Genomic DNA, 125,425 nt, shown 5'->3' on the forward strand with positions numbered 1-125,425 from the left:
TTCCCCGGGGTCTCCTCCCGGTGGGACATGCCTGGAACACCTCCCTAGGGAGGCGTCCAGGAGGCATCCGGTACAGATGCCCAAGCCACCTCAGCTGACTCCTCTCAATGTGAAGGAGCAGCGGCTCGACTCCGAGCTCCTCCCGGGTGACCGAACTCCTCACCCTATCTCTAAGGGAGCGTCCAGCCACCCTGCGGAGGAAACTCATCTCGGCCGCTTGTATCCGCGATCTTGTCCTTTCGGTCACTACCCAAAGTTCATGACCATAGGTGAGGGTAGGGGCGTAGATTGACCGGTAAATCGAGAGCTTCGCCTTTCGACTCAGCTCCCTCTTTACCACGACGGTCCAGTACATCGACCGCATTACTGCGGACGCTGCACCGATCCGTCTGTCAATCTCACGCTCCATTGTTCCCTCACTCGTGAACAAGATCCCGAGATACTTGAACTCCTCCACCTGAGGCAGGACTTCTCCACCCACCCGGAGAAGGCATGCCACCCTTTTCCGATGGAGAACCATGGCCTCGGTCTTGGAGGTGCTGATTCTCATCCCTGCCGCGTCGCACTCGGCCGCAAACTGCCCCAGCACATGCTGGAGGTCCCGGTCTGATGAAGCCAACAGGACAACATCATCTGCAAAAAGCAGAGATGAAATCCTGAGGTTCCCAAACCGGATCCCCTCCGGCCCCTGGCTGCGCCTAGAAATCCTGTCCATAAAAATTATGAACAGGACCGGTGACAAAGGGCAGCCCTGCCGGAGTCCAACATGCACCGGGAACAAGTCTGACTTACTGCCGGCAATGCGAACCAGACTCCTGCTTCGATCATACAGAGACCGGACAGCCCTTAGTAGAGGGCCCCGGACTCCATACTCACTCAGCACCCCCCACAGAATGGCATGAGGGACACAGTCAAATGCCTTCTCCAGATCCACAAAACACATGTAGACTGGTTGGGCAAATTCGCATGAACCCTCGAGCACCCTGCGGAGGGTGTAGAGCTGGTCCAGTGTTCCACGGCCGGGACGAAAACCGCATTGTTCCTCCTGAATCCGAGGTTCGACTATCGGCCGTAATCTCCTCTCCAGTACCCTGGCGTAGACTTTCCCCGGGAGGCTGAGAAGTGTGATCCCCCTGTAGTTGGAACACACTCTCCGGTCCCCCTTTTTAAACAGAGGGAACACCACCCCGGTTTGCCACCCCAGCGGTACTGTCCCCTTCCTCCATGCAATGTCGCAGAGGCGTGTCAACCAAGACAGCCCTACGACATCCAGAGACTTGAGGTACTCAGGGCGAATCTCATCCACCCCCGGTGCCCTGCCACCGAGGAGCTTACGAACCACCTCGGTGACCTCGGCTTGGGTGATGGATGAGCACGCCTCCAAGCCCCAACCCTCTGCTTCCTCAGTGGAAGGCATGTCAGTCGGGTTAAGGAGATCCTCGAAGTATTCCTTCCACCGTCCGACAATGTCCCCAGTCGAGGTCAACAGCTCCCCACCAGCACCATAAACGGTGCCGGCAGAGTACTGCTTCCCCCTTCTGAGGCGCCGAACGGTCCTCCAGAATTTCCTCGAGGCCGACCGAAAGTCCTCCTCCATGGCCTCCCCGAACTCCTCCCAGACCCGGGTTTTTGCCTCCAAGACTGCCCGAGCCGCGGCCCGCTTGGCCTGCCGGTACCTATCTACTGCGTCAGGAGTCCCACCGGCCAACATAGCCCGGTAGGACTCCTTCTTCAGACTGACGGCGTCCTGTACTTCCGGTGTCCACCACCGGGTTCTAGGATTGCCGCCACAACAGGCACCGGAGACCCTGCGTCCACAACTTCGACCCGCCGCGTTGACAATGGAGGCAGAGAACATGGTCCACTCGGACTCGATGTCCCCCGCCTCCCCCGGGATCCGAGAGAAGCTCTCTCGGAGGTGGGAGTTGAAGATGTCCCTGACAGAGGGCTCGGCCAGACGTTCCCAACAGACCCTCACAATCCGTTTGGGTCTGCCCGGTCTGTCCAACTTCCTCCTCCGCCAGCGCATCCAACTCTCCACCAGGTGGTGATCAGTTGACAGCTCAGCCCCTCTCTTCACCCGAGTGTCCAAGACATGCGGCCGAAGGTCAGATGAAACGACAACAAAGTCGATCATTGACCTCCGGCCTAGGGTGTCCTGGTGCCACGTGCACTGATGGACACCCTTATGCTTGAACATGGTGTCCGTGATGGACAAACTGTGACTCGCACAGAAGTCCAACAACAAAACACCGCTCGGGTTCAGATCGGGGAGGCCGTTCCTCCCAATCACGCCTCTCCAGGTATCACTGTCATTACCCACGTGAGCGTTGAAGTCCCCCAGTAGAACAATGGAGTCCCCAGTTGGAGCACTATCAAGTACTCCTCCCAGGGACTCCAAGAAGGCCGGGTACTCCGCACTGCTGTTCGGCCCGTAGGCACAAACAACAGTGAGAGACCTTTTCCCGACCCGAAGGCGCAGGGAAGCGACCCTCTCGTTCACCGGGGTGAACTCCAACACATGGCGACTGAGCTGGGGGGCTATAACCAAGCCCACACCAGCCCGCCGCCTCTCACCCTGGGCAACTCCAGAGTAGTGGAGGGTCCAGCCCCCTTCAAGGAGCTGGGTTCCAGAGCCCAAGCTATGTGTGGAGGTGAGCCCGACTATCTCTAGCCGGTATCTCTCAACCTCACGCACAAGCTCCGGCTCCTTCCCCCCCAGCGAGGTGACATTCCATGTCCCCACTGTGAGGGTTTTGGTCCAGGGATTGGGTCGTCGAGGCACCCCGCCACGACTGCTACCCAGCCCACATTGCACCGGCCTGCCATGGTCCTTCCTGCGGGTGGTGGGCCTACAGGAAGGCGGGCCCACGTCGCCGTTTCGGGCTGAGCCCGGCCGGGTCCCACGGGCAAAGACCCGGCCACCAGGCGCTCGCCTACGAGCCCCAACCCCAGGCCTGGCTCCAGGGCGGGGCCCCGGTGACGCCGATCCGGGCGACGTTACGGTCCTTGCTTGCATTCTTCTCATGGTAGGCTTGTGAACCGCTCTTAGTCTTGAGCTTGAGCTCTCCATCAACAATAATTGTAGTGAATTGCAGCATAATGTGTGAGGAAAAAACGAAAAAAAAAAACAGCTAAGAATTAAAGGAGCTTGAGGCCGGATTGAGGCAAGATTTATGAAAAAAATCCATATACATTTAAAATGTTCTAGTAATAATGTCAGATGAAGCGTTCCAAACCCAAAAGAATGAGCCCTCTAGTGTATATCTCCTTTGCCTTGAACAGGCCGTGTGCTGCAAAATGTGCTGCAATTCGGTCCCGAATTTCCCGCGCTGGGCTGCGGATGTGACGTCACATGACGCTGCATGCCCGTTCTCCCTGTTCTCCCGTGCCGGCTTCACTGTTGGCTGCAGTACCCCCAACGGCCGTCGTGGTGAAGGGTGGCGCTAGAGAGTCTCATTTCTTAAAAGGAGCCTCAAGCTCCTTTAACTTAACCACACAAAGTTTATCTAACACACCTTCTCACAAATTATGAAAGATCTGACCATGTCTGCAATGAGCAAAACACGCGTATTTTACATCACCTCTAGCTCAGCTCAGTCCGGCCACGTAGGCAACCGCATCCTTCGGTGAGTGAAAAGAGTGACTTTTTCCTCTGTGGGAGAAACTCAGGGTAGCGGGGAAGCGCATGGAAAACCGTATGTTCATGTCAATAAGTCGTTGGCACACTCCGTTAAACGCACGTCTCATTTCCTTGAATCCACTAGCCAGATCTTGTCGGATGAGTATGGTCTGTCCCTCATGTGTCAGCGGTCCTTTCTCCCTGGCCGCGGCGAGGATCCTCATCTTATCCCTCGGGTTGTGCAACTTGATAATCACTGCGCGGGGCCGGTTCGGCTTTGGCGGGCCGAGGGACCTGTGGGCACGGTCAATTTTAATTATGCCCCGCTTGGTCTCCAGGTTCAGCAGTGTAGGCAGCCATTTCTCAAAGAACGTAACCGGCTGTCGCCCCTCCGCGTTTTCTTTGAGGTTGAAGATTAAAATGTTGTCCCTGCGGCTGCGTCCCTCAATATCAATACTTCTCTCAGTCAGGGCGCACACTTTAGTCTCCAGTCCCTTCAGCCTGGACTCAATGGCCGACATGTTGTCCTCCACGTCCGAAACGCGACTCTCAGCTTCGGTAATACGTTTTGTGTTGGACTGCAGTCGTGTAGTAATATTTTCCAATGTGGCTGAGAGATCTCCAAACTTCTTCTCCATCATCGTTGATATTCTCTCAGCGACATATTGTGATATTTCCATAGCGAGGGCTTCGTTGTCTACAGCAGGTGTAGTAACGTTAGCATCCTCGCTAGCTGCCGCGGTCTGGTTCGGTTCTGGTTCCTTTGCAGACATATCTACCGCGGGTTCGGAGGCTTTTTGTGTTCGGCGTGTTGTCTGGATGCTTTTAAGTAAGTTTTTGTGAGGTTGTAATTTTTTAAAATGAGGTTAATAGTGACATATAGCTCAGTAGCAGCGGGAGCTCAGCAACGGTCGACTGCTCAGGGTGACGACATCACGTGACTCCCCTCATCCTCTGTTTCAGCATTAAAGACCTCCGCTAATTCAGCTGTGCCAGTCCCAATTTCCTCGCTGTCAGAGTCACTTTCTGTGCCGTGCGTGCCCTCGGAAATGCCGGCTTTTGCAAATGCCCGAACAACAGTCCCAGCAGACACGTTAGCCCACGCATCAACAATCCAAGTGCAAACCGTGGCGTAACTTGCCCGGCGCTGCCTTCCACTCTTGGTGAAACTGTGTTCCCCCTCAGTCATCCATCTCTCCCAGGCCGCTCGCAGCCTCACCTTGAACGGCCGGTTCACACCAACGTCCAGCGGTTGGAGTTCTTTCGTCAGACCTCCTGGAATAACAGCCAGCACAACGTTCATATTTTTAACTTCTTTTTTTGCACTGTCTGTGAGATGGGCGCGCATAGAATCACAGATCAGCAGCGATGGTGATGTGTGGAAAAAACCACCGGGTCGCCACACATAGACCTGCCTCAGCCACTGGATCATCATGCCTTCATCCATCCAGGCCTTTTCATTTGCCTTTATAATGACTCCGGCTGGAAAAGTCTCTTTAGGCAAAGTTTTTCTTTTAAAAATCACCATCGGCGACAGTAAATGAGGACTTTTCATACCCCGTTGTGCGGATCCCGACCGTGCTGGCCCCTGTCCACTCCACCGTGTGATTCATCAGGATGTCGAACGTGAGCGGCACCTCGTCCATGTTCGTGATGTGGCTGGGCTGGATGTGTTTGTCAGTGATGTGTCGGCTGCAGAATGAGTGGAAGCTCTCCATCTTTTGCATATAATCCGCCGGTCGCTGCTGCTGCGCTGGCACCGTTTCATGAAGCGAAAGCACCAAGACGGACCTCCATGAAAATGTTCAATTTTCATTTCTTCAGCCAGCGCTACTGCTTTCCGTCGGATGGTGACCGTTGAAACGCTCCTTCCACCCACTCTTTGCTCGATGACCCACCGCTCCAATCTTTCCTCCAAGTCGGGCCACCTCGCTTTGTGTCCGCGGAAGCTCAGCTGCGTTTTCTTCACCTGCCGGAGTTCGTGTTCCAGCTTCCTCCACTTGTGAACCATAGACTCGTTGATGTTAAATTCTCTCGTGGTTGCTCGATTCCCATGTTCCTCTGCGTAGCTGATCGCCTCAGTTCAGCCATCTTCAGGGTTGTTAAGACAACAATGTTCTGCGTGAAGCACATACCTGTCATTTTATACACACCCCCTTCCCCCATTTAACTTCTGATGATGGTCTCAATCACGTCCGCAAATCACGGGTGCTTCACACACCCCCCTTCCCCCTTTAACGTCTTAGGATGGTCTCATTCACGTCCGCAACTCACGGGTGCTTCACATGCCCACATTTAAATGCGGCACATTTAAAAAAAAAAAAAGAAGAATTTTATGTGCGCCTAATGGTCACGAAAATATGGTAAGTTCTTTCCTTTTTTGCCTAACTGAGTCTGTGTAGTCCTCATTAATGAAGATTTTAGTCCCTTTGAGGTTTTTTGCTCTCTGAAGTATTGCAGATCTGTCTTTGTATCTTAAAAATTTTACCACTATGGGTCTGGGTCATTCCCCCATCGCTGGTTTCCCAGTGCGATGTGCTCTCTCAATCTCAATGTCTCTGTGTAACTGCAACTTCTCTGAGAAGATCTTTTTCACTTTCTCCTCCGACTCCATCCAAGTTTCTCCTGATGTCTCTACGATGCCATCTATTACCAGGTTGTTTCTTCTTGATTGCCCTTCTAGGTACTCTTATTTATCTGAGAGTACTAGAAGACTGTCACAGATTTTCATTATGTCAGCTTGGAGGGCTTTGCTGTGATCAGCTAGATTTGCCTTGCTGCCTTTAGTTTCGTCTACCTCCTTCTGGGTAAACTGCAGGCTAGTTTTAATTTCCTGCACTTCTCTAGTTAATGAGTCCATTCTCAAGTTAGTCGAGTCCAGAATCATTTTCACAAAGCATTGAAAATTGTCTTGTTGCTGTTGGAGCAGAACTGTGAACATTTCTTTCTGCTTAGAAAGCATATCATTTACCTGCTCCAGCGAGACTTGCTCATCCTCATGTTTAGTTTCAGCCTTTTTGGGCCCCATTGTCTTCCAATCACTGAAATAACCCGAGCCCAGACCCTGACCTGCTTCTGGGCCCTGGCGCTGGGTGGCTGCCTCCTGCCGGGCCTGTTGTAGTCGACGTGCCGCAGTAGAGCTGCCGGTTGGAGCCGCTGCCGGTTGGATCCGCTGCCGCTGACTGGAACTGCCGGCGGTTGGAGCCGCTGGCGCTGCTGGCTGGAACTGCCGCTGCTGGCTGGAACTGCCGCTGGTTGGAGCCTCCGGCGCTGCTGGTTGGAGTCGCCGGCGCTGCTGGCTGGAACTGCCGCTGCTGGCTGGAGTTGCCACTGGTTGGAACCGCTGGTCCGCCTCCAGAGCCGGCGCGTCCAGGACCGCCTCGGCGACCGACGTCTCCACCTCCGCGTCCAGGACCGCCTTCGGAACCGCTGCATCCAGGACCGCCTCCGGAACCGGCGCGTCCAGGACCGCCTCCGTAACCGGCGCGTCCAGGACCGCGTCCAGGACCGCCTCAGGAACCGGCGCGTCCAGGACCGCCTCAGGAACCGGCGCGTCCAGGACCGCCTCAGGAACCGGCGCGTCCAGGACCGCCTCAGGAACCGGCGCCTCGGCGACCGACGCCTGCAGGACTGCCGTGACGAACCTCCGACATGGCGCCGGGGTGGGTCGCGCTGCTTGTCTCGCCGTCGCTGGGGCCGCCTCAGGAGCTGTCGCTTGGCGGCCTGCAGCCTCTGCATCACGGCCTGCCGGCTGCTGCGCCACCAGCGCCTCCAGCGCTGCAATCTGCTGCTGCCCCTGGCCCTGCAACAGGGCTGCCAGGTCCGCCAGCACCTGTGCAAGTGCCTCAAGGGTCCGCTCCCCACATTCCTCCTCCATCCTGCCGGGCCCCACGTTGGGCACCAGTGTAGCAAGGCTAGTGCTATGGGGGTCACCCGACAGGACAGAGGACACAGGGTTTAGTGCAGGAACTCCTTTATTTACTCTTCTTTCACCCAAGACACACATGCCAGCACCCTCAGCAGCTTCCTCCCAGTACCCCCTTCCTGTTTCCTGGTAGTATTGTTCTTGGGATTTCAGCCGACATATTTTCATTATGTCAGCTTGGAGGGCTTTGCTGTGATCAGCTAGATTTGCATTGCTGCCTTTAATTTCATCTACCTCCTTCTGGGTAAACTGCAGGCTAGTTTTAATTTCCTGCACTTCTCTAGTTAATGAGTCCATTCTCAAGTTAGTCGAGTCCAGAATCATTTTCACAAAGCATTGAAAATTGTCTTGTTGCTGTTGGAGCAGAACTGTGAACATTTCTTTCTGCTTAGAAAGCATATCATTTACCTGCTCCAGCGAGACTTGCTCATCCTCATGTTTAGTTTCAGCCTTTTTGGGCCCCATTGTCTTCCAATCACTGAAATAACCCGAGCCCAGACCCTGACCTGCTTCTGGGCCCTGGCGCTGGGTGGCTACCTCTTGCCGGGCCTGGTGTAGTCGACGTGCCGCATTAGAGCTGCCGGTTGGAGCCGCCGCTGCTGCCGGTTGGATCCGCCGCCGCTGGCTGGAACTGCCGCTGGTTGGAGCCTCCGGCGCTGCTGGCTGGAGTTGCCGGCGCTGCTGGCTGGAACTGCTGCTGCTGACTGGAACTGCAGCTGGTTGGAACCTCCGGCGCTGCTGGCTGGAACTGCCGCTGCTGGCTGGAGTTGCCACTGGTTGGAACCGCTGGTCCGCCTCCAGACCCGGCGCGTCCAGGACCGCCTCGGCGACCGACGTCTCCGCCTCCGCGTCCAGGACCGCCTCCGGAACTGCTGCATCCAGGACCACCTCCGGAACCGGCGCGTCCAGGACCGCCTTCGTAACCGGCGCGTCCAGGACCGCCTCAGGAACCGGCGCGTCCAGGACAACCTCAGGAACCGGCGCGTCCAGGACCGCCTCAGGAACCGGCGCGTCCAGGACTGCCTCAGGAACCGGCGCGTCCAGGACCGCCTCAGGCACCGGCGCGTCCAGGACCGCCTCAGGAACCGGCGCGTCCAGGACCGCCTCAGGAACCGACGCGTCCAGGACCGCCTCAGGAACCGGCGCGTCCAGGACCGCCTCAGGAACCGGCGCCTCAGCGACCGACGCCTGCAGGACTGCCGTGACGAACCTCCGACACGGCGCCGGGGTGGGTCGCGCTGCTGGTCTCGCCGTCGCTGGGGCCGCCTCAGGAGCTGTCGCTTGGCGGCCTGCAGCCTCTGCATCACGGTCTGCTGGCTGCTGTGCCACCAGCGCCTCCAGCGCTGCGATCTGCTGCTGCCCCTGGCCCTGCAACAGGGCTGCCAGGTCCGCCAGCACGTGTGCAAGTGCCTCAAGGGTCCGCTCCCCACATTCCTCCTCCATCCTGCCGGGCCCCACGTTGGGCACCAGTGTAGCAAGGCTAGTGCTACGGGGGTCACCCGACAGGACAGAGGACACAGGGTTTAGTGCAGGAACTCCTTTATTTACTCTTCTTTCACCGAAGACACACATGCCAGCACCCTCAGCAGCTTCCTCCCAGCACCCCCTTGCTGGTGTGCAGCTGCTCTTTATGAAGGCAGGCAGGGTGGAGAGGCTGATTGGGCACAGGTGTGCCCAATCAGCTGAGTGGCTGCTCCTCCACCCTGCCACAGCCTTCCTTCCTGTTTCCTGGTAGTATTGTTCTTCGGATTTCAGCCGCCATGCACGACGGGGACCTTTCTGGAACAGATTAAAAAAGCGATCCGTATTGTCTGAAGCATCCAGGAATTCATTATCAGGTTTCCCACCCAGCCACATAATGGTCCTCATGGCCTCGTATTCATTGCCCCTTGGAACCAAGCGATTTCCCTGTAAGAGGAAAGCCAGGACGCAGCCAAGGGTCCACATATCCACGCCTTCATCCAAGGTGGGATGGTGCAGCAGGACTTCTGGGGCTCTCCAAGAAAGATTCTGGATGATGCAAACAAACAAATTTTTGTCCAGCTTTTCTAATACAAGGCAAACATTTTTCTTATACATGAATCCTTCATTATATTTAAGCAAGTTGCTCCTGTCAGGGTTACGCTTTTTGAGTTTCTTCAGAGTTTTAGCTTCTGTTATTCCTAATTTTATTATTCCTATTATTTTCACAGCTACAAGTTCATTTGTAGTCAGATTTCTGGCCCTTCCATTAGCTTCCATGTAGTAACTGTACATGTAGAGGTCAACTTCATTGACCTTTACTTCTGAATTATTGGGGGACTGCATTTCTAAGTGGCTTAAAGCGTCCATGTAGTAACTGCAAGAGTGACCAGGGACAACTTCATTGACCTCTTCCCCTTTTTTGACTCTGGGATCACACGTTTTCTTTCCAATAGGCCGTTGTTCAGGGCTACCAGGAGCTCTGATGATTCCCTCTTTCGTGAGAGCGTCGCCTCCGTCGGCCTCGCTGCTGCAAGAGCTTCCAGAAGTTGTGGGATCTTCCGCTTCACCTCTATCCATCCATTGTCCCTCATCAGAGTAGCACACCCTCATTAATGATTTGGCCGCCTTCGCGTAAGGATCATTGGTAAAAAGCGGAAGCTGATCCATGGTTATAAAAGGGTGATTGAGTGCGTCGCTTGGGGAGATCCGTGTTCTAGGGTTCACTGCTAACATCTGTTTTAGGAGGTCGATGAATTTCTCTGTGTCTTCATATTCTGCTTCATCTACATCTTCTGGCAACTTATCCAGCATGTCATCCAGAGAACAATCGGGAGGTGGACCGTTAGCCTTCTTTCCTGTTTCCTGGTAGTATTGTTCTTCGGATTTCAGCCGCCATGCACGACGGGGACCTTTCTGGAACAGATTAAAAAAGCGATCCGTATTGTCTGAAGCATCCAGGAATTCATTATCAGGTTTCCCACCCAGCCACATAATGGTCCTCATGGCCTCGTATTCATTGCCCCTCGGAACCAAGCGATTTCCCTGTAAGAGGAAAGCCAGGACGCAGCCAAGGGTCCACATATCCACGCCTTCATCCAAGGTGGGATGGTGCAGCAGGACTTCTGGGGCTCTCCAAGAAAGATTCTGGATGATGCAAACAAACACATTTTTGTCCAGCTTTTCTAATACAAGGCAAACATTTTTCTTATACATGAATCCTTCATTATATTTAAGCAAGTTGCTCCTGTCAGGGTTACGCTTTTTGAGTTTCTTCAGAGTTTTAGCTTCTGTTATTCCTAATTTTATTATTCCTATTATTTTCACAGCTACAAGTTCATTTGTAGTCAGATTTCTGGCCCTTCCATTAGCTTCCATGTAGTAACTGTACATGTAGAGGTCAACTTCATTGACCTTTACTTCTGAATTATTGGGGGACTGCATTTCTAAGTGGCTTAAAGCGTCCATGTAGTAACTGCAAGAGTGACCAGGGACAACTTCATTGACCTCTTCCCCTTTTTTGACTCTGGGATCACACGTTTTCTTTCCAATAGGCCGTTGTTCAGGGCTACCAGGAGCTCTGATGATTCCCTCTTTCGTGAGAGCGTCGCCTCCGTCGGCCTCGCTGCTGCAAGAGCTTCCAGAAGTTGTGGGATCTTCCGCTTCACCTCTATCCATCCATTGTCCCTCATCAGAGTAGCACACCCTCATTAATGATTTGGCCGCCTTCGCGTAAGGATCATTGGTAAAAAGCGGAAGCTGATCCATGGTTATAAAAGGGTGATTGAGTGCGTCGCTTGGGGAGATCCGTGTTCTAGGGTTCACTGCTAACATCTGTTTTAGGAGGTCGATGAATTTCTCTGTGTCTTCATATTCTGCTTCATCTACATCTTCTGGCAACTTATCCAGCATGTCATCCAGAGAACAAATGGGAGGTGGACCGTTAGCCTTCTTTCCTGTTTCCTGGTAGTATTGTGCTTCGGATTTCAGCCGCCATGCACGACGGGGACCTTTCTGGAACAGATTAAAAAAGCGATCCGTATTGTCTGAAGCATCCAGGAATTCATTATCAGGTTTCCCACCCAGCCACATAATGGTCCTCATGGCCTCGTATTCATTGCCCCTCGGAATCAAGCGTGTTCCCTGGAAGAGGAAAGCCAGGACGCAGCCAAGGGTCCACATATCCACGCCTTCATCCAAGGTGGGATGGTGCAGCAGGACTTCTGGGGCTCTCCAAGAAAGATTCTGGATGATGCCTTTCTTCCATAAATTGGGTGCCTCTGTTGCTAACCCAAAATCGATGAGTTTAACCTTAAAGGGCTGTGAATCATGGTCTACCAGCATTATGTTGTCTGGTTTGATGTCTGCATGAACCATGTTGATGGTTTTCAGAGCTTCCAGAGCCACCAGCATCTGCCGAGCAATCGGTCGAATTTCACTCACGTGTAGAGGATTTTCCCTGGCCCTCATTAAATCAAACAGATTTTTGTCCATCTTTTCTAATACAAGACAAAAATGTTTCTTATATGTGAATACTTCACTATATCTAAGCAAGTTGCTCCTGTCCGGGTTAAGCTTTTTGAGTTTCTTCAGAGCTTTAGCTTCTGTTATTCCTAATTTTATATTTTTTATTATTTTCACAGCTACAAGTTCATTTGTAGTCAGATTTCTGGCCCTGGCCACTTTCCCAAAAGCCCCATGACCCAGGAAAGCTTCCATGTAGTAACTGCAAGAGTGACCAAGGACAACTTCATTGACCTGTATATCTGAATTATTGGGGTGCTGCACTTCTAAGTGGCTTAAAGCGTCCATGTAGTAACTGCAAGAGTGACCAGGGACAACTTCATTGACCTCTTCCCCTTTTTTGACTCTGGGATCACACGTTTTCTTTCCAATAGGCCGTTGTTCAGGGCTACCAGGAGCTCTGATGATTCCCTCTTTCCTGAGAGCGTCGCCTCCGTCGGCCTCGCTGCTGCCAGAGCTTCCAGAAGTTGTGGGATCTTCCGCTTCACCTCTATCCATCCATTGTCCCTCATCAGAGTAGCACACCCTCATTAATGATTTGGCCGCCTTTGCGTAAGGATCATTGGTAAAAAGCGGAAGCTGATCCATGGTTATAAAAGGGTGATTGAGTGCGTCGCTTGGGGAGATCCGTGTTCTAGGGTTCACTGCTAACATCTGTTTTAGGAGGTCGATGAATTTCTCTGTGTCTTCATATTCTGCTTCATCTACATCTTCTGGCAACTTATCCAGCATCTCATCCAGAGAACAAATGGGAGGTGGACCGTTAGCCTTCTTTCCTGTTTCCTGGTAGTATTGTTCTTCGGATTTCACCCGCCATGCACGACGGGGACCTTTCTGGAACAGATTAAAAAAGCGATCCGCATTGTCTGAAGCATCCAGGAATTCATTATCAGGTTTCCCACCCAGCCACATAATGGTCCTCATGGCCTCGTATTCATTGCCCCTTGGAATCAAGCGTGTTCCCTGGAAGAGGAAAGCCAGGACGCAGCCAAGGGTCCACATATCCACGCCTTCATCCAAGGTGGGATGGTGCAGCAGGACTTCTGGGGCTCTCCAAGAAAGATTCTGGATGATGCCTTTCTTCCATAAATTGGGTGCCTCTGTTGCTAACCCAAAATCGATGAGTTTAACCTTAAAGGGCTGTGAATCATGGTCTACCAGCATTATGTTGTCTGGTTTGATGTCTGCATGAACCATGTTGATGGTTTTCAGAGCTTCCAGAGCCACCAGCATCTGCCGAGCAATCGGTCGAATTTCACTCACGTGTAGAGGATTTTCCCTGTCCCTCATTAAATCAAACAGATTTTTGTCCATCTTTTCTAATACAAGACAAAAATGTTTCTTATATGTGAATACTTCACTATATCTAAGCAAGTTGCTCCTGTCAGGGTTAAGCTTTTTGAGTTTCTTCAGAGTTTTAGCTTCTGTTATTCCTAATTTTATATTTTTTATTATTTTCACAGCTACAAGTTCATTTGTAGTCAGATTTCTGGCCCTGGCCACTTTCCCAAAAGCCCCATGACCCAGGAAAGCTTCCATGTAGTAACTGCAAGAGTGACCAAGGACAACTTCATTGACCTGTATATGTGAATTATTGGGGTGCTGCACTTCTAAGTGGCTTAGCGCGTCCATGTAGTCACTGCAAGAGTGACCAAGGACAACTTCATTGACCTGTATATCTGAATTATTGGGGTGCTGCACTTCTAAGCGGCTTAAAGCGTCCATAATAATAATAATAATAATAATAATAATAATATAAGATATAATAATAAATAAATAATTTCTGAGAGGCTTTCACGATGGACGGATCCAAACTGTCGCAGTGAACGAATTTGAGATTTGTGACTGCAAGAATGAATCTCAGCGTTTGTATACTAACAGGGGCTGACGTCACGTAGGCGCGGGTGCGTCACGTGCTACTCGACGTGCAGTGACGTCACCTCCATGATGCGGCCGTTGCGGCGCAAACAATTTTCTTAAATATTGAATATCAACGTGAAACCTCAAAATCATTAGAGTGAATGTCATCCTTTGTAATGTAACAAGTCAGTTAAATAAACGCAGGTCCCAAATAACTCTAAAGAGTCTATAAAGCTGCCTAAATACTCTAAGATTCTTCTGCATGGAGCACAGAAAGCTTGATTTATGGTTCCGCGTTAAATCGACGCATAGCCTACGCCGTACGGTACGGCGTAGGCTTCGGCGTAGGTCACGCGTTGGTGTAACGCGGAACCATAAATCAGCCTGAAGGGGCGTTTCGTGGGAAATGCTTCAGGAAGGAGGACTGCGCTCTGATTGGGTAACGTACTCCGTACACTGGTAAATTTCTCTTTATTTCAACACTAACACTCGCTCATTTTCCTCTTCCGTAACTTTCATTGTCACCAATCACCGATACATTTTCCATCTGTTAGCCTCTGTTAGTCTCTTAGCATGGCCTCTTCTTCTCCACCGTTTCTCCTCGCTGCTCAGTGTGTGTGGGGTCTCCACCTTTCACAAATACAAATAAGGGACGCCCCGATTTCAGCAGCGCAGGTGCCAAAAAAAGGGGACATCCCCAAAACGTCTTAACTGCATAGACATGTATTTATTTTATATGAAAAAAACAAAATGCATTGATTTAAAGTTTAAAGTAGCATTGAATTTGCATGACTGTACAGATAGACAACCATAAACTGAAATGCCATGTATGTCCACATCAGCCAGGATGTATATGCACACACATATATATATATATATATATATATATATATATATATATATATATATATATATATATATATATATATATATATATATATCATATATTATATATCAGTGGCGGCTGGTGACTGAAAAAATTGGGGAGGACGGGAGGAAAACCAACCTGCGGCATCATGTTATTTTATATTAGTTGACTACTTATCCCTATTTTCTTATATTCAACAAAAATTAAGCAGTAAAAGAATGGCTTACAAGATTTCTTAACAACAACATCATTTTATTCAATCCTGTTGTTTCAGATGAACCATACAGGCCTACTACAGTACAGTATTTATCAAGGATGTGAGGTGTACAAAAAAGCAGGCCAGTGTTCAACACCTGTGAAGGCCCTCTGATTTAAAAAGAAAAAAATAGTTTTCTAGGTACAAAAAAAATTCCCAGAATGCTTTTCGTCGTCATACAGCGAGAAATATATATTTTACTTTCATAATATTCACTCAGTGAATGTACATAATCACTTTTTTTCAAGTTTTTTGCAACCTCGGCAGAATAAAGGCTGATTTCTGTCTGCCTGCCGGCTCCGGAGCTGATTTATGGTTCCGCGTTACACCAACGCAGAACCTCCGGCGTATACATATATATATATATATATATATATATATATATATATATATATGTATATTTCTATATATATATATGTATATTTCTATATGTATATATATGTATGTATGTCATATCCAAAAAGTGCACATGTATGTGTATATATGTATATATGTGTGTGTATGTGTTATATATGTATATATAGATACCTTTTCTTTTTTGTATAGAAATTAAATTAATTTTGATCATAATGAAATATAGTTTAGGGGGTAGGATTTAATAAGTTTTTACTTCTTCCTACTCCTTTTCGAGCATGTCAATTATGGTGGATGCATTTTTTTATTTATATTTTTGTTTTGTTTTCTTATTTACATTTATTTATTATTGATTATTATTGTTTTGTGTTGTATTCACTACTGTTTCATGTTCGAAATTAAAAAAAAATGTCCATTAAGTTTGGGGCAACACATATATAAGCAATTTACAACTGCTATTCAGATTGCAAAAAAAAAGCAATCAGGATACTTCACAATGTGGGTTATAAGGATCACACAAACACACTGTTTTTAAAGTCGCATGTGTTGAAATTCTGGGACATTGTCAAACTAAAAACTCTTCAAATCATATTCAAAGTGAGAACTGATTCACTTTTAGGCAATTTACAGAAAATGTTTTGTGACATGGAGGGGGGTTATAATTTAAGAGGAAAATTTAATTTAAAAAAACAATGTGTTCATTCTAAAAGGAAAAGCATGTGTATCTCAGTTGTTGGAGTGGATCTATGGAATGGGTTGGGTGATGGGTCGAAGTAATGTACAAATATAAATCAATTTAAAAAACGGTACAAAAAGGAAGTTCTGGGAAGTTATTTGATTGAGGAGGAGCTATGTTAAGGAAAGATTGTGTTTGTTAGCTGGTTAGGTGCAAAGGCACAACCAATGGGAAAATCTGTAGCCTTATAGGTAAATTAGCAGCCATTTATTATTAATATTTATGTTTAATTTATAATAGAGGTAACAAAGGGGCAGGGTTAAATAAGTTTTACTTCTACCTGCTCCTTTTCGGACACTGTTTTCTTTTTTCCCTGTTTGTATTACGTGTTTGTTGTTGTTGCCTTTTTTCTGTATGTTTTGAATTTGTTTTAAAATTATATTTTTTTTCCCTTATGTAATTCAATCAATCAAATCAAAAAAAAAAAAGTTGAGCAAATTTCCGAGCTTTTATTCTGAAGGGCATGAACCCGGAAGAAGAAGGTCCTCCGCGGTGGAAGCTGCACGAGTGTTTTAGTGTTTTCACCATGACAACATTGTAATACTTTCCGTGTTTAACTGTGTAAAAAGTGCAGAGGTCGAGACAAACGTCGAACTATCCGGCCGGCATGTCGGACTTCGAGGAGAAGGTGTGCTCCGTCCTGGACGTCGTGGTCAGCGCGACGGTGTCGGAAGTGTCTGAAAACAGTCACGTGTCTCCCGACGAGAAGGTGCGTTTGCGTCGGACCCGTTTACCGGCCCGGTACCGGCTCAGATCTCCCCCTGGGGGGTCCAGACAAACAGCTGAGTGTAGAAATAGAGAAGTCGGCTGGCTGCTGACCCCAGGGGGTTATTATGGGATGGAGGTCCGACAGGAGAATCAGAGAGAGAAACCACGTGGGATTAAGTTTGAATAAAACAAGGTCACGTGATGATCCAGGTTCTAGTGTCTTGGTGGCAGAGCAGACTGAGGTCCATCTATCTGCTGTAGCTCTACAAGCTGCTGATCTCCACCTGGCTGATCAATAATCAGTCAATTACAGTTTTAATGGAGGCTACAACTTGAAAGCAGTTTGACTTGTATTTTATTTTTACATTTCAGTGAAGTTTTCTCTAGAAGTTGCAATAATGTTGCTGAAATATTCCCAATAACGTCTTCACAGCATTACCTGCACATGTTTATGGATAGATGGATAGATAGATAGATAGATAGATAGATAGATAGATAGATAGATAGATAGATAGATAGATAGATACTTAATTAATCCCAAGGGAAATTGAAAGTATCCAGCAGCTACATAGATGCCCAAAAAGCAGGTTAGTATCAAGGACAGACCAAAAAACCTGGGGCCTCATTTATAAAGCTTGCGTGCGCACAAAACGGGGCTTGAAAGATGCGCAAGCCACCTTCTACGCAAAGGTTGGGATTTAAAAAAAAAAAAAAAAAAACCGAAAAATGTGCGTATCTTTACGCCAACCCTGACCCTCGCACAGGAACATTTTGAAGATATGGGGAACTGGCGACGCAGGCGGTGAGGTGGTGAAATGAAGCCAGATTCATGTCATACTTTTAATGTCATCACATATCAGACTTATAGATCCATGTACACCCAAGCCGGTGTTCTGCCGAGGTGTCCTACCTCGGCAGAAAATACTACCGTACCATCCCCGTTTCTTTTACCTCAGTTTCTTTTTTTTTTCAAAGGCTTTTTCATGCAAATAGACGATTTAACAGCAGGAAGTCAGAATGTGCTTCCACATAGATCTATGTGTACGACGCTTCGGCGGAAGAAAAAAAAAAGTCAAATCACGCTTCCACATAGATATTGGCAGGTAGGATGATTTGACAGATGAAAATACCCCGTCAGATCACGCTTCCACATAGATAAATAAATGTTGATGTCTGTGTGGAAGCGTGACCTGACGGGGTATTTTTATCTGTCAAATCATCCCACCGGGCACGGCGTGTCCGCGGTGCAGGACACGCCGTGCCGGTGTCGTGCCAAAAAGAGATTGCCTGCCAGAATCTGATTTCTCCCCTGAAAATGGGTCTTTTTACCTGCCAAAAATTGATTTAAAGCCAAATACAGTTAATGGAAGGTTGTTTCTACCTAAATATGATTTGATCTCATTCTTGAGCTTCATAATCTGAAAATCTGACGTTTCAGCGCTATCGCTCAACAGGCTGCTGTGCGCGCTCCCGCGGCCAGAAATCAGATTCTGGCAGGCAACTCACTCGCTTTATTTTTGTTAGTGATGCCATTACTGTGACCACCAAATAATGTCGTTTTCCTGGCCTCCACCTCATTCACAACATCTCGATCTCAGTCTCCGTGAAATTTAGTGGCATGGGCACGGTTGCCCGGCTCGACACGTCTCATTCATCCTGACGCACAGCAGAAACAGGCTGCAGGAAGCCGCTGCGCATGCTCAGCAGGCTCATTTATATGAAAATACAGTCATCATGTAGTTTGTATTGCCCATTTATGGTAAAAGTGGGCGTGTAGAGGGCGGGATATGAGATGAATTCACCTGCGCAACCTTCCAGCTGGACTGTGATTTATAAAGCGAACATTGCGTGCGTGTGTGCACACGGTTTTATAAATCCGGATTTTTTTTTGCGCCCGCCATTTTCGGCTTTTGGGTTTACGTACACTTTTAGTATGAATCCTACACACTCTTTTATATGAGGAGTCCGGTAGGATTTTAGATGTTTCCCTGCTTCAACGCACCTGAATCAAATGGCTCCATCAGCTCGTCATCGAGGTCTGCACCAGTCTGCTGATGTCACATTGTTTTTTAATCAGGCGTATTGAAGCAGGGAACCACATACAACAGTGTTTCTTGAACCTGGGTCCCCAGGTTGGTCTGCTGTAACACCCCTGGCTCAAAATAGTGGGTCATTGACTCACACATGCAGATATTCATGACAAGCCTCCAGGCAGTTGTCATGGATGTGAATCAAGCTGCAGAGACCTGAACTGTGTTTTGACAAATGGACCAGGTTATAAGTATGCATGTTGGATGTTTAACCTGGAGGTCAATGCTTTTATTGTTTTTGAGTGTTCTCATCCTCCTTTTTATCTATGACCTGCTGTAAAGCACTTTGGCACACCTAAAGGCTGTTGTAAAGTGCTTTATGGTACATTACATTACATTGTTGACTCGCGTTTGGCTCCAGACCCTATTGGTTTTAACCTCTTACCGGTTAATCTATGCAGAAGGATCAATTTAATAGATTCAAGAAGAAGATAATCTCAATATTAGGTTATTTCATTTTGAATATCGTTTCATTGTAATAGTCTCTATAATAGTCAAATTGTCATTAAATTGACAACTGTAGTTTGTTATCAACTAACCAAATGCATTGATTCATTTTCATGCTTTTCTCTTCTTTCTTGAAGTTTAAAATTAATTATCCTTAATTTAATTTTAAGGCTCGTAGATGCCAGTTGTCGTTGTTTCCTCCTGAGTATTTAAACGTTTCTGTGGTTGAAAACAGAAGTTGGGGAAGATGCCTCTTAATAAAACCTGATCAGGCACCGTCCTGCACCATCCTCTCAGGGAGCAGGCGGCGTCATCTTCAGTTTTAATAGTTTTCCAGGACATTACAGGGGCTGGTTTGATCGGGATATCCCGAATGATTAATTACCATGTAAACAGAATATTCCGAATGTCTCAGTAACCGGAATATTAGTAATAACCCGAATTTTGACTGCATGTAAACGTAGTAACTGATGTGGGGTATTTGATGCCAGGCCTGTCATAAATCACTGAGGTATAGCAAATGGATTTCATGATGGCTAATTTTAACGTGTCAGCATGAATGATGAAGATATGACGTAAATTCAGAGCGTTTGTGACTGAGGTCTGTGCTCTTCCCTTTAGCTGATGCAGTTCAACGTCTTCATGTCGTCTCTGGCTGAAGAGGCCGTGGCGAAGATCGTCCAGCTCTTCACCGACTGCTCGTCCGCGCTGCAGCTGGAAGTACGTGCTCTTCGGTATTTCCATCCCATCTCAGTGGGGTTGAGCTCCACCTCTAAAGGATCTGCTGGTGTTTCCAGGTGGCGCAGGGGGCTGCGGAGATCCAGGGCCTGAGGAGGAAGCTGCAGGTGGTGGAGGTGGAGCTGAAGCGGCTGCTGGTGGGCAGCAGGGACCTGGAGGCGGAGGAGGGGCTGACGGATGGAGACGATGAAGAGGTGGAGGAGACGAGCAGCCGGGCCCGAGACGCCGTCCGGGGGGGCAGGGTGGGCCGGGGGGGCCGGCGCTCGGGGAGGAAGACTCGCAGAGGTAAAATCACTGTCACTGAACTGATTTCAGAGCCTTTTTCTTTGTTATAAACCATAAATGAGGTCTTGAAACATGAAGAACAATACTGTGTTTCCTCCATTGTTTGTCTGACATCAATCAGGGGCCATATTCACAAAACATTCTTAAGAAAAAAAATCTTCTTAAGTGTCATTTTTTTCTTAAGTTCAGTCTTAAGAAGAAAAAAGAGAAGAAGTCATATTCTCCAAAAAAGTTCTTAAGTATTTTCTCAACTTTCTTCTTAAGTTTCTTCTTAAGAAAAAACTTAAGAATAAATGGTATTCTTGAAATAAAAGTTCTCAAATTTGTTCTTGACTTTTTTAAGAAAAAGGTTTAAGACAACCTTGTCTTAAAATGTCTTCTGTGAAAAGGCAAGACTCTAATATCACCTTTTTCAACACATTTGCACAAACAAGGATCCACAATAATGTGGAGCGACGCATCGGTGTAGTGAAGTCTCGCTGCAGGTGCATGACTGAATATAATGAAATGAATAATAATAATATAAATATAATATAATTCTGGGATACTTGGCTGCATACTGCTGTGTGAACGGTCTGCTGGAGTGGCTTAGCTACTGAATCCTTTATGTAGTATGCAGTGCACAGTACATACTGATGCAGTATGTAGTACCTAGTATGCCATTTCGGATACAGCCATATTTTAAGAAGTTCTTGAGGCAGGATTTATGAAAAAAATTCGTATACGTTTTAAGTTTTCTAGTAATAATGTCAGATGAAGCGTTCCAAACCAAAAAGAATGAGCCCTCTAGTGTATCTCTCCGTTGCCTTGAACAGGCTGTGTGCTGCAAAATGTGCTGCAATGCTGGACCCGAATTTCCCGCGCTGTCCTGCGGTTGTGACGTCACATGACGCTGCATGTGCGTTCTCCCCGTTCTCCCGTGCCGGCTTCACTGTTGGCTGCAGTACCCCCGACGGCCGTCGTGGTGAAGGGTGGCGCTAGAGAGTCTCATTTCTTAAAAGGAGCCTCATGCTCCTTTAAGTAGGAAAAATAAGAAATGACAGTTCTTAAGACGGTTCTTAAGAAAAATATTGAGGAATTGCACTTAAGAACTTTCTTATGAATTTCTTAATTTTAGATCTTAAGGCATTTCTTAAGATCGTTCTTAAGAACATATTGGTCAGTCCGGCCCCAGGTTGATATTGATAAACATCTCCTTGTTTGATGCAGTGGCGTCTGCTGGCGGAGCTGGAGTGAAGAGGTCTCCTATCATTCACTTGTGGAAGGGAAGAACCTACGAGGTAGGAAGTCTTCACTACTTCTCTTCTGTCGTCGCAGTTTTCCTGCAAATGTTTCCAACTAAATCTGTGAAAAAAGCCATATACCGTATTTTGGGGGCCATTAGGCACAATATCAATGGACAGGTCTATTTTCATACATAAGGTGCATGATGAAACATATACAGGACTGTCTCAGAAAATTAGAATATTGTGATAAAGTTCTTCTGACTTGCCTTGCTTAGAATAATGTGATTTTCTGTAATGCAATTACAAAAACAAAAATGTCATACATTCTGGATTCATTACAAATCAACTGAAATATTGCAAGCCTTTTATTATTTTAATATTGCTGATCATGGCTTACAGCTTAAGAAAACTCGCATATCCTATCTCAAAAAATTTGAATATTCTGGGAATCTTAATCTTAAACTGTAAACCATAATCAGCAATATTAAAATAATAAAAAGGCTTGGAATATTTCAGTTGATTTGTAATGAATCCAGAATGTATGACATTTTTGTTTTTTTTAATTGCATTACAGAAAATCACAATATTCTGAAACAGTCCTGTATAAAGTGAAACAAAACATTCAACTAAGTCCAAAATGTATTCAACTCGTTCAGAATAACTCAATAACAAACTAAACAGACACTAAAACAGAAAAATAATCTCACATTTTAAATCATTCATCTTCCACAAATCCACAAATAAAAAGTGGAGGAGGTAAACGTCCTGTTGTCTGATTGGTTCATCGTTGCCAGCGATAGCGGACACCTGAAGTTAGTGTGAGGTTGGAACAACGTTGTACTCCAACATTTGATTATAATTGATTATGTCGTAGATTTGAAAACTAGGTTCACGCTAAAAATCTAACGTTGACGTTTAATTACAGTAAAATAACGTTAATTAGGTGGTGGATGATGGTTGCTTGCAGCGCTACATAATTAGTTATCCAACATTGACGTTACAACCCGTATCCAATCAAGGACCGACTTTAACGTGTCTTAACGGTCCGACTATCGATCAAGCGGAACCGGCTTCTTCGCTACCAAAGTCACTAAAACATGTTGACAGACTTCTGAGCTCAGTGACACATAAAATGGTTTGAGGTCCGTAAACAACAGGATTCATAGACAAGACCCCTGAATTATAGGGCGCACTGCCGATTTTTGAGAAAAATTAAGGATTTTAAATTAGCTGAGCGGAAGGTACGGTACGTCCGTCTCCAGCAGTGATAAAACCCCTCTTGTGTGGGGGGTTTGACGCTGCACCTTCTCCCTATACACTTAGGGCCCGATTTACTAAGATCCTAAATAAAGAGTACTAAATTGCGCGTGCACTGAAAAAGTTTGCACGTGCTGTTGTTGTGTGTTTTGCGGGTGATCAACTAAGATTGCGTGCCCAATTGATAACAGGTGCAACCAGCAGTATTTAAATGAGGTGTTGCGCGTCTTACGGTTTGCGGCGCAAACTTTGCGCCATGGAGAGTCTGGATATAGTCGCAAGCGCAAAATGAAATTTGACGAGTTGGAGTTAGAGATATTAGTGGAAGAGGCAAATTGTTGTGCCGTATTCAGCACCCCTGCCGTGAAAAGCACCCCCTTGTATATTCAATGATAAGTAGACCAAGAAAAAAAACAACACACTGACACTTCAATATATTTATATATACACACTCACACAAACACATACTTAGGAGTTTATATTATATATATTTACAAATATTATGGAAGACAACACAGTAAGCAGGCTATTAATTAATGACATCAATAACCATTTACCCGATTTTTGTTATCTGTGACTGTGATTGTGGGAAAGTATGACTATTGTGGAATCCATGAGCGCATTTAAACACGCTAAACAGAACATGACACGGAATGAGAATATCATTTTTGTCAGACGAGGGGTGCTTTTCCCGGCAGGGGTGCTGAATTCGGCACAACACCGGGGTATGACAACTGCAGAACAAGTATAGGCGCACAATAAGAAATACTTTTTTCTCCATGAAAACACGTGATTTATTTATTATCACAAATTAAAAAATTAATGTGCCTCCTGTGGCAACCTTTTGCTGAATAATACTCGATTTAACATTCAAATAAAATATTTCTCCTTTTGCATGTGGAGATTAGCACCTTCCTTTCGAACGTATTAAATACAGACGCAATCACAATCCACGCAAAAACTTTCAGGCTTGGCAAATCTCATTGCGCGTGGTAAATGGACCAATTTGCATTTTCCCCTCCCAGTATTTAGCGATATCTGGCGGGTACGCCCCATATTGATTATTCATCAGGGCAAAAGTACTAAATGAATAGCGTGTGCTATTTTGCGCATTTGAGAGGCGCAGTCCTCTTTGCACGCTGTTAGTAGATCAGCTTGCACATTGGTTTGCGGGTGATGTAAAGTTTGCACACGTTTTTATACACGCAAACCTTTAGTAAATCAGGCCCTTAATGGGAATCTGTGAATGTGCTAATGAGGTCCGCTGCTCTTCATCTCAGCGTACATTCGTCTCCCTCCCCTCTCTGTGACATCACCGCCCCGATAAGTCATTGTACCTCACTAAAATATAAGATTAGTTTGCTCCAACGTCGTGAAGCAGAAATAGGAGGACTACTACCACATGGTCACGGCTGTGATCTCCCTCCGTCCTGTCAGGACAGCACCCAGATGGTGCTGATAAAGGAGGAGGGTCTGGAGGGTCTAGAAGGCCCGGAGAGTCTGGAGGGCCCGGCGGGTCCGGAGGGCCCGGAGGGTCTGGAGGGCCCGGAGGGTTTGGCCGACGACACGTCCTCCGACTGCGGTCACCACGGAGACGATCCCGCCCCGATTGACGATGGGGACCCGGACTACCAGGTAGGTTTCAGAGACACTTTAACCCATGTACTGTCTTTGGGTCAAAATGACCTAATTCTCCTATCATTCTTTCCTCCTGCTCTCTCCTTCCTTCCTTCCTTCCTTCCTTCCTTCCTTCCTTCCTTCCTTCCTTCCTTCCTTCCTTCCTTCCTTCCTTCCTTCCTTCCTTCCATCTTTTCTCCCTTTCTTTCTTCCTTTTTTCCCTTCCTTCCTTCTTTCCTCCTGCTCTCTCCTTCCTTCTTCCCTTCCTCTTTTCTTCCTTCCTTCCTTCCTTCCTTCCTTCCTTCTTTTCTCCCTTTCTTTCTTCCTTTTTTCCCTTCCTTCCTTCTTTCCTCCTGCTCTCTCCTTCCTTCCTTCCTTCCTTCCTTCTTTCCTTCCTTCCTTCCTTCCTTCTTTTCTCCCTTTCTTTCTTCCTTTTTTCCCTTCCTTCCTTCTTTCCTCCTGCTCTCTCCTTCCTTCTTCCCTTCCTCTTTTCTTCCTTCCTTCCTTCCTTCCTTCTTTTCTCCCTTTCTTTCTTCCTTTTTTCCCTTCCTTCCTTCTTTTCTCCCTTTCTTTCTTCCTTTTTTCCATTCCTTCCTTCCTTCCTTCCTTCCTTCCTTCCTTCCTTCCTTCCTTCTTTTCTCCCTTTCTTTCTTCCTTTTTTCCCTTCCTTCCTTCTTTCCTCCTGCTCCTTCCTTCCTTCCTTCCTTCCTTCCTTCCTTCCTTCCTTCCTTCTTTTCTCCCTTTCTTTCTTCCTTTTTTCCATTCCTTCCTTCTTTCCTCCTGCTCTCTCCTTCCTTCTTCCCTTCCTCTTTTCTTCCTTCCTTCCTTCCTTCCTTGCTTCCTTCCTTCCTTCTTTTCTCCCTTTCTTTCTTCCTTTTTTCCCTTCCTTCCTTCTTTCCTCCTGCTCTCTCCTTCCTTCTTCCCTTCCTCTTTTCTTCCTTCCTTCCTTCCTTCCTTCCTTCCTTCTTTTCTCCCTTTCTTTCTTCCTTTTTTCCCTTCCTTCCTTCTTTCCTCCTGCTCTCTCCTTCCTTCCTTCCTTCCTTCCTTCTTTCCTTCCTTCCTTCCTTCCTTCTTTTCTCCCTTTCTTTCTTCCTTTTTTCCCTTCCTTCCTTCTTTCCTCCTGCTCTCTCCTTCCTTCTTCCCTTCCTCTTTTCTTCCTTCCTTCCTTCCTTCCTTCCTTCCTTCCTTCTTTTCTCCCTTTCTTTCTTCCTTTTTTCCCTTCCTTCCTTCTTTCCTCCTGCTCTCTCCTTCCTTCCTTCCTTCCTTCCTTCCTTCTTTTCTCCCTTTCTTTCTTCCTTTTTTCCCTTCCTTCCTTCTTTTCTCCCTTTCTTTCTTCCTTTTTTCCATTCCTTCCTTCCTTCCTTCCTTCCTTCCTTCCTTCCTTCCTTCCTTCTTTTCTCCCTTTCTTTCTTCCTTTTTTCCCTTCCTTCCTTCTTTCCTCCTGCTCCTTCCTTCCTTCCTTCCTTCCTTCCTTCCTTCTTTTCTCCCTTTCTTTCTTCCTTTTTTCCATTCCTTCCTTCTTTCCTCCTGCTCTCTCCTTCCTTCTTCCCTTCCTCTTTTCTTCCTTCCTTCCTTCCTTCCTTGCTTCCTTCCTTCCTTCTTTTCTCCCTTTCTTTCTTCCTTTTTTCCCTTCCTTCCTTCTTTCCTCCTGCTCTCTCCTTCCTTCCTTCCTTCCTTCCTTCCTTCCTTCCTTCCTTCCTTCCTTCCTTCCTTCCTTCCTTCTTTTCTCCCTTTCTTTCTTCCTTTTTTCCCTTCCTTCCTTCTTTCCTCCTGCTCTTTCCTTCCTTCCTTCCTTCCTTCCTTCCTTCCTTCCTTCCTTCCTTCCTTCCTTCCTTCCTTCTTTTCTCCCTTTCTTTCTTCCTTTTTTCCCTTCCTTCCTTCTTTCCTCCTGCTCTCTCCTTCCTTCCTTCCTTCCTTCCTTCCTTCCTTCCTTCCTTCTTTTCTCCCTTTCTTTCTTCCTTTTTTCCATTCCTTCCTTCTTTCCTCCTGCTCTCTCCTTCCTTCTTCCCTTCCTCTTTTCTTCCTTCCTTCCTTCCTTTCTCCCTTCCTTTCCTCCCATCCTCCCTTCCTTCTTTTCACCCTTCCTTCCATCCTTCCTTTCTCCATTCCTTCTTTCCTCCCTTCTTCCCTTCCTCCTTCCTTGACCTGAAGACAGCACAAGGGTTAGCTGTGTCGTAATTCTTTCATGCCAAGGGAAGAAAAAATGAAGATGTTTGTATGATTTTTATTTTTTTATTTATTTATTTTTTTCCGTCAGGTGGAGCCGGACGACCCGGACGAGGGAGACCCAGAATACACCACCAGATCTAAACCCGCCCCGAAGCCCAGGTCGCATCCCCTCCGAGCGAATGGCCAGAAGTCCTTCCGCTGCTCGCAGTGCGGCCGAGACTTCTCCTTCCAGCGGAGCCTCAACGCTCACATGCTGCTTCACACGGGTGAGTTTTCCTTGGGATGTAGGAAACGGTCCTGAGGTCTCGGCGAGGAGGATTATTCCTTTATACTATATTAGTATAACACTATTTATTATACTGTATTTGCTATGTTTACAGTACATTTATTCAGTTTACAGTACACTTGTTCAGTTTCAGTTTCTTTTTTACAGTTTTTTATTTTTCATACTTATAATTTATCTTTATCGTTTATTTAGCCTGAGTTGGAGCCCTGCGCGGGACTGTTTTCTTCATCCCGCTACTGCCCGCTCCCGCTCAACATTTATATCCACTTCCACCCGCAAAACTCAGAGTTCATGCCTGCACAATATTAGAAATGCATTGATTTTGTGTCTTCCCCCGTCCCGCAAGAGAAATGTTCTAGACAAATCTATCTGATTTAATGTTAACATGATAGCTTGATGGATAATTGACAGTTCATAGGACACCTGACCAATTATGTGGTTGAGGTTATAGCAACGAGAGTAGCTGTGAGTGGCTCAAATAACACTAATAAATAATGTAAAATAAACAAAGTTAACGAATGAAACTAATTAATTTAAGTAATTAACCATTTGGCCATTACATTGCTGTGGAGGAAGAGAATGCTGCTGACCGACTGAGGTTCCAATCCCTGCGTCTCTTCCAAGATGCTCCACAGACACTAAACAAAGTTTCTCCAAATATCTGACTTGCTTTGTCTTTGTTTTGTAAAGACCTTGTTTGAGGTTTTTTTCCACGTCATTGATTTCCATCTTGTCGCTAGGCTACATCCCGATCCCGCAGTGTTTTTTTAGCCGCCCGCAGCAAAGTTCAAACCGCCCGCTCCCACCAGATTTGCGTTGGGTCCCGCAGGACCCGGCAGGACACTATCCCAATACAGCCTCTAGTTTGACTTCATGTTGTCGAACTTTAATAATAATAATAATTCATTTTATTTAGAGGCGCCTTTCAGGTCACCCAAAGTCATCTTACAGGAGATAGTAAGAAAACACACATTTTATAAGTTGAAGGGGACCTATTATGAAAAACATGTTTTCTCTTGCTTTAACATATATAAAGTGGTCTCCCCTCAGCTGCCAACTCGGAGAAGGAGGAAAGCAACCAAATTCTGCAGTGTTTGTACAGCCGCCCGGATGATCCATCCAGTGTCACGTGGCTTCTACAAGCCGTTCAGATTCTGCTCCCGTCGTTACGTAAAGACGGGAGCGATTTACATGGGTTGGCCTCCGATGCGTGAAACCACGCCCACAACTAACTCCGCCGGCCGGAGCTTCCTCCATTTTTTAGTAGCGGTGTATCGTGATGGCGTCTGTTCGAGCTAGACATGCAAATTGCTCTGTTGTTGGTTGTAAAAACCAACACAAATGTCTGTATTCTGTCCCAGCTCCAGCCCTCCCCTGCTACGTGTCATTCAGGCAGCCAATCAGCACAGTGCCTCATTATCATAGCCCCGCCCACTCAGAATCCCACATAGATAATGAGGTTAGAGAATGGGAAGATAAAGACATGGCTCAGAGGCTGAATTTCTAATTTATTTAGCAAAAAAAATCAAAAGCTTGTTTTTAAGACATTCAAGGCCTGTTTTAAAATAGGTATTAGATGCCATAATAAGAAAGCGTTATTTCTGTTAACGTACAGGTGAGAGACCCCACACCTGCGATGTCTGCGGGAAGGGCTTCACCCTGAAGCAGCTCCTGAGGAACCACCAGCGGCTCCACGCCGACGTGCGCCCGTTCCGCTGCGAGCAGTGCGGGAAGAGCTTCTACCGGGCGCACGGCCTCAAGATGCACCAGATGGTGCACACGGGCGAGCGCGCCTACAACTGCCAGTACTGCAGCAAAAGCTTCACCATCCAGGGCAACCTGCAGCGGCACCTGCGCATCCACACAGGCGAGAAGCCGTTCCGATGCGACACCTGCGGCAAGAGCTTCAACCAGGCCGACACCCTGAAGGGCCACCAGCGCATCCACACGGGGGAGCGGCCCTTCGCCTGCGACACCTGCGGCAAGTGCTTCATCCAGAAGAACGCGCTGAAGATGCACCAGAAGACCATCCACACGGACGAGCGCTCGCTGATCAGCGTGGCCTGCGTAGCCTGCGGCGTCGTCGCCGCCTGCGTGGACTCGCTGCGGAAGCACCTGCAGACGCACGCGGCCACCATCCCCTGCACCTGCCTGCTGTGCGGCCTGCGGCTCTGCTCCATCACGGAGCTGCGCTCGCACCAGCAGCAGCACACGGCCGACCGGCCGCACAGCTGCGGCATCTGCGGAAAGAGCTTCAAGTCGTCCAGCTACCTGAAGATCCACCTGAAGACGCACAGCGGCGAGCGGCCGTTCGCCTGCGACATCTGCGGCCGCATGTTCACGCAGCACAGCAGCCTCAAATCTCACCAGGTGGGTGAGGCGATTTCACAACGTTGTTGTGACTTCTGCTGTTCAATTCAATTATGCTTTTTATTGTTTCCTTATATTGTGATTTTGTGTAATGGAATTACAAAAACAAAAATGTCATACATTCTGGATTCATTACAAATCAACTGAAATATTGCAAGCCTTTTATTATTTTAATATTGCTGATCATGGTTTACAGCTTAAGAAAACTCAAATATCCTATCTAAAAAAATTTGAATATTCTGGGAATCTTAATCTTAAACTCTAAGCCATAATCAGCAATATTAATATAATAAAAGGCCTGCAATATTTCAGTTGATTTGTAATGAATCCAGAATGTATGAGATTTTTTTTTTTTTTTTTAATTGCATTACAGAAAATAAAGAACTTTATCACAATATTCTAATTTTCTGAGACAGTCCTGTATACAGTACTCAGAGAAGCAACATTATACAAATAGAGTTAAATAAAAATAAATATGCATACATACCATAGCAAATGCAGCTGAGTTCACAAATAGTTGATATTGATGATGGAAGCTAAAGTCACAGCATATGTAAAATAATAATAAAAGATCTAAAATAAATGACTATACATAGAAGTACATATAACACATGCCTGCTGTACATACACATATGAAGAAGTAGAAAACTAACCCAGTGAATGTTTGATCGGAAAGGAAAGTATTGTAGACGTTGTTTCTGAATCCACATTTTGTCAGTTAACATTTCCCTGATCCATGATCTGTGTTAAACATGGGTCCCAGATTCAAGAGGAAGGTAGCGATTTCACTGTGATATTTCCATGTTTTTGTGTTGGTCGGTCCTCCAGCAATCTGCTCAGGTGTTTCAATTTAAAGCAGATTACCATATTTTCCGGACTATAAGACGCTCCAGCCATAAAATGCATAATAAAGAAGGAAAGTCGCACTGGAGTATTAAGTCACATTTTTCGGGAAAATGTATTTTATACATTTTATAAAATCCAACACGAAGAACAGACATGTCATCTTGAAAGGCAATTTAAAATAAAAAATAGAATAGAGGCAACAACAGTCTGAATAATTGTATGGTTTGCTTACATTACATGACCAAACTGAGAATGTGCCTGGTATGTTAACATACCATATTAAGAGTTATTCAGATAACTAGCATAAATAACATGCTAAGAAGTCAACAAACCATCCGTGTCACTCCAAATAACTAAAATCCAATGAAATCTTCATCCTCTGTGTCACTTTTAAACAACTCCGCTAACTCCGGAGGTCGAAGATGCGGCGCTTCCTCTTCTACGTCACTTACGTCAGACTCATCGTCAGCTGCAGTTCGCCCTCTTGAGGTTTAGTGTGAAAATTACATGTGAAATGATATACCGGTAATAATGTGTTAATAATTTCACACATAAGTCGCTCCAGAGTATCAGTCGTACCCCCAGCCAAACTATGAAAAAAAAAAAATAAAGTGACTTATAGTCTGGAAAATACAGTAGTAATTTGACCCAAAACAGAGCAACATCTTTGCACAGGTTGTGAAAAATAAATTCTTTTTAAATCCAGGTGGGAAGCTTCATTTTTCACCAGGCGGCCCAATACTTATTTTAGTCTTCTTGTAATAATAAGAATAAGCTTTATTGGCCAAGCATGCCAGACAGGGAATTTGTCTTTGGTTGTTTCGCTCACTGAACCCAGATTTAAATAGTTACAAACAGTAATAGACAAATGGCTCTTAATAACGTATATACAATAAAAAAAAAAGTGAAAGGTGCAGCAGAATGACGTAGTGAACACAAACACTAAATAGATAAATAAAGTCTGAAAGATTTCCACTCATCCTCTCACTTCTCGTCCGAAGGTGGTTCACACGGGAGAGAAACCCTTCAGCTGCGACACCTGCGGCAAATGTTTCAGCAACACGGGCAACCTGAACCGGCACCAGCGCATCCACACGGGCGAGAAGCCGTTCAGCTGCGACACGTGTGGCCGCAGCTTCAACCAGGGCAACAGCCTGAAGGCGCACCAGCAGATCCACACCGGAGAGAAGCAGTTCATGTGCGACAAGTGCGGGAAGAGTTTCTCCTACCTGAGGAACCTGAAGGACCACAAATGCTTCTACGTCTGAACCCGACCAGAGGACACTTCATCACTGCGTAGACTTCTGAGGAATATAGCAGACGGTAGCTTTTCTGAACTGCTGTGAGGACTTTGTGGGTGTGTGTGTGTGTGTGTACAGCTGGTATTTTTAATTCATATTGGTATTTTTTCTAATATATCAAATTAGATTGTACTGAAATAGTTGTCTTCCCCTTTAAAGTTAGATAGATAGATATACTTTCTTTATCCCAAGCTGGGAAATTGTAAATCACCTCACAGCCCTGCAGCCCGACCTGCAGCCTGACCGTGATCTGCTCATGTCAACAGAGATCCCGTCGTTTTACACACAAGTGCAATTGAACGCACGTCAACGTTTTCTGAGTATTAGCATCGTTTCTGGAAGCTGACGTGGCAGAATTAACCTCCAAACAACTTTAAAATGTCCTTACCTATATGTTGCAACATGTTTTTGTGTACAACCCAAATTCCAACAAAGCTGGGATTCTGTGTAAAACAAACGGACATGAAACGCAATGATTTGCAAATATTTGTTCCCACTTGAAAATAAACACATCGGATATTGAAACTATATAAAATATTAGCTCTTTTTTGATTTGATGGCAGCAAAACGTCTCAAAATGTTTACAACTGTAAACATCTGGGTCGTGAGGAGACCAGTTGGAGCTGGAGCTTTAGGAGTGTTTCCCATTCTGGTCTGGTGCAGGATTCCTGCAGCTCAGCGATCCTTTGTCACCTGGTTCTTCATGTCATGATGCTGTAGATGTTTTGGTGAAGGGTCTTTAGCACCGTCCTGCTAGAGTATACAAGGTGTTCCCTGATAGCACGGCCGTCTGGACTGAAGCAGATGTTGCTCTCAAGCCTTGTATGTAGTTTCCAGCGTTGATGGAGCCTTTCCAGATGTGGGAGCCGCCCCCGCCATAGACACCACTGCAACCTCAGGCCGTCAGAGATGCCGGCTGATAACAAGCTGGACGGTTCCTCTGAGTGTCTGCTTTTAAGGCACGTCTGCCTGATGGGCCAGAGATCACAAACATCCAGTTTTTACCTTTTTAGGCTTGTCCCAAGCATACAGAGATTCCTCCTGGGTCTCTAAACTCTTCATAATGTTACTCCGAGGAACATTTTCCTGAAATTATTCCTATTTTTTGGACACAGATTTCTGTAGATTGCTCTAAAAACAAATGACAAGAGCTTAACATGGATGGTAATTCAACTGGGAGCCAGCGGTACGAGTACAGGACCGGTGGGGATGCGGTCACGTTGCTCACCAGTCGACGACCTGATCGGCTGTCAAACGCTCCTCCAGTTGTTTATTTGTATTATTCTCTGTGTCCTCGCTGCCATCACATTCAAAAGGTCTCCCTTTCAACATCTGATATGTTGTTTTTGTTCTGTTGGAACTAGAATATGGGTTCAAACCTTTTATTTGCTCTTGTAACTGGGGTTGTAGAATGAGATGCAACAATTAATGAGTCTTGACGGGTATTTTATTCACAATTTCATAAGATTCTGTCTCACAAAAGCGAGAAGGATTGCGTAATTAGGACTTAAGTCGTATTAAGATTAAGAAAACAGAGAATATAGAAGAGAAGTGAATAGATACTGATACTATCTGACAGTTGTGTAGTACTATTATCACTGTTACCGTTGTAAATGTCCGTTCTGCAGGCCGTGTATCTCGTCATGTCGGGACAGTTTTTGGGCATATCGCCCAATATTAATCATATAAACTGTAATTGCTGTGATAAACGACTGGAAAGCAACACACAGACGAGACAAAGGTATGAACCTACAACTACCATCAGCAGGGCGGCTGACTGGGCTGAATATCCCTGATGTTAACGTTTATCATCACGAGCTCATGAGACACTTTTTCAGTCCGTCTTTTTAAACTTTTTTAAAACTGACTGAAAGTTGCCTTGTTGCCGTGCCAACAGAGACATTGTTGAAGTGTTTTATCAGTAACGTCCATGTAGCGAGTGAAGCAGCTCTCAAGCTTGTGTGTTGAGATGATAAAGATATTACACTTGCTGGTTTTGTCTCTGTTATTGGCTCGCGTGGTGCGTTCAAGGCTGCGTAAAGGTGATGTCTGATTTGGCTCATTACGGTGACCTGAGTCGTGTTTCCTGCATCCTGAGCTGGTTAACTTCAGGTTGAATTTCTGGGGTCTCTAATCGACATTAAGCTCCAGTTTAACCAGCTTATTTCCATCCAAGTTCAGCTCTTTGAGCTTCGACAGATGGACTAAAACCTGATCCAGGGAGTTGTATCAAGGCTGAGGAGATGAAATGTGTTCAAAGTTATCAAGACGACTGAATTATTGACTGAACCTGAATTATTCAAGATGATTCAATCATTGATTGATGGCTGCTCTCCAGACTGAGCTTTACAGGTTAGAGACCCGTGAACTGACGTGAGGGGGATTAACAATGTACTTTTGATCTCACAAAAAATTCTGCTGATGGAAAATGAAATAAACTGTTTATTTTTGGCTGCAATATTCTGACCACGAGATTCTTCAGTCACAAACTCCATCTTGAAAAATTATGTGAAAAGTTGTTAAACTGTTAAAAAAAAACAAAAAAAAACTAACTGAAATAATAATCTCATTAACTGAAATAGAAATAAAAACTCATGTTTTAAACTCAAAACAAAAATAAACTAAAAAACTATATTTAATGTAAAACTAACTTAAACCAAATAGAATTATGGGTAAAATTTACTTTGGTGCCCTGTTTGTCTGACGTCCTTTATTTTTGTGCCTTTTTAGCTGTGCCACTTATTTTTTCTAATTTCTCAAAATAAATAAATCATTTTTGTTCTAGTGGATAGATAAGATCTATTTAAACATGGAATATAGAGTTATTACTAATGGAATTAAATACTTTATAAATCCCTCAAAGCAAATTACATAATTGAATGACCTAAATCATGTTCATATCGGTCAGAATTGTTTGGAAATGTTTCAAATACCTCTCAGTATTTTAGAGTGCTGATTAATTAATCTGAAATTCGTTTTTGGTTTTTATTTATTTATTTTACATCATTTTATATAATTTTCCAAAAACAGCACAAGACCCGTGTAAAAGTTTCCTTTCACCTTCACCGCGTCACCAGCAGGTGGCGCCAAACTCACATGACAGCTGTTTACCGCAAAATCATCGTTTTGGTGTAAAGTTCCTCTTGTTTCTTGTATTCTTTCTTCTAAAAGGTGAATATTTTGTTCCTTTTGAGTATTTCCTGCTCTTTCACTCTTCAAAACCTTTTAAATTTAAAGACTAAACCCTGAACGTCTGGACATCACAACACTTTAGTGGAAACTAGTAATTTAGAAAGAGTACTGTTTTTGACCTCTTCTCTTGTGATTGTTGTTTATGTTTTTTTTAGAACTGTTTATTGTGTGTTCTTTTTAAATCCCTGTGCATTACGTCAGCGTGCACATCCAGCAGCTGCTGCAGGCCCGGCTGAACAGACATGGACCTGTTTAGGTCCAGCTGCCTGTAATCCCTTCATGTTACAGTTCCACTAGATTTAGGGTTGGTAACTTTTAGTTTTCTTAAGTTTTAAGCTTCAGGATCATGGAACTATTCCATCTAGTGTTAGATTCAGGGCTTAGAAAAGTAGGAACATTTGCTTTCACACGGGAAACTGCTGATGCGCCTCAACGTAAAGAAAGACCCGGCTGCTGGCACACATTCACACATCCAGCTCCCAGGCTCATAAAGAAGATAAGATAAGACTTTATTGATCTCACAATGGGTAATGTGTGCATTACCACACGAAAACAGAAGAGTAAGCAAAAAAAAGATAAAAATATAAGATAAAAGATAAAATACAATACTACTACTTACAACAGTAGCTGGTATTTATATACAAGCATACACAGTAGGCGTTATGGATGGAGGGTCGTGGAGATGTGCAATTAAATAATATTCTTACTGTAAAGGGACATACATATATGAATATATATTATATTCATGTATAAATATATATACATACATAAATATCTACACCTATTATTACCCCTTTTGCATCAAACCGGTTCCAGGGCTGGTTCACAATGTAATGTAATGTAATGTAAACTTTATTTGTATAGCACCTTACATCGACCTCAAGGTGAACCAAAGTGCTTTACATAACATACAAAAATAAAACAAGAATAAAACATATGAACATATAAAAACATCAAGTATAAAAAGTGTCGCCACACTACTGGGCATTAAAAGCCACCCTGAATAAATAAGTTTTAATTTTAGATTTAAAAAGGCCAAGGTCAGAGATGGTGCGTAACTCACAGGGGAGCTTATTCCAGAGCCTGGGGCCGGCAACTGAAAAGGCTCGGTCACCCCAGTGCTTCTGCTTTGACCTGGGCACTTCCAACAAACGTTGGTTGGAGGACCTCAGAGCTCTGCCAGGCTCACGCACTGTTAAAATCTCCGATAAATAAGGAGGGGCAGGGCCGTTAAGAGCTTTAAAAACAAACATTAAAAGTTTAAAATCAAGTCTAAAACGAACAGGCAGCCAGTGAAGGGAATAGAGGACCGGGGTGATGTGCTCTCGTCTGGGTGTGTTCGTTAAAAAACGGGCAGCTGCATTTTGTACCAGCTGAAGACGGCTAAAAGAGGATTGGGCAATGCCAACATAAAGTGCATTGCAGTAGTCCAATCTGGAGCTGACTAGAGCGTGGATAGCTCTCTCCATGTCGTGACGGCTCAAAAATGTTTTGACTTTGGTTAAAAGACGCAATTGATAAAAACTTGTCTTCACGACATTGTCCACTTGTCGGTCAAATTTTAAAAAGCTATCAAAAATAACTCCCAGGTTCCTAACTTTGGGACTAAAAGATCCGGACAAAGAGCCAAAGTCAGCCGTCACAGTGTCACCAAACAAAATGCACTCCGTTTTGTCCTCATTTAGATGTAAAAAATTGCGTGCCAACCACTGCTTGATGTCAGCAATGCATTCCAGCAGGGAGCTTTGTTCACTAGTGACTTTAGGCTTCAGTGGCAGATAGATCTGTAGATCATCTGCATAACAATGAAATGATAAGTTATGTCTGGCTATAATGGACCCAAGTGGCAACATATATAATGAAAAAAGAAGTGGGCCTAGAATAGAACCTTGCGGGACGCCGCATGAGAGGGAGGCACAGGAGGAGCAGGAATCACCAAGCATAACAGAGAAGGTTCTATCTGACAGATATGACGTAAACCACTTGAGTAGTACAACTCGTTCAATTTGCGAACCAGCTGAGAACCGGTTTGTTTTTCCATAGCTCGGGTGCTCAGGGGACCACGTCCTTATTTCACTGCAAACGTTATGTGCCTTCCCTTTGCATTGTTTATTTTAAAGTCAGAAGTATACTGAGGTATCGGTCTCATTCCCAATACAGCTGAGCTGTTACAACAACAGGAAAACCGGTGTTTGAAAAAGGTGTTTCCATCACTAAAAAAAGATCCTAAGTAAAATAATAAAACCATTAAAATAAATAAGAGAATAAAATAAGAACTACTACAAAAATTAAAATGAAAAAAGTAGTTCCTACAAGCAGTGTGTCATTTAGACAAAATCTGAATAGTTTAGTAACTTTTCACGTTTTCCTGTTAATGATATACATTACCACAAATGACTGAACTATCAAAAGTATCGATATTTTCATTTGAAAATCTATTTTAGAGCATACAGATCTGGTATCGGAAGTATCGATATTTCAGTATCGATCCGCACGTCACTAGTATTTGCACTAATAGGACTTGGTCCCCGTAGCTTCTCCGTGGACACATCTCTAAAAGACAGGTTGTCTCCTCCTCAGACCCATGATGCTTTGCTGCATCCAGATTAATTCTCATTTGAAAATGTCTCCGTCTCCCAGTCTTGCTGTTGTCGCCGTTGGTCTTAATAACTCCGCCCTCCTCCGCTTACGTAAGCGGTTCTTTCCTCTAGACCAGCAAAGAGTTGGTGCTACCTTGGAACCGGTTCTTCTAGCCCGGAGCCAGTTCTTTGTCAGTGGAAACATAAAGCCCGGTTCCAACCAGCCCTGGAACCAGTTTGGTGGAAAAGGGGTAATTGATGACAATGGAGGTAAAGTGACTTATGGCATTAAGATGCTGCCGGGATGAATGATCTGTCTTGGAGTCGACTCTGGCTCTTGTTGTACAGGACGTCTGTGTTCGTGGTCCAGTCCTAGTGCTGCCCCCCGTGACCTGGACATGGATGGATGGATGGATGGATGGATGGATGGATGGTTACGTCACTGGCTCGGGCTATATGAGCCAGTTGCGGCTCACGTTTCCTGAGCGAGTGTTGGTTTGGGATACGGCGAGTGATGCGAGGGTCCAAACATCCGAAGACGATGAAAAATCTTGAGTGGATGCCATCAGTCAAAGCCAAATGTGGGCCACCTTTAACATCCTGGGAGCAGTACTGGAGTTGAGGGGGGTGGCATCCCCCCCTGAAATAAAAACGGTCAAAATCATCCCCCCTGTAAAACTGCCATCCCCCCTTTCCATCCCTTATGCCATTTCATCAATGAATGTGGTTTTACTGCTATTTCAACATTTAGAGTCATCACCAGAAAAATAACACCAGAAAAATAACTTATTTGACCATTTTCACCTGTTTCAAGTAAATTTTCACTTGAAATAAATAAGAAAGTGTGCGGGAGTTTTCTTTTTAAATTCACTTGAAATAAGTAGAAAAATCTGCCAGTGGGACAATATTTATCTTCTCATTAGAAGCAAAAAAATCTTGTTCCACTGGCAGATTTTTCTACTTATTTTAAGTGAAAATCTACTTGAAACAGGTGAAAATTGTTGTATTTTCCAGTGATGAGTCTTGTTTTAAGTGTAATGAGATTTTTTTTTACTAAAATGAGACATTTTAACTAGAAATAAGACAAATATTCTTGTTAAGATTTTGAGTTTTTGCAGTGATCCATTTTACTTAGAGGCATGTTGATAAGTTCAGAAAACTTTTTTATTGTTGTGTTTTGATGTATTTGATGTAAGCCCAGTGGATATTTAAAGCTTACAGAAGGCTGCATTTAACTGCTGCTATGTCATTCCTGCAGTATTTCTGCAGGTGTTTTGGTCAGTGCTATTATTTGTAATATATTATATTATTTGTAATCAGCACAAATTATCTGTCCCCATATGATAAAATCCACCATCCCCCCTGATTTTTTTTTACAACTCGAGTACTGCCTGGGGGTGACTATCTCTGAGGTTTTGGTTTAAAAGAGGGTTAGTAGGGGTGACTTTAAGTGTGTTGTAATTCAACCGGGGAACTGGTTTTAGTTTATCGCCCTAAAAAGTATCAGAAGAACACGTTTGATGATGTGTTGATTTCCTCCGGGGTCAACGTGCTTCGTGTTTGGATCAATCCCGGTTGACCTGCTCAGAGCTGCACAAATCACTAGCTGTTACACAAACATCCCCCCGAATGTGGAGAGCAGCACAGCAGCAGACCCCCCCACCACCTCCGCCCTGCATTTTCCATAGCCCATTAGATGTATTGACAGTCCCACATCCAGTGTTTTATTTATTTATTTATTGTTGCTCTAATTGGTTTAAACACAGCTGGCTGGACGGTGATGCTGATGAAACTCTGTGTTCAGTTCAGGCTCTGCGGCCCGTGGAAACGGCTGCTCTGGTTCATCTTCACAGCATCGATCCTCCCAACCTTTCAACGGCAGCGTTCTGACGTTCAAGTCCAGTACAAGTCCCTTATTCTGCAGAGACTCCGGCCACTGAGGACGTGAGGCTGCGAGGGAAGGATGAGGCCATGGGTCCGATCCAACAGGTCCAGATCAGCCCACGTAAGATTTCTCCTCCTACTTCAGAACCATAAAGACTCAGAAATGTCTCAGAAATGTGCATGTGGATAGATAATATTTTATCCAAAGGCCTTCTAGATTTGTTGGAGGTTGAAGGTGGAGGTGTGCGAGTAATTTTCATATATATATATATATATATATATATATATATATATATATATATATATATATATATATATATATATACTGTATATTTATAATTAATGACCTTCAGGACATTTCTTCTCCCAAATGTTTCCATAAAAGTCTAATTTCCAAAGAAATAGATTCAGAATAGATAAATACTTAAGTTTCATTGGTTATTTAGAACAAAATGTGATAAAATAAAACGGCAACAGAACATTCGGAGCAGAACTTCAGAGCAAAGAGGCAGAAGTTGGGATCAATAACGCTGATCAATAAATGTCAGTGCGGTTCCCTGGTGCCTGACGATCCATATGCCAGAAACTGGGCTGGAGATGAGCAGACTGGTTCTCAGAAGAGGCTTTAGGGTCTTTGCACGTTACAGTTCTGTTGGATCTGATGTGTAAACTTTGACCAGTTCTGCATGTAAATTGGGGTTTTTTCTTCTTCTTATCCATAAAATAATCATGTTATATAAAGCTCATAGAAAGGAGTTCAGACAGACTGAAAATTAAAACCCAGGGTTCTCTCAGATGAATAATCTCTCAAATGAAGGCGCAGTGAGATTGTTTTGGAGGTTAAAAGAAGGCTCGAGGCCTGGTGTCTGCTGACGGAGCTGCTGCAGGTCCAGACTATTTCTTGAAGACACCTGAGCAGGTCAAACAATATCACTCACTGGTATAAGCTGGACTTTATACTTCTACCCTGAAGCCTAGTAGGACCTCAGATGTTTTGATGGTGATGACTGTGGATCGATGAGGACTGTGAAGGCAGTCGCATACGTTTTTATTCCCACCAAACCCTTTGGTGAACGCTTGTATTTGATGGATGGGGGCATTTTCTCTCCTATGAGAAATGATTCTTATTAAAATGACGAATGGGATCCTTCAGAAAAAGGTTAGATAAATTCTTGGTGCTTTAAACCTTGAATGGGACGATTAATTTGCTTTATTTTGTAGTGATGATTTTTTTTTAATTACAGAAATGATTCAATACTATTTTATTTAGCTATTGAACATCCTAGTGTTAGAAGCACACTTTAAAAGTGACATATTTATGAAGTGATAACATTTTCTGCGCATGAGAGCATATGTTTTGGCGTCTGAAGTGATGAATGAATAAAAAGCTCAACGCATTACACAGGGTTATTATGACGTAACAGACCCAGCTCAGAGTAGAATTATGGTTAAAAGATGGAGAAAAGTTTCCAAAATTTCAATACAGACTTTATTATTTATGGTAAAGATTAATAATTAACATTTTCCCTGGTCTTTGAACTTACACGTGGCCCTAAATCATCAATACTGTGGAAATGTGTAGGTTTTTTTTCAGAGACGGATTTCATTTATTTAACAGCTCCAAGTAAAAGTCCCAGCATCGTCTCCTGATTTGTGCTTCGTCACTAAATATCTGAACACTTTCATCCAATCATTGGAGGACCACTTCTCTTCAGCCCAACTCATTTTTGTTCTACAAGTAATGGTCATCATCATTTATCCATCCAAGCCCACTTATTTCCATGTGGGATCACAGAAATCTAATTTCTAAGCTCTCTTTGGGTGGTATAAAGACCAGTACTCGAGTTGACGGGGGATGGCATCCCCCCTGAAATAAAAACGGTCCAAATCATCCCCCCAGTAAAACTGCCATCCTCCCTTTCCATCCCTTATGTAATTTCATCAATGAGTGGTATTACTGCTATTTCAACATTTTGAGTCATCACCAGAAAAATAACACCAGAAAAATAACTTATTTGACAATTTTCACCTGTTTCAAGTAGATTTTCACTTGAAATAAGTAGAAAAATCTACCAGTGGGACAAGATTTATCTTCACATTACAAGCAAAAAAATCACACTACAAGCAGATTTTTCTACTTATTTTAAGTGAAAATCTACTTGAAACAGGTTAAAATTGTTGTTTTTTCCAGTGATGAGTCTTGTTTTAAGTGTAATGAGATTTTTTTTTACTAAAATGAGACATTTTAACTAGAAATAAGACAAATATTCTTGTTAGGATTTTGAGTTTTTGAAGTGATCCATTTTACATATTGATAAGTTCAGAAAACAGTTTTTTATTGTTGTGTTTTGATGTATTTGATGTAAGCCCAGTAGATATTTAAAGCTTACAGAAGGCTGCATTTAACTGCTGCTATGTCATTCCTGCAGTATTTCTGCAGGTGTTTTGGTCAGTGCTATTATTTGTAATATATTATATTATTTGTAATCAGCACAAATTATCTGTCCCCATATGATAAAATCCACCATCCCCCCTGATTTGTTTTTACAACTCGAGTACTGATAAAGACAAACAGCCAAACACACCCCATGGATAATTTAAAATCACCAGTTTCAACTAGTGTAGGCCTACGTGAACATGCAAACTCCAGGATGAAACTGGAACCAGGGGTCTTCTTGCTGCAGCTCTGCCCACCAAACCACCATCCTCCCACCTCAGGAAATATCGGAAATTCGTACATCTTTGCCACCAGGAGGCGATAATTACCTCTAGAGCATACCTGTCAAGTCTCCCGTTTTGGCCGGGAAACTACCTTATTTTACCCCTCTTTCCCGTCGTCCTCCCGTATTAGTATTTTCCCGTAAATTTCCCATTTTATAATATAATAATTTTTAAACAGCAAATTGAATTGTCACTAATCTCGCGATAACTTCCCTTTGCTGAAGCCTCGGTGGCAGTTCTCGCGAGGTTAGTGGCGACAGGAGCAAACTCGGAAAAACAAATCAGAGATGGATGGATGTAACCAGGGAGAAGGCATTTCTGCCCAAATAAAAGCAAAGACTTCGTGTAAATATCTCTAAAAATTGGAAACCGAATTCACTTCCCTAAAGAGGAGCGGGATGGGGATCAGTTACGAGTTCTGAAAGATGTGTAACTGCGTTTTAGTGTCTCTCATGGGGGAAGGACTGATGTCAGTCAGTGAATACCAGAGAGCCACATGAGTGAAAATGACAAATTAAAAGAAAATGTAAATGTTTCACTTGAAGACAGTCAATGTGTATATAAACTGGAAATATTAAAAATAAATACATGTGCTTTCATTCACTTTTTGTGTTTTTATTTAGGCTCTATTATAGGAATTAAATACATAGGAATGTCCACAGCATTTCAGTGTCAACAAAGGGAAGATTATCAGATTCTGAGCACATAATAGTAATTTGTAAGTGTTTTTTACAGGTAGTTATTTTAAATTTCACGTAAATCTGTCTTATAATGTAAAATACTGGTTCTCGGTTGCTGGAAAATTTACCATATTTTTAAATCCAAAACTTGACAGGTATGCTGTAGAGGACAAATTATTCTGTTGTTCAGAAAACAAAAACGTTGCACTTTTGTTATATAGATGACAATACAATAACAAGAACTTGAACTTGAACGTTTAATCCGTTCTTCAGGTAACTAATGACCAAGGGCGTAGGTTTGCATAGGGACGGTAGGGACATAACACTACCAACTTTTCAGGAGGCTCAAATGCCAACTTCCCCACCAACTTTTAAGCAACCTTATTTGAAACTTATTTGAATTATATAATGAGTTCAGATATAAAGGTAATTTAGATTGTCTTCCCAAATGTTGTAAGGATAAAATTGACCCTACAGTTATTAAGTTAATTATTTTAAAGCAATGTATTACTCTTGTGGTGAAGGACAATGTAGGCTAACATGTAGTTCCATATATAGGTTAAGTAGTAGTTAAGAGATTATTAATAAGTTTGTATTTATTGTGTATGTTAATATAATTTAAGTTATGTTCAAATATTGCAATTTAAATTACATCCTGGAATATTCTGGAAGTTTTCAAAATGTTTCTTTAGTAGTTCTTGAAAACAAAGGTTTGAATGGAACCGTGTAGGCTATCAGTTGAACCAATACACATGCAAGTTAGTATAAGTCAATACAGATTTATTTTGCATTGATCATTTAGCCTATCAATTAATTAGGTTCATATTCGTGACAAATGTAGCCCTGACCCCCGCTCACCCAATCTGTTTGGTCTTATTAATGTCCCGTCCCCAGCAAAAAGTGTACATGCAGGTTATGCTGTTATATCGTCCCTACCAATGTTGAGACCAAACCTACTCCCTTGCAAATGACCGTATTTAACGCGTGCCAGGTTTGTGAAACACGGATGACGGATTTAGTTTGCGGCCCGTGAACGCAGCGCGTGCGGACAGACAGTGAAAGGCTGTTCCGCCGCTGACGTCACTCCCTCCCTCGCTTCTCTTGTCACCGTGTGTTTATCTGGAGGAGATCCCCATTTTGTCGCCTCCTTTATGCTTTTTTCTCCCCTTTTTTAATTTATATTCCCCCGAATGCTCCGTTTTCCGGGTGGTTGGAGCACGTTTCGGAGCTCCGGCGACTGTCCGCGGAGGGGGGGCCGGGAACGGGGGCCCGGAGGGCGGACTGGCCCGGGAGGAAGAGCCGCAGCCGGAGCTGGAGCTGGAGCTGGAGGCAGCAGCACAGCCGCACTCCCTCATTGATTTATCTTTTCCTCTTTTTTTATTTTATTTTATTTTATTTCCAGGGCTGGGCCCCCAGAAATGCCGTCTCAGCTGTTTTCTGCGGTTTGACTTTCACCCCCCCCTTTTTTTATTCCTCAGTGAGCTGGTTTAATCTCAGTCTTTTACCCTCTGTGGGTTTCTTTTCTTTCTTTTCTCACCTGAAAAGGATGACTTGGCTAAAAGTGAACCATTGAAAACTGTTTTTTCCTTTTTCCCCCCCTTTTTTTTGGTGTGTTGTTGTTTTGAACCCATTCAATGTCTGAAGAAATGATAAGGTAGCGCCTGGAAGTGAAAATCCGACTAGGAGGTGGATGGGTGGTGGGGTTTGGGGGTTATTTTTGATTTATTCATACAGGACAGAGATGAGGTGGATGTAGTTAGTAGGGTTGTTGTTTTTTTACGCTGGATCACCATAGGTGATCCGTGCTGCCTTCACGGACCGTGACGATGAGGAATTTGTGAGAAGCGAAGCTGCTTTTTTGTTTTGTTTTCTTTTTTTTCCTCCTCCTCTCATACGCCAGACTTGTCTGGCTGTTTGAGGAAAAAAAAAACAAAAAAAAAAACAACCAAAGTGTGGACAGGAGCCCTTAGAGGACTTGTATTTATCTCTTGGAGGCTCAGGAACCAGAATGTCTTTACGCACGGCCTTGCCTGGGAACGAGCGGAACCCGGACCACGTAAGTACATTAATGCATTCATTAAAAACAACAAAAAAACACACTACCACGGTGCCAAGAGTGCATGGTGACCTTTTAATAAACCGATAACGCCTCAGCCAGCGAGGCCTGAGATTATAGGGAGCCATGTGCAAAGAGCAGCTGCGACCTGGCAACACAGAGGCGCGGGGCGCTAAACGCTGATTTATAGTCCTGCGTCACACCAACGCAGACCATACGCCGTAGGCTACGCCGTTACCCTACGGCGTAGGCTCTGCGTCGTTTTAACGCGGAACCATAATTGAGGCTTTAATCCCCTCCCGGGTTGGTCGGGACGGGGTTGTGATGAGACCACCGGCCGGCCAGGATGGAGGCTGACACAAGAAAACACAGACAGAGATGGAGAAAGAGAGAGATGGATGTTGGATGAGTGGAAATTGCTCTAATATAATCAGGATGTTTCCTCCCACCGGTTTCCTCCTTATGCATGTTTGTCTCACCCCCTTTCCTGATCAATAATTTATACATGTGATGCAAGGCCACCCAGCCCTCTCCACACCCCTCCCTACCCCTCACTTCATCACCTCACCTTCCTCCTCCTCCTCCTCCTCCTCCTCTGTCTGGTCTGTCCTGGTTCAGCCTTAATGAACCTGGATCAGACAACTCCGTGGGCTGCAGCACATCCCTGCAGATCTGCTGTGTCAGGCTAGCCACGTTTGACCCTCTCTTGTGCATTAGGGATTTTAAAAAGGACTGTGTAACATTGCTTTTAAATAATGCATGTATTCCTTATTTGCTAAAGATGGTTATTCAATTGCTGCCAATGTCATCTTGCAGTACGGCTGTGGAAAGTATCCCCACCTCTATCTGAAGGACATCCTTAAGCAAAGACTAGAAAACTAAAATAAGTCCAGGTCCAGGTGGGTTGGAAGCCCTAACAAAGAGCGACGTCCGCCTGCATCCCCAGACTAAATGCTGATTGCTTCCCCTTCATTTGTTAAGGTTATTTTGAGGGTATGCCATCAGCAACTGGATTGTTTGCCGTCTGCCGTTTCGGAAATTTTCTTGTGCCATTGAGATGATGTCACAGAGTTTGTTTGACGTTACCAGGAGCTTCTTCTTGGACTTATTTGGTCTGGAATATTTGAACTAATAGATTAAATATAGTTTTTCCATCTGGTTGAAGGCTTTAATGTAAATTTTGACTCTCAGCCAAGAAAAAGGGAAGCAAGAATATGGATGAAAAACCTGCCCTCCCTGACCCGAGTGCTGCAGTCAGGTGTTTATTACCGGCAGCTCCTGCCAGGACCCGGTAGCACTCGTACTGGAGGCAGAACCTGGGAGGGATTTTCATATTTACAAGAACCTGTTGAGGCTGGTTTTGGACATTTTGTGTCAGGCCACACCCAAATAGTAGCTCAATAAAAGCTGAGCGACCCATGTGTTGTAAGAGTGACTGGTAGAAAAGCTTGAAACAACAGGAAGTTACACTTTGTTGTTTAACGAATACTGTGTGTGTTTTTTTCTGAATGTTTCAGAAGTTTCCAAATAAAAGATGGAGCCACTTTTAAATCCTTTTCCCTGTTTCAGAGGAATTAAATGGCCTAAATGCCAATAATTATGCGTATAAAAGCAGCACAGAGGACCTTTTTCGATGTTAAAGTATCAGTTTCAATTTTGTTTTTAAGGAAAACCTGATTACTTTCTAAAGGTGACGTCTAGCTCTCGCGGCTACTGTCGTTCCAGTCTTGTCTTGCGACAGCGGCGTGACTTTATGGCCCCGTTCAGACCTCGGATTAACAGGCGTCCTGAGAAATCTGACCAGTGCTTGGTGCGTTCACACCTGGCATTACAATCCGCACCTGAACGCATCTTGAGTAATCTAGGCTGACCTTCCTGCTTTATGTGCAAATAAACGCATGTCATGTTCTCTTGCAAACGGCAAATACATTATTTTTAGTCATAAAAGCAATAAAACAGGACAACTCAAACTTTTATGAGGATATTATTTTTAATACTTTTTTTTTTAGTTAAAATTGTCACCTATGTGCCACGCCTACATTACAGGGTAGGCGTGGCAGTCGTGATGCATTCATGTACGCCTGGTAAACGGCAGGTATACTCCAGCCCTCTGATGTTGATGTTAGTAGGCGTTCCCTGACTTAATCTCAGACTACGAAGAGATTTTGATTCATGATCGGATTTCGGATCAATATAACTATCTTACAGAGCTACAGTGGACATGTAAGATGAGACACGCTAGGTGACTTTGGAAAGACTGCCTTTGATCGGCTACCTCACGAGACCACGCCCCCAACTCGAGTTGTTTTTCCATTTGTCCAAATTTGTGAAATGAAGAAAGTTTAATAACGTAAAGGAAAACAAGTGACCGAGCAAGAGTGAGTCTTAACCTCGGCTGAACTAAAAATGGAAAACATTTCTTTGTGCTACTTTTTGATGTAAAGTTTTCTCCTAATTTTATGACTGCAGTCGTCACATCTGGGATATTATTTTTATGTGAACCCTAAAAAGTAACCAAGGCAGTCTCACTACGAAGTTTTATGGTTACAAAGCTTGTATATCTTTCTTTTTTTCTTAATCAAAGCCCTGCAGGGTGAGAACATATTTCAGCCGTCAGCTGAGCAGCAGAGTAATGGCTTTAGTCACCCTTGTTAGTAACGTCACCATGGCAACAACCATAGTCCTCCCCATCATTTCTCCTGCTCCCACCCTCTCCCCCGTTCTTCTTCACCCATCTTTATCTGTTTTAACCAACATTTTGCGGTGGTCAGCTGTTGTCTCCGACAGCAGACCTCAACTTCTGCTTCATTTGGCTGCAGAGAATTATGGGTAAATCTAATCGAAGCAAGCCGGTGCTAATACAGCTTGTTGTTGCTTTACAACACTGATTAATTTAAAAAATGCATCATCTTTGAAGGCTGAGTAAATATTGGTGTTGCATAGAAAGTTTGTTTATTTTAGTGTCATATTGGTGTTGGAGCGATTCGCTCTGTTTTAAAACCTTCAACAGATGAATTCAAACACAGCTCAGATATTTATCCTCCTGTGACTTTTCCATCTTCTGAGATCATCGTCAACACGTTGGGTTTTTATGTTCAGTCACGGCTCTCGGTGTCGTGACAGCCGGCACAGTTTTCACGGTCGTACTCTGGACCTGCAGCACATCTTTCATGAACCTTCCTCCTCTTGAACCGCTTCAAGGTCGGAGTATTTCTGCTCTTTCATACTCCCGTATATTTGCCTTTTGAGTTGTTTTATTTCTTTTTTTTTTCGTGACACAGTATGAAATATATTTGATTTCCCGATATCGCCAAGATCCACAGAAACAGAAGCAGACTCGAGAGCAGAAAGAAGTTTTTTATATATATATATATATATATATATATATATATATATATATATATATATGTATATATGTATATATGTACAGACCAAAAGTTTGGACACATCTTCTCATTCAAACAAATGGGGAAGTGTGTCTGTGTATGTATGTATGTATGTATGTATGTATGTATGTATGTATGTATGTATGTATGTATGTATGTATGTATGTATGTATGTATGTATGTATGTATGTATGTATGTATGTATGTATGTATGTATGTATGTATGTATGTATGTATGTATGTATGTATGTATGTATGTATGTATGTGTAGGGAATGGATTCTTAACATGAATTGTTTCATATAACAAACACACATAACAATATACATTTACAAGCACAGAAACAATATGATCCATACTGATATTCCCTGCACTTAACAGTCAAATAAAACAACATTACATGTAATAGTAATAATGCAAAATAAACTCAATAACAAAATTAGATTAAAAAGTAATAATAATAAAATAAATAAACATAATTATAAGTGTGCGTGCGCGTGTGATAGTATCCTATGTGTATGTGTGCAGAATTGTTTACAGGCGTAAGGCTATTTGACGTTGTTTCAATTGTCTTTTAAAGCTTGCTTTTGTTTTTTCTTTAGTAATCTGTCCTGGAAGAGTGTTCCATTCGATCATGGCTCGATATATAACTGTTCTTTGCATTGATTGTGTTCCAGCTTTAGGAACTATATAGCGACCTCTGGTTAATACACAAACATGATTTAAAAAAAAAAAAATGTAATGATGCACTAATTGAGTAATATATATATATGATCTAAAGTCATTGGATTAAGAAAAAAAATGTCACTTTATTAGTTGACATTGTAAGATACCACGTGGAAGTTAATGATAAATACAGTTTACAGTTTAAAATCAAGCCGTCCCACTTCTCTTTCTGCAGAAAATCACTTTTGAGACAGTTGTCCTGCAGCATCTGCTATCACGCTGGCGCTCAGCGCGTCGGTCTTGAGAAGCAGCAGGTGATGGATGCTCGACCAGCTCAGACTTTTATTAAATGTAACCTGGCCGCTTGTTACAATCGTATATATTTCCCGGTGGTAAACTTTTAAAGGAGGGAGGTCCGACTTCCCTCCCCAGAAAACTGATGCCTGTAGTTTACGCCCGTCTTCGCTGACGACGGGACTGGCTGTACTTCCTGCTGAGTCTGCAGCCGTGCCACATTATTGCTTACTAATACTGAGAGCTGAGTCAAAGATCCTCTTTACACCAACTACCTCAAAAACAACGGTTTGTGGTTGCTTCAACAGAAAACCTTTACTGTGACCTTTTACTTAATTTCAGAAGCGTGGTGATATTTTATTCTCGTCAAAGTTGTTGCTCTGCAGAGTTTTAATGTATTAACACCTCTTTGTTTTGGGAATGGTCATGAAGTTGTGTGTTTGAGACAGAGAGAGAAAGGGAAGTGCTGTAGTCGCTGCGGGTGAGTTCGTGTGCGCACATGTGCAGCTGTGTGATCCTTCTAAAAAGGCCAACATGTCTGTCTGTGGCCGCGGGGCAGAGCCGGGCCTTTGTGTGTTCCCTCGACAACCCAGGGATTCACGAACTTGCTGTCCTGACATGTTACCCGAAAGCTGGCGTCCACGTGTGGCGCGATGCCTTCCATGGCGATCGTTTCGCCTGGAAACAGAGCAGATACAGTCACAAACAGCCCCGGGCCTCTAATCATCGGGCCTGCTGATGCCAACTGAACCATTCATGATCCGTGTAAAGTCAGGCGGGCCGTTAGGTAACCTATATTTGTCACAATGCCTCGCTGATGGGCCCAAATGAAGAGTTTGAGCCCCAAAGATCAGAGAAATGGGGCAGTTGTTGTGAGATGGCTGATGAAACCCCCCCCGGAGGCTCGATCCAGGTACCGTCTGTGAACCGGGTCTAACGAATACGAAGGACGGGGCGCATTAGCGAGTCCCTGAACTCGCAAGCCCGGTAGCGGCTCTGGTCGGCGGGTCGTAGCGCCGTTGCAGCGCCGCGACGACTCGTCTGTGAAAGTATGCAAGTGTGAGAGCAGAGCCGAGAAAGGAGCTTAAGAGCTTACCTGGCCTTTCTGTAAACGGGTTGCTCAACAGCGTGTCACTGGCAAGTTTTTTGGGTTTTTTTTTTTTCTTTTTTATTCCCAGGGAAAATTTTCAGGATTTACTTCCCCCCCACTCAGATTAGCTCCACTTATTATGCACCGTGTCGCTTTTCCACTCATAGCAGCTCTTCATTAATAGGTCTAAGCAGTCAGTTAAACGACTGTCTTAAATCTAAAATGGATCATTTCAGCACAATTTTCTGAGCGACCCACCTCAAGACTGCAGATGTTTTATTTATTTAACTTTATTCACCCCTGTCTGTTCCACAAAGGACACTTCGACCTCTTTAGGATGTAAAATGGGATCTATTTCAGATTAGTCCAATTTTGCATCATGATGCATTCAAGAATCAAGAAACCTTCACGGTTCCGGTACCAAACGATGATGACAAGCATCAAAATGACCCAACATACTCTGCAATAATCCCCAGTTTCTTACATTTATGTTAACTAAATATGACATTTACAGTTCACAAGGACAGAAGCAGGATGAAGAGACTTGATCCAGAAAAGTTTAAGCACATTTCTGAAGCTTAATAAGATTGTAAACGTCACGCCTGCTTGTTTTTTCATACCTGCCGTTATGCAACTGTAGCTCAGAGGGTCGACTGCTGACCAGGTGGCGTTTTCCTGGAGATCAGGCTACCAGAAGAATGACGCCATTCACAGACTCACAAAGACCCCCATCTAACACACTGTTAGATACGCGGTTTATTAAAAGAACCAGCAGACGAGCATGAAAGACACTTGGACGCTCGTGGTCTGACCAAAACAGTTGCTCCGTTGTGCTCTTTGTCGTCCTGGGGTCTCGGGGAGCCTCAGGTGTCGGGATCTCAGGTGTCCTCGGCTCCTCCGGTCTAATTCGGTTGTTGAGGTGGTTTGCACATCTGGTTAGGACTAGAGATGGGCGGTATGGACTAAAAGATTTATCACGATAATTTCTGGCATTTATCCCGATAACGCTAAAAATTACCATAGAAAAAATACCAATTCAACTCCACCTTTTTAACTATAAATCTATCACCACATTCAGTCTTTGGAGCCCCCAAAACACTGCTCTAATAGAATACTAAATGCTACTAAACTACACCAATTAAATTGAATTAATAAAAACCAATTCAATGAGTCCACCTGTACTGCAAAACTGTAATTACTCAAATGAAACAAGTTTGAAATGTAAGAACAGATTCAACATTTATTCAAACTGTATGGCTTAAACAGTGGGATAACAGTGCAAACAGCAAAAGTACCAGTGTCCTTCAAGTTTTCTTAGCTTATAAAATCACAAAGTAGAAAAAAAAAAAACCTGATAAAGAAACAGGACAAATAAATAAAAGCCACTCACTCACTGTTTGCACTCACTGTTTTTTTGCAGACTCTGCATATAATAGATGATGTTTGCTCTTCGTCACTCTTTTTAAATCCAAACCAGTTCCAGAGCTGGAGCCTTGTTTAACAACGAGCTCCTCGCTCTCAGATCCAGCTTCCGTCATGTTTGTTAACGCTGAATTATGGTTCTGCGTTAAATCGACGCAGAGCCTACGCCGATTTAACGCAGAACCATAATTCAGGCTTCACACAAAAACGTCATCAACGGGAATTTATCGTTTTTACCGTGAGATGACAAATTCTTACCGTGGGGAATTGTTTTTGACGGTATATCGTGAACGGTAAAATATCGCCCATTCCTAGTTAGGACGCCTTTTGGATGCCTCCCAAGGGAGCTTTTTTTTTGGGGGGGGTGGTCCAAGTGGGCAGAGGCTCCATGGTGGACCCTTGGGAAGGCCCTGGGCCCCAGAGGAGCTTGAGGAGGTGGCCATTGAGAGGGATGGATGGATCTAAACTGGACCGTATTTTGCAGACTATTAGGCGCACCGCACTATAAAGCGCATGATAAAACATATATAAAACGAAACAAAACAGTCTGGTGGGTCGAACTTTATTCAACTCGTTCACAATAACTCAAAATATCGTTCAGTTGTAACTAAAACAGAAAAACACATTTTAAATAATTGGTCTTCCACGAATCCACCAATAAAAAGTGGAGGATGTGAGCGTCGTACTACGTCCTGTTCTCTGATTGGTTCATCGTTGCAGACACCTGAAGTTAGTGTGAGGTTGGAACAATGTTGTATCCCAACATTTGATTATAACTGGATTATGATGTAGATTTGAAAACTGGGTTTAATCTAAAAACCTAACATTGACGTCTAATTACAGTACGGTAATGTGAACTAGACGGTGGATGATGGTTGCTTGCAGCGCTACATAATTAGTTATCTACTGTTGTCTAACGTTGCAACCGTATCCAACCAAAGACCGACTTTAATGTGTCAGCTGAACGGTCCGAGCATCGATCCAGCAGAGCGGCTTCGTTGCTACCAAAGTCACTAAAACACAGCGTACCACATAAAGCTGGTTAGAGGTCATTAAACACGACAAAGTTAATATATTCGGACAATCAGCTTTCTCAGTAAAGAGCGTCATCTCTGGAATGGACTCCCGAATGAAATAAAATTGGTATCAGATAGCAGAATCTTTGCATCCATGGTTAAGAACTGGCTGAAAACACAACAAGATTGTACCCACTTTTGAAATGTTACTGTGTGTGTTGTGATGCGTGTTGAGAGGGAGTGAATGAGTGGGGGAGTGTGTGTATGATGTGTGGAGATTGTGGGATTATGTGACTGTTTATTTTGTGATTGTTTTTAAATAGATGTAATTTTATATTTTGTATCATAGGTCCTAGATATTTTTGTATTGTATTTTATTGCTAGAAAAGCCCAACTAGGGACAGGAGTTGCAAATTAGCAAATGCTATAAACTCTATGTGCAGAACATCAGTTGCTGTCATTGTACTGAAACTATGTTTAAACTGCATTGTCCCTATCAACTAAACCAATAAATAAATAAATACATAAGGCGCCCCGGATTGTAGGGCACACTGCTGATTTTTGAGAAAAATTAAGGATTTTGCGCCTTCATAGTGCAGAAATACGGTACTTTGTTACCATCTTTTCACCAGTTTCCAGTCTGTTTCTAGATCAATTTGAACTGCCATCTTAGATCCCGTCTTGGAAAGTGCAGTTATGTACATCCATAAAAGAGATTATAAATATGTTCTGGATGCGAGGAATCTTTTTAAGAAACGTGGCGCCGAGCAGGCGGCGATAAGTTGTGAGAGATGATCGTTGCAGAGGGAGGACGATCAATTCATTTAGAAATGAAGAGAGAGAAGCTCCAGTCCGGCTGAGGAGTGACTCAGCGCTTTTAATCCACCGCTGGGATCCAAACCAAATAAATCCTGCCCTCTCAGCCTGCTCGGATCATCACAGCCCTGTGGTGAATAGTATGCTGAGTAATGTGGCGGCGCTCCAGAGGCAACGGGGAGTGAATGCTCTGCCCGGCCCGGTCCGGCCCCAGGAATCCAGTTACACTTTACATGCTGGAGCCAGATAACCCAGACTGGGGGAGGACGGCGGCCTCCGTCCCCCAGACTGGGTGGTTCTGCTGTGTAGATATTACTCACTTCGTTAACCAACAAGTCCAGAAAACAGATGGGCTTTTTGTCTTTACTTGAATCCAATCCAGCATATTTCAGTTGAAATGGCTAATGGACCTTTTTTTTGTTGTTTTTTCTGTTTGTTCAGGTACAATCTAAGGATCGATTTGAAATGAGGGCGAGTCTTAATTTAACAGTGCACAGGGTAGCTGATGACCTCAAGTCACTTTAATGCCACATTAAACCGCAATGACCTTATTTGACTCGGTGGCGGGAGAGAAACGTTTGCACTCGCTGGTAAATCTGATGGTTTTACGATAAAAAGACATGTTTAAGTTGTGCTGAAGTCAAGGTAGAAATGTTGGGGCCTTTCTCTCTTGTTGTTGACTAAATTATTTCGACAATGAGCTCTTAATACGTAAAATAATTGACCTGTATGTGGATGGAGTGTTCATGTCGTTTGATGACATTATGCAAAAGTATAATATTGGATACAAAGGTAATTTTTTGAAATATTTACAAATAAGAGACTTTATCACAAAGTTTGAATCTAGTTATAACAAGAATACACTGATGAAAGTTTTGGACTTGCCCAGTATAACACACAGAGCTGCCCAGTTCTACAAGACATTTAATGATCGGTGTACAAATCTGAGGATCATTTGGCAGAAAGAGAGAGTGTGATCTTTAGTGAGGAGGATTGGTTAAATAAATAATAACTAAATACTGGGAAACACATGAGAGAGGCCAAGGGGACATTTATTCAGTACAAGATAATTCATAGATATTATTTTACTCCTTCAAAACTTCATAAATGGGTTTAATAGGAAATAATTTATGTTGGAAGTGTCAGAGTGAAATAGGGACATTCTTCCATGTAATTTGGGGATGTAAACTAGTGAAGGTACTGGAACAGGTGAGTAACTGGCTCGGTGTGGCCATATATGTACCACCAAGACTGTGTTTGTTAGGGGATTAAATAGAAATGCCAAATATATCTAAATATGAACGGGGGATTTTAAAAGCATGGAAAAGTCCAGTCGCCCCAGATGTTAAACAATGGATGGAAAGATGTCAGCAGTTGCATCATAACAATGATTAACATATTTAAAAGTGCTCAACAATGATGAAGAACATTGTAGGAGGATCTCAGAACGTATTTTTATGTAGCTCTTATGTAGGAAATTCTAGACATGGTGCTGAATGTTTATTTTGGTTGTTTTAAGTAAAAAACTGTGGATCTGCAGGAGGCATCTGTTGATGATGATGGTGCTAATGTTTGTTTTCGAGTTTGACCGTATGTTTATGGGTGTATGAATAAATAAAAAAACTTTAATGACAAAAAAACAACAAGTTCTTACTTTAGATAGCAAAGCTAACACCGAAGCACCCTAAGAAAGTGACCACCTGATATCCACATTTAAGAGAATGAAAATGTCTCAGGGCATTTTATTATGTTGGAAATTATTGCTGGTCCAACTGAAACCAGACTTTTACAAAAGCATGTCCTAAAAACATGTTAGTCTGACTAAAACCTCACTAGATAAGTTCCTCGCACCTAGATAATGCTCTTGGGAGTCAAGTCATTCCTGCTTATATACGGTCAATAAGTTCATCTGCCCTGTCGATGCTCCAGTCATCTCATCTGTGGTCAAGAAAAAGAACCATAGCATGAACAAAATGTACAAAGCTGTAAATCTTTCTTGTTTACCACTCAACGCGTTCCCAGTTTTCCCGCCAGCGAAACAGTAATTAAGCTAACTGCACATCTGCACAATCCTCCTTTATGTCCTTCACTTAAAGGAGACTTCATGCTGACTAGTCAATTCTCTTCATGATAATAGATTAACTTGATCATGTTTACTGAAATTCCCAAGCCAAAGTGTGCATGTGAGTGTCGTGTCAAACGAAGCGTCTCTTTGAGAAACTCATTCTTTGATACAGTTTTCATATACGACTTTACATAACGGAAGGTTACGATTGTGCTTCCAGTTAGTTCTGTTGTTGCCGAACCGGTCTGACTCCCGTTCAGCCTGATGGTGATTGGTCGGGGTCTGAATGAGTGAGTCTGACAGCTGCTCTGCTGCTTTAGTGGTTCTTTACCGAGGATTTCTCCACTGACTCACTCACATTGTGTAAAATCTGAGGTTGGAAACTCTTCTTCTTCATCCCCTCGCTGCCATTTCCACTCCAGCTAATTATACAGAAACATTCAAACGTGTCGAGCTAACGCGACCTTCATCTGGTCTTTATTTTTCTCTCACACATTTTCTAACGCCTGATTTAGAAGCAAACCAAGTGATTTTAAAAAACACAAACTTTTTCTTTGATATGAACAGTAATCGTTTATACTTATTGAGATGTACGTTTAGAAGATGCAGAATTAAAATACAGTGCTTGGTGAATGTAGACATTCACTGAAAAAAAAGGGAAATACAGTCCCAAAAAGAACCCGTGATAGGTGAAATCGGTGAAGTAGTAACCTTTATTTGTTTTACAATTATTATACAAGGCTTCAAATTGCGGAGATCAGCACCGCCTCACCGCGACCCGAGTTATTGGATCTGAACGGGAGAATCGGTGCAGAACGTTTTGTGTACATTATGGGTTTTGGAGAAAATTTGCAAACTTAAATTTGGCAAGCTGTTTTACGTACATGTACATATTAAACCATAACGTTATTGACACACTGCAAAAACTCAAAATCTTACCAGGAATATTTGTCTTATTTCTAGTTAAAATGTCTCATTTTAAGTCAAAAAATCTCATTACACTTAAAACAAGAGTCATTACCAGAAAATTAACTTATTTGACAATTTTCACCTGTTTCAAGTAAATTTTCACTTGAAATAAGTAGAAAAATCTGCCAGTGGGACAAGATTTATCTTCTCATTACAAGCAAAAAAAATCTTATTTTAAGTGGAATTCTACTTGAAACAGGTGAAAATTGTTGATTTTTTACTAAAAATGAGACATTTTAACTAGAAATAAGACAAATATTCTTGTTAAGATTTTGAGTTTTTGCAGTGCACACAGGAAGTGAAGCGGGGAGACTGGTTAGCCAATCAGAATGCAGAACACTATGCACAATGTACTGTATATATTCACTGTAAATAAAACGGTGGAATATTGTCCTGCTTGTTAACATGTCTTCCATGTAGATCCTGGTTGATGACAAATGTCTGAAAGGACCAACGAATCCCAGAGAGACATTTTTTTATGCCTTGGATACATCTAGAAACCTTTCTTTTATGTGTAGTTTTTACCTTTTCAAACCTGTCGCCTAATTTTGAAAAAACTTAACAAGTTAAGAGCCAAGTGAAGCTTGATCAGCTGATGGAACGGCGGCGCCGCATGTCGGGCGGCTCATCCGTCACCGGCGCTGACATGTTGTTGTTTTGTTTGTCTGGTAAGTGGCTGTTCCTCGCGTGGCCTACCAGGAAACGCTGGAGGAGAGTTACAGCAAAGCATGTGACTCGTCCACTGTCATCATCGCTGTGACATCCCATAATCGCTCCGGGGCAGGAAGTGATGCAAGTCAAGTTCTTGTGACTTCTTGGACTTGTCACGCAGTCCTGATGGATGATTGACAGGAGGAATCAGCACACAGACGCTCAGCTGTTCCAGGTCCAGTTGTGCAGAAGGGAAGCATCTGCTGTGGACATAGATTAAGTCCTATTGATATATTATATATGTTGTTGTTAACACTTGTGGAAGAGAAAATAGACCACCTTACAATTGTAGGATTTAAACATCAAAACGTCACAAAGCTCATCTGGTCCTTTTTATAGGTAATGAAATCAGCAGCACATTACGCCATTATTCAGTGAACAAAGCAGAAGCAGTTGGTGCAAAAAAGTTTGTAGCAGGCATTAAATGCACTTGAGTAATCGAGCGTCTGCAGGTGTGAGCACCTTTATGAAAGGACAAATTGCCAGTAAGGAGCATTCAGGTGTATATTGACATAATATCAAAGGTGACGAACATAAACAATGGTCCCAGAGGAGGCTTTTGTTACCGTCCATCAGTCATCAGGGTTACAAAGACCATGCAAAGCTCAAGAGAAACTGTAAAACAGCCAACAGCCACGTCTCTGACTCTGCAGGCTGCAGCAAGCACGTTAAATGCTGGTTTATGACGTTTTAATCAAAAAATATTGAACAAGTATCGCTCTGTTTGGCTATAATGAACAGCAACCAACACAGCCTGTCGACGCTAAAACTGTAATTTGGTCGTATAACGGGATAAAGATGCCAGGACAAATATTTGTAATCGGTAAACCGAATCAACGCTTTAAAGAAACGTTTACCTGCTTCTTCGCATCAACGTGTCTCTATTCCTGGTAAATGTGCTTCTCAAGCGTTCAGAATTGCTATTGTGCTTCGGCTTAGTTTAGATTTATTTTTTATCTAAAAGTTTTAGTTGTTGGCAGTAAGATCCAGGACTTGAACTTTGACGGTTTGGTGCCATCATGACCCTCAGAGCAGCGGCAGACCCTCGCTGGGAAGTTTTCCCTCTTATTTTAAGCGACTCATCTAAAGTAGGAGCATATTTCCTCAGATTATAAATGTAAGACTTTTGGTTAAAATCTCATTCCTTTTAAAGCCGATAAAAACAAGGGTTTGACTTCTGCTTTGACTACACTTGAGAAATGATGAGACATCTAATCCGGTGACCTCGCCAACAAGACATAATTCACTGCATCGACCAGTTTACAATCATCACATTTTCCTTTCTTGTTTTTTCTTTTTGGCGTCTATTTTTTTATTTTTTTTTATAGACGATGCAAAGAGCAGACTCATGCAAAAAAACAAAGCAAAACAACCTGGCAGATATGTGCTCGCAGGCCAGATACTTGTGTTGTTGAGGCGGCTCAGCCAGTCGGATAACAAATATAACTTTTCTGTTATCTCTTTGTTTTTGTTTTTTTGTTGTGAGGACAGTGTTTGATAGAGGAGACAATGACAGATCAGTCTGAGGCTCGGCACTTGAAGAGGAAGAGGAAACTGGACTGAGTCAGTAAAGTTTTGTGTGTGTGTGTGTGTGTGTGTGTGTGTGTGTGTGTGTGTGTCAGAGAGAGAGAGAGAGTGAGAGCAGAGGTCGAGGATGAGATTACACCATTCCTCTGCAAGGGATGTCATATATCCTGTCTTTACTCAATACCTTCCTCCCGACGCGCACGTTACGTCCAGGGCGTGGTGCATTGTTTGGGAACGTGTTTGCGTACGTCACGGCGTGCGTCTTTATTTAGTTTCATCTGCAGGTTATCCTCAAGCTCATCCAGCTTATTTTAAAACCACAATAGCAGCGCTGAAAAATTAAAACTGCATTTCACTTTTTACAGTCTGACAACAACATCGTAGGAAAAAGTTGATAACATCTGTGTGTGTGTGTGTGTGTTTGTATTTGTATATGTAAATATGTAAATTTATTTATATATATATATATATATATATATATATATATATATATATATATATATATATATATATATATTGAGAAACGTCTGCACAGCTTTAAAATGTCAGAGGATGGAAGAGAAGCAGCATCTAAAGAAGTAATGTGGGAATCGAGGTGTCAGCGATGATCATTCGGGTTCATAAATCCAGCGCTCATCTGGTTTTATGAGCGCATCCATCTGAATGATAAAACATGAGGATGAGTGATTAGTCAAATTAGCCACATAATCACAGTATAAGATTCGTATGGCGACTGTTTCCATCCATTTATTCATCTGCGCCTCAGTCCGCTCTGCACCCACAAACATACACGGGATAGTTGTGTGAAGTTTTGCCAGGCATGCAAACGTGCACGTCTTTCACATGTATGAGCTAAACGAAGTACATTTACGAGAAAGGGAAATAAATGATAAAATCTGCCCACAGCTGATGGAAAGAGTTTAAACCGTACTGACACAACAGTCTCTCTGTTTTTATCAGTTTTATTTATTTATTTTTACATTTTATTGGACTGATGGATTGAAAAGATGAAGAACAAACAAGAAGCTGTCGCTATGTTTCTTTCTGTTCTTTACCAGTTCTGTCAAACTCTCTTTATTCTTTAAATGACGTCAAGATCTCGGCTCACCGTCGCACAAAAAGAAAAAAAAAAACAGCTGTACCGACTTAAAGCTAACTAGTAGCCTGCTTAGCAACAGCACTGCAGTCTATGAAGAATTTTCCCGAACTTTGTGCTGTTTTTATTAAATCCATCACATGTAAAGTGAGCTTATTCCCATAACCTGTGGAGTCCCACAAGGGTCGATGCTCGGACCCGTTATTCAACCCCTACATGCTTAGTCAAGGTCAGATGTGATGCAGATGACGCTCAATCTGCAGATGATGCAGATTTACTCGGCTCTTTCACCAAATTTCTTCAATGAAACCAACATAAGACAGAAATTATTTTATTTGGTAAGAAAATAGACGGAATAAAGCTTGTTGGCTTGTTGGCAAGATTAAAACCCAGGTCAAACATCTTGAGTTTTTAAGGGCTCGGACCTGAGCTTCAGCGGCCACATCAAGGCTGTAACTGAAGCAGCTTTTTGTCACCAGAGATCTGATGTTATTTTCTGCACTTAGTTTTTTTTAACTATCTTTATTTGTGAATGAAATGTTCTACACAAATAAGTGTCTTGCCTGAAGAAGTCAAATCCACCTAACTGCTTGAAATAGGACTTGGAGTTGCAGCCTATCCAGAGAGACGGTTCAAATGATGCTCTTTTTAACCTAATTTCTGTAATAACATCGGGGTGCCATTATCTTATTTATTTTTATTCATTTATTTTTTTTTTTTAAAGGTTTTTTAAAGGCCATTATTTATTCTCCTCCCGTTGTCGCCTCCAGCTTCACCGGCAGCAGACTCAAACATTTGCAATGAGCAGAGTAAAGTAAACGTCTAGGATTCATCCCAGAATCAGCTTTCTCCGTCTGCAAGAACAAGCTTGTTTGCTGAATATGCAATCGCACACCCCCCACCCAAAGAAATGTACCCGACCACCACAACCCCCCATCCATCTATCTTCTCACCAGTTAATTTTCATCCATAATGATGAAGCTTTAACCTCACAGCTCCACACCCAAATATCTTTGCTGCCTCGGCCTAGCAGCGTTGCAGACCCCCGTCACACCGGGGGGGTCGGGTGGGGGTCGGGTGGGGGTCGGTCGGTGCCATGGAACGAAACATGCACACGCAAATTATGTGAGTTTGGTGAAAATGAAAATAGGAGCGGGAGACAAAAGAGGAGGCGTGTCCAGACAGGCGAAGGGGAGAACGGAGAGAATGGAGGAACATTGATTTGTCTGGGGGATGGGGTGAGCTCGGGGAGACGGAGGACGGGTGGAAAAGAGAGGGGGAAGGGTGTGGAGGAGGAAGAGGAGGTGAAAGTGAAGGTGGCTGGATAATATGGGCGAAGGAGCACAGCTGCACAGTTTCTGTAGTTTTATAAAGCAAAAACACTCGCTCACGAGCTGCAGAGGCGCTTCGTTTATTGTCCTGCTTTCACAAGCAAGTGTTTTTGTTTTTGTTTGTTTTACATCAGTTTTCCTTTAATGTGAGGGCCATGAAATACAGCAGCCCTGGTGATTGTAGCTGTTTCCTCTCCTTCTGACTCCCTTGTTGTTGTTTTTGGTCAAGTGATGTGGTTAGAATGCTTCTAACTTGCTTTTTTCAGACAGAATAGTGGTAAACATCCCGACTTTCTCCGTTTCTGCTGTTTTTCACGTTGATAATATAATTAAACGCTAATGTTCACATCCTCGCTGCTGTCAACCAGCATTTTAATACGACTCAACTCCCAACAAAGCCTGTTATCAGACGAGACCGTCAGAAATATCACCTGCTAAAACCGGCTTGTGTGTTATATTTGGCAGCACTAACGTGTGATATGCTGCAGCTTTGCAGGATGAGGGGAGACGAGCAGGTGTTTGCACAACTGAGGCCTTTTCCAACACCTCTCCACATTTAAAGCTAGGTGCCAACGACGTCGTCAACAGTAATTAGAAGTTGTGAAACAAGTATGTGGTTCAACTCTTTTGCTAACGGAGGAAACGCAGGGACGTGGCTGCAGCGAGAGAGAGGGGAAAGGGGAAGCAGCATCAGATAACAGTTGTCTGCATTTCTTATCTTGTTTGGAGGAAAAAACTATAATATAAACATGTCGTTAAATGAATTAAAGCCTTATTCCTCCGAGCCTCATAAAAGTAATTATACGACACAAACCAACATGATTCATCAGAGATGGAAGAAAAGCTGCTTTCACGTGTTTTAATTGTTGATGATGTCAGAATAGGACGAGGGGAATTGTGCTTTTTATTATTTTACCTCTTTTCTTATAATTTGTTATTTACTGTTTAATTGTGTCTTGCTGTTTTTAATGTTGATGTAAAGCACTTTGAATTACCTTGTGTGGAATATTGCTATACAAATAAACTTGCGTTGCCTTGAAGAGGAAGCTGTAGAAGAGCTTTCTTGTGAAATGGTTCTGGTGCAACCATTTCCACCGGTACCAAAAGCACCGATCCGGTTGCAGGGAGGAGTGGGAGTGGCCTAAAGCCCCTGTTCAACGCAACCGAAACCACTGAAGAGCTGCTAATAAAACGTTTTTACAGTCGTTCATCAGCGCTCCGAAGAAAGAGTTGATGGTTCGGCTTGGAGACAAACCACGTTCCTTTTTTTTTTTTTTTTTTTTCAAATTTTAGGGCTTTATATCAGTCATTTACCTTGTTTTTGTTGCATTTGCACTTAAATTATATTGAGTTATGTGTCGGGTGTTTGCTTTTTGTTTAGTTTTTCTTTCAACTCACTTATTTCGTTTAAACGGCAACACGATTCAACTGGATCATTCATTCTTCCATGTGATTGGTTGACTCTCTCGGTTGAAGTGAACGAGCACGTTTACCGTCACGCCTCTCTCCTGCGGCATTGAGCATATTTCCAATCTTCCGCTGGAGGGTTTGGTCCTCGGATGCATCTAAAACGACACGTGACTGCCGCAGGACTGCTGCTCAATCTGACGTCATGTTTGCAGAAAGCCTCAAAGTCTCAAACTGACGACTAATAAACCGGTTTTTGTCAGACAGGAAGTGCTTCACGCACCACTTACTGCCACCACTCTGTCATAAGGAACATCACTTTGTAGATTACAGTAATGACGTGTTTGTTTTCATGAGTTAGGCCCGACAAAAATAATCTAAATACTTTAATCCCGGAGGAAGAGTTCTGTGAGTCTGCAGAAATGTAACTCATCACATTTGGGTTCTGATCCCTCGATCAGGTTTTTGTTGGCGAGGGTTGAAACGGCTGTTCAGGCTCGATGTCGTGGTGACAGGAAGTCGGGGCGGATTTGGTGTCATCCAGATGGGACACATATGTGACTTTACTGCAGCTTTTCCACCGTGTCTGGTACCAGAACTGCAGCTGCATGACTGCAGGACCCGGAGTCCTGGTCACGGAGGCTCCGGCTCCTTATTCCCTGCGTTTATCTTCACTATGAGAACTGATTCGGGTTGGGTCCGGCGCGGAGGGCTGTTTCCATTATGAACCGGTTCATCGTCACGTCAGTCAAGTGGAATAAAGGACACCTGTAGTTTTCACTGATGCATCCTGGTCTCTTCCTCCGCAGCACGCCTCCCTGTCGGCCAGCCGGTCCGAGAAGGGCACGGGCTGGTCGAGCCGCTCGCTCGGCGCCAGATGTCGGAACTCCATCGCCTTGTGTTCGGACGAGCACCCGCACATCGGGAACTACCGGCTGCTCAAAACCATCGGGAAGGGCAACTTCGCCAAGGTCAAGCTGGCGCGCCACATCCTGACCGGCCGGGAGGTGAGTTACCGGGACCTTGTTGTTGTTGAGACTTCACGAGTTTCTCCGAGGCCGGCGGCGGGTGCCGCGGTTTCGCGGCGAGGATGTAACAGGGTGGGGGGTGACCATGTTTTTCCCTCGGCGCTCGTGTCTCTGCCTGTTCGTACACTGCCGCCTTTCTTCCCAGAAAGCTCCTGACCCACATTAGTCGGGTCGATGTCTCCGGGCTGGAGAAGTTCACCATCATGTGAACGCCGCCGCGCTCAGCCCACATAAGACTGAAGACCGTCGTGTGTTACAGCGCTGACGCAGTCTTTGACCGGGTCGCGGTGCGCCGCTAGGCTTCTCCTGGAGACGTTTTTTATTATTATTTTAGTGATGGAAGATGTTACGTGCTCGTATATTAATTGCTGCAAAGACAAATTTGTTTAATGCTTAGATCATTTTAGTTTGATTAAATTTGTAATTGAAAGTTTGTTTCCAAATAAAAATTCCAGTAACGTTTTTACTGATTGTTCGAAATGAAGACTTGGCCTTTTGTCTTAATTATAGTTTTTTATGTCATTTGTGTTTCACTCTGAGACGGTCGAGGTGGGTGGAGTTTCTGGGTCGACCCGTCATGTTCTGACGCGCCTCGGACCTCGGTTTCCCCCCGTTTTCCCCTGTTCCTCCTGTTTCCCCTGTTTCCCTCATTCCCCCTGTTTCCGTCGTTTCTCTTGTTCACCTGTTTCCCTCGTTTCTCTTGTTCACCTGTTTCCCTCGTTTCTCTTGTTCACCTGTTTCTCTCGTTCCCCTGTTTCCCTCGTTTCTCTTGTTCACCTGTTTCTCTCGTTCACCTGTTTCCCTCGTTTCTCTTGTTCACCTGTTTCTCTCGTTCACCTGTTTCCCTCGTTTCCCCCCGTTCCCCTTGTTTCCTCCTGCTCCCCCTGTTCCCCCTTTTCCACGGTCCCCCCGGCTTTATAGAGATGATTTATGTCAGACTTGTTGTCTCTTTCAACCCTGAACTTAACTGATCTGTTTACTCTTCCGTCACTCTCGTTGTTTCCTCCCAGGTTGCAATAAAGATCATCGATAAATTACAACTCAACCCAACCAGCTTACAGAAGGTGAGTTATATGTTATATGTTTCGTCAGCATTTCCACATGTAATTTATGTTGGTATGTATGTTTTTAAACTGAATGAATTGCCTTGTTGTTTCCTCTCATGTTGAAGGAGCAACATTCGGGTTATTTAGTACTTTAGTCTCTTCTGTCCTCGTGACTCGATCAACATTAGTAACTGAGAGATCTGCATGAATCTGACTTATAAACACAGAACCGTTACCGTACTTCTTAAGGTTGTGAGTCTCAGTACACTCCCATAAATGAGTCTTTTGATCTCTGACCCTTTATTTGTTTTTGGATAAAACAGTAGCATCTTCTCAGGGGGAGAGTTAAGTTCTGACCCATCTGGGTCGGTTCTTTTCAACCTTAAAGACAAGCGTTCCCTGTTTAGTGGCAGATTTACACTCGATCTTAAGTTCACTACAAATCCCTGCAGAAGCTCTCGGTTCTGCTCCGACTCGGCGGGATCCAGCTGATTTGTCCGAACGGTCCACTGGAACTAACCGGGTCAAAGGCTGCCAGTAATCTGCCAGCGTTTGCCCGACTAGTGACATCCAGGGTCATGTTTTAACTACATGTGCCGCCGTCACGGCCCCTAATGAGATTAAAAACCTTCCCCGTCTGAACAGTGTGTGTGTGTGTGTGTGTGTGTGTGTGTGTGTCCTGGACAGAGACGTAAAGAAGCCAAATCAGGCAGGGAACTCGGCCTCCGGCGGGCGACCTATTACACGCTCTTATCTTAATTGCATTTTATCATTTGGCGTTTGTCAAAAGTGCACTCCCTTCTGTAAACTACACAGCGCTGAAGTTTTACTTCATGTCATAAAACCGCGCCGCGTCGCTTTTACTTTCATCGTGTCGTCGGTGCAGCTCCAGTAAATCTGACATTACATGATATAATAAAGATTAATTAGGGGAGATTTTCAGACGTAAACGCAAGATTGAGGGAAACAAAGAAACTGTTGGTGCAGATGTCGATTAAATCACTTTAAATGAGCAAAACTGTATTAAACTTATTCCCTTTATTAGTGATTAAATGCATTTTCTTCAAAAATATAGAATAACAGTTCAGATAAGTTGATGAGAGGTTTCTGTCCGATGTTTCTCTCAGGGTTTTTTATCTTTTCCGCTCATGATAACGTCGGATCCGCGTGGTTTGTTCTCTTCGCCGTCCGTATTGATTTAACCTCGCTTGTGTTTGGCGCGACGGGCCGACAGCTGACGGAAAAGCGGCTCTCACGGTTCGCACAAGCGAGTCTTTGTCCAGTTTAATCTCAACCTTCGCCGCAGACACGCACTTGCCCCCGGATCGATGTGGCGTCGCACGCAGGCCCGGTTGACCCGCGAGGTCCGGGCCGTGAGTCTGCTGATGGGACGTTGTTATTGACGCTTGTCTGGCTGTGCGTGACGGCAGCGCCGCCTGGCCCAGATACCGGCAGCCTGGTTACATCTGCCCCACGACATCGAGAGAAAATGGCGAGCATCCCTTGAATTCTTGTTTCCTACTATTTCATCTTAAATCTGAGCATTTTAATGGACTCTTTTGAGCTGTTTTCATCTATTCTAGATGCCGTTTCACAGAGAATCAAAAGAGTTTTTATAAATGAGTTTTAAACTCTGCTCTCGGTTCTCTGTAACGACCTCGCTGTGACTAAACAGTCCAAACAGTCCGGTCAAGTTGTTTTCAGTAACGAGTCTGAGCCACTGAAGAACCACCGAGGTCACGAATAAGTTGAGCAACAAGTTGCTTAAAGGTTCATGTTTACTAAGCTTGCAACTTCTCACGTAGTGAAAACAGAGGATTTAGTCTCATTGGATCACTGAACATTTCAGGACCAACACAAATCCCTCAACCGTCCAGCTGGACGCACCGCGGCTGAAAATAACAGTATAAACATCCTGATGCAGCCTGGTCGCTTCTTTCTTTTCGAGATGTTTCCAGCTTTTCTTCGCGGCTGCGACGCCGACGTTTGTAGTTTAACTCTTTGTAGAGATTTAGACGTAGATCCGCTGCAGGACGGACCTCCTCTGTCCTGTCAACTCTGGTCATTATCTGGAGACTCCAACCGGCTTAGCGACTACGACTCCGGTTGGTTGTGTTTACCGGCGGCAAGTAACAGACAAGTGTGACTCCAGAAAGAAAGAATGACACAAGTATGGAAGCTGAGATGGGTGCTGCTTGTGTGGGTGCTGCATATATGCATGCAGATGCATGCGGACACATGCAGACACATGTAAACACATGCAGACACATGCAGACACATGCAGACACATGCAGATGCATGCAGACACTTGCAGACACGTACATGCAGATGCATGCAGACACATGCAGATGCATGCAGACACATGCAGATGCATGCAGACACATGTAAACACATGCAGACGCATGCAGACACATGCAGACACATGTAAACACATGCAGACGCATGTAAACACATGCCGACACATGCATGCAGACATATGTAAACGCATGCAGACACATGCAGACGCATGCAGACGCATGCAGACGCATGCAGACGCATGCAAACGCATGCAGACCCATGCAGACCCATGCAGACGCATGCAGACGCATGTAAACACATGCAGACGCATGCAGACACATGCAGACACATGTAAACACATGCAGACGCATGTAAACACATGCCGACACATGCATGCAGACACATGTAAACGCATGCAGACGCATGCAGACACATGTAAACGCATGCAGACGCATGTAAACACATGCAGACGCATGTAAACACATGCAGACACATGCAGATGCATGCAGACACTTGCAGACACGTACATGCAGATGCATGCAGACACATGCAGATGCATGCGGACACATGCAGATGCATGCGGACACATGTAAACGCATGCAGACACATGCAGACACATGTAAACACATGCAGACGCATGCAGACACATGCAGACACATGTAAACACATGCAGACACATGTAAACACATGCAGACGCATGTAAACACATGCCGACACATGCATGCAGACATATGTAAACGCATGCAGACACATGCAGACGCATGCAGACGCATGCAGACGCATGCAAACACATGCAGACCCATGCAGACGCATGTAAACACATGCAGACGCATGCAGACACATGTAAACACATGCAGACGCATGCAGACGCATGTAAACACATGCCGACACACGCATGCAGACACATGTAAACGCATGCAGACGCATGCAGACACATGTAAACGCATGCAGACGCATGTAAACACATGCAGACGCATGTAAACACATGCAGACGCATGCAGACGCATGCAGACGCATGCAGACGCATGCAGACGCATGTTAACACATGCAGGCACATGCAGACACTTGCAGCGCGTTGGTGGTGGTACGACTGACTGCTCTGCATCCTGGCTGCAGCACATCACAGCTGCGCTCGGTGGGCGTCGCAGCGCCGCCCTGTCCCGTCAGCATTACGGCGGTCTGTGCAGGACGCCGTGCAGGACGCCCTGCGTGCTGCCGGGTCACCGTGTCCCCGTGTCTTCGTCTGTCCGGGACATGTCCTCTCACTCGCCGCCTGTTTGTTGTTCCTCCGTCGCTTCCTCCACAAGCGAGGGCTGATGTTTCACCTCAACGTGCATAATTTATAACGTATTCCATATCTGATGTTTGTTTGGTCTGTAAGTTAAAATTAGACAGGTTGATTCCTAAAACACAACAATAGGAAGATGAATTATTAAGGAGGAATGATTGTTTAAGAGAGGTTAAATGTTTAACGTTTGGTTACACCACATTCAAATAAAACTCAATATAAACGTTGGATAAAAAGAGTGAAAGAGGAATATTTGAGCATCAGGAAGAGTAAATATTGGTAGCGTTTCGAAGCTATTAGATCAGCAGACGGGTCGATATTTTGAATTTGCTGAATGTTGGAAGACGTGTTTGTCTCTTTGAATGAAAACGAAAGTCTTTGTCCAACATTAATCAGCCTCCTTGTCTTCCTTGAAGCGTTAATTCATTTGTACCAAATGGAAATGCGGAGGATTTGCATTTTAATTTTCACAATATTAATATTCCCTGTTGGGTTGAAACGCGCCGCAGCGTCTGCCTTTGCTCCGTTGCCTCTCGGGTCTCTCTCCTCACTAATGCAGCGTTTTCTCAGCTCCGTCTGTTCGTGCCCCACCTCTCCTCCACGGCTCCACACTCATTCATCTTAATTTCCCCCCTAGCCTTTATTTTTATCGTAGGTGTTGTACAGTGGACGCTCTTCTGTTGTCAAAGCAACACTGTTAATTGTTCAGATTTTACCGTAGACCCAAAAACACCAGCCTTTGTGTCTCAACCAGCTGACTTCACACTCGACATGAGTCCTCCTCATCTTCATTTCCCTCCTACTTCCCTGAAACCTGCAAATCAGATCTCCGAGTCAGTCGCTCAGTTTCCTACTAAGATCCAGATAATTCTTACTGAATTTCCTTACTGCCCGTCCAAAAACATGTCATCACCTGGATTTAACTCAGCAAACAGGATAGAGCCTCCCATTGGATAATAATGGCATGGATGATTATGTTTCAGCTGGCGACGAGTTATTTAACCCCAACTGATGCAGGAAATAGCTTCTCATTTGTTAATAAATAAGCAAGCAAGAAGACACATCCTGTGGTCGTGATGTCCTGTTTCAGAAAGGTCAAATTAGTGGCACCAACAAGGAAAACATCTGAGAAGATAGATGAAACTGGAAGGAGAAGTAATAAAGCAACGGTGGAACTTGCAGTTATGTTTAATAGTGAAAGTAAAAGCCTGTCTGCAGGAACAACATGAAGGAAATTCAAAGGGCTGGAGCTAAACAGCTGTGTAGCCTTAAGAAAAACACTTATCTAATCTGAAAAATAGGCTTCCATTTGCTGGGAAGGATAAAGATTTGGATTGGAGCCGTGGAAGAAGGTCATGCAGGTCTGATGAGTCCAGATTTACCCAGAGTTCCATAGTGATGACTGCATGAGGTGAGGTGATGCTCCCATCGTACCTCGTGTATCCCGTACAACCATGTGAGGGTTGCAGGTTGCATCACAGATGGATCTGAACCCCACTGAAAATCTGTAGGACGGTGCTGGAGAAACTGTCTCTGTACTAAAAGGAGCCCAACACAGTTAGCTAGAAGCGTCTTTCTATTATATATTGATATCTATATCTATTATATATTGCAATTATTTACTTTACTATCATACGATCTGTCTTTTTGGCTTTTGTATTACTTGTATTACTACTTATATATCATATATATGTTATTACTATCATACATACATACATACATACATACATACATACATACATACATACACCATAGCATATACCAACTCTTAATTTTTTTTAAATTTATTTTCTATTCATATGATTCTAAATCTTTTTATCTTTTATATGGGTGTTGGTTTATGGGGTGTTTTATTTCTCCTTTCTTGGTTCTTGTATATGACAGTGCTGAGTGAGATGGAGATGTCAGTTTCCCTGAGGGAACCTCCCAAAGGATTAATAAAAACGTCTGAATCCAAACACGTGTGGCTGCTGTAGTGGGAACCTTGGACGTCTTCAGCTACGTTTATACCCGTTTCCTGCTGCATGTGGTGTCGGCCGGTCCTCCGGGGCCGCACCGAGGACCCGGCGTTACTGTGAGGGCAGCAGAATCTCATGTTCGTGCAGGACGGCGCCCCAGCCGTCTGTTTGAAGGCTGTGGAGTGTGTTTTGTCCCTCGGTCAGGCCCCTTCCACCAGGAGCTAAATACCAGACGGGCGAACAAAAGAAGCGGTGGAGTGGGACGGGGAGGTGCAGAGGGGGGGGTTGGGCCTCTGGTGCAGGAACGGAGACCCCAGAAAGAGGGGATGCGTGACAGACCCGGGGATGTGCTCAGGCCTGCATGTCTGGAAACCAGCAGATAAAACTGCTGGACGTGTAACACCATTGGACCGTCAACCGCTGCTGTCGGACCTCCGATCGTTTCGTTAACATCTCCAAAAGTAGCTGAGCTGTCTTTATTCAGTCAGTCGCTGCACAATAAATAAAGGTGTAACGAAGCACATTTAGGAGGCGTCCGCTGTGAAATTGTCACGTCTGGCATCGCTGAAGCGCAGAGGTTCTGGTAGAGCGTCACTGCAGCTTCAGGCTGCAAGGTTGAGATCATCTGCTGTGTCTTTACTGACACGTTAAACAGTTGATGTCCTCTGGAGTTTGAACCAGTCGGACCGGTGTGTTTTGATTTGAATCCTTGCTGAAGGGCACTGCGGCGGCAGTCAGGAGTCCCGGCGCCGGATCATGTGGGCACAACACCAACACAGACTAGTGTTGTTTCTGGCAGCCTGTTTCAACTTTAGTTTTAGTCTAGTCTTTATGTCAAGCTATTATTTTAGTTTTTATTAGTTTTAGTCACGTTCATTCTCCTTTTAGTCGTGTCAAGTTTCAGTCAAATAAAAACAAGGTTATCTTATTATTATATTATTGTTACCTTATAGACTCAAGAATACATGCATTTCAGATACAGAAGACTCTAATTTGAGTTTACAACATATTTATTTTTTTCCTGTGATTTTGTAGCGACTAAACGAGAGGAAACAACTTAAAAAATGGATATTAAGGATCTTTGTTAGAACATTTTGTCTTGTTTTGGTCAATGAAAATGAAGACATATTTTAGCAGTTTTTATTTTGTAATCTACATTTTAGTCTCGTTTTTATTCGTCTATGATATTGCATTATATATTTAATTATCATTATCGTCAGATGACCAGCATTTTTGTTGCGTCTCGTTTTCCTCAGGTGATAAAGGTTTGTTGACAACGATATTTAACATAATTTTCGTTGACGAAAGCAACTTTAGCACAGACTCGATGGAAAAAGGGAAGATTTACTGACTAGAAAGGTAGTGAGGATATAAAGAAGCTGGTTATTTAATAAGTGTCATCAATACCTGACTTTACCCTTTTCAACTAATTTTCTTTGCGCTCCATCTGGAGGGAAAGGAGGAGCTTGAAAATACCTGCAAACCTAAACGGGTACGAGGCCAGACACGTGCAGTAAATCAAGATGATGCTGCACAGCGTTGTGACAGTGGGTCATTCTGTCCGCTGCTCTAGTGGACGTCCTTGTGGAGAAACAATGAGGCGGATAAACGAGCGTTGAAAGGGCCATTCATGGAGCCGGGAAGGAGTTGAGAGAGTTTAAGAGCTGAAGTGAGGCCAAGAGCTGAAGGCCGGAGGATGAGGACACCTCTCTGTCAAGGTGCTTGGTCCTAGGAAGAGCACACATGAGCTGCCTGGTGGGGGGGGCAGGAGCCCCCGGCTCGGGGGTTAATACCTGGGTGTGCATGGCAACCACTTCCAGGGGAGACAACCAGGAAGTGATTTAAGACAGGTCGAATAATAAAAAAACAGGCCTGGAGAATTCAGGCAAATGCTGCATTCAAATACAGCCTGTGAAAATCGTAATTATTACAATCCTTCTTTTTTTTCCTCTTACAGAGAATAAATGTTATGTTGTTTTGTTTTTTTTACTCTGTTTTTATTAAGATTTCACAATGGTCCATACATTCACAGAAATATCACAATTTCTCTCATCTCACCCTCTGTCCCACCATTGTTTCATAACCTAATGCATCTGAATTTCCGTAAGCGACACAAATGCCATTCAGGACCCAAAAGAAAGAAGAAAAAAAAGTAAATATGTGAAACAGAAAACCAAATTAAACCTTGGTGTCACTCAAATCTCTTTACACAAGAGTAGAATATGAGAGAATAGATAAACATACACATCTTTCCCATGTTCTCAGACCTTAGTCCTGTTTCAGTCTCTTTTTTACATATCTTTAATTACTTAAATAAACAATGAACAATTCCAATTTTGTAGCTAAAATGTTTTGTTTTTATCCCTCAAAACGCCTTCGCCGCCCCGCAGCTCCACATCGCAGGCTGGATTAACGCCAGTGACTCAACTACTTCCTGGCAGATCGCTGAGGTTCCTGGATCTCAGCGGCTCCTTCCGGCCGTGTTCTGCGGAGGGAATAATTCCTGGGGGTTATTTTTATCCCTAAATATTTAACATCTCACCAAGCAGTGATCACAGATTAGATTTCGCTCTTCGTGGACCGAGTGTGGCGGTGGGAAGAAAAAAAAAAAAAAGGGGGTGGGGGGGTGAGAATGTGGGAGAAAAAGACAGAAACCGGGTAAAGGAGAAGAGAGGGAGAGGTGTTGGAGGAGAGGTTTATCCGATAATGCTCCTTAAAGCTCGGATGAACAGCTGATGCCTCGCGTACTTAATTCAGTTACACACAGTCCCGGTGGACTCGTGTGTGTTTATGACGATGCAGCGTTTAAAGACCGGCAGAAAAATGCGGAAAAGCCGTGTTGATGACAGATTTGTGGCAGGTTGATTTTCAATAAATCACATCCTCTAATCAGGTTCTTTTATAACGTTGGTTCAGGTCATGGAGGTTGGTCGACACAGACGTCCACAGCGTTTCATTTAGGTTGCCTCGTAATGCTCTGCTTTAGCATCGCCCGTCCCCCACAAGGCATGAAGACGTCTTTAAATGTAGAAAAACCGGGAATATGAGATGAATTTGGATGTTGCATTCAAAGCAGCTAACGTGAATACCTTAATTGGTCTTATTTAGATTAAGGTCAATAATTAGATTAAATGTAATCAGCGCTCTGGTTGCGTGACCTAATTTCAGCCGAGCTTCAACGGTTGGTCAGATGGCCTCATGTTTGAGTTCTTATGCTTCAAGAAGAGCTTATGTCTTTCCTCTTTGGCATTTTGTTAACATTAATTTAAATATTTTTTTTAATTTTTTTTATGGAGGTTGGTACACTGATGATCAGTCAATACCATCATTTTAACACCCTGCGGAGGAAACTCCTTAGGCTACTGAGACCCGACCTCGGTTATCAGAAGGAGGATGGATGGATGGATGGATGGATGGATGGATGGATGGATGGATGGATAGATGGATGGATAATTTGTACAACAAAGTCTTTGAAACATAATGCATAATCAGGCCAAGTCAAGTACAGGTCGGTCTGAGCGTCATGCAGGTAGTTTTCCTCGCGCTCCAGTGGGCATCAGGAATCTGTCTTTGATCGTATAGAGATGGGAGATAACACACAACACAGTCATCGGGACACACACACACACACACACACACACACACACACACACACACACACACACACACACACACACACACACACACTCACATTGTCCTGTGGGAGGGTGTGGTACCAGCGTTGTAAACAGGTTTCCTCTCTGAAATAAAGACAAATTTAGACGTTTCATTATTGTGGCCATGCCCAACAGCTGCCAGATCTGAAATGTTTTAAACTGTGGATATGTCGTCTTGTACCTCTTTTCCACCAAACCGGATCCAGGCTGGTTCTGGTTCTGGTTCTGGTTCTGGGCCAGTGCTGAGTTTGGAACCGGGCTTTCTGTTTCCACTGACAAAGAACTGGCTCCTGGCCAGAAAGAAGCGGTTCCAAGGTAGCACCAACTCTTTCCTGGTCTAGAGCAGTGGTCCTCAACCTTTTTTCAGTGATGTACCCCAAAATATCTTTTCAGCCAAGTACCCCCTAACCAGCGGAAAGCACTTTTGGTTGTAAAAAAAAGACCTAAAACAGAGCACTTTGCCATCAGTAACTGATTTATTAAACATAAAAATATTGCTGCTTCAACCATGACTCCATAGTTGGTCCAAGTGATTGACAGGTGAAGCCAGGTGATTGACAGGTTAGGTGGAACCATCCTGATGTGGGGGATACTCTGCGGTTTTAGGATAATAAGTTGAATAGCCTACTCCTGAAGATAAAATTCATTTTATGAATTTAGACTTATATTTTCCTCAATTATTTATGAAATATTTATTTTTAAAGGATTTTTGCATGGATGCTACTTTTTAAATATATGTATATTTTAAAATCTCACGTACCCCCTGGAGTGCCTTCACGTACCCCCAGGGGTACGCGTACCCCCATTTGAGAACCACTGGTCTAGAGGAAAGAACCGCTTACATAAGTGGAGGGGGCGGAGTTATTAAGACCAACGGCAATAGCAAGACTGGGAGACGGAGACATTTTAAAATAAGCGATATGGTCCACGGAGGTGCGACACGGACCAAGTCTGTATTAGAGCAAATATGTTGTTGTTGCTTCAATTTTCGCACCAATGCAAACGCAGCAACGTAACTGACGTTTGCAGTGACGTAATGACGTGGCTCCCATTAGCACCCGAGCTGTGGAAAAACAAACCGGTTCTCACCTGTGAACCAGCACCAACACTGGTCCTGGAACCGGTTTGGTGGAAAAGGGGTATCAAGTCCATCCGTGCTACCAGCCAATGCTGGATGTGATTTCATCGCTACAGTTGTTGCCAGGCAACAAAGAAAACACTCCCATGCTGTGGTGACAATCCAACAGTTTCTCAGTCCATGTTTATGTAAATTACATTTTTCTGATCATTTACACTTCAACAACGCCATTACCTTTTAAGGTTTTATAAAGTTGTTCCAGTTTGGTTGATCGCCGGCCCATTTTTTTTAAGACTGACAGAATGTTTTTTGGCTCATCTATAACTTTAAGATCACATCCTTGTGCTGGTTGTAAATTTAAAGCCTTTAGCATAAAGGCGAGAGGTCTGTAGTGCCGTTGGGCGGGGGGTGTGTGTTTCCCAGCAGCAGCCGAGCTTCACTTAGCAGAATGAAGCCATCGATGCATTCCAGCTTTTGTCTCCTTGTTCTTTTCACGAGTCCCGGTCGCCCCTTTTTTTTCTTTCTCACTTATTCTCTCTTTTTTTTAACACGTGTGTAATTTATTCTGCAAGAATTATCACGAGGGGAAATAGTCGTCAAAGCAGCAAAACGTGTCAACGACGGAGTCGACACTTGATAATGTCACTCCTTCATTTTTTCTTCCCTTCTTTGTTAGTCATTTACTCTCTTTCTTTCTCTCTATATTATAAAGGTCTCATGACTGGACATCAGCATGTTTGGCTCTGAGCGCTGGCACGTTCCCACTGCAACCTTTTTAATTTAGTTTGCAGAAAGAATGCATTAGTTTAATTGGACGGGGAGGGGAGGGAGGGAGGGGGGGTCAGAGTGGCAGGATGAGGCAGCAGTTTTGCAGCTCAGTGATGGATGGATGGATGGATGGATGGATGGATGGATGGATGTGGGGGGGGGGTGCAGAGGAGAGACACACCCAGGGGACGGGGCCTCATTGTCAGCAGGGCGCCCTCTCGGGGATCCCGGGTTCAGAGGGGGTCCGTCAGAGCGTGATGGAGGACACGTGTGATGTGATTGGATGGAGGGAGGGAGGGAGGGAACGCCAGCTGTGGGACATATCGATTAACGGGACAATTTATTTAATGATGGATGAGAAATAAGAATAGATTTTCCTTCAAACAACTGCATTCACACGTGCTTCTCGTGGTTTCATTCATTTCATTTATTTATTTTGCACAATTTTTTTTTTTTTTTAAATGAGTGCGTGGAGGGAACGAAGCCCAAAGGGCTTGTGCAGAGTTCCACTCCCATCAACAACTGTGATGAAGTAACAAAGATAATGTACAACAAAGTAAAACAATTATAAATATAAACGTAAAAGAGAACATGGATCCTAAAGATCCTCGAGTTATTTACTTAGGACTGATACCAGACGATGTAATAAATAAAGAGGACATGTACATTTTTAAAATTCTATCTCTTGCGGCTAAGAAAGCCATTACAAGAAATTGGCTGAAGATGGACTCACCTAGACTGAGCCAATGGTTGGACATTGTAGAAGAAATACGATCGTTGGAACAAATTACCAAAGCCTACGACTTAAAACAGAGATGTACTTAACAAGATGGACAAAATGGCATTATTATATAAGACAGTAGTGTCCCCGCCCTGGTTTTCTTGTATTGTTGCAAACCTGTTTTTGTATTTGTTTTTCTATTATGTCTGAGAATTGAAAAATAAAGTTAAAAAAAAAAAAAATAGAGAGAACATGGATACAAGGTCTGGATTATATTAAAGTGGTTGGTGGTTCATTGTGTCTTCCAGCTGTTTCGGGAGGTACGCATCATGAAGACTCTCCACCATCCCAACATAGGTGAGTTACCAGACCTGGGGATCCATTCAAATGTCAAGAATTGATTCAATTCCGATACTTAAGATTCAGAATCGATTATCAAGATTTGATTCGATTCCGATATCAATTTGGGTTAGTGTTATTAAAACAGTTTTTTGAGCTGTTGCATTAATTATATGACTGTGTAGTTATGCAACATATTAATACTAGTATTATATTGAGATTCAGCAGCAAGTATTGGCAGCTAATGATGCTGTAAGGATCAATCACCTCCCAGAATGCTGATATAACTGCTTTCAGAAACATGGTGTGGGGCAGAATTACCGAACAGATCCAGGGCAAACAGAGGCCGTGTGAAATTGTTTTTTATTTTTTCCCACATTCCGTTTTTATTTTTTCAATTTTCGGTCTTTTTCGGTTTAAAATTTTTGAGAATTTGGTTTTTAGCATTTTATGCAAATGTGACCCCAAGACAGTATATAAAGTAATGGAATATAGACAATGTATGCAATTATAACTGAAAACTTTAATGTTTTCATACCTTTAAACATATTTAAAGGCAAAAACATTCACAAGTTATTCTGGTGTCCAACAAAACATTCCGTTTTTGGTCATAAACAAATAATACCAAAAGTTGTAGTGTAATGATGAAAAAAAAATCGATCTTTAGACATACGAATTGATTTTTAGGAATTAATCTGAGAATCGATTAAGAATTGGAAAATCATTTTTTTTCAACACAGGCCTATGAGTTTCTGCCCTGGGGGGTCGCTGGGTGAAATGAGAGTCTGTGGTGACATCTTTTTATGTTTTTGCTCCCTGTGACACAGTTCAGTTGTTTGAGGTGATTGAGACGGAGAAGACGCTCTACCTGGTCATGGAGTACGCCAGCGGAGGTGAGTCCCGCCGCCGTCGCCCAGTATTGATTCATTACTCTTCAGCTGTTGAGAGTAATCAGCTGATTAATTTAGGGTGTATATACTCCACTTTCATTAGTGAGATGGTGTGATAGTCGTTGCTCAGCTGCTTCCCTCCACTAATCTAGCAGCGTCCTTCCTCTTCTTCCTCTTCTCTCTCGATCCCCTGATCTCCTCGCCTTTCTCTCTGTTCGTTCTGTGATCTTTGACTCGCGGCTCGTGTAAAGGTTGCAGCAGCTCACTGGCTGACGTCCTCTAAACCCCGTGTAGGTACCAGATCTGCCCGGGGCCTGCTGATGACGTCACACTATGAGAGCTACGCCACCCGAACAAACCCCACGTTTCCCCCACTATTTTCATTATGAATGAAGTAGTTTGCCAATATTATGAGATTATTTGATAAAAACTCCAACTTTACTTGTACAAACTACATTTCATAAGAGTCAGATATGCTCAGGGTCTCTATTTATCCGTCTTTATTTCACGTTTCCTTTGGCAACCTAGGAGATATATTGATTTTAGTGGCCTCCAACCCTAAAACATTTAACCTTATATGATTAAATAACCCATTTACAAGGTAACTATAACAGCTATTTTAAAATGTTGAAAGCATTGACAAATCAATCAATCATCATCTTTATCTGAGTTCAAATTTGAACTGAGCTCTATTACTATACAGTAATAGAGCCGGTAAAAATCCCAAAAGCAAAGAGGATCCCAGTGTCTGCTCCTCTTGACAGGCAGGGATGAGATTCAGGATCAAGAAATAAAAGTAAAACACAGTAATGAACCTAATTAGATTCATCATAATTTGTCTAATAAATCACAGTGACCATGCTTCATGCTTTAGACCTTCATCCTCTGCAAGTGTCTGCAGTATCCTGGATGAGGGTCTTCAGAGTAAATGTCTTGCTTTACCTCCCCTTTCCTGTCCATTTATACTTTGGATAGTTCAGTACGTTTAATTTATTTATTTATTTTTTAAACCAGTAAGTTGTCCAGACCAACCACATTCCCTTACGTCATCGCAGGGCCCAGAGCAGATCTGGTACCGAGACCGGCTTCAAACATAAGCACAAAAAAAGCAAGACTAAAATCAATACCATAAAAAAGAACAATGATAGTTACTAAATAATAAATGTACCATTGTAAACAAAGTAGACGAGAATTAATAAATATAATAGCAAATGTGTTCAGCTCGAAAAATGAACTCAGGCTGCCAGACAATCAGATTGTTGCAGACCGCATCATAAGAAAGTCAAAAAAGTAGATAAACGTTAGCTAAAGTAATCATGCAGAGGAGACAAACATGTGTTAGGTGGTTGCTGTTTTTTAGAAACATTTTTTTTATTTATTTTTTATTTATTTGTTTGCACATAAAAAAAATATACAACCGCCAAAAATTCAGACAAACAGTATGTAGAAAAGGAAACAACAAAAAAAGAAATAAAATGTAACAGAAAAAAATGTGCAGGAGGAACTAAAAAAACCCATAAGGGCTTGTCGAGTGGTCCTCCTATAATGAAACAAACAATATCTACAGAGATATGTAAAACATAGGACAACTAAGGAGAATAAGCTAAATTACTAGAATAACAGGAATATGATGAGGATGTGTAGTTTGGAAAGTTCTGGAAAATAGTTGTTAAGCTTTGCTAAGCTGGGTTAGCAAAAAAGTTGTGATTTGTTTTTTGAAATTATTTGTGCTCGAGCATTCTCTAATATTGAGTGGTAAGGTGTTCCAATAAAGAGGAACCTCTGAACCTAACTGAAAATTGAGAAAAAGTAGTCCTGAAAAAGGTGGGATGGAGATTGTTTGCAGATAGTATTAAAGTGATGAATTAGGGAATTGAATTGAAATAAAGAATGAAAACAGGTTGGAAGTAGCTTGTGGATGGATTGATAGACAAAAAGACAAATCTGAAAAACATTTACAGCAGAAATAGGGAGAAAATGGTTGTTTGTAAGTAGAAAGTATGTGAGGTTTCTAGAAATGTAGTGATTTCTGGACCGATCCAGTCAAGGACCAGACTTTAATCCAGCAGAAATCCAGCAGCTGACGGAAGGAAACTTCCTCAGAAACACCACTGTTCTTCATGGATGAGTGGACTAAAGTTCATCTGAAGTTGATATCAAAGACTTATTAGATGTTACGAGACGCGTTTAACCTGAAGAAATGGCGAGATCCCCAGTCTTTATAGAATATGAGCTTAACGTCTTTAGATTGTTCAGTGGGTTTTCGTTGAAGTCATCGCTGCACAAAAGTGTCCAAAATCTTGCATCACTAATGAATGAACGATGTTCTTATGGTATATCTCTCCTATTTGTTGAACTTTTATGAAAATCTGATAATGTCTCAGGGATCTAGCAAAGATTCTGGTGACAGAGTTCTGAGAAACGATGAGCTGGCGATATAAACATTCCGGTCCATCTTTCAAGTGTGTGTGGTTTTCTTTCCCCTCCGTTCAACCAGGCGAAGTGTTCGACTACCTCGTGGCTCACGGCAGAATGAAGGAGAAAGAGGCCAGAGCCAAGTTCAGACAGGTGAGTGGAGCCCCATCCCTCGTCTCTCCACAGGTGATGCTGCATCATCTCATCTGAGCTCTTGGTTACGGTTAAAGGAGCACAAAAGACTATCGTTCATGTTCAAATATCAGTGGAAACTAGATTTAAATGCTTTTTTATGAAGCATCTTCAGCTGCTGCTGTCAGCACAAACCGGCCAAAGTTGCTTTACGGGACGACGTCACGGATGATTCCGTTCACCAAATCATTGATTATACTGCCGCTGCAGAGGAAAGTAACGGCCCCAAGGCCCCGACGAAGGAGAAACAGGAGCCGGAGAGCAAGCAAGAGTAAATCTTGGACAGCGTTGTAAAAGCTACGAGCAGATCGGCCGGGTTTAAAGTTCCTTTGTTCGAGATCCAGTTCAGAAATGCAATAAATTTGATGGTTTTCATCTGAGAAAAAGGAAAGTTTGAGTAAAACTCCTGACTCAGCAACTATTCACCAGTGTTGTTTTTGTCAGGCTGTTTCAATTCTTATTATATTATTGTTAGCTTATTGACTCAAGAATACATTCATTCCAGATACAGAAGACTCTAATTTGAGTTTACAGCATATTTATTTCTTCCTGGGATTTTGTGACGACTAAACCAGAGGAAACAACTTAAAAAATGGATATTAAGGATCTTTATTATAACATTTCGTCTCATCTCATTTTGGTCAGCGAAAATGAAGACACATTTTAGCAGAGTTTTTATTTTGTAATCTACATTTTAGTCTCGTTTTTATTCCTACGATATTGCATTATATATTTATTTATCGTTATCACCACGAAAGCATTATTTTCGTTGCGTCTCGTCTGGTTTTACTCAGGTAATAAAGGTTCGTTGACCACGATATTTAGTCATAATTTTCGTTGGTGAAAGCAACTTTACTATTCACACTTTATTTACTTATCTCTGTTTCTTTGAACTGATCTGTTTATTTTACCGCCTCAGATTGTCTCGGCTGTGCACTACTGCCACCAGAAGAATATTGTCCACAGAGACTTGAAGGTAAATGGATTTAAAAACACAAGGTTTTACCAAAGATTGCACATTTAGACGTGATGAGCTCCTGCTGCGAGCTGCGTTTACGGGAGTAACCGACGTCTCTGCGTCCCGCAGGCGGAGAACCTGCTACTGGACGCCGACTCCAACATCAAAATAGCCGACTTCGGCTTCAGCAACGAGTTCACGGAGGGCAGCAAGCTGGACACGTTCTGCGGCTCGCCGCCCTACGCCGCGCCCGAGCTCTTCCAGGGGAAGAAGTACGACGGGCCGGAGGTGGACGTGTGGAGCCTGGGAGTCATCCTGTACACGCTGGTCAGCGGATCGCTGCCCTTCGACGGACAGAACCTGAAGGTGGGTGGACCAGGAAGGAAGGAAGGAAGGAAGGAAGGAAGGAAGGAAGGAAGGAAGGAAGGAAGGAAGGAAGGAAGGAAGGAAGGAAGGAAGGAAGGAAGGAAGGAAGGAAGGAAGGAAGGAAGGAAGGAAGGAAGGAAGGAAGGAAGGAAGGAAGGAAGGAAGGAAGGAAGGAAGGAAGGAAGGAAGGAAGGAAGGAAGGAAGGAAGGAAGGAAGGAAGGAAGGAAGGAAGGAAGGAAGGAAGGAAGGAAGGAAGGAAGGAAGGAAGGAAGGAAGGAAGGAAGGAAGGAAGGAAGGAAGGAAGGAAGGAAGGAAGGAAGGAAGGAAGGAAGGAAGGAAGGAAGGAAGGAAGGAAGGAAGGAAGGAAGGAAGGAAGGAAGGAAGGAAGGAAGGAAGGAAGGAAGGAAGGAAGGAAGGAAGGAAGGAAGGAAGAAGGGTGGAAGGAAGGGAAATAAGAAGGGTGGAAGGAAGGGAAATAAGAAGGGTGGAAGGAAGGGAAATAAGAAGGGTGGAAGGAAGGGAAATAAGAAGGGTGGAAGGAAGGGAAATAAGAAGGGTGGAAGGAAGGGAAATAAGAAGGGTGGAAGGAAGGGAAATAAGAAGGGTGGAAGGAAGGGAAATAAGAAGGGTGGAAGGAAGGGAAATAAGAAGGGTGGAAGGAAGGGAAATAAGAAGGGTGGAAGGAAGGGAAATAAGAAGGGTGGAAGGAAGGGAAATAAGAAGGGTGGAAGGAAGGGAAATAAGAAGGGTGGAAGGAAGGGAAATAAGAAGGGTGGAAGGAAGGGAGGAAGGGAAATAAGAAGGGTGGAAGGAAGGGAGGGAGAAAAGGAAGAAAGAAGGAAGGAAGGAAGGGAGGGAGAAAAGGAAGAAAGAAGGAAGGAAGGAAGGAAGGAGAGAAGAGGAGGAAAGAAGGAAAGAAGGAACGGGAGAATTAGGTCATTTTGACCCGAAGACAGTACAAGGTTAAAGGAGCAGTTCTTCATCACGTGACCGGCGGGTGTTTCTGTTTCTGTGGCGTTCAGGAGCTGCGGGAGCGAGTCCTGCGGGGGAAATACCGCGTGCCCTTCTACATGTCCACGGACTGCGAGGGAATCCTGCGCCGCTTCCTGGTCATGAACCCCGCTAAGCGCTGCTCGCTGGAGGTGAGGAGACTTTAGAGCAGAGATGAACACATTTACAGTCTGGTGTCATCGATGGTTCTCTTACATCATCAGCAAACAGATGTTTTTTTAAAGGTAGAAAACAAACTTCCGTGAGCAGAATCTTGATTTGATTTTGATATCTTTTATTTCAAATATAAGCACAAAAATAAATCAATAACATAAAAAAGAACAATAATAATCACTAAATAATAAATCAGAATCAGAAAGAAGTTTATTGCCAAGTAGTTTTTTAACACTCACAAGGAATTTGTTGTGGTGATTTGGTGCAATACAAAAGAACAAATAAAATTAAGGGAGATATAAAATATACCGGTAAAGTGAAAAGAGAGAATGTACAACATGTTGGTTTTAAAGTTTTAAAGTGCCAGAGTAATGAGTAAATGTACCATCGTAAACAAAGTAGACTCAAGCTGCCAGATGACCAGATTGTTGCAGACTGCGTAATAAGAAAGTCAAAAAAGTAGATAAACGTTAGCTAAAGTAATCATGCAGAGGAGACAAACATGTGTTAGGTGGTTGCTGTTTCGAGAAAGAGTTGTTTGCAAGTAGAAAGTATGTGAGGTTTCCAGAAATGTACGGTAGTTATTTCTGGACGGATCCGGTCAAGGACCAGACTTTAATCCAGAAGAAATGCGGCAGCTGACGGTAGGAAACTTTTTCAGAAACACCACTGTTCTTCATGGATGAGTGGACTAAAGTTCATCTGTAGTTGATATCAAAGACTTATTAGATGTTACGAGACGTGTTTAAGCCCAAGTCCTTATAAAATATGAGCTTAACGTCTTTAGATTGTTTGGTGGGTTTTATATGAAGTCATCTCTGCACAAAAGTGTCCAAAATGTTGCATTGTGTCCTTAACTAATGAATGAACGAGGTTCTTATGTTATATTTGTCCTATTTGTTTAACTTAATAAAATCTGATAATGTCTCAGGGATCTGGAAAGATTCTGGTGACGGAGTTCTGAGAAATCAAGAAACGATGAGCTTTCCCCGTCCAGCTTCACGCGCCTGTGATTTTCTTCGGTTTTGGTGTTTGTGATGTCATCGATGGTTGTTTTTCATCATCAGCAAATAATGAAAGACAAGTGGATCAACACAGGCTACGATGGCGAGGACCTGAAGCCCTACACGGAGCCGGGGGAGGACTTCCACGACACCAGCCGCATCGGTGAGACGCCTCCTTCCTTTAACCCGGCTGTAGCTTCTCTAATGGCACTTTTCCACTAGTACCTACTCAGCCCGGCTCGGTTTGGCGCTTTTCCACTAGGAGCCTAACGTGCCGAGTAGATATTTTTTCTGTAACTACTCTGCCGAGGTTCTAAGCGTCTGATTCGGGCTTTATCTGACATCATCACACTACAGGCCACCGATTGGTCGGGGGGTTGGAGTCAGACGTCTGAGTCAGTGAAAAAGGGACTCTGACGGCGGCTTCTTGTTCATTTTATTCAACTATCAATGGCAGCGCAAAAGTCTGTTTGGTGATCTAACTCTGAGGTGCAGATGTTCATAAACCTGGTGGCTGAGGAAAGAATTAAAAATGGATGTAGACGGGCGATAAGGAACAACCAGATCTACCAGGAGCTCTGTCACTTCATAGCTGCTCGCGGCTCCAGCTGACTTTTCAGCAGCGCCGAGACAAACAAACCAAATTATAAAGCTTTGCCGCTTGAAGCTTCTCTCACTCTCATTTTTTTACTTGATATCAAACACAAGCCACAGACCCAGCAGCACATATATCATCTCCTCCAGGTTCTACATCTTTAGTGTTGTTGTCCTCTTCGTTTAGATCACACAATCAAATACGTCACAGCGGCTTCGCTCCAACCTCCTACTTGCTGGCGCTGGATTGTAGTGGAAAAGGGAAAAAATAGTCTGATGTTGAAGCAACGGCGAGTTCGAGGTGTCGGTGTCAGAGATATCTGAGGCAGAGCCTCCACATGTGCAGCTCATCTGTATTTTGTCGGCGGCCCTGGACAAAGAACCCGAAGGAGACGAGTTCAAAGTCGTCTGCAGCTGTTGGCACCGACTTAAGCGGCTGACTTTGAACTGAACCTGGAACGACTTTCCTCCTTCCAACGAATCGGAGGAGTTTTGTTTATAAATGTGACCGAACGTTAAACTGTGACTAGTGCAGACGTGTAAACTCTGTTTTTGGTCATGTGACCCGTTGCAGATGTGATGGTGGGGATGGGCTTCGAGAGGCAGTCGGTCGTGGACTCGCTGGTCAAACACAAGTACGATGATGTCACTGCCACGTACCTGCTGCTGGGGCGCAAGAACGAGGTAGGTGCCGGACCCAGAACCCACCAGAACTCTGGTCCGGGCCTGTTTTCATCCTCTCTACTTGTGTGATTTGCAGAGGTGTCAAAAGTATTCACATTCATTACTCAGGTAGAAGTATAGATACTAGAGTTTAAAAATACTCCTGTAGAAGTTGAAGTATCAACTCAAGTTTTTTACTCAAGTAAAAGTATAAAAGTACTGGTTTCAAAACTACTTAAAGTATAAAAGTAAAAGTAATGTAAGGGGGAAAAAAGCCATTAAGGACAAAAGCCATTGAAAATGAATGCATCTTAGTATAATACAAATATATTAAAGAACCATATATGTGTACTATTGAGCATTAACATGTGTTTCAGAGAGCAGGAGATATGATGACTAGTTGCTTATAAGTATTGTAATGGTGCAAAAAGTCAAACTTCAGAGGCATGTTTTCATTTATCCTAACCTTTATTGGAATGTACATCCAAGTTTAGTTGCAGGAATCTGAGGGAACGGATGTAAGAACAAAACTGGACAAGAACATCTGAAACAACCACAACCAAATTCACTCTATCCGGATGGAGCAATTTAACTGGATAGTTTTTTTTTAAAGGCCAAAATGAAATAGAGTAACGAGCCTGTTTTTAAAATGTAAGGAGTAAAAAGTACAGATAAATGCGTGAAAATGTAAGGAGTAAAAGTAAAAAGTCGTCTGAAAAATAATTACTCCAGTGAAGTATAGATAACCAAAATTTCAAAAGTAAGGTAACGAAGTATTTGTACTTCGTTACTTGACACCTCTGGTGATTTGTGTCTCCCAGACGGAGGCGCCCGAGTCTCGGTCCGGCAGCAGCCTGAGTCTGGCCCGGGTCCGAACCGGCGGCATCTCTAACGGGACGAGCAAGCACTCCACCTCGTCCTCCTCCTCCAGCGGCCCGTCCTCCTCGTCGGGCCACAAGGCGCAGCGCAGCGCCTCCACGTACCACCGGCAGAGACGGCACTCCGACTTCTGTGAGTGAGGTTTCAACCAGCTCTCCCACCTTTTTATTTGCCGTTTCTAAAACTCTGTTTTGCCTTTTTGAGGCGGTCCAGCAGCGCCGGGGGCCGCGCACCCCAAGAGGAGCCCCAGCGGCGTCGGCGTGGCAACGGATGCTAAGGAGGAGCGGCTGTCCATCCGGAAGCCCAGCGGCGCCGTCGGGGGATCCCGCAGCATCCCCACCCCCTCCAGCCCCATGGTCAGCTCCGCCCACAACCCCAACAAGGCCGAGATCCCCGACCGACGCAAGGACGCCAGCTCCACCACGGTACGACCGGAGGGGGCGAGGTGGGGAGGGGGGGGTAACCCTGATGAGGTTCACGGTGAACGAGGGATCTGGAGCAGTCACGACTCTAAAGCTCTCACGGATGTTAGCGGGAACTTCTGAGGCATTGATGTGCCGTGACGGCCGCGGCGGCCACGCTTCTGACAGAACTGTGTTCAAAGAGTTTACTATGTGTGAAGAGATGGAGAGAGATTTCGTTTTGAAATAAGTCACAAGCAACTTTTGTAACGATGATGCTCGATTTGACTCTTTGATATGATTTGATATATCTTTTATTTCTAACATAAGCAAAAAAAAAATAATAAGACAACAGAACAATAAATCAATAACAAAAAAGAACAATAATATTCACAGAATAATAAACAAAGTACACGAGAATGAATAAATATACATTAATAGCAAATGTCTTAGAGAAGTAAAAAACGTAAGACTATTGTTTCCAGTTTGTTATTAAATATGAAATAAAAGAAAAAAGTTGACATAGTTAAAGGTTGCACAAATGAATAGTAATAATTTTCTGAATATAGATGGTTGTGGAGTTATTTACCCTGACTCTCTCCCCAGAACAACATCCCTGCCAGCGCCATGACTCGGAGGAACACGTACGTTTGCACGGACCGGTCCAACGCCGAGAGACACTCGCTGCTGCAGAACGGCAAAGAAAACAGGTGAGAGCAACTTCCCGAGTCCCGGGTTTCTCACGTTAAAGCATTCCAGATTCACGTGAAGCAAATGTGCACCATTCATGGCGGCGCAGATCAGACGTGCACGAGCGTGGAGTATCGATGGAGAGTGACGTCATCGCCTCAGTCAGTGCCGGGTCCAGTGTTGTGCATAAACGCGTTCATTGAACACGTTCATTTCTGCGAGAACGTTGAACTGAACGCAATATATTTGCAAATAAAGAACTTGAACGCGAACTTAATTCTGCAGATCACGAACTGGAGTTTCAGCTTCACTGTTTAGATCCAATTACGGAATACATTTCACCAGCGGGTGGCGCACACATTTAAAATACTCGACGATACACAATACACAACACATTACCCACAATGCAGTGCACACATTAGCAACAACGGGCACCAGCTCGCATGGCAACAGTGGTCCGAGCCCGGTGCAGTCTTTACATGACCAGTGAAGAGAGAGACGTTGCAGACGCAGCGTCAGCGAGCCGTCAGATGAATTTTACACATTGTCTCCCGAAGAGTCAGACGGTAAAAATCTAACCTTTCTGTGCAAATGATGACCCCCTGGCGTCTGCCTCAACTTTGAAACGTCATGTGGAGTTAAAGCATCTGTCCAGTGTGAGAAAATATCTGCAAGTCCTAACAATCAAAAAAGGTCATCAGGAAAGGCCAAACGACCCCAGTCCCACTGCTGCACCTTCAGGGGGTTGATTTACCAGCAACAGGTGGACAAACTGATAATGGACGACATTGTTGGAGATCTAAAGCCTCTGAGTAAAGTTGAAAAGCCACTAGGACAAAACATGATTGTATACAGTGAACAGTTTTAGGACAGGTGGCGTTTCATTCGTACTTCTCACCTAAAAATATTGAAATGAACTGAATTTGAACTAGTTTAAAATGAAAATGGTGAACTATGAACGTGAACTGTTCATTTTTAAACTATGTGAACTGAACTTTGAACTAGTTCATGAGAAGTATGAACTTGCACAACACTGGCCGAGTCTTACCAGAACTGATTTATTGTAAAAATGAACGCACTTTAAGTGTTTTCTGGGTTGTTGCGTCTGCAGGTCTGTTCAAGCCGCCTCCGGCTGACCTCAGAAAACACCGGCGACGTCGACTCGGAAGATACTGTACGTTCACACGGCCTGAACTTGAACTTAAGCCTCCCGTGAGGATTTGCTTCTAGTTTAGAAATGTTCCTGGTGACGGGAGACTGGTTTCAGAGCTGCAGAGCCGGAGAGCAAGTGGCCGAGCGTCTATTCAGGGGAAGAAGTAGAGCTCTAACTGCATGCGTGTGTGTGCATGTACGTGTGTGTGCATGTGTGCTCCCGGTCCCAGTGTGAACTGTCTGTTATGACAGATGGTTGTCTGCTTGTCAGTCTGAAAACATGGCATGCGTCATCTCTCTCCGTCTCTCTCTCCGTCTCTCTCTCCGTCTCACCTCCAACCCTCCGTCTCTTAGAGTCGGGGCCTGAAGGTTTCCACCGTCATCTGGTTTAAAATAAAAAGAGGTGAAATGAAATCTGCGAGGATGAAGCGGTGAACGTTTTCACGGGGAAACAGATCAGTACGATGGTTTCAGAAGATGCCACATGGAAGAGAGGAAAAACGACATCAGTAGTTGCTGTGGGCGGCGTGCTGCTGAGTCACGGCGCCGCGGGAGACGCTTTCATCCCTTTCATCCCTTTCAGTCACGCTGTGACTTTCTTTTCTCTCGGCGATAAACGATGTGTGTGTGTGTGTGTGTGTGTGTGTGTGTGTGTGTGTGTATATATATATATATATATATATATATATATATATATATATATATTTTTTTTTTTTTTATATATATATTTATGTATATATATATATATTGAATATATATATTTTTATTTATTTTTTGTATTTTTTTTGTATATATATATATATATATATATATATATATATATATATATATATATATATATATATATATATATATATATATATATATAAATAAATAGGAATAAAAAAATAAAATAGTGCTTAAATTTGTTACCAAGTCCTCCAATAGATAAAATATTCTCAAATTAAACAAAAATATAAAAAGTGTGTTTAAAACCTTGTTCTCAACAGCTGAGTGGTTACAGATCCGCCGCTATAAAAACACCAACGGCATTAGTTATAACTTTAGATCTGAATTACTGGTGGTTGGTGGTGGGAGGGAATGTGAATGGGCGTTGCGCCAGGCGGCTTGATGGCACCACCAGACGCACGGAAACATTGATTTTTCTTTTTAAACAATATTCACACACAATCGTAAACCAGGAAACTCCTCTTCCCTGAAAGTTTCTCCAACTTTTTTTACCTTTCGTTTTACTCTCCCCCCCAAATGAATTTTTTTCCCCCTGCAGAAAATCCTTTCTTTTATCCTGTCTTTTATTTTGTTGATAGTTTTAACAGTGATGTGTTGTTTGATGGTTGGTGGAGCAGATAGATTGAAAACATTGTGCAGCATTGACGTTAAACGATCTTGCTCTGCAGCGGGTGCTCGGCCAGCTCATCTAATGGTTCTGGCCCGCTTGATCCCGGTGTGTGGCTGTTATCTGGAGCGTTATGAAAGCGGCCCCGGGCCCCCGGCCAGCCGCAGAACAAGAGGGCGGGGGGGTGTTGGTGACGCCGTCGATGGGCCTGTGTGAAGAGAACATTTTGATTCGGGGGAAAAACACAACCCATGACGCCAGGAATTCTTGTAGTTATTGAGTTTTTCACGGTTCCGCCCGCCGTTATTCCTCCTAAACATAAGATTCGGTATCAGCTGATGCAAAAGTAGAGAAAATGCAGAATAATTGATCGTTGTGTGTTTATAGTAGCAGTGTAACGGTACACAAAACCACAGTTCCCGGTTCTAAGGTCACAGTTCAGTTCATTTTCGGTTCAATAAGGGGAAAAAAACTAAACATAAAATTGCTTTTCGTTTAATTTTCAACTTTTGCAAACAACGGTTACATTTTCTTATGAAAATAAAACATTAAAAAACACACACACACATATATATGTATATATGTGTATATATATATATATATATATATATATATATAAAATTTTGCACACCCACTTTTTTAGTTTTTTATTTGTTAAAAAAGTTAAAAATATTCCGATACATTTCGTTCCACTTCATGATTGTGTCCCACTTGTTGTTGATTCTTCACAAAAAAATTACAGTTTAATATCTTTATGTTTGAAGCCTGAAACTGTATATATATATATATATATATATATATATATAATTTTTATTTTTTTTTTTAATAAAAAAATGAATAGGAATAAAAAATAGTGCTTAAATCTATTACCAAGTCCTCCAATAAATAAAATATTCTCAAATTAAACAAAAATATAAAACGTGTGTTTAAAACCTTGTTTTCAACAGCTGAGTGGTTGCAGATCCGCCGCTATCATCAGCATTAGTTATAACTTTAGATCTGAACAAACTGGCAAACGCCTGTTTAGAGGCCAAAGGTTGCGGCAGCGTTGACGCGGTGCTGGTTTCTTTGTTTCAAATGTTTTTTATTTTGTGTGTTTCATCTTGTTTGTCGTGTGTGTCCTCTCCTCTCCAGCACCTTGTCCCACCGCCTGCCGCCCGCCTCGCCCTCCACCCACAGCATCGCCGGCGCCTCCGGCTCCTCCTCCTCCTCGTCCACGCCTTCGTCCCGCCTCTCCAGGGGCTCCACGGTGAGGAGCACCTTCCACGGGGGGCAGCTCCGGGACCGCCGGCCTACCTCCCACGCCCCCCCGGCCTCCCCCACGCTGTCCCACGACGCCAGCCCGCTGCCTCACGCCCGCACCCGGCCCACCAGCAACCTCCTGAGCAAGATCACCTCCAAGCTGACCCGCAGGTAAGACGAGACGCCGGGTAGCGACTCACCTGGGAGAGAGAACCGCTGGGACCAATAGAGAAGCTTCTAGACGACCTCAGACCTCACAGGCATTTCATCAGAGATAATCAGCTGCCGGCAGATTGCTATTAACCTGAAGACCATCCAGCTAACGTTGCTGCCTCTCCCTTAACCAGCACTAACCAGCCTTCTTGATTTATGACCGAGCTTCAAGTCTTTCCCTCCTCCAGGTCAGACCTGGATCTAACGGCCACTTAACAACACAAACGTCTGTTTAACTTCTGCTCCCCTGATTTACTCCTGCTTTTAAAACTTCATATGAGATTTTTGAAGGGATATGATGTTAAAGATGTCAGAGCTTAATAGGAAACAAAACATTTAATTACCATATTTTGCAGACGAGCCGCAATATTAATGAACGGGTCCGTTTTCATTCATAAGGCGCACGATAAAACATATACAAAGCAAAAAATATTCCACTCGTTCACAATAACTCTGAATATTGTTCAGTTGTAACTAAAACTGAAAGATACTTTCCCATTTAAAATAATTCGTCTTCCAATAATCCACCAATAAAAAGTGGAGGAGGTAAACGTCCTGTTGTCTGATTGGTTCATCGTTGCCAGCGATAGCAGACACCTGAAGTTGGTGTGAGGTTGGAACAACGTTGTATTCCAACATTTGATTATAATTGATTATGATACAGATTTGAAAACTGGGTTTACACTAAAAACGTTGGCTTGACTATGTGTTGGATGATGGTTTCTTTCCAGCGCTACATTATCTAACGTTGTCTTACGGTGCAACCCGTATCCAACCAGGGACCGACTTTAATGTTTCTGAACGGTCCGACCATCAATCGTCGCTACCGAAGTCACTAAAACATTTTGACAGATTTCTGAGCTCAGTGTTCTTCATAAAACTGGTTCCAGGTCAGTAACACAACAAAATTAATACATGAGGCCCCTAAATTATAGGGTGCACTGGCGATTTTTGAGAAAAATTAAGGATTTTAAGTGCTTTTGTTTGAGATCTGGGTATGCTTAAAGACATTTCTAATATTATAAACACAGTTTTTAAAGATGTACAGGACTGTCTCAGAAAATTCGAATATTGTGATATAAAAAAAAAAAAAAAAAGAAAAAAAGTCATACATTCTGGATTCATTACAAATCAACTGAAATATTGCAAGCCTTTTATTATTTTAATATTGCTAATTATGGCTTACAGTTTAAGATTAAGATTCCCAGAATATTCAAATTTTTTGAGATAGGATATTTGAGTTTTCTTAAGCTGTAAAGCCATGATCAGCAATATTAAAATAATAAAAGGCTTGCAATATTTCAGTTGATTTGTAATGAATCCAGAATGTATGACATTTTTGTTTTTGTAATTGCATTACAGAAAATCACAATATTCTAATTTTCTGAGACAGTCCTGTATATAATGGTCTTAAGTCCAGGTCATCATCGTCAGGCAATCCGTCCTGCTTCAGTTCTCTCTTCATCAATAACAATGTAGTCGTTTGAGATTCATCAGGATAAGTCCCCCCCAGTAAAAATCCAAATTTACCCTCGTCAACGTGTCTATAAGATGTTTTTTCGAGCTAAAAGACGTATCATGATCAAAACAAGTCCAAACTGTACCGTTCAGCAGGTTTTAGGATTTTTTCTTAGCAACATTAACTAAAATAGATAAAACAAGCGAACCCTTTAGGACCCAGGTCTGGCGCTCTGACGGACTAACGCCGTCTTTAACGGTCTGTTATTGTTTGTTGCTTATTGTTGCTTTGTCTGTTTGTTTGTTTTTCTGACCTTTAACGACGTTATCTCAGCAGTCACCTGCCAGTTTCCTGTCCTCCTCTCTCCAGAGTTACAGTCCGTTCTGTCCTGAGTTGTTCTCCGACTGTTCCTCCTCCTCTCCGCCGCTCTGGTTGTCGTCACTTTCACTTGCTTTTTTTTGTCTCTCTGACTCTAATTTTCCTTTTTTTCCCATTCTTCTCATCCTCTCTGGACCTCCTCCTCCCTCTTTCCTCCCAGGGTCACTCTTGACCCGTCTAAACGTCAGAGCTCAAACAAGTCCATGTCGGGCTGCACCCTCCCTCAGGGGACAAAAACAGTTAGTAAGTCTTCCTTTCCCATGTTTTCTGGCTGCACTTGTCTGTCTGAGCGTCTGTGTCCCCCCCGCCAGCGCCGCGTCACCCGCTCCCCTCCATCAGCCGTCTGCTGCAGGTTGGAGTTTGTTTGTACAAACGTGTCTGAGGCAGATCTGCTCTACGGGACGTCACTTGTGACGTCTAAATCTAAATATATATAAATGTATATGTTTATATATATATATTTATATATAGTTTGCAAAACCGTAGTTTGCAAAGGTGGAAAATGAAACGAAAAGCAATTTTTATGTTGTTTTTTTTTCCCCTTACTGAACTGAAAATGAATAGGTTTTCTTTCTTTCTTTCTTTTCCTTTTTTCCTCTTTCTTTCCTTTTTTCTTTCTTTCTTTCTATGTATCTATCCATCTTTCCTTTTTTTTCTTTCTTTCCCTTTCCCTCCCTCCCCTCTTCTCTTTGAGGAGTTTAATTCTGCTCGTGACCAAAATCCTCATCCGCCACATCTGAACCAGAATTCTTATAAAATGACTGTTTTAACTGTGGATTATAAACTTTAAAGTCTAAGGGCCAATCCCAATACACCCCCTACTTTCTACCACTAGCCCTAAAAATAGGTAGGGCCCTTGTAAATTTCCCTAGGGATTGGGACAGCACTTGCTATGTCACTGCGTGGTCACGTAAGCGACTGCGTAGTTACGTTTGCACATATGTCACACCATATCAGGAAGCCCAGAGCTAAAAAAAAAAGTTTTAATTACCGCTGTAGCGCTGTTAATATGCCACTTTATTAAGTTTTAATATTTTTTCAGGCGTAAAAGTAACCGTTAAGATCCCCAACCTGGGCTCATTTTATCCAAAAAACGCCTGTTAAGAAATTTGCTCCGATGTTTTCGGGATGAGAACAGCCTGCTGGCTCGGGAGCTGATTTATGGTCCGCGTTAAATCGACGCAGAGCCTACGGCGTAGGTTACGTGGCGACGCGCACCGTACGCAGCGCGTCAAGGCGTAACCTACGCCGTAGGCTCTGCGTTGGTGTAACGCGAAACCATAAATCAGCCTTTGTTCTGGCGAGACCTGAAAAAAACGAGCAAGCGAGTGATTATATACATTCACTGAGTGAATATTATGAAAGTAAAATATATATTTCTCGCTAGAAATGTAATCAAAACGCATTTTTATGCAGAAACTAACTCAAAATATTGATTTTATTCACTAAAAAATAAGAATGTTTTTTGTTTGATTCAGTCTGAAAATGATGACGTAAAGCATTCTGGGAAATTTCTCTAGCCCTCGGTCAGCTAGTGAGCATCTGAAAACCCTCGCTCTGAAGGGCTAGATTGATAACCACTAGCCCTTGTTTGAGCCACTCCCCCTAGGTGCAAAGAGGAATTGGGACACCACTAGCCTCACGGGAACGCGCAAAATTTAGGGGTAGTGCTGAAAAGTAGGGGTAGTATTGGGACTGGCCCTTAATTTGGAAAGTTAAGCCGAATCATTTATTGGATATTCATGATTTTTCATCCCACATTAAGTTGTTTTTTTATGTTTGATGTCGGGGTGAAAAATCCAACATTCAAAAGCAGCTCTTTTACTATTTTGGAGAATGATCGGGATAAAAGGGTAAAACACCAGAGACGTTTCAGCGCCGTGACCTGCAGGACCTGCAGGACCTGGAGCTTTCTCCTGTAAAGCAGATCTAGTTTGTATTTCCTAAACTCTGATCAGCAGCTGCCTGTGTCTGTCTGTCTGTCTGTCTGTCTGTCTGTCTGTCTGTCTGTCTGTCTGTCTGTCTGTCTGTCTGTCTGTCTGTCTGTCTGTCTGTCTGTCTGTCAGCTTGATGCTGTAGCTCCATCAGAAGCTGTAAGTGATGCAGATCAACGTCACGCAACAGGAAGTGTTCATGTCTCATGTCCTTAGAAGTAGACGTGCGTGCGTGTGTGTGTGTGTGTGTGCGTGTGTGCGTGCGTGCGTGCGCGCGTGTGTGTGCGTGCGTGCGTGCAATGCCAGCTTATTTCAACTCTACTGGTTCAGTTAATGTAATAAGCAGCATGTGTCAGTCATGCTGCTTGAAGATCAAAATAGGGGGAGAGCTGGCTGACAGGAGGGGGGAGGGGCTAATTTAATGGCGTTTTCGCTGCAAGAGCAGGTAGGAGGTAAATGATGAGGCGGCTTCAAGGTGAAAGGAGTGATCGTGATCAACATCAGCAGCTGCAGATGTCAGGCTCGTTACCGGGTCGGTTTTAGGTTCTAGCACCGATCTGGGGCCAGATTCACTAATATGTTCTTAAGAACGATCTTAAGAACTTTCTTATGAACTTCTTAATTTTAGATCTTAAGACATTTCTTAAGTGCAATTCCTCAATATTTTCTTAAGAACCGTCTTAAGAACTGTCATTTCTTAAGAATTTCTTATTTTTCCTACTTAAGAACTTCTTAAAATATGGCTGTATCCGAAATGGCATACTAAGCACTACATGCTACATACTGCATCAGTATGTACTGTATACTGCATACTAAATGAAGGATTCAGTACGCCTGTACATCAGAGCCGTCACAATTTTAATAAATGTATTAAAATGAACATATCAGTCTATTGAATTTCATTTTATTTTATTAAGCTACATATGTTTGGCCTTTTATTTAGTGCACCTCTACGTACTTGGTATACAAAATTATATATATTATTCATTTCATTCAGGCTTACCTTTTCACAGAAGAAATTTTAAGACAGGTTGTCTTAAAGTTAAGAAAAAAGTCAAGAACAAATTTGAGAACTTTTATTTCAAGAATACCATTTATTCTTAAGTTTTTTCTTAAGAAGAAAGTTGAGAAAATACTTAAGAACTTTTTTGGAGAATATGACTTCTTCTCTTTTTTCTTCTTAAGACTGAACTTAAGAAAAAAAATGACATTTAAGAAGATTTTTTTTCTTAAGAATGTTTTGTGAATCCGGCCCCTGGTTGATATCTGGCCAAAACTAACTTTTCTATGCGTCCAGCGGATCTAACATGGTAAACGGTACAGCTTTTCAAAAATTATGGCGCAAAGTCATATCATTTATGGTACTAATCTAAAACACACCGCATGCTTGAAAATGAGAGGAATCCTTCCCAGAAGTCAAACCAGTCAAACAAACCCTCTAAATATCCCACATGTGAGGTTTTCTTGGTGTCAGAGCTTCAAGTTATAACAGATAATATTTACAGCTCATCCTGGTAAGTAAGCCGAGAGAGTACCTCCGGGTTTTTCATGTTTTTTAATAGTGAAAAACTGATTAAAAGCAATAAAAAAACGGGTCCAGCTCCTAAATAACCTTTATTTGGCGAAGTCCGGCCCGCAGGAACCTGATCGTGGGCGGGTGAATAGATCGGTGTTGGATCCCTGCAGCTTTGAACGCGTGACTTTCGGTCCACGGCATATGTCTGAGGCCTTGGCGTCTCGGCGTTCAACAGTCGTCCCGCTTCACTGACCTGGCATCGCTGCTGTTTTAATCAGGATTAGTGATGTAACCGGGATTTATCCTTCTCTTAAACGGGGATCTTGAACAGCTCGTCTCTAAGATGCACGATGATCGTCCTGTTACACTGCTCTCAGCTGCTCCCAGCTGCTCATCCGCCTCGCTGCTCTTCTCCTTTATCGCTTTGGCCTCCTGTCTTTTTATGGTTTTCTTTCTTTATATTACTTACACGCCCCACCTCCTGTCAATGCTAACCCCTCCAGGATTAGTAGTTTCTGTGGTTTGTGATGGTTGTTGAGCACTGAACTCAAATATATCACCTGGACAGAGGTGTCAAGTAACGAAGTACAAATACTTCGTTGCCTTACTTAAGTAGAATTTTAGGTTATCTATACTTCACTGGAGTAATTATTTTTCAGACGACTTTTTACTTTTACTCCTTACATTTTCACGCAATTATCTGTACTTTTTACTCCTTAAATTTAAAAAACAGCCTTGTTACTCTATTTCATTTCGGCCTTTAAAAAAAAAACTATCCAGTTAAATTGCTCCATCCGGATAGAGTGAATTTGGTTGTGGTTGTTTCAGATGTTCTTGTCCAGTTTTGTTCTTACATCCGTTGACCTCAGATTCCTGCAACTAAACTTGGATGTACATTCCAATAAAGGTTAGGATAAATGATAACATGCCTCTGAAGTTTGACTTTTTGCACCATTACAATACTTATAGGCAACTAGTCATCATATCTTCTGCTCTCTGAAACACATGTTGATGCTCAATAGTACACATATATGGTTCTTTAATATATTTGCATTATACTAAGATGCATTCATTTTCAATGGCTTTTGTCCTTAATGGCTTTTTCCCCCTTACATTACTTTTACTTTTATACTTTAAGTAGTTTTGAAACCAGTACTTTTATACTTTTACTTGAGTAAAAAACTTGAGTTGATACTTCAACTTCTACAGGAGTATTTTTAAACTCTAGTATGTATACTTCTACCTGAGTAATGAATGTGAATACTTTTGACACTTCTGCACCTGGATAAGGTGTAAGAGTTTCATTTTGGTTTGTGGAAAGTTTATAAACTTGTCCCTCGTGGCGTCGTGTAGGAAGCAACTCTACGATGCTATTTGCATTTGATCGCTGCACAACCGGAGCCAGAGCCTGGTTTATTTGTTTTGGGGAGTTGTTGGATGCTGCCGGGGCTTTTGTGGCCGAACTTCTCGGCTTGGTTGCGACTTTGCTTTTTGCAGATGATGCACTCCTGTTAGCTTCATGGAAGGACGTCTCCAGCTCCAGTGAAGCAGCTGGGATGAGGATTGGTCCTCTAAATCAGAGGCGATAGTCCTCAGTTAAAATTCATTAGATGGTGGAGTTATAGTATGTTGGTGTCTTGTGACCAGTCGTAAAAAAGAAAAAGAAGACATTGGAAATATAAACCGCTAAACTGAGCGTCCTTCCCAGACTGGCAGGCCTCACCAAAGTCCAAGTGCTTGTGGCGTGTTTTCAAATATGATCCAGACGTTTGGAGGAGTAGGTGTTTGGAGGAGGTGTCTCACTGAGGAGGGCTAAGGATAGGCCTGCCCGAGAGATTATAGCTTTCTTTTTGGCATGGGGATGGGGGGGATGGAGTCTAATCAGATCAAAATGCTTTGGATTGTTTTGTTTTTCTTTTTGTTTTTCCCCTAAGGTAGTGCTGAACGTTGATGTGTTCTCGGCATCTGCACCAGTTGCTGAGGAAAATGCAAAAGTTTTCACTTTCTGGTTTTAATCGAGCACAATTACATCAATTACAATGAATCTTTAATAAAATGAATTACAATGAAAAAAATAACATAATTTAAAGATTATTAACAGTATGATGCTGTTAAGAATAATACTTTCTAATAGCTAACAGTCTGAGAATTAGTATTTTTGGTTGAACAGGAATTCCTCTCCATGTATTCATTAAAGGTATTGTGACATCATTTTTAACATGCTTTAACACTATTAAAAGTCTTGGGCAACATCCCTCAAATGTGTCTAAAAGAGTGTAACAAGAAAAACTTCACTCTAGTAATCTTTTCCTGGCTTTTTATTACAGTGTTTTTTTGCGCCGTGAAAAATGCTTCCTTTCCCCCCTTTCCTGTCAATCATTGCTCCGCTCCTCCTCCAAACCTCCTCCTCCTCCAGCCATACGCTCACAGCGGCGTCGGAGCGACAGGCGAAGCATGCACGGAAAAGCAGGAGGGCGAACCACAGCAAACAATCATAAAAATAAAGGCATGCAAGCAGCACTGTCCCCTTATCTTAAGTCCAGTCAGTGGCCGCGGGTCTTCTTAGCAGTTTTCCTCCGGTGATTAGAACAAAAGAGGCGTGTTAAGCCTCATTTATGGTTCCGCGTTAAATCGACGCAGAGCCTACGCCGTAGGGTTCAGCGTCGGTGTAACGCGGAACCATAAAATCAGCCTTTATGGTGCGCTGAAGAGGAGCGGAGGCAGGGAGCTGGGTGGAGGGGGCGGTGATTTAGCGGGTCGTTACGTAACGATCCGCCACCAAACCACATGCGCCGTTTTTGCATAGTTATGCGGAAAATCCCAGAAAGCACACAATACACTCAATGTTAAAAGTTCGTTGTTTTTTGGGTGTAATTGATGTCAAGACACCCAACAAAACACAAAAAATCAAGAAAAATTGGTTTTTCATGTCACAATCCCTTTAATAAATCCTCTGAGGTTGAAGATGGAGATGATTTACCTTGAAGAGCCTCAGTCTAAACGTTTTTAGTTTAGTTTTTAAGCCATTGCACTCCTACAGCTTCTCGAGTTGAAGCATAGTCGTATTACAACGTTCATTTTAATTTTAGAGGAAAAGGAAACCCTTACATGTTTTCCAGCGGGACACGTGTTGCCAGGTTGGGGGAAATGAAAGCGCAGCAGCGGCCCCTGGCGGCGGCGAGGGGGAAGTGCAGGCTGCGGGGGGATGACGTGGTGAAATTCTTCCTCGTGTCTCTGAAATGTTGCCTGTCAGTGCAGCATCTGTAGTGGATGGATTAGTGTACTGAGGGGTTTTTAAAGCTAAATTGTGAATGATTTCCAGAAATAGTCTCTTTACTAAAGTAAAACACAGAAGTGGGATTTCACACATGTAATAGTCACGTCAGATGATTTCAAGCCGCTGGTGTGTGTATTTGTATATTTCAGTGTCTTAAACTTTTATTAACCACTAATAGTGGGGGTTTTTTTCTTTATTTAAATGCGTTCATGGTTATTGTTTCATTTACAGTTTTACTCTTTTCAAAAGCAAAAATCTGTGAAATTTATTCAAAAGCATTTTGAGATGAAACCGACTTCATAGGATCTTTGTAGTTTTTAATCTCACTAATTTGTGTTTCCCCGACATTTAGATGTGTGTTTGTGCAAGTCACCTCTGCAACACATTATTATCATTACAGTGTCCCATAAACCCGCCCCTCTGCATTTTGACTCCCCTCTCACTTGTCTTGTGCGGCCTCCGTGTTTGGTTGTTTCACATCCACCCGGTGTGTCAGTGTAGTGGGGGGTGACCACCCATCTGACGATGTTACTCGTGTTCTGTGTTGTCTGGGTCAGGGCCGAGGGGAGGGGATGTTTTGGGGGGGGGGGGCAGAAATGCAGTTGGCCGATTGATTTCTAACAGATGCATTTTTTCTTCTTCTTGAGGGTCACAGACGAATCTGAGAGAATCAGCAGATCTCCGGTCACAAGGTGAGTCCACGTTTACACATTTACACTCAAAATTGGGCGTAGTTTGTTTTTTCTTTACCCCTTAAGCTTGTATTTCAAGGGCGGTAAGGTTGGAGATGAAGTCGGTCTCACTGACGACGAGTCAGTCTGTAATAAACCTCAAGTTTAACACAGTCATTGACCAGAGAAAGGCTTCAGTAAGAAAGGAAGCTTTCATATAAAAGATAATAACATGATGGATGGATGGATGGATATGTAGATGGATGGATAGATGGATAGATAGATAGATAGATAGATAGATAGATAGATAGATAGATAGATAGATAGATAGATAGATAGATAGATAGATGTTTATTTGCCATTTGTACATTTGTTAAAGTACATAGGAATTCTTGTGCAGAGTAAACATTTAAAAACTAAAACAGGAGACCTTCTGGAAGGACGTAGGAACAATAATTTCAGATACACTGGGTTTTAGTATCAGCTCAACCTTCACATCCCTCTATTTTGGTCTTTTTCCTCACGGACTGAATAAGGAAGACACTTATCTATTGAAGATCTTGCTGGCAGCAAGTAAAAAGGCCATTACAAAATGTTGGCCCCAAAAAAACAGTCCTACTGTTGATCTCTTTATTAATATTGTTAAACAACTACTTCTCTTAGAGCAGATGACCTATTCCATATGACTCCAAAAAGAACTGGGAGAAAATCGGTGGGCAAAATGGTGTATTTATTTAGCCGATGAGACAGGCACCTCATAAATGTTCTGTGTGACATTACACTGTGAAGTTGTTAAAGTTGACTTGAGTTACTAATCATCCCATGACCTCACATGTTTGTTTTGTAATATGTTTTTTAATGTAAAAAAAAAATCATAAATAAAAAGTAAAAAAATAAAAATAAAACAGGAAATAAAAAGAATAAAATAACAATAAATATCAGACACTCTACACTACACCTGAGCATGTTGCACGTTTCCCGGTTGGTTATGTATAAACAGAGGTCACATGACTAGAGGAGAGGACTCCAACCGCTGCAGTCCAACGCCACCGTTGACGGGCAGCAGCCTCCGTTTCTCTGCACATCTGCAACCTCGTGGCTGCAGAGACGAAACAACCTCAGACATCAGCTGGCCGTCGACCTCCGTGTTAGTTTTAGTCCACACGCGTTGTTTTTTACGCTCTGTGACTCCAATGCAGCAGATTACAGATCAGGTTGAAAAGGTTGCTAAAGCCTCTCATGTGCTCCCTCCCAGCCTCGGCTGCTGCAGCCCAGTCTCAGGTTGAAACCAGCAGGTAAACCAGCAGCCGCAGGCTGACTCTAGCTGCCAGAGCGTAGACCCCCCCCCCATCCTCGTGTTAGATGACTAGATGACTGAAGGACACGGTAACGGGGTTAGTGTCTTGTGATGTGATGGTTACTGTTCGCTGGAGAATAAAAACAGTGGCGGCTGGTGCTAAAAAGTTGGTGCAAAAAGGCACTAAAAAGGCGCAATTTACACAGAAGTCATGGTTTGGTACAAGCTTTGTACAATGGGGAAAAAAGAAAGGTAGAAAATAATATTTTGGTCATTTTAATTTTGAAAAATGTAACCATCCAACAATAGCTTATTGGTCATAAGTTTCAGTGAAGCAGTTCAGTTATGCTGCAGTGGAAAAAGAAAACTGATTATAAAGTAGGGGTTTAATGTTTCAACAAGTCCACTGTTATTTTATATTGTTTTTTTTCTTCCTGGTTTGGGTTCAGTTTATTTTACACATTAGAGAGAAGAAAAACATTAACATTTCCATTGTTCTGTCTGGAATGTATATTATTTGAAAAGAAAATGTTCCTCTCTTTCAGATAATTGATCAACACATATTATTTGAAAAGCAAGTGTTATCCTATTTAAAACAAACGTAAAAATCTGATTTGATTTTCTAAAAGACGAGGAATGAATTGTCCAATCACATTAGATTAAAAAAATAAACAATACGAGTACGTCACGATACTGATCGCAGATTTGTTGCTTATAACTGAGTTTCTGGGACGCACACGACTGCGTCTCTTTACAAATCTAATTCAAACCAATTAAAAGATCCTCAGGTCACGTGCTTATCAAATGTTGGAGAGCTTACACTGGATTCTGTTCAACTGACGCCCCCTTACTTCCGGAAGTAAATAAAATAAAAAACATTTTGAAACCAAATAAATATTTAAACATTTTATTACTTTTGACAGTCTCCCACAGACTGAAATAACACCTTCTCTTAATAATTATATGCATCTTACAAAATGTTTTTTATTTTATTTTTATTTTTCTCTTATTCTTCTTCTCTTGATTTGATGGGGGGGGTTCCGTAGCGCCCTCTACTGACCAGCCGCCACTGGTGCTAAATGCAACTACTCCATCACTTACTTTATGTTTCTAGACTAGAATTGAAGAATTAGATAATTGTGTTGTCAAGGTGACCCAGTTCAGTCGTGATAGCAGTAATTATAGGTTTTATCGTGCATATTCCCGTATAGAAATCTACGGAAGAGTAGGCAGGAGAAAAATAAATATTATATTTTAGAAGAGGAAGATTTTTTTTTTCATTATACACTTTGAGATAAAAGTCGAAATGTCGAGAAAAAAGTTGAAAATGTCGAGATTAATATTGACGTACAATTTCGAGAAAAAGTCGAAATGTTGAGAATAAAGTCGAAATGTTGAGAATAAAGTTGAAATGTTGAGAATAAAGGCGAAATTTCGACTTTATTCTCGAAATTGTATTTCAACATTAATCTCAACATTTCTTTCTATCTCAACTTTTTTCTCGACATTTCGACTTTTTTCTCGAAGTGCACAATAAAAAAAAAAAATCTTCTCCTCAAATATTTTTTCTCCTGCATGGCCCTAATATTCCATAGAAATCAGTGGTCTGAGTCGAGGAAACACTTGGATTTTGTCTCCTCTCCCTTCCCCGCCATTCAAATGTTTACTCTTTTGCCCCGCCCCATCCTCACCTTCCCTCTCTTCATAAAACCTCTCACATCCTTTCCCGTATCTGCATCCCCTCCCCGTCTCTCCCTCCGCAGTCGCCATCTATCTGGGCATCAGAAAGCGGCCGAGCCCCGGACCCCCCGATGCGGCTGGGATGTGAGGGTGCGCAGCCCCCGCGACCCGGCCGAGGTGGTGCTGGCGCTGCGCGAGGCGGCGCAGGGCTGCGGCTGCCAGGTCCACCTGGCCGGGCCCTTCCTCCTGTCCTGCACGCACGGCGCGGCCGGCGCCCGCGTGGCCTTCGAGGCCGAGGTCTGCCAGCTGCCCAGCGGGCTGGGCCACAGCAGCGGCGTGAGGTTCAAGCGCCTGTGGGGGGCGCCGCTGGCCTTCAGAGACATCGCCACCAAAGTGTCCAAGGAGCTGGAGCTCTGAGGGCGAGCGGAGGTGGGGGTCGGGACGGACTGAGCGGAGAGGAGGAGGATGAGGAGGAGGAGGAGGAGTGGTTCTCTCCTCCTCCTCGGGCTCCACCTCCTCCAGCGCGGCTGGCGACGCCTCACCTCCACTGAAAGACCTTCTGGTTCCACCGATCACAGCCGGTCAGACGGACGGACGCGCCGCCGTCGACAGACTTCTGATGGCCCTTGAGTTTGGAGCTGCCTGTGACCTACGACCCCTGCTCGAGCACACGCCGCCCCCTCCGTCTGGTTTTCACCAGTTCACGACGAAGAGCGATACATCCGTGGTTACTCCTGTTCTGTTACGTCTGTCATCATTCCTTCTTCTTTTCTTTTTTTTTTAAAGCTGCTATTTAAAGAAGTTTTTATTTTTTGTGTGTGTTAAGTTCATGTTCTCTCTTTAGTGCTTTTAAAAAACGCGTTGACGGCCGTCGCCATTATCGGACGTCGCGTTAAGAGTGAGACGTCCGGCTTCTGGAGGGAGACATGCAGAGACGGACGGAGCGGAGCGTCAAGACGAACTTCTGCCTCGTCGATAACGAAACTCACGCTCAGACCGCTGGCTTGTGTTTCTGCTGCCGGGTAGCACGACTTCTGTTGATCCTCCATTTCAGCTACCGCTAAAGAAAATAGGAATAATTAACCTTCAGACGTAGCAGGAGTTTTACGACGTTGCACCTGAAGAAAATCGGCCAATAACAACCACAATATATACCACTGAAACACTCGTAGTAAATATGAAGGTTCAATTTAAACTCAGTTGTTACCGGCCCTGGAGCTAATTAAATAAATAAAAATAAATCTCCAACATTGTTTGGGAACAAAAACAACCTTTTATTTTCCTTAATTATCATTATCTGATATTATTTAATGTCTTCTTGATCATAAGGAGGATTTCTCGCTTCTGCTGCTTCATGATAGATGAAGTGTCCGTCAGTGTGATTGACAGCCGTCGTCCTGTTAGCACTTTACCGCCACGCCGCCCGTGGAGCGCAACGCAGCCCCAACCAAGACTTGAATCAGCATTAATTAGGACTTAAGGCTCCTGTTCTGGTTCCTTTTTTATTATTTTGATATTTGGTTGTATGCTTTTGAAATTGATTGAGCACTTTTTTATTTTTTGTTTGCCGGTTTTTCATTGAGTTGAACTGGCAGTTTTTGTTGTTTTTTTTTTTTTTTCTAAAGTGAAAAAAAAAACACCCAAAAATAATTATAACTACATTTTGGAAACGTTTTTCATTTTGATAATATGCGCTTAGCAACCAACAGCAGCGCCTTGACTGGAACTAAATGTGCCATCAAGTTTAAGTGAAGCCTCGAGATTGAATTTGGAAACTAAAGTAAAAATAGAAATGTTTTTCTTTTATAAAATGTTACAGAATTGGGATTTTGTTCAGCCAGGGATTTTTTATTTGTATTTTATTCCTGTTTGTGACCTCAGAAACACTTGACATAGAAACTGCTTCGACCATTGACCAATCAGAGTAAAGCATTTCTGCGCCGGCGCGCGCTTTATGACTGTTAACCCTTCAACCACCGCGTCATCACGCCTAGTGAAGCCGAAGCCGCATCCCTGTAGTGACGAGGCAGGTGGGATCGAAATGTGATAACACACTCCGACAACCAACTCCCAACTCCACAGACATCTCCAAAATCAAAAGGTCCATCGTACTTTTACTGCGAGTCTAAACCCGAGCGACCGGAGCTGCAGCATCTAACCAAACACTGAAGTGGGAAAGATGGAAGTTTGTGACCTTTTCTGCAGGGTTTGTCCATTTCATGGGAAATTCCAGGTGTCCGCCACTGTTTGAAAATGTGAAGCTGTGATTTAGGGATAGTTATGCAATTTCTTTCTCTCTCTCTCTCTCTTTTATTTTTTGAAATGTGTTTGCAACGCGGGGCCCTCACCCTGCCGAGGCTGCTCTCTAGATGTGGCTAGAGCCAAACTTTAAGGCTACAGTTCTGTTGTGTAGTGTATTTGAAGCTGTCACTGTTAATCAATAAAACCTAACGTCTGGGCTGAAGTAACAGAAACGATCGAGCTGCAGTCCTGCATGTCTCCTTGGAAATGATGACATAAAAATAAAGACTTTCACCCTCTTTCAGCGGCGTCGAGGCATCATGTCATTTCTGTGTTATCCCTTTTCCATCTAACCGGTTCCATGGCTGGTTCCGACTGGTTCTGGGCCAGAAAAAACGGTTCCAGGGTACAGGGGCGCCTCCAAAAATGTTTCATACGGGGGGCCAGATGGGACCACTTAAATTCTTGGGGTGGACACCAAATCTAAAAGCCGTCATTACAGGATTGTATTATACTGTTGTAGTATAAGGGCTCAGAAATACTTAAAAAAACGCCTACTGATATACTTGGGTTTATTACGGAAGAGTATTAGGGCCATGCAAGAGAAAAAATATTTGAGAGGGGAAGATTTTTTTTTATTGTGCACTTCGAGAAAAAAGTCGAAATGTCGAGAAAAAAGTCGAAATGTTGAGATTAATGTTGAAATACAATTTTGTGAATAAAGTTGAAATTTCGAGAATAAAGTTGAAATACATTTCATCTTTTTTCTCGAAATTTTGACTTTTTTCTCGACATTTCGACTTTTTTCTCGAAGTGCATAATGAAAAAAAAATCTTCCTCCTCTAAAATATTATTTTTATTTTTCTCCTGCCTGGCCCTAATACTCTTCCGTAGGGGTGGCCAGTGGGGAGGCCAGCAAATTTGTAGGGGGGGCCGTGGCCACCCTTGGCCACCCCCTGGTGACGCCACTGCCAAAGTAGCACCAACTCTTTGCTGGGCCAGAGGAAAGATCTGCTTACGTAAGTGGAGTTATTAAGACCAACGGCAATAGCAAGACTGCAAGAGAGTGCCATTTTCAAATAACCGCTGAAAACCGGTCGATGACAAAAGACATCGGATCTGCCGTTTTTTCTGATCCTAATGAAGCAGCGTAAAGCCAGAAGCAGCAGATGTACAATCGCCAGGTCGTCCATTGGCTTCGATTTTTGCGCAAACGCAGCGACGTAACTGACGTTTACGGTGACATAACTGACGGGGCTCCCCTTAGCACTGCGAGCTATGGAAAAGCAAACCGGTTCTCAGGTGGTTCTCAAGTTGAACCAGTTGTGAACCAGCACCAGACTGGCCCAGAACCAGCCCTGGAACCGGTTTGGTGGAAAAGGGAGGACTCCTCAAACCTGGACCTGTTGTGAGAGATTTCATGTGTTTCGGGTTGATAAAACAAAACAACCAAAAACAAGACGTTTGTTACATGGGGCTTTGTTTAATAGTCCAGTTATATTTTATAACAACAAAAAAAAAATCCTTCGGTGTTTTCACATAGCCACGACCAGACTATGCATGGATTGATCCCAGGATGTTACAGAGAAGATGGTGAAAGTTAGAGGAACCAAAAGCAAAAAAAAAAGGTAAACGGAGGTAAGAAAGGAAAGAGCCGGAAAAAAGTAGTGCCATTTGACAAAAAGAAGTAGAAAGTAGCCGCCAGGTCGAAACCAGTAAGACAACTTTACAACAAGGCTACATGTCAGACATTCATCCAGTCGTGGGTCGGCTGTCCACTTTACTTCTGGGCGGGGATCATGCCGTCGATGGCCTCTCCCTTCTCCAGCTTCTTCTCCATCTCCACCATCAGCTTCACGCCGTCCACCACCAGCTGCACCTGGGACACCTCGGAGGAGCCCAGACGGTCAGCGTTGGAGATGTCGAACACGCCGCCCACGGAGGCCGTGTCCACGCCACCTGGAGGGAGGAGGACCCACCGTCAGCATCACCCGTGAAGAAAACAACCCTGAGAGGAGGGTGCAGCCCCCGGCCCGACCTGGGGGGGCGTCGGTGTGTCAGTACCTGTGCCACGCTTCTGCAGACGCAGCCTGTGCAGGATCTCCTCGAACTTGGCGTGTGTGCTGAGCTTGGGCAGCTTGACGTGCACGCCGCCGCGCAGGCCGGTTCCCAGGTTGGAGGGGCAGGTCAGGATGTAGCCCAGATGCTCGTTCCACATGAAGCCGTGGTTGTGCTTCTTGAAGATCTCCTCAATCTGGCCAGAAGGGGGAATACAAGTAGATTATATTCCTGGAATTATCGTACGAGGTTCTGTCACCTCCAAACTCTCGTGGAATCAAAACAGCTTCAGCAAGTTCTCAGTAATCTGATGACACGGCAGCAGTACTCGAGTTGAGGGGGGATGGCATCCCCCTTGAAATAAAAACGGTCAAAATCATCCCCCCTGTAAAACTGCCATCCCCCCTTTCCATCCCTTATGTCATTTCATCAATGAATGTGGTTTTACTGCTATTTCAAAATTTAGAGTCATCACCAGAAAAATGTGACAATTTTCACCTGTTTCAAGTAAATTTTCACTTGAAATAAGTAGAAAAATCTGCCACTGGGACAAGATTTATCTTCTCATTACAAGCAAAAAAATCTTGTTCCACTGACAGATTTTTCTACTTATTTCAAATGAAAATCTACTTGAAACAGGTGAAAATTGTTGTTTTTCCAGTGATGAGTCTTGTTTAAGTGTAATGAGATTTTTTTTACTAGAATTAGACATTTTAAGAGAAGATTTTGAGTTTTTGCAGTGATCCATTTTAATTATCCTGTGAAGGACAGAGTCATATTGATAAGTTCAGAAAACTGTTTTTTATAGTTGTGTTTTGATGTATTTGATGTAAGCCCAGTGGATATTTAAAGCTTACAGAAGGCTGCATTTAACTGCTGCTATGTCATTCCTGCAGTATTTCTGCAGGTGTTTTGGTCAGTGCTATTATTTGTAATATATTATATTATTTGTAATCAGCACAAATTATCTGTCCCCATATGATAAAATCCACCATCCCCCCTGATTTTTTTTTTTACAACTCGAGTACTGCACGGCAGAAATGTTTTTATCGGCAGGGACGAGTTTTCTCTGGTCTTACTGTCATGGGTTGGAGATGTTCATCCATCCATCTATGCATCCATCCATCCACATCCATCCATTAGTATTGATTATTGGTGGAATATTGTGTCGTTCTTACCTTCTGCAGACCAACGCAGAAGCGTCTGAAAACCTCCTTCATGTTGCCTCCCTTCTGCATGGAGATGACACGCAGATGATCCTCCTCATTCACCCAGACCAAGAAGGACTTCTGGTCGTTGTGCCTGAAAAAGAGAGAGAGAGGGAAAAAAATCCAGCTCAGGTCGGCTTCTTTGACAACAGCTGAAAATGTTAGGGACAAAAAGCAGCTTGCAGGGGCCAATGGGGACGAGCTGGGGGTGTTCAGAGACCCGCCCGCCTCGCCCACGGCCTGACTGGGGCCTGACTGGGGCCTGACTGGGGCCTGACTGGGGCCTGACTGAATACAGAACATGTGCCAGGGGTGATGTTCGTTATTCAAGAATATTATACATATTACACAAGTCTACGGTTTTAATAGCCTTTTCATTTGTTGATTTAGTCATTAGTTTTAAGTAAAGTTCCATTTCTTTCTGGAAAACATAAAAGCAAGGGGTTTTCTTTGAAAATGTACTCTTATGAATATGAAATTTGGCAAGAAATAAAAACAGATTTATCAAAAAGTAACATTTTCCTTCTTTCTTAGGCTAACAATGGAAACCAAAAACAACATTTTCCCAATGTAAATTAAAATCTATAGTGAAAGAGTCAATAATACATTTGCTAATATCTGCCCATAGTTTTTTCGAATGAGAGCAAAGCCAGAATAAAAAACCAACTGTTTCTGGATGTAAATTACAGAAGGAATAGTTCGTATTAATGTCCTTTTTAAATTTCTGCATGTAATGGCTAGCAGGACAATATTTATGTATGATTTTGTAAGAGACCTCCTTAACCTTATTTGTTATTATTAAAAACTTGTTAGGAAGCATCCAAGTTTTTTTTCCAATCAATATGATCTGTGAAACGATTCCAATAAACAGTAATATTAGGGCTAGCAACAATATCTTTTTGAAATAAGGCACGTACCCTTTTATTATTATTCTTTTGGGTCAGTGAAAAACATATTTTACCTACTGGAGAGTCAGTTGAGAATGGGACAGACACATTTCTAGACGAGGAACTGTTTTTAAAAAGCATTAAAGGAGCTTGAGGCAGGATTTATGAAAAAAATGTGTATACGTTTTAAGTTTTCTAGTAATAATGTCAGATGAAGCGTTCCAAACAAAAAAGAATGAGCCCTCTAGTGTATCTCTCCGTTGCCTTGAACAGGCTGTGTGCTGCAAAATGTGCTGCAATTGTGACCGGAATTTCCCGCGCTGTCCTGCGGATGTGACGTCACATGATGCTGCATGCACGTTCTCCCAGTTCTCCTGTGCCGGCTTCGCTGTTGGCTGCAGTTCCCCCAACGGCCGTCATGGTGAAGGGTGGCGCTAGAGAGTCTCATTTCTTAGAAGGAGCCTCATCTCCTTTAAGGTGCCTGATGGAATAGCATTAGACGGTTCTCACCAGATGCCTCTGCCGTCGGGCCAGTCACGGGCCATGCCGGCGCAGGTCAGCAGGGGGGACACGGGCTTGTCAAACAGGAAGTGGTCAGCGATGAGCAGGTCCTGCTCGGCATCGGTCATGCCGGTCAGGGGGTAGTACTTTCCCTTGAACTCGCCTTCCAGGCTGGCCAGGGCTGAGAGGAGAACCGGTCAACGCCAGAGTTTTAGAAGATGCTTTCAGAAAAGAGCTTTTTTTTTCTTTTTCCCTGAGTTAGTTTGACACCTACCCTCGATGGACAACTTCTCGATGCCTCTGCGCTCGCCGCGGCTGTTGTGGGGGGGCAGGGTGAATCCCTTGATGCTGCGGCCGGTACGCACACGGCTGGACAGCACGTAGTTGGGGTCCAGGTCGTCACCACCCTGAGGGACAAACCAGTGACATGATCAGACATTATGATCCTTTTTGAAGAACCAAATGGTGCTGGGGGGTAAACGATTTTTTGTAAAACGATTAATCGGGTAATTATTTTTTTGATTAGTCGAGTAATCTAAGGATTAATTGGACAATTATTCTAACGATTATTTTTCTGTTGTTCGATTACCGGTAATAACAACCAGAATGTACCAAATCCCCCAAATCCTTAATAATATAGTTTATTAATCAACACATTTGCACAGTAAAATAAAAATATAGAATAAAATTATACAAAATAAGCGTCAGCCTGTTTAACATTCCAACAAAAATCTCTCCTGTATAAAATTACAAAAGATTAAAAAAATGTGCCGTGCACAATGTTTTGCATTGCACTGCATGTTATCCAAATGTGTTAAAAAAGATGATATAATATTTGAATATTATAAAATTTGAATAAAACAGGGCACTGTTTCACAGTAAATTACATATTTTTATTACATAAAAAAGTCTAATTACGAAAAGAACCCTTTCCTGGTTGGATGGAACTAAAAAAACAAGTTGTTTTCGGTGAGAATGATTTTCCGGTGGCACTTTAGCTTCTGCTAATCGATTAAAAAAAAAAAACAACTAAAAAACGCTGGTAAATGGAGTCATGACCAGAAATCTTCAAATATAGCAGCTTATGCAGACCATAATTTGATCATGTGACATTCGTTTTTACAATTATTTTGCTTATTATATCATTGTTATTATAGTCCCGCCCACAAGAGACAAGGGGGCGGGGCCTCCGTTTTAGACGCTCCAACATGGCTGCTGTGCTGGTCTGGTATCAACTCCAAAAGGCATTTGGGATTAAATTTAAAGTATTCACAGACTTTTGATGACTTAGGACTGTTTTGGGGGCTTTTTGCAGGACTTTTTGTAAACTGTTTGTTTCGGGTGACCCACGTGTGCGTTGATGACAAAATATGAAGTCGACGATATTTTGAAGTCGACGTCATCGACGCATCGCTGCAGGACTACCAAACGGTTCTCTAATGTTCACCTTCAGGTTCTCGAAGTTCAGGTCGGTCTTGTGCTTGTCGGTGGGTTTGTATCCACCGTGACGGTCGGAGATGACTGGGTCCAGCAGGTCCTTGAAGACCTCGTAGGACTCCTCATCACCGGCAACGCAGCCCACGGTCATGATGAAGGGGTGACCTTTGGGACGAGAAGGAGGGTTGACGCTAGACACAAGTTTCAGAGAATCTCTACCCCCAACCGGTCCCTTCTCTTCTCCGTCTCTACGCCGATAACTCGCTTCTTCTTACCAGGGTTGTCAACACCGGTCTGGATGATGTCATCCAGGGTGAAGCCGCTGGGGGTGGACTTGCCCCTCAGCTTGCCGTAGATGTCCTTGGTCAGCACCTAGAGCATCCGACACACGCAACAGTTTCCTCTTTGTAAATATTAGCATTCAGATAAACAAGAAAAGTACTTTGGTTTTAGGTGATTTTAGAAAATCCCCTAAAACCACGGGCAACAAGTGCTGGATTTGTACCTTGGCCATGTGGTTGTTGTGTTTGGAGAGATCAGGGAACTCTGCCTCCGTGGAGAACTTCATTTTGTAGTCGTTATGGTGGTTCTTCGCCATGATTGCGGTTCTCGCTCCGTCTGACGGAAGATAAGAGACGATTATTTGTTTACACCCTGCTTTAAGTCTGTGCAGTTTTTCTGGGATTTTTTGTTCTCTGTGTCGATGAATCAGAAGAATTTACTTCTTTTGGTGCAGATTTAAAGCAGCGAACTGAAAGCAAAGAAGAGACACCTTCTCGTTGTGTCTGTCCCTCTTCATCCTTGTTTCCTCTCACATTCTCCTCTCAGCTGTGCTGCTCACATGACATCTCTCTGCTTTCATAAATCCCCGAGTGTCTCACCACCTGCCCCCCCCACCCCCCGCCCGCCCTCACTATTAATAGCAGGGCTCCTGCACCCCTCCCATCTCCGCAGGAGATCTCCGCCACATTTTGATGGCTAGTTTTCACTCCAGCTCCAGATTCCAGATTGCTTCAGGTCCTTTCTTTCTTTTTTTCCGAAATAAACAAACCTTGTCTTAACTTTTGTGCACAGAAAACATTTGCAGACTCTCTTAAACGCGAAGTTATCCAACAGAGCTGGAGTCGGGCGTAAACTCCTAACTCGGCGTGCCGTTGGCGCCATCGGTCCAGGGAGGTCAGTGCACAGAGGTGGAGTAAAGGTCAGTGTGTGCATGTCTCAGAGACATGCAGCTAAATCAAGCGCTCCTAAACTATTCGAAGACGCACCTCAGCTTGTTCTTCATGGCAACTGACGGTACCAAGGCTGCGAGCTGAACCGCACGTACAACAAGTCTTTCAAAGAGAAAAGCTACCGTTCAGGACACCATGTGGGGGTGCCTATCAATAAAGGTGATTACAGAGGATTTTTGTTGTCCGTGCAGGAAAAAAAAATAAGTGCATAGCTTCAGAGGATCCCACAATAAAATAACAGAATTTGTTTTCATGGATAAGGTTTCACCAAATAGTTTGAATCATGCAGACTTTGTTTTTTAAGCCTTTTTTTAGTCAGAATCATTTGCTTTGGTCCATTTATAAAGGAATAAGTCAACAGAATTACCATAATGATTAACTGAAACATTACATGGCTTTTTTTTCTTCTTATTTTACCTGCTTAGGAGAAAAGAAAGAAGTAACAGATCCCGGGATCAGATCCTGTCCACCAAATGAAGGGGTAGCCCAGCTCTGACAGGTGACAACTTTAGTATTTATACCCCCTTCTCTGGCACGATTGGCCGACTGGGCCAGGGGTCCCCTCGTTTGATTGGTCACTGGGGGGTTTTGTAACCAGACAGGTTTCTAAAAGGCAAGAAAGAGCTTCACAGAACTCTCAAAGAGAGACGAGGCAACAGCTGTGGCCGCCTGGTCCAACCTCTCGCCTTCTGCTGCTCGATACGAGCCGCACAAACGACCATTGTAGAAACCCACAATCACAGCCTTGCAGCTCTGATGCTCTGGACACGTGGAGTGTGAATGAATCTCTGCTCTACGTCTCAAAAGTGTCCTCTGTTAACCGTTGAAGCTGAGAAAACACAATCCAGTCTGCCAACTCGTAAAGGAGTAAATAAAATGGCCTCTTTGTCTTGGATTTCATCATCAAAGTTTTTATTTAGTGGCCTTAGAACGAGCAGTTTATCAGATGTGGAGCTGCTCTCTTTCATGAAATGCAGGAAAGGTTTGGTAGTACAGAGACAGGACTGTTTTCTTAAAGTATTGGAATCAAAGCTGTGTATGCATGCATGTATGTTGGTTTTGCATAGCGACTAATACAAAGAAACATTCACGCCTGAGCTCAGAGGTGATTTTGATCAGATCGTTTTCAGTCGCCCCTCCAGTGCAGCGCTGCTTTTTATAAGTGTTCCCATCATTATCCTGTATCGGTAATGCGATCGTGTGCAGCAGTTCCCCACCAGACAGATAATAAATAACACACTCCGTGTGACGGAGGAGGAAGAGGGGGGTGGAGCTCGGAGACGCCGTGATGCAAACAGCAGTCTTACATAAAGTCCAGGTTTCCCTGCAGGACCGCGTGCCGGACACCCCAGTCAGTTGACTCCTGGAGCACTGATTTCATGTTTGCTTTACATAAAACCTCATTAGGTCCCATAAGTACCGTCAGGTGATGACCCTGATAGCAAAATATGAGTGAATCGACGTTGAAAGGCAGAAACATTGAATCTATGTTGAAGCCATGACACACAGAATACGTTGATTCAACATTGATTACACGGTGGCATTGACTTGGATGATCAACTTATGGTTGATTAACCATCAATCGTCGACCTTAACCAAAAATCCACCTTTTTGACCATAATTGAACATTGATTTAACAATTTTTGCTATCTGGGGAGCCAAGTGCCAACTAACAATCCTTAATTTCTTTCACAAAGCTCCTCTTCCATATTTAGTTGGGATTGACCTTATTTCTGTGTTGTAGTTTAACTTCATTTTTTTACTTTATAATCAGTTTTTCTTGCTTTAGTTCCTGGTTGTTTTGTAGTTTGTGCTTTATTTTATTAAAGTCAACGTTCTTCTGTCTGCAGGCTTGGACCTGGGTCCTTTACCTGCCATAGTACAATATGCTGACGACTGTCTATTTTATACCGTAAAACACCAAATAAAGGCCTAGGTGTTTATTTGCTTAAATCGATCAAGTCAGGCGTTTATTTGGGACCTGCGTTCATTAATTCTGTCTCCATTCAATCTAAATCTTATTGTGCCTCTTCGATCTAGCCAGCTAGCGCTAGCCGCAAACGGCTTGTCGTTGTCAGCTTTGGTCTGATACAACTCTTTTCCCATTACTCATATAATCTTCCGCCACTCCCGCTGGTGTCTGGCACATTTGTGAAGTATCCAAGCTAAGAGAAAAAAGAAAGGAAAAAACAAAGAAGGGGAAAAGAGGTGGAAGAGCTAGAGGCTATGAGCTCACCTCTTTTCCCCTCCTTTTTTCCCCTTTCTCTTTGATGCACGTTCCGCTCCACTTCATAACATCAGTGACGTCCCTCTAAGATTAAATAAATACTAACACCCTTTTCAATTCGTTTAAGGTTATTGGTTTGTGTTTAGGTCGGCTATATTTGCATGTGGTAGAATATTTTTTTGGCCACCAGAAAAACAATGTCTTACCTTTATTGGCCTTTATTTGGGATGTTTAATTGGGACTCAGCCATTATTTGAAGTTTTACAGTATGACGAATACCTAATCCTAGTTTCTAGACTTGCTTTGCACTCATTCAAAGTCAAGTCATGGATGTCTTTAATATAATCGAAGATTCAGTTAAGTGAGCCAGATTTCCTCTTTCCTTTTTTTAAGGTGCATATACTGCACATTTCACGTTAGTCGTGTCCATTCTTCAGTTATACGCTTCACCCTGGAGACAAGTGTTGTGTTCAGGAGTGCAGGGATTCAGAGTCTCTTTGCTCCGTATCAACACTCGGGCTCCAGTTTCACAGCTGCGGCCTGACCATCCACAGACATGACTTTCCAAATTAGCCTTTCCCCCGTGTCGCAAGGCTCCAGGCCTGTTTGGACTTTGGTGAACTTCCTCAAATTTATTTTGTTATTTTTTTTTTTTTTACAAAACAATAATTCAGGTGGTAGGTGAGCGCTTTTCATAGCAGCTCTGCATCTGGCATTGTGAGAGAGGAATGAATTAAAAACACATTGAAAATTCAAGTGTTTTATAAGTGCTATATAGGCATGCACACAAACCCTTTGAAGGAAACAATGAAGTGCAATCCCTAAATCTTTCTGCGATTAGCAAAAAGAAGGCACATTTTTACGTGTTTTTGCAACTTTGATGTCTATTGATGTATATTTGAAGTATGTAGCAGCTCAAAAAGCTGTCTGAACTCAAACAGTGGGAAAGTAGTTTCCCTCCCTACGACGTGCTTTGACACAAACACCTAATAAAACTTAAAAGGTCATGCTGACCGAGGTGCGATATAAGCCGTGGGCGTCTTCGACCCATTCAGACCCGGTTAGTGCTGTAGCTCCTATGCCACAGTGGCCAAGGTCCAGCTTCCCAGTTTAGACCGTCACTCTATCCCTCAGCCCCCCACCCACCCACCCCGCCAAGTCAAGGGCCAAACAGCCTTGGACCCCCTGCAGCTGCCCCCAGAAAACAGCCCTCCGGAACAGTTACGTAAAACAGGAACGCGTGTGACAGCAGGTTTCACCTGAATCTGGGGGCTGAGTTGACGAACTCTCCCAGAACTTCCACTTATCCCAACTATGGTCTGGATGATTTAAGGGATGAAAGTGAATCTTAGGAAAATATGATCCATTGCTTTGCATCAGTAATCTATCTGGTGCAGCGTTAAATTAATATGCACATAGCGCATGCTTCCGTTGCTATTTTAATATCCTTGTAGTTGTGTTTGGAGCATGCATGCGTGTATATGCATGGGTCGGTGTGCACGCTCTTATCCACAGCGAAGGCTTCAGCTTGACGGTTACATGTATTAACACATTCACACAGAAGCGTTGCCAGGAACAACTGGCAGTCTCTGTCTCTCATGCATTCTTTCTTTATGCTCTCTGAGTCGGGAGAAGAGACTTAGAGAGAACAAATATTTGAGTTGTTTTAAGTTTAAATTAATTCAAAAACACCTTGTTATTTATTATTTATCCTTTATTTAACCAGGTGTGGGTCTTGTTGAGATTAAAATCTCTTTTTCAAGAGAGACCTGGCCAAGAAGGCAGCAGGTAGTTAAAAATACATCAGACAAAGCAACAAACAATAAACACAGACAGAATAAATCAATTAAAAGTCTAAAGGTTTAACACATTAAGTCATTATTAATTGCTCTGGTTCTCATCAAGTCTTAAAATAAGGTCAATTCAACCTCAGATGAACAAAAAAAAGCTGTTCAAAGTCCAGAGGCGGACACTCCCTTATCCAATAGGACAATATCAAAGCATTTCTGATGAAAGATGACTTGTTAGTGAAATTAATAATTAATTTTAGGTTATTGTTTTCTCCGTAATGTTATCAAGATCTTGAATTATCAACGCAGAGTTTCAGCACGCTCATTTGTTTCCTGTATTTGGGTCGTTGGTCCATCGGCCACTTTATTAGGTTATTAGATCCCAGACTGATGGGGATCAGCTGTTGCTGCTGATGTCTTTGCCTCCTGGCATTGTAAACGCACAGGTGAGCGGTCCAGACGAGCAAACTGTCACTGATCATGAAGATGATGAGTCATGTATTTGATCATCAGCTACTTATCCTCACAGTTTCAGATGACTCCTGCAGTTTTCCTGAGTTTTGGTCAAATAAATAAAGATGAGCTGGAACATCTCACAGTTTTTCAGTCTTTTGCGTGAGGGCACAATTTTCCACGCTGTCCTACAGGGAAGGGGCTCGGAGCAGGATCTGGGACGTTAATTCCTTCTTTGGATTCCTTAGGTTTGACCTAACACTTTCAGACGTACAAGTCCTCATTCAGAGCAGGAGTAAAACATGTTAGCAGTTGTTGGAGCCCACAAATAGACGCAGGCATTTGCAAGACAACTGCGTGGACAGGTGTTGACGGGAGGCGGTGTTCGGCTAGCAGTGCTGGACTGGACTGAATGAGTTGAGGTTTTTGTGAAGCCGTTGTGCAGAAAACACTACAGGAACGTTATTTCAGCTGGTGTTTGTGCACATCGTTTGTTTCCAGCAAATTTCTGCACATTTCCAACTTTACTGTAACACTGTTACTGTGAGTGATGGTGGAATTGGGGTGGAGAGGCTGGTGTGGCCCTGACAGGAAGAACCATGCTCCTCTGCTGATAAAGACGACCCCGGCCCCTGAAGGCATTAGATTTGGAGCCAGTCATGAAAGTTACTTTGATCTCAGTGGCTCCGGAGACTCCAACAAATCTAGGGCTGGGTATCGTTCAGATACCCCAAATGCTTCGATATCGATTCAGCATTAAGTAGAAATACACAAGAGTACCAGAGTATCTATTTAATTAATTGCCCCCTTTGTGGCTTTTGTGCAGGCCTCTAGTCTGCAGTACATTTGACACAAGTGCTGACTCGTTAGAGATGAACATGTGAACCACCAGCTCTGTTATCGTCTGTGCAGAACCTGGTGCCAGTTTGCACATCGGGGATCTGTCGGGTTGGGTTTGAATCTGATGATTCAGCGAATTGTTGCTGCAGAACGTCTGCAGGGTGTCGGCTAATGTAACGCAGGTTTTTTCATGTTGCTATAGTAGGTCAGAAGTGCCTGGCAAAGTTACAAACTCCTTACTTTTGTCTCTTTCCTGTGTTCCAGGTTTACACAGGAACACAAAATGAAGCCACACATCTGCTTTTAAAGGAGCTTGAGGCTCCTTTTAAGAAATGAGACTCTCTAGCGCCACCCTTCACCACGACGGCCGTCGGGGTACTGCAGCCAACAGTGAAGCCGGCACGGGAGAACGGGGAGAACGCACATGCACCGTCATGTGACGTCACATCCGCCGCCCAGCGCGGGAAATTCGGAGTCCGAATTGCAGCACATTTTGCAGCACACAGCCTGTTCAAGGCAACGGAGAGATACACTAGAGGGCTCATTCTTTTGGGTTTGGAACGCTTCATCTGACATTATTACTAGAAAACTTAAAACGTATACTAATTTTTTTCATAAATCCTGCCTCAATCCTGCCTCATGCTCCTTTAAGTTTAAAGTTGCTGGTTTAACGCTGCTGCTACTCACTCTGGTCCCCATATTGTTCTGGTTTGGTCCGTACAGCACAAACCACACGAGGATGTTGCCTACAGCGCCCCCCGCTGGCCAGGGGGTTGGATCGATTCAGGAGATTTCTGAATCGATATTGAATTTCAGGGAAAATAATTGTGATGCATTGCTGAATCGAGATTTTTAGTAAGTAGGTAAAGTTTATTTCTAGAGCACCTTTCACTACGACGGAGTATTAGGACCAAACTAAGACAAAAAAAAGTGAAATTACGAGAATAAAGTCATAATATAATGAGAATAAAGTCGTAAAATTACGTGAATAAAGTCATAATGTTGCAAAAATAAAATCGTAATAGAATAAAGTCGTAATATTATGAGAATAAAGTCGTAACATTACGAGAATAAAGTCGTAATATTACGAGAATAAAGTTGTAACATTACGAGAATAAAGTCGTAATATTATGAGAATAAAGTCGTAATATTACGAGAATAAAGTCGTAACATTACGAGAATAAAGTCGTAACATTACGAGAATAAAGTCGTAATATTACAAGAATAAAGTGGTAATTTATGAGAATAAAGTCGTAATGTTACGAGAATAAAGTGGTAATTTATGAGAATAAAGTCGTAATGTTACGAGAATAAAGTGGTAATTTATGAGAACTCTAACAGGAAGAGCATCTTCTCCCTGTGTTAAAATGAGGAATATCTTGTGAAGTTATATTTATATATTATATTATATATTACGACTTTATTCTCGTAATATTACGACTTCATTCTCACAACAATATGACTTTATTCTGGTAATTCTACGACTTTATTTTCGTAATTTCCATTTTTTTTTTGTCTTAGTTTGGCCCTAATACTCCGTCGTATTTCACAGATGAGAGAATGTCACAAGTAGCTTCACAAAAAATAAAACAATACAACTGTGATGGAAAATTCAGCCTTGACCACTTGATTAAACCAAAACTGCTGAAAGCAGCAAAATAACAGCCTTGTGTACAGACTGAAAAACAGACAAAAAAGATTAACACTGACCTTAAAGATGTTTATGTCTACTCAAATCGTAAGAATGAATCTTCATTCTGCATCGAGAGGCCTCATGTATGTTCTGACCCGTTTGTATGCAACTGTTTAATTTAATCTACTGAAGTCTGGATCATCTCTCAAGTCTTATTCTTGGTAACTTAGAAACTCAGTTTCAGTCCAGTTATTCACCTAGTTGGAAAGAACGTGTTAAAGAGCATTTGATTGGTTTTTCCACAACAACAATAAAAGTAAAAATACAATACAAACAAGATGATACAGATAAAAAGCTCTCAGTTGTTCTGCTGAGAGGAACCGGAAACTGAACGACTTTCACACATACGTTGGTTTTCATGTGACTCCTTGTCATGATGCTCTATGAACAAATATATATCTTGTTGAACAAAACGTTTTCATGTGCAAAACTAAAAAATATTACTTCAACATTAATATAAAATAGATGCAAGAAAATAGACAGAAGTTACTGAGAGGGATTCACTGCAGAAACCATCAAAAAGGATAATAATAATAATTAAAGCTGCAAGCAGCGATGAACGGGCCCTCGTGCGTGCAATTTTCACCCATAAAGATCAAGGACTCAAAACTAAGTCCGATGACACCACCTATGACTCTTTATGTCAAAACATTCAAAAAATATGGCAGCAAATAGGAACTATCAAATATCGACCAATCAGAAAAAGGGGCGGGGCTAATTTGCACCAATTAAGGTGAAGGAGTCAAAACCGAGTCCGATGACACCACCCATGACTCTGTATGTCATACCATTCATATGTTATGGCAGAAAGTAGGAACTATCAAATATGGACCAATCAGATGAAGGGGGGCGCGTTTTTTGGCGTCTATCGTCGCCACGGTAACGCTTTTGACTGAGAAAAGTAATGTGCGTCGTCGCAGGATGGAGACACACATTTTGATGTATAACACACCTGGGTGCACGTTACGGTTAAGGCGAAGAAGCTGTCGAAGAAGTGGCATAAATTGTGCCACAATTACACGATTAATTGAAAATGTCCGACTTCCTTCGGTTTCGGCCATGGCGCCAAGAGACTTTTCTTTAAGTTGCGACATGATACAGGTGTGTACCGATTTCCGTGCATGTACGTCAAACCGTATTATGGGGCTTGAGGCACAAGGATTTTTAGGGGGCACTGTTGAGCCATTAGGCCACGCTCATTAATGCAAACCATTAAATATCACATTTTTCGCCAAGCCTGGCTTGCGTGCAAAATTTGGTGACTTTTGGGGCACGTTTAGGGGGAAAAAAGGCCCTCCTTTCGTCAGAAGAAAAATAAAAACGAGAAAAACAACGACATCCCCTACAGATACAATAGGGCCTTCGCACTGTAAGTGCTTGGGGCCCTAATTAAATAAATCAATAATAATTGATTATTTATCAATCAATAAGGGATATTTATATAATATTGGCTTAATAGTGTTGTATTTGTGTAATATTTGCATGTGAAGGTGACTGAGAGGTGCAGGGTGACACCCGAGCTGCTCCTGAGGGGATTCTGAGCAGAGCTCGGTGTCAACCGTGGATTTCTATCTTTAGTGTCGCCCCGCCGACTCGTCCAATGGCAGCCCTCCCGATTGAATTGCATCGACTCAGCTGTCCATCAACGCTGTTAGCCTCCGTGTCAATTCATCCACCTTTAATCACGCTGATGACATCCATCTGGTCTGAGGGATGGACGCTCAAACGAGGAGCGTGTGCTGGTCTCCGGGGAGCCGCGAGGAGCAGAACTCGGCTTGGGTCTCGTGGGAATAACAAGCTCTCCTCCAGATGTTTCTCTGAGACGGCGGCGTAGAGATGGCACCTCTGCTCGACCACCTGATGCATTGACCTGAATCAGAAGTCAAAATCCCTGTCTTGTTTGACCTGACTTGGCCAAATAAAGATGATTCTGATTCTGATTCTGATTCTGAAGCCTGAAGTCCTCTTGGCTGCAGCCGTTTTCACTCAAACACACCTCAGCAGAACGATGAGCTTTAAACACTGATTCGACGCAGTCGAAGCAGCCGGGTTTAACTATTTTCCCCGTTTTAAAATTTTTTAGAAACTATTAAAACTACAGAACTCGTCAAAACGGCTTTAATGTTGCTTGTTAAAGCCGCACAAAGGAGCTTCTGCTATTTTCATCTCAGAGGCTCCGCTTTCAAGTGAAGGCTGAGCCACAAGATTTACTCCCGGTCCGTCTCTTGTTCGGGTTCTCGGTTTCTCTTGGGTGTCTTAGACGGTGTTTGCATCGTACGATGTATGCAGAGCATCACTCCCCCTGTTTTACAGCTTAGAGGCCTAAATTGGAGGCGTAGCACCAAACTCTGGGGCCTTCCCTCAGCCTCGGGGCTGCAGTGACATCCAGAACCATGTCTACTTGGATTGGATGACATCTAAAGCATAACGTTCACAGAAGGGCCAAGCTTTGACGCCACACTGCCTTCCCAGGATGCTCTGCATGGGCACTGACCACGCCTCCTGGTTCTCCCACATGGAAATGAAAAGGGATCCGGGGCAGTGTGGAGGATTTCTATGGAAGTAAATATGTGTCATCGGATTTTGAAAGAAACAAGTGATTGAATTTCTAGAACTGAATATTTGTGCTTTGAAATTATGTTTCTGAATGTTTTTCAATGTTAAAATATTCAACTGCAAAAATCTAACATCTGAGAAGCCACGGAAGAGCAATCGATTCTATAGATTCAAGATCAGAAGAGTGCTCGGTCTCGGATAATTGAGTTGCCGTTGCACACGAAGGTGACTGGTGATTACCAGTTCTTCCTCTTGTTAATGTACAGTTTTGTAAACTATTTGTATTTTGCAATTAATGTAATGTTCGGGTGCACCTGCATGTGCCTGTATTTAATTACCGTTTAGTGTTTATAACGGCCTTGTTTGAATAAATATATGAATAATATTTGCATATCGTTGTGATTGATTAAGCGTCATTTCAGTGATGCTGATATACGGTGTAATCTGATTACTATAATGGTAAATAATGTCATTTCAAGTCGATAATTGTATCTTGAATATTTAAAATTCAGGTTTCATCTCCAAATTAAGTCCAATTTAAATCAGTAACATTTACTATTCATTCAATTCAATTCAATTCAATTCAATTCAATTATATTTATATAGCGTCTAATACAACAGAGTTGTCTCTAGACGCTTTACAGAGACCCATACCCAGAACATGACCCCCGAGCAGTTATTACATAAACAATGGCAGGTAAAAACTCCCCTAGTGGGAGAAAAACTGTCATGACTGTTCTGGGATGGAGGGGGGTGTTGGAGCTGGTTATTCTGCTAGAGGACTTTGGGACTAGTTAGTAGTCGTGTCAATCCTTAAAAGCACTGGAGTCAATCCTCCAATAGTGTAGAAATAGCGGTAGTGCAGTCGCCACACATATCTGATCTCAGCTGATTGATGGAAACATTTATAGTGAGTTCAACATCATCATCCACTTCTCTGTGTTATTGTGCTGCAGTTGAATACAAGCTCATATGGAAACTAGCTGAACTAGGATGGTGCTGATGTTCTACAATCACACAGGATCAGGACATTACTAGGTTTGTTTTTGGTCTCTGTCTTGAGCTGAACTAGTCTTTGTCTTGATACTCTCTGGTCTTGGTCTTGGTTTAGGCGGTCTTGACTACAAGTCTAGCATCAAGCAAAAGGAGCGAGCAAGAGTTGCCCCAGTACAACTTGGGCGTGTTGGTTACCATGGTGACCGGATTAGCCATGTCCAATAATAACGGAGCTTCAGTGTGTTTTAACTCTTCTTTATGCTTAAGATTCAGTAATAGACAGCTGACATTTGTACATTTGTCCTGGATGTTGCGGTCTAATTTTTTGCAGTTGAATATTTTAATGTGGAAAAACATTCAGATACATCAATGCATAAATATTCAGAGCTAGAAATTCAATCGGTGCGTCCGAAATGCCATACTAAACAGTATATACTAAAAAGTATACTTAAATTCGGCACACTTTTGAGTAAATATCAGTAGTGTGTGCATTAATTCGGACGTCCTATTCAGAGCGCACACGTCACTTCCTGCCGTTGGGAGGAAGTGACGTGTCACAGCAGCAGTAGCAGCACAGCTCCGCTATTTCCCATTTATCTTGGCCCAAACAAGATTACATTATATAATATTATTATATACAAATATTATAATATTAATATTATATAATAATATTATTATACTTAATATTATACTTATGACATATACGTATCACTTAGCAACCAAACACTGCTGCATTGCATTGTGGGAAGTTTCTGCTTAGCTAGTGTCCATCAATCCATACTAATACATTTCTCCGGAATGAGTATGGATAGAGCATACTATTGAGTACGTTCTAATGTTTCGGACACACTAAAAAATCTCGCATACTCATTTTGCATACTCATTAGGGTGGAAGTATGCAATTTCGGACACAGCAAATAATCACTTTTTTCTTTCAAAATTAGACGACACAGATTTACCTCCATAGATTCCTCGTGTACGTTGGACACCAACCAGTGACCTCCACGAGGCAGCTTCATCGCCAAAGCTATATGACACAAAAAAAAGTAAACACATAATACTTAAAATTAAATTGAAACTGATATTTTAATATAAAAATAAAAGTTGTTTATATGTGGTTTAGTTGAAATAAACTTGTGCAAATGAGACCAGAGTTCACTCTGCTTTGTTTTGAATGACGTGGCTGCATTTGAGCTCGGCGGCAAGTCTTCGCTCTCACTTTTTGGCCTGAGCTCCTGCTGCTCCAATGTGGCGCCCAGCGGTTTTATCCCAACTACATTTTTAATTCAGAAATGCTCAAACTAAACTGATTTAAACTTGAGACCTCCTCAGAGACTGTTTTTTTTTTTTCCTCCCTTGAACGTCACACCAACCTCGGCTACCTGATAGCAGACGCATGTTTGCGATTGTTCCCATTCACTCAGTTCATTTCTAATTTTACATCAGCGGACATCACCTGGACGTTGGCCAGGACGGCTGTGACATGCAGACTCCCCTCTCGTCTCCTGCTCGCCTGTGTTGCATAAGCTGATTGATCAAAACAAGCTTGAACCGACAAAGAAAAGTAATGGACAATAATAAGTACAATACTAGAACATTTCAGGAAATTTTGACATGGGCATGTCCTACTGCCTATTTTTAACCTCTTGCTGCTTTTGTTTGGGGTGGCTCTGGTTGTGTTCAAGGTTGTTCTGGTTCTGTCTGAGGTGGTTCTGGCCATGTTTGGGGTTTTTAATAATGGCAAAATATTATCGATATACAGGACTGTCTCAGAAAATTAGAATATTGTGATTTTCTGTAATGCAATTACAAAAACAGAAATGTCATACATTCTGGATTCATTACAAATCAACTGAAATATTGCAAGCCTTTTATTATTTTAATATTGCTGATCATGGCTTACAGTTTAAGAAAACTCAAATATCCTATCTCAAAAAATTTGAATATTCTGGGAATCTTAATCTTAAACTGTTTAATCTTAAACTGTTAAACTGTTTGTTTTTTTAATTGCATTACAGAAAATAAAGAACTTCATCACAATATTCGGATTTTCTGAGACAGTCCTGTATATAAGCGAAAGCAGTTACAAGTGCATCCATGTGGTTTTGTCTGTTATGCTTCTTGTTTCTTCTCCCCACCCGAGTAGCTGGAGCCTCCTGCTTGTTACATCAGATGTCACACCTCATCCTGAGCGTTGATCTTGTCCATCTCTTGCAATTTCTCACCTGCAACACAAATAAACAGAAAGAAGCCAGTTTTTCCACGTCAGCTTCAGCGTCCACGAGCATCTCAGATAAATAAGTAACGATGCCCACGAGGGTGTTATTTTTGCCTTTGACACGGTGGCGGCATGCAGTGTTGTTAATGCGGCCTCGGGATGGGGGGGCCGGGGCGCTGCAACCGGGAGGTGACAGCAAAACGA

General features: G+C 43.1%; 3 protein-coding genes across 9 annotated transcripts; 2 read left to right on the top strand and 1 right to left on the bottom strand.

Moving 5' to 3' along the window:
- The first annotated feature begins 16,605 nt into the window (after positions 1-16,605).
- LOC133441501 (gastrula zinc finger protein XlCGF26.1-like) lies at positions 16,606-33,864 on the top strand. Its single transcript, XM_061718860.1, has 8 exons — positions 16,606-16,815; positions 19,973-20,071; positions 20,149-20,374; positions 21,584-21,654; positions 24,295-24,492; positions 26,732-26,909; positions 28,545-29,299; positions 31,147-33,864. Exons 1-8 carry the CDS (start codon positions 16,714-16,716, stop codon positions 31,411-31,413), a joined length of 1,896 nt encoding a protein of 631 aa, XP_061574844.1. The 5' UTR covers positions 16,606-16,713; the 3' UTR covers positions 31,414-33,864.
- A 5,185-nt stretch (positions 33,865-39,049) lies between these two features.
- Positions 39,050-105,429, top strand: mark4b (MAP/microtubule affinity-regulating kinase 4b). 7 transcript variants are annotated; one of them, XM_061718853.1, is made up of 18 exons: positions 39,050-39,222; positions 63,163-63,360; positions 64,392-64,445; positions 76,482-76,530; positions 77,340-77,405; positions 79,900-79,970; positions 80,929-80,985; positions 81,097-81,333; positions 82,357-82,476; positions 83,566-83,665; positions 84,671-84,780; positions 85,581-85,770; positions 85,843-86,063; positions 86,646-86,749; positions 90,352-90,630; positions 92,670-92,752; positions 99,892-99,928; positions 102,968-105,429. In XM_061718853.1, exons 1-18 carry the CDS (start codon positions 39,181-39,183, stop codon positions 103,299-103,301), a joined length of 2,352 nt encoding a protein of 783 aa, XP_061574837.1. In that variant the 5' UTR covers positions 39,050-39,180; the 3' UTR covers positions 103,302-105,429. The 7 variants fall into 7 exon arrangements, with proteins under 7 accessions (XP_061574837.1, XP_061574836.1, XP_061574840.1 ...); XM_061718852.1 differs by lacking the exon at positions 39,050-39,222 and adding an exon at positions 43,552-44,558; XM_061718856.1 differs by lacking the exon at positions 39,050-39,222 and adding an exon at positions 43,552-44,558 and having other exon boundaries at positions 92,670-92,748; positions 102,968-103,176.
- A 1,159-nt stretch (positions 105,430-106,588) lies between these two features.
- ckmb (creatine kinase, muscle b) lies at positions 106,589-113,024 on the bottom strand. The gene is made up of 9 exons (XM_061718861.1): positions 112,866-113,024; positions 111,722-111,834; positions 111,492-111,588; positions 111,227-111,381; positions 110,054-110,186; positions 109,789-109,960; positions 108,362-108,485; positions 107,190-107,379; positions 106,589-107,084 (listed from the first exon to the last, which is right to left on the bottom strand). Exons 2-9 carry the CDS (start codon positions 111,812-111,814, stop codon positions 106,906-106,908), a joined length of 1,143 nt encoding a protein of 380 aa, XP_061574845.1. The 5' UTR covers positions 111,815-111,834; positions 112,866-113,024; the 3' UTR covers positions 106,589-106,905.
- Between the last annotated feature and the right edge of the window lie 12,401 nt (positions 113,025-125,425).

This window comes from Cololabis saira, chromosome 4 (assembly GCF_033807715.1).
Source record: "Cololabis saira isolate AMF1-May2022 chromosome 4, fColSai1.1, whole genome shotgun sequence".
In the NCBI taxonomy this organism is placed as follows: domain Eukaryota; kingdom Metazoa; phylum Chordata; class Actinopteri; order Beloniformes; family Belonidae; genus Cololabis; species Cololabis saira.

Coding starts and splice junctions, on each gene's coding strand:
- LOC133441501 (XM_061718860.1), top strand. CDS start 16,714: ATGTCGGACTTCGAGGAGAAGGTGTGCTCCGTCCTGGACGTCGTGGTC. Junction 20,375..21,583: donor GGGGAGGAAGACTCGCAGAG/GTAAAATCACTG, acceptor TGTTTGATGCAG/TGGCGTCTGCTGGCGGAGCT. Junction 21,655..24,294: donor GGAAGGGAAGAACCTACGAG/GTAGGAAGTCTT, acceptor CCGTCCTGTCAG/GACAGCACCCAGATGGTGCT.
- mark4b (XM_061718852.1), top strand. CDS start 44,511: ATGTCTTTACGCACGGCCTTGCCTGGGAACGAGCGGAACCCGGACCAC. Junction 81,334..82,356: donor TCGACGGACAGAACCTGAAG/GTGGGTGGACCA, acceptor TGTGGCGTTCAG/GAGCTGCGGGAGCGAGTCCT. Junction 92,753..99,891: donor TCAGGGGACAAAAACAGTTA/GTAAGTCTTCCT, acceptor TGAGGGTCACAG/ACGAATCTGAGAGAATCAGC.
- ckmb (XM_061718861.1), bottom strand. CDS start 111,814: ATGGCGAAGAACCACCATAACGACTACAAAATGAAGTTCTCCACGGAG. Junction 111,589..111,721: donor ACAACAACCACATGGCCAAG/GTACAAATCCAG, acceptor CGGATGCTCTAG/GTGCTGACCAAGGACATCTA. Junction 111,382..111,491: donor GACCGGTGTTGACAACCCTG/GTAAGAAGAAGC, acceptor CTCGTCCCAAAG/GTCACCCCTTCATCATGACC.